Below are 117961 nucleotides of genomic sequence, written 5' to 3'. Positions count from 1 at the left end.
GCTGTGGCTGCCTCTGCTTGGACTAGCGGGAAAGGCGGAGAGCTTGATGCCGTTTTGCACGTGGCTTGCAGGTGCTTTATCTGGTACTTCAGCTTGCTCAACATTTGCTGGCCTCTCTAGCTGGACATGCTCTGGGCAATCTAGGGAGGCTGATTGGCAGGACAGAGATAAGTAAGTGCAGGGTGTAATAAAGGGATGGAACCTGCTACCCCAAGACGTGATACTGGCCACTACCGTAGACGGCTTTTAAAAGGGGGTTGAACAAACCGATGGAAGGTTATATTTATTTATTACTATACCGTCTAATAGCTGAAGTGCTCTAAAGGTGCAATCCTATGCATGTCTAGACAGGAAAAAGTCCTACAGCTCCCGACATTCCTCAGCCAGCCATGCTGGATGGGTGGTGCTGGGAACTGTAGGGCTTTTTTCTATCTAAACATGCATAGGATTGTCTTGGAGGGGGCAATCCTATGTCCCCTAGTCAGTGTCTGGGGGGAGATAGGATTTTTTGATTTCCCAGGTCCGAGCTCGTAGACAGCACTATGAGCTCGTAGCCATGGAACCGTGCTCCCACCCCCTGCCCCTCGGAGAGAACCGCAGTGGCTGCCCCCTGTGCCTGTCCGTGCTCGTAACATGGAGCGTGGACAAGGCACAAAGGGGGCGTTCCTGTGGACAGGGAGGGGATGGCAGAAGCTGTTTTAGACAGTGTCCTATGCGGTCTCCAGCCCTGTTCCCACCCCCTCCCTGCAGCCGCACTTAGACGCCTGAAATCAGGCATCGAAGGCAAACCGCAGGGCAGCCGGAGCATGGAAGGAATCCTCTCTCCTGAGCTTCAGCCGCCCTGCACTGGACAGGTGGTCGCCTCCGACTTCAGAGGAAGTCAGAGGCGACCATCTATCTCAATAGGATTGCGCCCTTACTCACGATGGGTGCAATATCCAGGTTGAGAGGCTGTATGAATACCTGTTCCAGGGGAGCAGCTACTGGAGAGGGCTCTTGCCCTCATGCTTTTGGGCTTCCCAGAGCCATCTGATTGGCCACTGTGGAAAACACGATGCTGCTGGACTGGTTGGAACTTTGGTCTGATCCAGCCCAGCTCTTTTTAAGTTCGCATGCCCTCACACAGGGGTGGGGAACATGAAGATGCTCTGACTTGGATTCCTGCACTGAGCAGGGGGTTGGACTTGATGTTCTTATAGGCCCCTTCCAACCCTACTGTTCTACGATTCTATGATTCTAAGACTTCTTTATGCTGTTGGACTGCAACTCTGATCAGCCCCAGGCAGGATCATCCATGGTGAGGGGTGATGGGAGTTGCAGTCCAACAACATCTGGAGGGCCACACATTGCCCGCTCCTGCCCTAGCATGATGTCTGGTCCCATGTGCCAGCACCTCTATTAATTCCTGAGTAATTTACATGAACATTTTATATTGGGGATTAAATGCGAAAGCTGTTAGAATATTTTTGAAGTAGCGATGACAAACTGAGTTTAACACCCGTTAAACATAGTTAGGGTGCAACCCTATGCATGTCTAGACAGAAAAAAGTCCTACAAGTCCCAGCATTCCCCAGCCAGCAGCCAGCCATTGTAAGACTTTTTAAATTAAGGATTGCAGCATTAGTCACTGGGCTTTTCATTGATATATTGTGTTATATTCATATGTTACACATGCTCACCCAACTTCTCAGTGGTGAGAAGTTTCAAGGATTCCAGCATTTACTCAGGGTTCAGGTTTTTTTAGAAGGCATTCACTGGAGACTAATGGCTTTTCTGTGGTGCACGGTTTATTTACACATATGTACAGGCTGAGCATAAGATGAGGATTCACAGCCTTAGCAGTCCAACAGATTCCTGTTCCCCATCAGATTTCTAGGGAACCCATGGTGTCATAGGATTTCTTGCGGAGAGCAAGTCAGCTCTTTTCCACGTCCAGGGCCAGTACAAACTGACTACTACAGACACTGCTTGCTTCTATTGTTCTCACAGACCTCTGAATTAACACATTCCTTAGGGAGCAGGGAGAGAAAGGCAAGCCCCCTTCCAGAATAGTCTGTCACTAGCCATCTCTGAGGACAGCCACCCCTCGGCTAATCTCCATAAAGGTAGGGAATCTGTCTGCTATACTTGCCCAACCAGTTCGACTCATTCTAACAACCTGTTTTCACATTCAGACTCACAGGTCAGGTTTACATGATCCCAGCACAGTGCTGTGTGCATGCTGACTGGAGGGTTTTTGAAGGTTGCTGACCACCCCAAACAAGCCATGCCACCTGGGCTCAGATGACACGGCAAGCCATGCCGGTATGGATAATTAGGGAAATCTAGCCGGCAAACGCAGAAGCTGCAACAAGTCACAGTGGTTTGTGTCAGCGGCTGTGATAATTTGAACTGGGTCACAGAGCTGTGGCCATGGGAAATTCTTGAGAGATCATTCAGACTAACCCCAAACCCATAACAATATTATCAAAGCCTTTTGTCATCTCCAGGGTACTGAAAGAAGGGTATGGTGTCTTTTAAGTATCAGTCATTAGATGGAAAGCTGTTGTTTGAGAATTTGAAATATAGAATATTCTCCTGTACAGTAATGTGCCAGAACAAGTTCAAATCCCATCAATATTGAAAGTTCCAGAAGGAAAAGTTGTTGTGACACTTACTTAACTGAACACTGCCAGTGCGATCCTAGGCATGTCTATTCAGGCCTATTGAATTCAATTGGACTTACTCCCATGTAAGCCTGTATATTATTGCTGCCTGAGAATTTCGGTTGATGCTTGTTTCTGTTACTGGAAGGAAAGCCATAGTGGTTTCAAGCTGAGTATAAGCTAGCTTTTGGGACAGATGGGAAAGGAAGATCCATCTTCAGGTTCCTTTCGCATCAACTTTGGGGAGAGAGCCAGCACCTCTCTGTGTCTTGCACAGGAGAGCGCATCAGTGAAACAGATACCATGTTTCAATCTTTGGGTGAGAAATCCACCAATTAGATTAAAGTTTGCAGCTCTACATTTTGGCATGGGTACCACCAGCCTTCTGAATGTTCCCATCCACCCAGAGGAGTCGGTGGTGCCATTAGGGCAGGAATTTGGGAAAGAGGTCCAGTGTCCCTCTCAGCAGAATACAGGGAGAGCCCCCAAATGCATCAGGGCTGATTTACCCCACTTTGAAATAAATGAATGAATACACATAGCTATCTAAAAGACCCAGTGTGGTGCAGTGTTTAGCATGCTGGACTGGGACTTGGGGGGATCCAGGTTCTAGTCCCAACTCGGCCATGAAGTTCACTGGGTGACTTTGGGCCAGTCACTGACTCTCTAACCCACCTCACAGGGTTGTTGTGAGGATAGAATGGAGAGGAGGAAGACTATGTAAGCTTCCTTGGGCTCCTTGCAAGAGGAAAAAGGCAGAACATAAATGTAATAACAAATAAAATAATAATAAATGGGAAGTTCCCCCACAAAAAGGCTATGAAGTCCAAAGTCTAGAGTTACCTAATTGCACCAGTGCTGTGTGTGGCTTCAAAATGGCTTGGTGGCAATGTGGAATATAGAGAGGGCAGTTCTGGAAAGGTAGACCAGGAGTTGCGGAGAAATACGTGGAGTGCATATTTATGTTTGAGGTTGGTGCAGGAGTACAGTCTGATCTTATGGTTCCCTTGGAAGGAAGTGCCACCCCTGACCTTTACGAGACTTACTCCCAACAGGAGATGTGTAATACGATTTGCATCCATACATTACTTGTTCTTTCTGTACTTGTGGTGTGAAGGATGCCTTTGCATTTACGATAATGGGTTTTTGGCCATGGACAAAATGCTTAATTAAGCAGCAGCCAGTTCTAATGCACTCCCAACTACCCAAAGCAGTTCAGGGGGTCATCTGATAAAAGAGGAAAGCGGGTAGGGGGAGTCTTACTTTGAGGCAGGACTTAGCAGGCCTCAACCCCAGAATGTGTTTGCAGTATCAGGGCTCAGCTCTGGAGTATGTGAAGAAACTGGAAACAATAGTGCCCCTCAGTATATGAAGAATCCATTTCTCTTTATCACTTAGTAAACTCCAGGCAACTACTGCACAGATGGGAGATGTATTTTCTAGGTTAGCTTAAAGACTGACACATTATTATGGCAGACACTTTTGTGGATTCTCTGTTTACAAATGAACCACTTCAAACAGAGACTTTGCTTAAACAAAGCAAGCATGCTCTTTGCCTGAACACCCACTTTGACTTGCTGTTAGTGACTGGGTATTTATCTTTTTTTTGGGGGGGGGATGCTTTTATATATTATTTTCCCAAAACACATAAAAAAACACAAAGGCAACTGTGCTGGTCCATGAAAAAAAATCTGGAATTCTCATAGACCAGCACGGCTACCTTTGTTTGTTTTTCAATGTGCTTTGGAAAACACTGTATTTATCCATACAGGGTGCCATCTTTATCACCAAAGGAAGATGGTTCTGTATCACCTGAAGAGGGACTTTGCACTGAGGGCTCCATCCCCTCTAGCCATTTGGGAAAACTCACAATTTGGCCTTAACTTACGGTTGTACTTAGTGCACTGCCTACAATTAATCTCTGGCTTTGTTAATGTAAGGACTATTATAAGAACATAAGAAGAGCCCTACTGGGTCAGACCAAGGGTCCATCTAGTCCAGCATTCTGTTCACACAGTGGCCAACCAGCTGTCAACCAGGAACCCACAAGCAGGACACAAGCGCAACAGCACCCTCCCACCCATGTTCCCCAACAACTGGTGTACATAGGCTCACTGCCTCTGGTTCTGGAGGTAGCACATAGCCATCAAGACTAGTAAGCCACTGAAAGCTTTTTCCTCCAAGAATTTGTCCAATCCCCTCTTAAAGCCATCCAAATTGGTGGCCATCACTACATCCTGTGGAAGTTAATTGCATAATTTAACTATGCTCTGTGTGAAGAAGGCCTTCCTTTTTTCTGTCCTGAATCTCCCGCCAGTCAGCTTCATGGGAAGACCCCGGGTTCTAGTATTTTGAGAGAGGGAGAAAAATATCTCCCTATTCACATTCTCCACACCATGCATAATTTTGTGGACCTCTCTCATGTCTCCCCTGACCCTCCTTTTTTCCAAGCTAAATAATTCCAGCTGTTGTAACCTTCCCTCATAGGGGAGATGCTCTGGCCCCTTGATAATTTTAGTTGCCCTTTTCTGCACTGTTATGTTTCTCTGCTCTTGTGCTCTATGCCACCTCAGGAATGTGACTGTTTCATCCAAGGCAAGAGGCAGATCTGGCTGCTATGTTTTCAGAAATGGAGTTCAGGCGTTGCTTCTCTTTCCCAAAATACATTGCTAGGTGTAATCTGATCTCTGCAACACCTACCACTGACTAATTCATTCAGTCTGCAAATCTCCATTTTCAGACTGGGTCTGTCTAAACTGCAGACCCAAGACCTGGCCAAATTTTTGGACTATATTTGATTTATACCCCAACTTTCTACCAGGAAATGGCACTCAAGGCAGCTAGCAACAATAAGAACCAAAACTGAAAATAAAAACTTAGTTAAAGCAATCATAAACCAACTACATTAAAAATTCAATTAAAACAAAAAAATTCTTCCCCCACCTCCTGTTTCTTTGTACCATCTCGCCTGACGAAGAGCTCTGTAGAACTCGAGAGCTTGCAATTTTGGATGGTCCTAACAAAGTTGTACATTATGTGGCTTTTTATGATGTAAGTCGATTTTAGTTTATTGATACAAATGAAAGCAGGGTACAAGTTACTGAAATAAATGAAAGGGCGGGCTTGCAGCGGCATTACTCCTTTTTCTTTTCACGCGGAAGCAAGCCGCACTTAGCTCAACGCGGGCTTTCTCCCAGGTAAATGCCCCTAGAAGCGCAAACTCCCCCCTGCGGCCCCTTTAAGCGCCGCTGTCGTTGTCACTCACAGGCCGCGCGCCGGGCGCTCGGCGGTTTCCCCATTGGGCCGTTGCTTCCCGAGGTCGAATCACTTCACCCCACTGCAGGTTATGATTCCGCCGAAGAAAAAAGTCCAGAGGACCCGCCTGCCGGGGAACATTAGAACGGGACTGTGCCGGGGAGGAGCGAAGGTCGGCGGAGGGATCTGCGGGGGCGGCGCTGCGGCCGTCACAACCACCTTGACGCCGCGCCGGGCGGAGCGGCGGCCCAGAGAGGTGGAGACTCTCCGAAGGGACTGACGGTTGCCGGCCGGGCAGGTGAGGATGGCGAGGCAGGCAGGCAGGCAGGCACGCGGGGCGGGGCGGGGGTTGGGGTTGGCCGGCCGGCCGGCCGCCTCCGCCGATTCCCGGCCCTTCCTCGCTGCGGTCCTCCGGCCCAACCGTGGCGAGGAGCGCCGCCTCGCCGAGCCTCTCCCCTCAGCGCGCTCCCCTCGCTCAGCCCCGTTTTTTATTTTATCTACGCCACTGTGGGTAAAACCCCACATGAGTCCTTCTTGGAGTAGACCCATTGACATGAACGCGATGTAGGCTGGCCTTGAGTAGACCCATTCGTGTCAGTGGGCCTACTCTAAGTAGGAGCTAATTGGGGTTCTACGTTGCTTTTCCTAGCCGCTGCGCTCAAGGCGGCTAACAGCGTTGCTTTGTCATCCAAAGCTTTATGCAGAAGCGCTGTGACGTCTGACGGGGGAGCTTATTATTTATTGTTTTTAAAAGGGGGCGCTCTTCCCCCCCTTTTTTTTAAGGGGTTGCAAGTCGGAGAGAGGCCCCGAAAGGGGGATTCTCTTCCCCTTCCCCTCAGAGGCGGCCGGCATCCTGGGCGTGGCCCTGCGGGGCGGTTAAGTAACGGCTTGGCACGCGGCCCTTTGTGCGGGACAAACCTCCAGGCGGCGAGCGCGTTTCTGGGGAGGCCTCCGCTCGCGAGGCCCGAAAACGTGCTTCTCCCCCCCCCCTTCCCGTCTCCTTGGAAACGGAGGGGGGCTAGATAGAGGACGTGGAGGTGTGCGCATGCGCGAAGGGGGGCCCCTGAGGTGCTACGTGCGTGAGGAGCGCGTGGCTTCGGGGTTGCCCATCATGGCTGCCTCGACTCCTCCCTCCCTCCCTCTCTTTCCACGCCCCCTCCCCCTTACCCTGAAAAGCCTCCTCTGCTCCATCCTGAATGGTGCTGCTGTTCCGCAACAGGCGCCCTTCCAGCCAGTTGGGGGGCGGGAGGAGATGGAGAGGGAAGGGAGGTATCGTGTTGCGCTCTGTGCCATTTCTACCCCTGGCCCGTCTATCTCCCGGAGAAGGCCTTGGTTTAACGGTGTTATCAGGTTGCGCAGCCAAGGCAATCAGAGCCTTTTATCTCTCTCCTTCCATCTGAGCAGCCTATATCTATGTGGCAGTAAGGCCTGCCAGGTGACGGCGGTGCTTACCCGCGAGGAAGGGCACATGCAGTTTGTGGCCTTATCCGGATTTGTTCCAGAAAGGATGCCTTTCCCAAATGTATTTTTGAACACCAGCGTCCTCTCCGTATACATGCTTGAGAAGGCGCGACTGCTCCTCGAGAACACTGTTCAACCATGATGCAGCGTTTTCCTGGGGTGACCTTGGCTGCTGCAGCCGCTCTGCGCAGAGCGAAAGTTTCACACTTGTTGGAGTAGGAAAGAAATGAGATGCCATCCGTGCGGTTTGCCTGCACCTTTTGTTGCCATCAGGACAATACTGGGGTGGTTTGGGGAAGAGGCATAATTAATGAAAGTAGCATATCCTTTTTTGACCTGAAAACAAGCGTCACCTTGTTATCTGTTGAGTGAGGGTTGAATGACAGGAGCTTGTGGTGTTTCTCAAAATAAACTTAAGTACTGCAAGAAGTAAATGTGCCTCAGATATGTTCATAAGAGCTCAAGTGTGCGGAACTTGTTACTCCTTAATGGGCACGGAACTTTTCGAGAAATTGTGCCACATAGGTAAGGGTGGCTCAGTCATAACAGGGACATTAGGAAGTTCCTGTAGTCACATACTACTGCTATACAGAAGCAGTATGAGTTCATGTTCTTGTGCTGCTTTTGCCAAATTGTGTACTCCAGGATCTTTTGTGATATTGTTCTTGGGTACTTACTTGGTATACAGTTCTCTTTCCTAGGTCAGCAAAAAACTGCTAACCCGGCTCTAAAAAAATAAAAATAAAAAATAGTATGGGCTTAGCTGAGGTAGGCATGTGCTGTATAGTACCACACTTGGATACATGGGGGGAGTAGTAGATGAATGACTTGCCTTTTTATTTTATTTATTTATTATTAAATTTATTAATCGCCCATCTGGCTGGTCACCCAGCCACTCTGGGCGATGTACAACATACAATAAAAACAGTTTAAAACAATAAAATTCAACAATAAAAACATTTTCTAAAATACCCTAACCACCCCAAATGCCTGCCTTAAATAAATTGGCAGGGTTTTACAAATGTAATTACTAGCAGCGGCCATACATTTTTCTGGTGACATGTACCCCTCCTTTCCCCCACATTCTCTGGCCTATGCAGGTAACTTGAGGGAGTCGGTCTTGCTTCACAGCAAAGTTCATAAATGCTCGGAAGCAGCATGTATCTCCAGATTCTGGTGTTAAGTGAGATTGCCTCCCATCACCAAGTCCTAAAAATCCCCCCCCCCCCCCGAAAGGAGTCATCAGTGACCACAAATGCAAGCAAACTGTAGGCTTCTTTACAAATGTGATGCAATTTCCAGTTACTGAATGAAGGAAATGACTGTGCAAATGGCACATTTAAAGGAAATTTAAGAAAATAGCTCCTTAGTTATTGCAAGTTGTTTCAGCTTTGCCCGCCAGAAATCTGGATAGGTAAAATGGCTAGGGGAGAGTTATTTCTTACAAAATCAACAAGTCTTATGACATCTTAAAGACTTAACAACATTTATTATAGCATAAGCTTATTTTAGTTTGTGCTACACTCTGTTTTTTGCTGCAAGAGATAAACATGTCTACCCCCTCTGGTCTGTATTCTTCAGAGCTGAACATATTCTGTATGGTACAGTGGATAGTACAAGGCCCATGTCTAACTGCTAAAGCTTTCCTCTGACACATCTTGTGCTGTGTTGCCATCATGTGGAAACTTGTCCACAGGCTGATTGTTCTGAGGTGGGAAAGGCGTGGCAACCTGAATATGGTGTTATGGGCTCTAAATTGCCTATACATAATTTGAAACGTCTGTGAGGTAGTTCATGCAAGCTTTTTCAGCTCATCTAGCAGGAGATTACTTAAGTTGTAGGTGCTCACATATGGAATCAGCTTAACTTCTCAGGGAACAGAATTCTGTATTCTTGTCTATGAAACAGGAACAGTCATCTCTAGATCATCTCTTTCCCTTTAATGAATAGACCCTTGCTCTCCAGAAGGCTCATGATAAATAGTACAAGGTTTCTTGAAAATAACTTGTTTGGGTTTCAGAGATGCATTCTTGGGCATTGCCTGTAACGCACATAAACTCGTAGGAATTCTGTGAATGTAATGTCGCCTTGCCTGTCCTCTTTGAAATGTATCAAGTAATTCAGTGTTACCTTACTGCATGATACAGTTTGCTTTTTTATGCAGTTTGTTGCAGCTTTTTATACAGTTATATCTTGGAATATTAGTTTATATCGTATACATAACTTCTAGAGTAGTAAATTTGGGTGGGACTGTAATTTAAACACTCATTTGAAAATGTGTCACATTGAAACTCTGAGGCATTGGCTGTTTTATAGGAAATTACATATCTGGCTTCCCCCAAGTCTACACAGTTACAGAAACTTTAACAGAATATTTCAAAAGACTCATGTTTTTCTTGTCTTACTGAGCTCAACTGCACCCAAGAAAGTAGAAAAATATAGATGTCTCCTTCAGATGTCTTCAGAACTCAGCTTTTCTTTAATGTCATTGCTTGCTGCAGTATGGTGTGATGGTGGCATGTAGGGTTCAAATGGAGCTGTAGTAACAACCTATCCCCACTACTGTGTCTGTGCGCAGAAAGCTTCAGGCAAAAAATGCAGCCAATGGCATAACTGAAGTGTCTAAATTTAGCTGAGGCCTTGTTCTCCTTCTGTTTGGAGTAAAGTGGTCACTTGTTTCAGTTGCCTATTTTCCCTTCTCAAAATGAAGGGAGACTAAAGCAATACATACTAGTAAAGTGCTAGTTTTAAAAATGGCCCTATAAATTGCTAAAGATTAAGTCAAGGCTTTTGTGTTGCTTTTTAAAAAAAAGTTTATATTGCATTTTTATAATGGTGGTCACCCACCATTTAGCAAATAGGATTGTATGGGACTGAAATGTTTCTGACTATGTTTTAAAGCATTTCAACACTTGATCTGAGGTGTCTGGAATAATAGTATTTTGCCTGCTTGGCAAGAGATTACATTAAACTCTTTGCTGTTACTTTATGAAGTCATCTTATTCAATCATAGTTCTTTCAGTGTTATACGTGATAGACAGCTGGTCACACACCTTGTACAAATTGACTGTGTTTAAGGTCTGGGTTTAGGGAACAAATTAGAATTTTAAAAGGTCTAACTGATTTGTTTTTAAGTGAGACTGACTTCTAGTGACCGTGCCTAGGAGAGCAGCCTTAGCTAGTTTTTCTCAATATTGCATAATGGCTTTGCCCTCTGACAGTTGTTCAATATAATCTGTTTGCTGATTTACAGGGAGCTGCAGTCTATTACTTGCTCTGTTCTCATGTGCAATTCATGAGGCTGGATTGTATAAAACTCAAGATTATGATGTATGTTGTAGAAAATGAATTTATATTCTGCTCAGTACTGCTTTAAAATATTCATATGCCCATACATCTAAAGACATTTGACTTGCTAGGAAGATGCCAAAGAGTAGTTTGTGGATGCTTGAATTCTGTGGAATGCAGATGTGAAATGAAGATCATAAACTAGAAGCGCTAATATAACAGTGTCTGCTTTTCTCATCTCCCCTGCTTCTTTTTTCCTCCTATCAGTTATTATTTTATCTTAAAGAATGTGAAAATCAAATAGTTTACTGCCAGAAGATGATACTGACTCATCTTAGGAGCATGAAATTATAGCAGTTTATCATGGGATATTGGCTTTACTCTATAGTGTATAGTTCATAATCTATAGTTACAGTAGTGAATAATTGAAGATGGAATATGAAAGTAATATATTTATAGGCCATCCTATAACCAAAATTGTTAGAGCAGCTTACAGAATAAAAACAAGTAAGTTTTAAAAAGCAACCTTAAAAAGCATAATACGATAAATTGTGATGCGGCATTAAAACTGCCTTTACAGAGCTACACAAATATGTCCCTGGGGTTGAGAGTAGTCTCCCAAACAGGTACTGGTTTCCAGTGGTTAACATTTTGTCAGTAGAAGACAGTTATACTAAGTTGGACTGCTTTCAGAATTAAGGAGAAGTGCCATTTTAACACTGCAAAAACTTATTTTTGCAGAAGGCAAATCATATGTTGTACATATCAGTCTGGCTGCATAAGAATCTTCCAATGTTTCCTGTGCTGGGAAACAACATTGTGCATTACTGCAGCAGCTTTTTCCTGAATCGCAATTTTCAGAGACTTGTGTCTGTACATTATTCATTTGAAAGTGAGTCAGGATCTTCAGTGAGTGTGGAGAAAGTTGCCTCTGAACTAGCCTGCTGGAAGAGAATTGGGGCGGGGCAGCTGGGGGAGAGAAAGAATGCTGCTGGCATTAAATTTCTTCGTCTGAATGAGTGAGGGGAAACTGCACTGCATGTGCTGTATAGGTACTGACCAGCAAGGATAGAGCTTCCTTTCCTGATCTATGTTAAAGAACTAGTGCACAAAGATGAAAGTTAAAGTTAAAAGAACTAGTGCACAAAGATGCTTGGAATAACCATGCTGCAAAAATGGAGATGCTTCTGTTACTTGAGCGTAGTTAACATAATTCTGAAGAAGTGCTTTGCGTTGCAGCTTGTCAAACACTGTTTAGGTTGAGAAAATATTGGCTAGTGACAACTGTTTGTTCACTTATGCAATTACTAAAAAGCTACACATAGGTAATTAAGAAATATCTAATTCTGGCTTAGTTCTCCAACAAATGAAATTTGGTTCATCAGTGTGACACCAGAAAAAGGAAAGTGCTACATAGTTTCATTACTAGAGCATTATGCTGACAAAAAATTAAAGTTTAACGTAGGATGCCCCTTTAAAGTTATACATTGCACAGTAAGTTATAAAGACCTAAGGTGACACAGAATGAATGTTGCAATATAAAGTGTAATATAAAGTAGTTCTCAACTAACATAACTTCCTTAAAGCTGCATTATGAGCTGCTGACTTTCTAATCAGCATGATTTCTGTGCCTCTCAATCTTTGTGAATGCCAGTTCTGGTTAGAGTGTTTCACTCGCTCATTCAGATGCTATTTAATCCAAGCAGCATTCTTTCTATCACCCGCCCCACCAACTTCTCTTCCAGTAGGTGGTAGCAATTCTTACATAGCTTTGGTAGCAGCCAGCTATAGTTATTGGAGCGTTAATAATACAACACAGAATGGAGATAGAGTTAAAGTGGATCCCTTAAACTCTGGCAGCTGCTGATCTAACTACTTGTGCTATTTGTACCAGTTATTTCCAAGACAGAGAGGTGGTGGCCTGCCAGAATTCAGTATTAAGCCTGAGCCTATTTGGCTATTCTGGCTTACTGGGTTAGTTTTAAATTTCCATAAGATTAATCTATAATATAAGTTTGGCAGTTGAGTAAAGTATCTAAATACTGGTTAAATGTAGGCAGTAATGTGCATATCTCACGTTTAACGTACAACCTGGCTTTAAGATTAGACTACAGCCTACGCTAGACTGTATTTTCCTGGGATAAGGACCAACAAACTCTCAAGTGGTACTTCATTAGCCTCTTCTGCATGGCTAAGTTCCTATAATGTATGAATCAGGAGACATATTTTCACAGTTGGCTGCTGCAGAATCAAGCAGTTGCCCTGAACTCAGGCTGAAAGGCCTGCTGAAGCAAGCCCTGCACCTGGCATAATCCCTAATCTACCCTCCCTGCTGCTCTCAGGGATCACAGCTGCGACGTGAGCAGTGTGGTTTCACAGGACAAAGGGTGCTGAATGCAACACTTCATTGTAATCTAGAAGTGGGGTGTGTGTCCCTGTGAGTGCACCACTTCAATTATGATAAATTGTAACCCGCATCCCTGTTGTTCAGTGGCCTGAGCACCAAAGGATGAAGATGCATGAGGACAGCAGAAATGACTTCCTAATGAGCTGGGGAGGCACGGGTCTGTTCTTTAAGAAGGGCACCTGGCTTTACATGTTACTTAATACCTTTATTCTGTTGTTTTAGATACCAACTCTCAGCAGCTATGTCTAAACACGATGCTTTCATCCAGACCCAGCAGTTGCATGCTGCCATGGCAGACACATTCCTGGAACACCTGTGCCGTCTGGACATTGACTCTCCCCCAATCACTGCAAGAAACACTGGCATTATCTGCACAATTGGTAAGTGGAGCTTAATAACAAGGTTAATGTAAAGGGAGAACAAACAGCAGTAGCTAGCAAACCAGGAGATCAGATGGAAGTCAGTCAAGTACTTGATCCTGTGTTTGAGCAGCATCCCCTTTGCCCTGCATAAAATTAAGGAAGCAAAAACCTTGATGCTCTGGCCAAAGTGTCAAATAATCTAGATACAAGCTCCTGGCTGTTGTGGGTATTTTCACTTATCGTTAACTGAGATGCTTTTCTGATAACTTTCTGTTCTTTTGGCTATTGTGACTTCATTTTCACCTTTTCATAATTAAAAGCTTACTGCCTTAAGGTGTGATCATATGATCTTGAGATTAGCCAGACTGAAAAGGGATACTAACCAGAAGACTAAATGCTTCCTGTATTTCTCCCTGTTTTGTAGGACTTTTAAGTGCATGCTTCTAACCTTTCCATCTTGTCCCCCATGCTATTTAACATATACACGAAACCTCTATGAGAGGTCCAGAGTTTTGGGATTTGGAGCCACCAGTATGCTGATGATACCCAACTCTTACTTCTCCTTTCTATCTAAATCCAAGGAAGCTGTTCTGGTTCTAAATCGGTGTCTGATGTAATGGACTGGATGAGGGCAAACAAATTGAAACTTAATCCAGACAAGACAGAGGTGCTCCTGGTTAATTGTAAGGTAGATCAGAGAATAGGGCTTCAACCTGGGCTGGGTAGGGTTACACTCACCCTGAAAACTCAGGTTTACAGGTTGAGTGTACTCCTGGATTTTGACACTGAACCTGGATGTCCAGGTTGCAGTGCTGGCTAGGAGTGTGTTTGCACAGCTGAAGCTAGTGCTCCAACTGCTCTTATTCCTTGAAATATCTGATCTGGCCATGGGCCCACATGCCTTAGTTACATTTCAGTTGGACTATTGTAATGTGCTCTACATGGGGTTTCCTTTGGAAACTATATGGAAATTTCAGCTGGTTCAGAATGCTGCGGCCAGACTGTTGACTGGAGCCTGCTAAAGGTAGCATGTGACTCCCTTCTTAAAACAGCTTCTCTGGCTGCTGGTCTGTTTCCAAGCACAATTCAAAGTGCTGGTTCTGACCTGTAAAGCCCTATACTACTTGGTACCAGGCTACCTGAACGACCATCTTCTCCCATATCAGCCTGCCTTGGTTTTCAGATCTTAGAGGGAGGACCTTCTCTTGTACCAACGCCACCAGAGGCACCTTGGGCGGGGGGACGGTAGAGGGGGCCTTTTCAAGCTCTGGAACTCTGCTGAGGGTTGGCCCCCCCCTCGTTCTTCTAGCAGCCAGATCTGTTTTTATTCTGGATATTTTACCCATTGGCATATAAATAACAATTTGTTGTGCTCCTTATTTCTTTTATTGTGTTTTAATTGTATGTTTGTTTTAATTTTATTAGTTTTAATGTTTTAATTAAGGTTTTGTTTTTCATCCAGATTTCATTATTGGTTGTCCTGAACACAATTCTTTGGTAGAAAGGCGGGATAGAAATACAAGAAATAAATAAATGTTACAGGATGTATTGCTACCCAGATGGGGATTGTGCACATATTCAAGCTTGGTAGCACTTCAATAATATCCAAAGTTGCTCCCACCTTCAATAGTGGCAGTTGCAACATTGCATGTTGTTAAGACTTGCAGTACAGAAGAGAGCTTGGCTAACTATGGCCCAAAGCTGGAGAGAAAATCACATATGCATTTTGTAGGTCTTATTTTTTTATTAGTTTGGGTATGAAATCAGTGTGTACATATTCCAGTGGAAGAAGCCTTTTCTCCACAAAGGCCACTAAAATGTTGGAACTTACCTCTGTAGCGTCTGTCTTGCTGTCAAGCTGATCTAGCAAGGTATAGCAAACTGGCATCTGCTAATGAAGCTTGTCTTGAAATCTCTAGGCCCGGCTTCTCGGTCAGTGGAAATGTTGAAAGAAATGATTAAATCTGGCATGAATATTGCCCGTCTCAACTTCTCTCACGGAACTCATGAGGTAAGAGCAGATTGGAGGATAAACACTGCACCGACTTGAGTAAGAACTTTTTAAATTAGATCAATCACTTGGATTGTGGCATTTTTCCAGCCTGATAAATGAAGGTTTATCGGGCTTGAATAAAAAAAACTTGAATAAAAAGAAATAATTAGACATTCCAATATAGGTATAGCCTAATGCACTTTGCTAAAAGTGCTATTCATTCCCTTTTCTAAAGGGTAAAATATCCTTCTTTGAATACTATTAGAATTTTTATTAAGAAAACTGACTTGGCATAGCCTTCTGAATTTAATTGACTTAAATTGTCTTCCCATTGAGTTCCATCATGGAGCAACTGCATTACTGGAGTTTTTTCAGATGACAATGGAGATCACAATCCTTAGTATGTAAATAAATGAACAAACAGAACTCTGTGTAGCTTGAGTATAGAATGAGAAACATAGCTTCCACAAGAAGGTCTTGACCACCTTGAAATACAGAACTGTATGCATGCAGGCTTTGGATACACAGGAGTGAACATCAGAGGCTGGAGCGTAAAAAAAAAATCTGCCTGTTAGAGTACAGAGTGTCCATTTCAGTTCTTACTGAAAGTTCACCAACTAAAGGTCACTCCACTGTTACTAGATACTGTGGGTGCATGCCTGACTTATAAACAAGATCTTGAAGCATGCTCACCCTTGTAGCTACAAGCATCTCTTCCTATTAGAAGTACTCAGACCTGCTGTGCTTAAGTGAACAGGGTCTGACCAGTTATGATGTCAATTGAAAGTTACTGCTCTCTTTTACTAAGAAGATTTTAGCAACAAACTTATCTTCGGAGACATAACTAACTGCTTCCTTGCAAAATCATGTGATCTACAAGGAGCCGAGTAGTTGTTGATGAAATAAGATGTAGACGTCTGCAAGGGTTTGCCAAGAAAGGTGTGGGAATACAATTTTGTTGATGGCATAGTGCATCTAAAGTGCCAAGGTCCTTAGGTTAAGGTCACAAGAATTGCAAGAAACTTGTAGTAGAGGGCAATCTTCCTTCTATAAATAAAGCAGCCTTCTCACTATTACTCCTGGGCTGGAAGGCTCCCATTCCCAACTGCATCTTTCCTTAAAGGCCACTGAAATACCTTGGGGTTGGCTGCTGTTAACTTTTGGAAAGGTCAAACTGCAGTCTGGACAGCAATTTACTGAGCTTCATCTTGGCTTGCAAAATGTTTTGGCCTCTTCTGTCTGTCTTTTTAAAAGGTGCATCATATTAAAGTGTGCTTAAAGTATTGCAGCAGTCTTAAGCCTACTGACCTTTACAAGTTCTCAAATAGTTCTAATCTGTAAAGAAGCTGAAATAACTAAAGAATTGTCCTTTAGCATTCATTCTCCACCTATTAAAGTTTAACTGGGGTCGTATTGTTCCTATGTTACTTCAGATATTAATTGGCTCAGGAGACACTGTGTTAATGCAAATTTTTAAACTTCTGAATAGTATGGTGATCAAATGAAATAGTTTTTGTCACTTCTCATGTTTCTGGCTAGAGAAACTTCTTTTGTGGCCTTAACCTCTAAACTAAAGATTACATCTAGGGTTGGACTAGTAAGATGAAACCTATTGGTCACTAGGTAAATTCTTGTTGGATTGCTTATTGTTTTGTGGAGACAAAGCCTGTTTTCCAATTTCATCTGAGGGCCACAAAAGTCTCCCCTGCTGCAGTATCTTTCTCCTTTCTGCTTCTAACAGCTTAAAGTTTATGTAACCTTGACTTCCAGAGGGGTAGTCACGTTACATCTGTGGAGCAAAAACTACAAAGAGTCTTGTGGCATCTTAGAACTGATAATTGTGGTGCTGGTTGAAGCTGGTTACCAAACGAGGTGCTTAACTGTGATTGTAGGTATTCATAAACGCCTTAAATACACTGCTTTCATTGGGCTGTGTATGAAAGTGGGCATTAGGCTTGTTCACCAAATTGGTACTGTTTAGTTTCCAGGATAACATGTGTATTAGGCCATTCTTGCTTGTATTAGAATTTTTTTTTGTTTAAATATAATTCAGATTTAGAATCATAGAGTTAGTAGGGTTGGAAGGGTCTATAAGACCCATCGAGCCCAACCCCCTGCTCAATGCAGGAATCCATGTCAAAGCATCCCTGACAGGTGGCTGTCCAGCTTTGTCTTGAATGCCTCCAGTGTGGGAGAGCCCACCACCTCCCTAGGTAATTGATTCCATTGAGCAAGGTGCTACTAAAAACTACAGGAAATATTAGTTGCCCAGCTGCCAGGACTGTGGCCAGGTAGTTCACTGATGAACCAAGATGTGGATGCAATGGATATGTAGCCAGAGTTAATTCAGTGAGACCCTACTTGCCAAGCAAAGTGTTCCTTTTCATTCTGTAATGTTTGAATTTTCTTCTATACTAGTACCACGCAGGAACAATCAAGAATGTACGGGAAGCTACTGAGAGCTTTGCTTCTGATCCTATATCATACAGACCTGTTGCTGTTGCATTGGATACTAAGGGACCTGAAATTCGAACTGGACTCATCAAGGGTGTAAGTTGTGTTATACTATTTTGCTCTTCTTCCTAGGTCCCATTATTGCCATTTGGATCAGTGCTTCTTCTAACTCTTCATCCTCGCTGTGGGTCATTGAGGGTCATCTGCAGGAAGGCATCCAATCCACCCAAGTCCTAGTTGGTGAGGAAAGGAGGGTGGTACCTGGCTCAGGAACTTACTCTGCCCTAGAACTTCATGTCTACCCCTTTCTGGTGCTGCATACCCCCTGGTTTGAGCACCATTGGTCTAAAGCAGAGGTCTTCAACCAGTGGGTCGGGACCCAGAAATAGGGCGTGAAGCCACATTAGGTGGGCTGTGGGCCCTCCTTGCTGCCCACATCATATTCCCCCCAGCCACAATAAAAGTGAGGGGGAGATTGTTTCTACAGTGCTTGCATGGCTCCACAGGTCCTCAGTATCATCATCATCATCTATATACTGTCTTATCTGCTAAAAAGCCATCAAGGTGGTATCCAACAACTTAAAATTAAACTGCAACAATAAAAGCAGTAACATTAAAAATAGTAAAGTTTAAAAAAAACTACTCATTTTAAAAGGCTAAATTGAAAAGATGCATCTTTACACCCTTTCTAAAGACCAAGAGCGGGAGCCAACTGTAGTTCTTGAGGGCACGCATTTCATAGTTACGGGACAACACAGGAGAAAGCCCTTTCACGCATCACAAATGGGCCTCTGCAAGTAATGGTGCCCTCAAAGGGGCCCCTCCTACAGATCTTAGTGCTCGGGCAGGTTCATAGTGAGTCATATGGTTCCTTAGATAGTCAAGTCCTAAGCTTTAAAGGTTAAGACCAACACCTTCATTTGAGCCTGGAAAGCAATCAGTGCAGATCTTTCAGGACAGGTTTAATATGGTCCAGATACCATGCACTGGTTTGCAGCCTAGCTGCCACATTTTGTGCCAGTTGAAATTTCTGGGCATTCTTCAGGGGTAGGCCCATGTAGAGTGCATTGCAATACTCTAAACGTGATGTACCCAACGCATGGATAACTGTTGCCAAATCTGACTGATTCAGGAAGGGACACAACTGGTGCATCAAGTGTAACTTAAATGTTGCTTGTAGCACAGTATCTGGTGAGTGTCCAGTGCACCATCTGGTTCAGCTATATGGGACCAGTTTCTCTTTCTGAGGCCTGAGGATGTAGACAAGATGCTTGTGACAACCTGCTCTCGACCCTTGCCCATCTTGGCCTATTTGAGCTAGTGGGGAGGGGTTGGCTGAATGGATTTTATCACTTCCATGTCTTTGTGCCATGGAGCTCTGCTGGCTGCTTTGAAGAAGGCAGTGGTGCATCCTCTCCTGAAGAACACTCCCTGGATCTGGAGGTTTATACCAGTTACTGCCCAGTCACTAATACCCCTTTTCTGGGCAAGGTGCTTGAGAGGGTGGTGGCTGGGTAGTTGTAAATGTTCTTGGAGGATGCTGATTATCTCTACCCATTTCAGTCTGGGTTCAGGTCTAGTTCTGGGACAGAATCTTCTTTGGTCACTCTGATGAATGACCTCTTACAAGAGAGAGATATGAGTGCAACTCTGTTGATCCTGCTTGATCTCTCAGTGGCTTTTGATACTGTTGACCATGGTATTGTTTTGGATTGTCTCTGCAAACTGGGAATTGGGAGCACTGTGCTATGGTGGTTCTGCTCCTACTTGCAGGAATGGTTCTAGAAAGTAGCATTGGGTGATTGTGCCGTGGCTTCCTGGCAATTATGCTGCAAGGTGTCACAGGGTACCGTCTTGTCCCCAGTGTTATTTAACCTCTATATGAAGCTGCTGGGGGCAGTTATTAGGACACTTGGGGCAAGGTGTCATCAGTATGCTGATGACCTACAGCTCTTTCTCCTTGACATATGAATTGGAAGAGGCTGTGCATGTTTGGAACTGGTGCCTAGATGCAGTAATGGATTGGAGGAGGGCCATTAAACTGACACTGAATCCTAACAAGACAGAGTCTATGGGTGGGTAGTTCCCAGGTAAAGGAATTGGGGAGTTTGCCTGTTCTAGATGGGGCTGCACTTCCCTGGAAAGAACAGGTTTATAGTTTGGGGTTGCTCCTGGATTCCTCATTGTCAATAGAGGCCCAAGTGACTTCTGTGGTGAGGAACACCTATTACCAGCTCTGGTTGGTATGTCAGCTACACCCTTTCCTGGACAGAAATAGCCTGGCTGCTGTAATCCATGCAGGGTAACCTCACATTTAGATTACAGTAATGTGCTTTATGTGAGGCTATGTTTGTGCTTGGTCTGGAAGCTGCAGCTGGTGCACATGTGGCAGCCAGGATACTGAGTGGGGCACCTGGCTGAGTGCATATTACACCGGGATTGAAGCAACTGCACTGGCTACCTATTAGCTACCAAGCTGAGTACAAGGTCTTGCTACTGGCATATAAAGTCCTGAGCAACTTGGGACCAGATTACCTGGCAGATCCTCTTCCCCAGTACAGACCTATGTAATTATTAAGATCATTGGAGGAGGCCTTGCTGGTTGTACCATGACCCGCAGATTGCCATCTTGCAGCAAACCAGAAGGAGTTTGTGTGTGCCCACCTTATGGAATGCTGTTCTGGCTGATATTCAGGAGGCACCAACTGGGGCATGCTTTAGGCACCAGTTAAAGACTCACCTCTTTACTCACGTCTTCCTTGAGTGAGTGTGCTGCCCAGGTTGTTTGTTAGTATGGTGTTGTGAGTGTTGGTTTTAATGTTTTTATAAATGTTTTATATAAATGTAGCTGAACATATATCATGATGTATTTTAAGGTAATTTAATCTCCCTGTAAACCACTTAGAGATTTATTTTTTTAAAAAATATGGTAAGCAGTATATAAATCTATTAAATAAATTGTGCAAATGCACTCCTTGCAACCTGAAGATCCAGGGATAGTGTGGGATCAAGGAACACTCCCAAGTTATGGATCTGAACCTTCAGTGGGAGTGCAGCCCCCTCCAGAACAAGTTGAATTCCAGTCCCAGAGTCGGGCTTTCTACTGACCAACACCTCTGTCTTGTCTGGGTTTAACTTCAGCCTGTTCACCCTCATCTAGCCTGTTATCGAACCAAGGCAGTGTTTAAGGGTTTCAAATACTTCATTGGTGTTAGCTGACAAAGAGCAATAAAGTTGGATGTCATCAACATATTGGTGGCACCTTGCTCCGAATGATGTCTCCCAGTGCTTTAATGTAGATACTAAACATGTGGGGCAGACAGAGCCCTGTGAGACACCACGGGCCAATGGCTGTGGAGTCTTAACAGTAATCGCCCAGCACCACCTTCTCGACACTGCCTGACAGGACTGGAACCACTGCAAAACAGCAACCCCAAGGTCTACCCCCCAAGTCAGTCCAGAAGGATATTATGGTTGATGGCATCAAAAGCTGCTGAGAGATCCAAAAGAAGTAATAGGGTTGTGCTCCCCCCATCCGGTTCCCTGGCATAGGTCATTCACCAAGACAATCAAAGCAGTCTCAGTCCCATACCCTGACCAAAAGCCTGATTGAAATGGGTCCAGATAATCTTATCAGCTCCTCCGATCACTCTGTTCCATTTTCCAGGCATGCGCAGAGGAACAGCAAAGTAGTAGCCATTTCCTCTTCCTCTTTGAGAGCACGTTTTGTCCATCCAGGAGCAGCAGCAGGGCTCCCACGACGACAAGCAAATTAAAATTTATTTTTGTTGATCAAGTTGACCAAGTTGACCAACAGTGTGAAGAGAGTGTGAGTGAGTGTTTAAAAAAAAATGTGTGTGTGAGTGTGGATGGAGCCTCCAGCTGAGTTTTCTGAGGCAGGCAGTGTACATTTACTTTATTGTGTGTGTGTGTGTGTGTGTGTGTGTGTGTGAGATTGAGAGAGAGAGATTAGTGCCATCGACCAGTAAAGCTAAAGCAGCAGCCAGAAGGTAGGAATGTTGTATTCCTATTTTTTGTATACATTTAAATTCATCTCCTTTGCTGGGAGGGGGGATGACACTATTTAGGCTGCAATCCTATCTCAACGTACCTCAGAGTAAGCCCCATTAAACCCAATGGGACTTCTAAGTAGACATGTATAGGATTGGACTGTTTAATCTTTTTTTGCTTGGGCAATTACTCCTGAGTAATCCAGTCCTTACTTGTGGGTAAAGATGCATAAGCTGCATATTTGTATTGTGCTGCATCTTGCTGCTAGTTATGAGGACCTTTGGAGAGCCTGGCTGTGGGGATGCTCAAACAAAAAGATGGATTTTGGATGATCAGAACTTGCTGGCCATGCTTACTCTTCAGTAATCCTGTCCTCCTTACTTGTGAGCAGAGATACATAAGCAGGATTTTAGTATTGTGCTGCTTTTTTGCAGTTACTTTTGCGGAGTTATGAGGGGTACCTACCTGTAGGGATGCTCAGTGAAAGATGGATTTTGGATGCTTTTCTGTGTGGCTGTGAAGATACTGTTATCGTTTTCATTATTATCATCCTTGAGTCATCTTTTGGAATGGATTGCTGCTGGGTTCCAAACACTGCGTTCCTGTGTTGTTGCTCTGAAGATACTGTTTTTATTACTGTTGCAACAACATGCAAAGGGTGGATTTTGGATGCTCTTAGAGCTTGCTGCTGGGTTCCAAAGACTGATTTTGTGTGTGGCTCTGAGGATATCATTATCATCATCTCCTTCTTGTGTGGCTGTGTGAATTCTCCCCCCTCCCCCATTTTGCACTCATGATCTTAGTCACTGAATTTTCTGTGCAATGGGACTTGCTGGTGGAACTGGTGAATGGGTCCAAATAAGTGTTTCCGTGTGGCTATGTGGATCATCCCCAACAAAAAGTGAAAGTGAGTAACATGTTGCAAGCTGGGAACCAGAGGTGGATCTTGGGTCTGGACAGGTTGAAGACCACTGGTTTAAAAGCATTACTGCTAATCTTCAACTGGCAACAGATTCATACCAAATGGGAAGTTGAGCAGTTCTGTACTAGAGTTTCCAGTCTTCCCTAAAGCATGAAGCCATTGAAGATTGAGTATTAGGATTAGGGGGACAGAGACTTTCTCTATTACCTTGGAACCTTGCTGCATTTATAAGGCAGTGCCAGCAGTCAGGATGGCATTCTAGCCCTGTGAGAGGTGGATATCCTTAGGTAATGCCATTAATGTTTTTTTTTTAATGCTTTTAGAGTGGTACTGCAGAAGTGGAGCTTAAGAAGGGTGCAACTCTGAAAGTGACCCTGGACAATGCCTATATGGAACAATGTGATGAGAATGTATTGTGGGTGGACTACAAGAATCTCACCAAAGTTGTTGAAGTTGGCAGCAAAATCTATGTGGATGATGGTCTTATTTCTCTTCTGGTCAAGGAGAAAGGTGTGTTGAGAAGGCATTCCAGATAATGTGACCAGACCTTAAGTAGGAAGACACTTAATTTTATTTACTTATTAAGATTGTTACCCTCATACGTGTATTTACAAGATCCTAAAATACATTAATTATAATTTTAAAATTTAAACCAATTATGTGACAATGTACTAGCATTAACCATTCTTTAATGCAATGGCATTTTAAAAATCTGGCTATCCTTACTAAAATATGTAAAGCGGAGTGTAGACCTTGAACATCCTTGGCAAGTAACGAAAAACGCCTAGCTCATTGACAAGGCTGACATGAAGTTACAGGAGTTTGCTGCAGGAACATAGTAGCTCTGAACACATTAACAATTGTAATAACCAGTCACCTGCTCCTTAGTGGACAGACTCTGGAAGGAAGTGAGGAAGTACAGATAAAGGAGGGTTACTTATTGAAATACAAGTTTATTAGGAACAAAAACTTAAATTACCTTGCTAATCTTTGGAATCCTATGCAGGTGCTGACCACGTCATCACTGAAGTTGAAAATGGTGGAATGTTAGGCAGCAAGAAAGGTGTAAACCTGCCAGGAGCTGCAGTAGACCTTCCAGCTGTTTCTGAAAAGGACATCCAAGATCTAAAATTTGGTGTAGAGCAGGATGTAGACATGGTGTTTGCGTCCTTCATCCGTAAAGCAGCTGATGTTCATGCTGTCAGGAAGGTGCTGGGTGAAAAGGGAAAGAACATCAAGATTATTAGCAAGATTGAAAACCACGAGGGAGTACGCAGGTAAGCTGGTCATTGGTGACAGTCATAGCTGAGAATAATTTTATTCATAGTGAACCCTGCCCTTCTGGTTCTTGTCATTGTTCTTTGAGTGAATACCTCTCCTAAAAACTGAGCTGTGTGTCAGGTGAACCTCCTACAATAGTTGAATAGTTTTATTGTCCTTACTTTCAAATGCCATAATATGCAGTGAGTTTTCTCTTGTTGGAAAGATGTAAATGGTGAAATGTAATGCTTAGGAGCCTATTTGTTTGGTCAGATACTAGCTGAAGGATTCTCCTCTTGGAGCAGTCTTGTCAGTGTGGACAACTGGTTGATCTGCCCTTCTGATTCTTGAATGAAAAGCCTACATGAAAAGAAGTCAAGTGATGACCTTGTCCCATCCATCCAATCTTGCATTAAGCTTTGGCCTGCCACACTATTCTGGGCATGATCCCTATAAGTATAGATAACCAAAGGAATTTATAATCAGCTGTGACCCCCATGTACCACCACCCTTCCAATATTGCTTTCACATGGAATATTTTTTCTTGTTTGCCCTTTAGGTTTGATGAGATTATGGAAGCTAGTGATGGCATCATGGTAGCTCGTGGTGACCTTGGTATTGAGATTCCTGCTGAAAAAGTTTTCCTCGCCCAGAAAATGATGATTGGTCGATGCAACAAGGCTGGCAAGCCAATCACCTGTGCTACTCAGGTACAAGTTGATTCTCTAAGCCAGGTCATTTCTGCATATAAGGTCTATGTGATTCCAGAATTCTGTTACTCTTAAATGCTTAGATCACATCTTATACCATGATCAGTAGGCATGGAAACATAGATTTCCAAAAAATAAAAAAGACCAGGCTTTAGTAGGAAGTCTGAAATGTGGAGGAGAGTTACTGAAAAAAGCTTGACTGGAATCCTTGTGGGTATTCTAGTAGCCTAGATATTTGTTGTTCAGTCATTAAGTCGTGTTCGACTCTTCGTGACCCCATGGACCGTAGCACACCAGGCCTTCCTGTCCTGCGCTCTCTCCCGGAGTGTGCTCAAGTTCATATTCATTGCATCGGTGATGCTATCTAGCCATCTCATCCTCTGCCGTCCCCTTCTCCTTTTGCCTTCAGTCTTTCCCAGCATCAGGGTCTTTTCCAGTGACTTTTCTCTTCGCATTAGGTGGCCAAAATATTTGAGCCTCAGCATCTGTCCTTCCAATGAGCATTCAGGGTTGATTTCCTTTAGGATGGACTGATTTGACCTCCTTGCAATCCAGGGGGCTCGTAAGAGTCTTCTCCAGCACCACAGTTTGAAAGCATCAATTCTTGGGCGCTCAGCCTTCCTTATAGTCTAGCTCCCATAGCCATACATTACTACTGGGAAAACCATAGCTTTGATTAGACGGACCTTGGTTGGCAAGGTGATGTCTCTGCTTCTTACTGTGCTGTCTAGTTTTGCCATAATTTTCCTCCCAAGGAGCAAGTGTCTTTTAAGGTGGTTTGGTACTCCCATCTCTTTAAGAATTTGCCACAGTTTGTTGTGATCCATACAATCAAAAGCTTTAGCGTAGTCAATGAAGCAGAAATAGACGTTTTTCTGGAAATCTCTTGCTTTCTGCATGATCCAGCGAATGTTGGCGATTTGATCTCTAGTTCTTTTGCCTCTTCGAAACCCACCTTGTAGTTCTGGTAGTTCTCGGTTCACATACTGCTGAAGCCTAGCTTGTAGGATTTTGAGCATAACCTTGCTGGCATGTGAAATGAGTGCAATTGTACGGTAGTTTGAACACTCTTTGGCATTGCCCTTCTTTGGAATTGGAATGTAAACTGACCTTTTCCAGTCTTGTGGCCACTGTTGAGTGTTCCAAATTTGCTGGCATATTGAGTGCAGCACTTTAACAGCATCATCTTTTAGGGTTTTAAATAGCTCAGCTGGAATACTGTCATCTCCACTAGCTTTGTTGTTAGTAATGCTTCCTAAGGCCCACTTGACTTCACTCTCTAGGATGTCCGGCTCAAGTTCAGTGACCATGGCTATCATGGTCATGATCGTGATCATAGATATCATGGCTATCAGGGACATTCAGATCTTTCCTGTATAGTTCTTCTGTGTATTCTTGCCACCTCTTAATCTCATCTGCTTCTGTTAGGTCCCTGCCTTCCTTGTCCTTTATCATGTCCGTCTTTGCACAAAACGTTCCCTTGATATCCGATTTTCTTGAAAAGATCTCTAGTCTTTCCCATTCTGTTGTTTTCCTCGATTTCTTTGCATTGTTCATTTAAGAAGACTTTCTTGTCTTTGCACTCAGTTGGATATATCTTCCCCTTTCTCCCTTGCTTTGCGCTTCCCTTCTTTCCTCAGCTACTTGTAAAGCCTCATCAGACAGCCACTTTGCTTTCTTGCATTTCTTTTTCTTTGGGATGGATTTCATTGCTGCCTCCTGAACAATGTTACGGACCTCCGTCCAGAGTTCCTCAGGCACTCTGTCTATCAGGTCTAATCCCTTAAATCTATTCGTCACCTCCACTGTATGTTCGTAAGGGATATAATTTAGGTCATACCTGAATGGTTTAGTGGTTTTCCCTACGTTCTTCAATTTAAGCCGAAATTTTGCAAGAAGCAGCTCATGATCTGAGCCACAGTCAGCTCCAGGTCTTGTTTTGACTGACTGTATAGAGCTTCTCCATCTTTGGCTGCGAAGGACATAATCACTCTGATTTCGATATTGACCATCTGGTGATGTCCATGTGTAGAGTCGCCTCTTGTGCTGTTGGAAAAGAGTGTTTGCTATGATCAGCATGTTCTCTTGGCAAAACTCTAATATGAGCCTTTGTCCTGCTTCATTTTGTACATCAAGGCCATGCTTGCCTGTTATCCCGGTGATTTCTTGACTTCCTACTTTAGCATTCCAATCCCCTATGATGAAAAGGACTTTTTTTTGGTGTTGGTTCTAGAAGGTGTAGGTCTTCATAGAACCGATCAACCTCAGCTTCTTCGGCCTCAGTGGTTGGGGCATGGACTTGAATTACTGTGATGTTGAATGGTTTGCCTTGGATTCGTACTGAGATCATTCTGTCGTTTTTGAGATTGTACCCCAGTACTGCTTTTCCCACCCTTTTGTTGACTATGAGCGCTACTCCATTTCTTCTAAGGGATTCTTCCCCACAGTAGTAGATATGATGGTCACCTGAATTAAATTTGCCCATGCTTGTCCATTTTAGTTCGCTGATTCCCAAGATGACGATGTTTGACCACCTCCAGCTTACCTTGATTCATTGACCTTACATTCCAGGTTCCTAAACAATATTGTTCTTTACAGCATTGGATTTTCTTTTCACCACCAGACACATCCACAGCTGAGCGTCCTTTCAGCTTTGGCCCAGCCGGTTCACTCTTTCTGGCGCTACTTGGAAATTCCCTCTGCTCTTCCCCAGTAGTATATTGGACACCTTCCAACCTGAGGGGCTCATCCAATCTTTTAGGATTGTGATACGTTCCATGGGGTTTTCTTGGCAAGAGTACTGGAGTGGGTTGCCATTTCCTTCTCCAGTGGACCACATTTTGTCAGAACTCTCCGCCATGACGTCTTGGGTGGCCCTGCATGGCATAGCTTATGGCTTCACTGAGTTACGCAAGCCCCTTCGCCACAACAAGGCAGTGATCCATGAAGGGGAGCCTAGATAAGCTTTGTTTACAATAAGGTCTTTCTTGAGCAAGAAGAATGAAAATGGGGTGGTTCTGGATTGTTAATAGCAAAGAATTGTGCCCTTCGTTAGTAAGGGAATAATAGTAAGCTATAGTAACATGGCCCTAATTGTCATGTGTGCTCCTAAAGTGCACGATGATATAAGCTGTTCTATTTATTTATTTATTTATTAGATTTCTTAATCGCCCATCTGGCCGGTCACCCAGCCGCTCTGGGCGATGTACATCAATACAGTTTTAAAACAATAAAATTTTACATTAAAACATATTTCTAAAAATACCCCCAACCCACCCCTGTATGCGAATTATAGAACTTACACATATTCAAGAAGAGTTTGGAGGCTGAAATGACTGAAAGCAAGAAAAGAATCCATGCTTCTTCAATACAATCCCACTGTGTTCAGTCAGGCTTACTCCCTGGTAAATGAGTTTAGGATTGCGGCCCTAATTACTGCCTCTTAACATGCCTTCACTTCACCATTTGGGTTGTATAAATGTTAGCATGGTTGCCTTTTCAAGCAGAGATGTAGATTAGGATTCAGCCTTGATGGTCAGGAATGGCACATGGCTGAAGCATTGCAAATGCATTAGGTACATCAGCTGGTTTCTCTAGCAGTGAAGCTATTGTTAAACTTTTATCAGATGTTAGAGAGCATGATCAAGAAACCACGTCCAACACGCGCAGAGGGGAGTGATGTAGCTAATGCTGTCCTGGATGGAGCTGACTGTATCATGCTCTCTGGAGAGACTGCCAAAGGAGACTACCCTCTGGAAGCTGTCCAAATGCAGCATCTTGTGAGTGATAGCCATTTGGTCTTAAAATATCAGTATGTGTATACGTAGAAATATTAGCATACATCATGCCCGGTCACCCAGTTGTCCCTTCCAAGTCTAGTGGCTAGCTAATAGTTTATACATGGCAAGTGGCTGGCTCTTCACTATGGCTTGCATATATGCCATAAGGCTGCCATAGACTATCATTGCTAGTGAAGCACCAAGCACTTTCTTGCATTAGCTGCACATGTAAAATATTGCTTTTGCTAGTTTTCCAGCATAGCCTTTATCTTGAAGCCTCTTCAGATGTCAACCCTGGGATTCCAGCTGGAGTAAGATCAGGAGTGGGCTGGGGGTCCTATATGTTCCTAATTTTGTTTCACTCTCCATGGGTAAAAGGTAACCAATTGGGTGGCCCTATAATTTTTAAGTTCTGTGTGCAGCAAGGGGCGGGTGTCTGAGAGCTTGAGGCCCACTTCCAATCTCATCCTGTGGGTAAAGTAAAGTAATTCCCCTGTGGTAGGGCTAGGCTTTGGTAATTCACCCACTTGTGACATAATGGTTTTATGTTCACCAGCTGTGCCCTTGGACAGTGTTTAATTTTTAAAAGTGCATGACTGACCTTTTTACATGTTTAAACTGCCAGAAAACTCTGCTCTGCTTTGGAATTCTTCAGTTTCTCATTGACAACGTGGTACTGAGTACCAGAATTAAAGTACTGATTGTGTTGGTTGTCTGCTGTGAATTACAACAGCCTTGATAACATACTAGTTTGAGAGCTGCAGTTCAGGTTAGTTAGCTTACTCAAAACAACTCTTGCATAATAGAAGTGTGCTAACGCTACCTCTTTGCTTGGACTCTGTTCCTTTTGTAACTTGGTGCACACTATCGAACAGATTGTCTGCGAGCCAGCGGCAGACAAGCATGTATGTGCAGTAATGAGGTCTGATTACTAACCATCTAAAGCTCCCTTTCATTGAAGGATCAAATGGGTTGACTTCGCTGGCCTTCAGTAACTTTCTACAGCACTTACTGTCTGCTTCAAGTGAGTAGACTGGCTGATGTTTGGCGGTACTAGTTAGTGTTCTTCTAACTACTACAAAAAGACATTTTGTATGAAAGCATCTTCAAGACCCAAAGATGAACTTGGTTTTCCTGTATAATTAGATGCTCTTTCCTTCCATTTTTATGACGGAGCTCACCACTCTGGCACATGCATGGATTCCAGGTTGGCTTAGTTATTAAGATGTGTTTTTCCAAAGAAGAAATTAGGAAAAATGGAACATGTGAAGGATTGAATTCAAAACATTGAAAAGGCAAATTGTTGAAGACTGCCTCCACAACTACAAAACGTAATGCATAATTGAAGGGCCAAAAAAAGTAGACTAATCTAATTTGTAATTATACACATGCATATAATATATTGCTTAAACAAAATCTCTCCCAATCATCAGCTAGGTTTGTAACCTGATTTGGAGAATGTGCAGCAAAGTTGTAAAAGTGTTCAAGCAAACTCAGCTAGTACATGTTGAAATAGATGTGCCGTTGGGTAGCTCCTGTATCCACTTGACTTAACAAAAGCAGCTTGCCCTGTTTATGTTTTATATGACGTAATGTTTCTTTTAAATATTCTGTGGAATTTTCAATCATTGTTTGCATTCAACAAACCCCTTCCCTGATCCCTACCATATTGGACATGTAAATAAGTTGGCATAGCCTAACAGATGCCCTTCCTGAAAAATATAGATATTATGTTTAAATAGGGAATTGGGGAAAGGAGGAAGGAAGATCCCCAGCCATCCAGTGTGCAAAACATCTAAGCATTGCTTTATGTCCTACTGTTAATCCAAAGTCTTGTCTTAAAACCTGATGCCACTTATTTTTTGTATTTGGAGCATGTCTGAAGCCTAGTTCTTACAGATGGGGTTATAAACCTGCCCCTGGACTGGACCTAGAACCCATTTCACTGACATGCCAGTTTTGTATGTGGATGATTTTTTTATAGAGAGAAGTCATGTCAATCCCCATCTGCAGTGTGAAGTAGTACAACCCAGGCACAAGCTTACCACCTCATCTCTGAGAGCTAGGGCTTATTGATGTGCTACTGTAGCATAGATTATTGGAAGAGTTTCAGTCACCTTGAAGTTAAAAAAAAACTTAAGTAACAACTCCGCAGCTGTGCAGCACTGAGCATTCTGTTGACTCTGATCATCTAGATAATGGTGGGTTTTCTGGCTCTGTACTTTCCTGTTCTCTTGCTGCTCTTACAAAAATGGACCTAACCTTGGCTCTTGGGGTGGAAAAGCAGGAATATATTGCACTTCTTACACAGATGGAGCTATAAAATTGTCTCTAATATGCTGTAAATAACTCCATCAGATCTTATCTTGACTTCTAGCTGCAATAATTCTTGAATGGATAGACCTCTCTAGATGCTTTTAAAAATGCTTTGTAAGTCTCTACTTTGGCTGGTAACGTCTCATGTGACCTGGGCTACTGAAATTTAACATTCCAACCTTATGTGTGTTTTCTTTTAAACAAATCTCCTTGAGTTCATTGGCACTTAGTCAGATAAGTGTGCATGAGGTTTCAATCCTAAGCATTCTTACTTGGACACAGTTCCATCTGAACCCAGTGGGTCATACAGTCTAATCCAGTGGCACAGTATGCCATTATTGTACTCAAGTACAACCTTAAGGCATTGAAAACATTCCTACATATTGGCTATCAGCTGTTCTCTATTACTAGATTATGTAAACATGAGACTTGTACAGCCAAATGTGGGGGAGACTTGGTTTCTTATTAAAGGGTAGAGTGGTGCAATGAAAGAATGCTTGAACGTTTGATCTTTCTTTAAAGATCAAACCAATGAAGTGTCTGAATAGAGACCTTAGCCACTGAAAACTAAGGAGTAGAAATTTTGACTCATTCAGTAGTGCTGTGATACCACTTCTGCAGTTTGATAAGAGCTCAAAACTGCACAGGCAGAACCTGGGAACCATGGTCTTTCCAATCTGATACTTTGCTCCCCCGTGCTATGCTTGGTAGAAAAAATTAAAACATGTTCTAAACTCTTGTTTCAGAGTGTTTATGGATCATTTTCATAAGGGCCACTAATCAAGTGGCATCCTAAATTGGGCCTGAATCCTGTCCAAATTATTACACTACCAATTACTTTAACTTGGAAACCCAGGTAGTTGCATCACTCCACCTTTAATCTTGCATGCAAGACTGACAAAAAAGCAATTAACTCTCCTTGCAAATTAACTTTATCATATTACTCTGGTGTATCTCTTTCCTTCTTTCTATGTTGCTCCTCTTTTCCTCCCTCCCTCTTACTCTGGCCTACAGATTGCTCGTGAGGCCGAGGCTGCAATATATCACCGTCAGCTGTTTGAAGAACTTTTCCGCGTCACTGCTAACAACAGGGACCCTTCTGATGCCATGGCTGTAGGCGCTGTGGAGGCCTCTTTTAAGTGCTTAGCTGCAGCTGTGATAGTTTTGACAGAGTCTGGCAGGTAGGGCTCAGAGTTAGGCAGACAACTAGGACTTGTAAAATAATTTATAATTCATTCCAAAGTTGGCTAGACATGATCTGAAAAGCAGTTGCTATAAGCCAGTGGTTCCTATAGGTGGTAAACCTGTTCCTCACACAGCACTCCTCTATAAACAACACCATAAGTCTGCCTTCATCTTTCTAGCAAAGCAGGATTTGAGGTAGGTAGAAGCAGAGCAAGAGTGACTGGCAGTTGTGCATGGATGAGTGCAGAGATAATGGGCAGAATGGAGTAGGGTGACTTGGCAGATGTTCCCTTCCAGAAGGGAGACGCTTGTCTGCTCAGTGAGTAGATGCCATCCAAATAGCACATGCTAATTTTGCTCTTGTTGAGATGCACAAACCATATTCTTGGCTGAAATTGCCCCATCAATCTCACTGCTAGATGCTCATTTGGGTTTGCTTCTGCTTGGCTTAATTAGCTCAAGTTCTGCATAGGCACTCTGCCAAGTCCAGCACCCCACCTTCACTCATGCCGGTAGTGGTGACTGATGCGAATGTTGTCTTCCGAATGCATGTTGCCCTTATAGATTGCTCGCGAAGCAGAGGCAGCCATCTTTCACAGGCAATTGTTTGAAGAGCTCCGACGGCTGGCCCCCCTGAACCGGGATCCTACCGAAGCTGCCGCTGTTGGTGCTGTAGAAGCTTCCTTCAAGTGCTGCAGTGGGGCCATTATCGTACTCACCAAATCTGGAAGGTAGGAGGTGGAAGATTCTGGCAGAAATCACATGGACTTCAGTAATTCAGGTGGCCAGATAACTGACACATATCAAGCTTCTGAATGTCTCAGTCACGTATAGTCTGAGTAAAGGACAGTTTCTAACAGGGTTGTTGTCTCTGGGCCAGAAAATTAATTATTTGTGTATGGTACTTTTATACTGTTTTTCCAAAGCAAGTCCCACAATTACTTACAGTAATTAGAACAATTGATATAAAATCAATCCATATGGCAAAATATAAAAGCAACATCCATACTCCTTCCAGTGTGGGAGCAGTTAAAAGCTTATACAGCCAAGGTTATACAAGTTAGAATAAAAAATCAAGGCTATAAAACTTAAAATATGGGCGAAGACCAGTACAAGCTAAAAACGAAAGCTGAAATGCCTGGCAAAAATTAACTTTGAATGGAAAAACTAAGGTGAAAATGTTGCCAGAGTCCTTTGGGAGACTACTAGACGTCTCTCAAGCAATTCCACAGAGAGAACTGCTTTGAGCAGCCAAAACTCCACTTACGAATCTGGAATCTGAGCAGAACCTTGGAAGAAATTGAAGCCAAGGGAGGTTCTCATGGGTGGAGGTAAACTGAAAACATGCTTCACCCAAGCAATTTAGAGTGTCAAGTTAGACATCACTGATGAAGTGGGCCATGGAGAAATGCATCAGTCCCTTATGACCTTTACTATACTAGAATTTAAGTGTGGCCCAAAGTCTTACTGGAAAGGGGCGGGGGGGTTGTGTGCCCATGTAGGCATAACTGAGCTGCAGCATGGAACTCCTCTTTAATGGGACATGGTCTAAATGATGTGGACTTGGCACTATTAATATATTTGACGAATCCCAAATAAACTACTCTTGTCAGCTTGCATTGTAGGTCAAAGGTTTGAGACAATAAATTAACTTCTGTCCTGTCCATAAAGAAGAGGCTTTTCAATACCTGTCTACATGACACAAAGTTCTGTACACTTAAGGTACCCCTGAATCAGACAGCATGTTACAGAATTTAAGCATACATGTTAGTACTGCATACGCAGTTCTCTTGAAAGGAGTTGCATGTGAGGCTTAACTTCAGTTTGAGTACTCACTCTACAGAAATGAGTGGCAGAGGCTCTGTCCACACCGAGTGCAGTTTGTTTTATATCCATGTTGGAGCTGTACTGTAAATATGTATTTGCCATTTATCAGCCCAGTAATATTTGCACAACTTGGATCTAGAAGCAGTAGAGAGTTCTTATGTGAAGTTATTTCTCTTGGACAGTCTTCCCCAACCTGCCACACCAGATATTTGGACTGAACCTTCCATTATCCCCAGCCAGTATGGTCCAACACATCTGGAGAGGGAACCGGGTTGGGGGAAGCCTGCCGTTAAATATATCAACTGTCCAGAAACAAGGGATTATTTAAGGAATACATGATTGGCTGTGTAATTAAAACTTTTTTCAGATTAGAGAAGGCAGGTAATTATAGGGTGCGAAAGGGGAAACTGAAGCTGTGTGCCACCAGTGGGCCATCATAGATGGCATTGCAGTGATCTCTGAAAGTGGGTAGAATGCTCCATGAAATTAAGAGTGGGTAGAGTGTAGACATACTCTGAGCTGTAATCCTTCTGTTAATGTTTGCTTGTGAAGGATTCCCACCAGCTTTATGTTTGACCTTTCTGAAGAACTCTGAACTCTGAGAGTTTAATTTAGCTCTGGATTCTATTTCATATAATAAATAGTACTGCTATGGTCTCCTTACACCACTTAATGGTTTCTGATACCATACTGAATGTTTGAATTGGCAATACTGAATGGTTGGCTTTGGATAAAGCAACAAATCATGAATAACCTGTAAGACGGTTCTGTTTAGTCTTGATACTTCTGCTGAATGTTGCAGTCAGTGTCACACCATCTCTTCTTGGGCAGAAATATCTATATGTGGAGACTGACCTGCTGAAACCATAATAAGCACATAATGATCTCGGGACACAGCTTCTAAGAAGAAAAAGCAGTTGTACCTTTTTCTATTCAGTTGCTGGGTAGTGGGGTGGCTTAGTCGGCATTTCCTTTCTGGCCAATTCATGGATTTGCTGCTTGGTCCCTGTTCTGTTCAGAGTGATATTTTCTCACCAAATAAATAGCTAATTGAGATATGAATACAAGTTGGTGAACAAATTTGCATACTATTTAAATAATTGCTGGAGGCTTTATGGTTGCTTTCTAGGCCAAATACTATTTTCATTGAAATGCTTTCAATTTTTTTCCATACCAGGCTTGGAGTGATAGCCTTCGGGTAATGAACTTTGAAACATTCAAATGTAGAATTTGATCTCCTTGACATTTTGCGGCAAAAGTCGTGGTGATGGCTGAGTAGTTATTTCTGTCACTAGTCTTCAGATGTTGGCTAACTCAAATATACTCTCTTTTGTAAGCAAACTTAGTTTAATTTATTTGCCAGAATTTCCTCTTCATCTTCTGTTCTCTCCCATCACCATGGCCCAAGCACCAGCATTGCCATCTAGGAGGGAGTGAATCAAGCCCAAAACCCACTTGCCAGAATGGCTCGCAAGTTTAGTTTGTCTCTTGCTTGCTAGCAAACGTCACAAGACAGTTCACAATGCATTTGTGATCATCTTGGTTTCTCATAGTAGAAGGGTACAATACAGCGGATGACACTTACCCTAACAGTGTTTGAGTGTTCCTGTAAATCCAGTCTTCTGCAGTGGAAAGAATATCTACAGAAGAGGGTAGTAGATGCTTCTCGTGGATGAGATCGGCTTATGCTGCCCATAAAACTAAACCATTACAGGATTTCATGATGACTGAGCCTATCATATGATGACTGAGCCTATCATATGTTCCCCTTTCTAGATCTGCTCACCTGGTGTCAAGGTACCGCCCACGTGCTCCCATCATTGCTGTGACCCGTAATGCTCAGACGGCACGCCAGGCCCATCTCTACCGTGGTATTTTCCCCGTGCTGTGCAAGACACCAACACATGATGCCTGGGCTGAAGATGTTGACCTCCGAGTCAATTTGGGCATGGATGTTGGTAAGCTGTGGCTCTGCTTTCCCATGCTATAACTAGCATGGAGCAATATTGAATGTCCACAGGTGCAGTAGCTACCAAAAACTATACAAGAACTAGTACCATCAGATGTTTTCCCACTGGTATTTGGCATCTCAACCTTTAGGGCTACAATAGCTGTTATTGTAGTCCTAAATGGGTTTCAGAATAACTAGGTCAAATATGGGCCATGCATTAGGTTTGGTGTCATCAGCAGTGAAAATTTCTTAAAACATGTTTTCTCACTGATTTTTCCCCCCTCTTTCCAGGTAAAGCTCGTGGATTTTTCAAGACTGGTGATCTGGTCATAGTACTTACAGGATGGCGTCCTGGGTCCGGTTACACCAATACCATGCGTGTGGTGCCAGTTCCTTAAAAACTAACCCAGCAACCTCATCCCTCTCCTCTTGTCTCACCACCTTCCCTTGCATTAGACCAGCAATTGCTTGCAACTTTGTCCTTGTCTGTAGATTGGATAGAGGCTGCCAATAACCACCAAATGCAGTACCTGGGGGAAGAGAGACTAAGTCTAGAAATACTTGAAATAGTTATCTGATAAGCAGAACCTCTCCCATTTCTTTCCCTGCCCGGGCTATCCTGCCTTATTTGTTGGGAGCCAGCATAAAATTGTCTAGCATGGCAACTTGGACTGCCCGGTGTTTCTGTTGCAGCTCTCTCTAGTGCAGAGAAGCAGGGAGGTCCTTGTCTGTCTGACTGGTAGGGCATTTTATGCAATGGCTTGATGTCATCCCTGCCATATTCCTTTCCTACCCAAAGCCTTTTCTGTAGGTCTGTACTGTCAGGTCTTCACCCTCACACTCCAATTAGGAGCTACGGTAGACCATAGCTCTCTGGGTCTCGCAGCAATTCATGAGTCTTGCTGTGTTCCTGGTGAACAGGGGTTCTTAGTACACTGTAACCTAAACATCATGACACAAATCACCTGGATATCTAAAAATACACTCCAGTCGCTGGTGATAGAAGGCAACACGTGCTTATCCTTCAAAGTTCCAGAAAACCATTTTTAAAACTTGTTGCAGTACCTCATTGCCAGTACAGTTAGAAGAGAGTAATGGGTGCTTTTGCAGCCAGGTACAGATTGCTTCAGGTTTGCTATCATGGGAAGAATGAAACAAGGCAGCAGGCCTTGTGTATGGAACTTACAGGGCTGAGCAGTGCAGTCAAAATCATTCCAACTGACGCACTCCCCACATCTCAAGCTGCTAAGTTGCTAATGCGCCTGTTGCAGTGTTGTATTTTGTGTTTTTGAGTCATGTTTCCTGAGAGCACTATCCTCTGTAGGTCTGGATAAGTGACCTACTGTAACAGGTGTATCAGGTTGCAGAGTAGAACTTTGTACACCAATAAAGCAGAGCTCACACACCTATTCTGTTGTGTTTTTTTCTGGCTTAAAAGATGCTTCTTGCCTTATCCATAAACTTGGTCGCCTGATGCCCTAGCATGTGTGGGGGGAACAGCCTTCCTCCTTGCTTATGTGTACACTTGAGAATGACAGCTGTTTTATAAAGCCCTGTGACTTGGTTGTACTTCTGAGTCTGTTGCCAACTGCTTAATTCTGGTAAGACTCAAAATGACATGGCGGAGGGGGTGCGCGTGCGTGCAAAGTAGCTGCTATGCATGTGGTTATAAATATGGGATGATAAAGGGTTACCAATCAATCTTTGTGTGGCCAGAGTTAAGCAGGCTCCATCTTTCTGAAACTGCTTCTGCTCAAGTCTTTGGTCACCTTGAAATGTCTGGGCAGTGGTGATAGAAATTGAGCCTGGCATTTTTATGCTTCCTTTTAAATGCACAGTTGTTAATAAAATCCTGCAATGCAGTACTTTCTACAGCAGCTGGTGGACATGTCCATGTTGATTCTAGCAAACTGCTGTAGTTTTCACTTCATTTGGAAGAATTTCTACGGTCACTAATCCAAGAGAACAATAGGACACAGACAACAAATCAGAGCTGCAAAGCAAATATGCCAAGACTGCTCATGAAAACTCACAGCATACTTCTGGCTGTACTTTAGCTACTCTGTGGATTTCCCATGGACACACAGTGTTTAGGCTCCCTCTAGGAGCACATCCTCTGTGAATCAGGCCACTCATTTCTGCTTTTTATTTCTAATGACCTGCCCCTTGAATGGTGGTTTTGAAACAGCTAGGGGTGAGGAGGAGCCAGAGGAAAAGGGGCATTGTTAGATTCTCAGATAACTGTCTTTTTGACACCATAATCCCAAGTATTTCCACACTATGCAGCAGAGTCTTTGCACATAGTCCATTAAGATCAGCATGCTTGTTGAATAGGATTTCAGTGTTGTGCCTCACTGTGCTAGAGCTTATTTTCACTGCCAGGAAGAAGAGTAGAGGAATATCCCTATCCAAATAGTGTGCAAGATTGTACAAACTTTTGCATGGAAAAGTTATATGGAGCATACTGGGACTTTAGATAAAATATCAAAGATTAAACCCGAAAGAGTGAAGATGGCATGTTGATTGAACTGGGCTATAAACACTGGCATTAATTTCAAGTTGTTGAGTTTGTGTTGTACTGAGTGCCCTTCTCAGTTCCTCCACTAGAGGGGGAACTTTATTCAAAATGTATAGTCGTAAAAGGAAAAAAAAACTGCTTGAGCTAAGTTCCAAGATACAACAAGCAAATCTCTGAAAACATCAGAAGTTCATAAATTAGTCCAGAAACGTTCTACCCATTTATACCTGCCAGTTGGCTATGGCAGGCCTGAAAGGGTAATAGCAGACTTCTGATTTCCAAAAGAACCTGGGCAGTGATTCTTTCTACATCTGAGAGTGATTTATGTCCACAAGGAGGCAGTGAACTCGCTAGTGAAAAAGGTGCTGCTTTGTAAGCAAGCTGGTAACATTTACTCTTGCACAGATGAGTCCAGTTGCATTGAGGTGTACCCCTCTTTGGCTTACACTTTCAAAGAACCATATAGCTGCTCAGTGAGGGATCACCCCTCCACTGCCATGCTGCAATCTTTGTCATATATGGCTCCAGTTTGAAACCCTAATGCAAAGTAACAACAATCAGATTGATTCCTCAATTGTACTGAAATGAGATCGGGATAGGATTGTGTGGATAGGAGAAAGGTAGATCTGGCTCTGCTGTCTAGAAGGAAATGGCCGGTATTCAATAAACAGGAAACTGTTATGTTAAAAGCCATCAGAACAGAGTATGAACAGGATACCTAGCTTGGAACATTCCTGTTGCAGGGTGAGATTAAGCAGGTGCTCATAACTTGACATAAATGAGTGTGAATAAATCACCTGTTACTGACACAATTTAGAATCGTGTATCATGACCAAATGCGTATCACTGGGTTTTCTTCAGTGTTAGCCCTACTTGGAGCAGACCCATTCAAATAAATGGAACTTAAATTAGACTAACATTGGATGCAACCCCATGTATTATTCCCAGACAGCCTTCGCATCCACATGTGCCATCCGCCACCCCCCAATTTCTCTGAAATGGCTTCTTTGTTATCCTGGGAGATTAACAAATTTACAAAGCATAGATTCTGCCAATCAATTTTGTCTTGCTTCAGATGATAGCAAAGGAGGAATGGTTTAAGAAGAAAGATGGAAGCTCTGGTAGGGATTTGGGCTGGCTCTGTATTCTGTGGATTTTAGAACATCAATAACTGCAAGAGGCTGGATCAGCCCTGGGGATAACACCTGTTCTTGCAGGAACTTCCCTGGGAATGACTCTCTTAATGAGAGAGGTGCCTGCTTTACAGTTTCCAGCAATGCTGCAGGATGATACTCTACAGGCAGCAATGATTTCACCTGGGCCTGAAGAAGTGGGCACAGCAAACCCATTGCCAGGGAATGACTGCCTGGGTGCAAAGTGTATGTATCTAGAGTATTTACCACTCACAGTATGCTCGACACTGAGTAAGTTATAGTAGGTGTAGCCTGGTCTGTATTAGATACAGCAGGAAGAGAGCTGGCTGTATTAGTTTGAGATATAAACCCTTCTAAAGGCAAAAGTCTATGCCAGGATGCCATGAATTCTATTGGAGTGAGTGGAGCAATTTGTAAGATCCAGGTAGCACTTGCTTCTGCCCCCCTTGTTTCCTCCTTTCTCTGTCCACAATAGAGCCTCTGGACTGGCTGCATACTGAAAATATTGGCCAAGGCAGCTATTTGGCAGAAACCCCAAATTCTCTGCACTATTGTCACAAGATAAGCCAGGCTGCTATTGTCCAGGCTCAGATTTGGCTTTGGATGAATAAAGAACAACTTAAGAATGTCAAGTACCCGGACTTGGTATTGTCTTTGCCACAGGCTAATTCCTTCTATACAGAGACTTGCATTGTGCCTGCAATTACCTTAGCAGTACAGGTCTCCTGAGAAGCACAGCCAACACACACTTAAAAATACCATAGTTCATAAGTCACTTAATTGATCCTATTTGCATATGAATAAAATGATGTTGAAGGAAAAATTATTTTTAAAGATGTTTTAGATGTTCATCTACACGAAGCAGCAAGCACTATATCCTATAAGAGGCATTCTTGTTACTACAAGAAAGGGGAGTGCCTCTTCTGAAACTCTGCTTCCCAGCCACTGTTTTTGTCAGTTTCACAAATTATTTATCTTTTTGAAAGAATCTACTTGATTAATGGGAGGTATGTTTCTAGTCCATCACACAGTTGCTTTGTTGATCAAGCTAACCCATTAATCAATTAAACATTGCAGCCTTCCTAGGCATCCTCTCTTCCCGAGTGCTCTCTGCTCTTTCTCCATCTTTTAAACTCTGGAATGCAGTAAAAAGATAAAATATATCATGTGGAGGGAGGAACTGTCACTCTAGTGGAACACACTTCACAGGAAGATGATCCCAGGTTCAGTCCTTGGCATCCCTCCTTGAAAGGTTCAAGTGGCAGGTGTTCAGCTTTTGGGCAGAGGTCTTTCTGAAGACCACCCTTCCCCAACCTGATGCCCTCCCGAGGTGTGGGACTGCAACTCTCAGCTAGTGTGGCCTTTTTTGCTGCAGCTAAGACAGCTTCCCCTCTGGGAACAGAAAGGTGTAGTTTCCTCTGTGGCACAAATTCTATTTGACCGGTACTGCCTGTTTGAATGGTGACTGCAGTATGCCTATATATACCAGTTGCTGGGGAACATGAGCGGAAGGGTGCTGTTGCACTTACGCCCTACCTGTAGGTTTCCCGTGGGCAGCTGGTTGGCCACTGTGCAAACAGAATGCTGAACTAGATGGACCTTGGTCTGATCCAGCAGGGCTCTTATGTTTTTAGGACTGCATTCCATTTAATACTGGAAGTGGCAATTAGATTACATTGGAACTGGAGCCTCTTGACTACTGAAACATTGGTAGCTATCATCACGCTTAGATAATTGCATGCCTGATGTAACCATCAGTGTTCTTCCCATTTATATTACCCATCACATTTTGATATACTTGCTACGACAAGATGTAGCAGTGGCTACCAACTTGGCTTTACAAGGGGATTAGATACATTCATAAGCCTATCGGTGGCCTCTAGTCATGATATGCATCCTATAGGCTTAGAAGCAGCATGCCTCTCAATACCAGTTGCTGAGGAACAACAGTGGGAGAGGACTGTTTACTCTTGCATCATTTCACCAGCAGAGGCTGGTGGCTCTGATGTCAGTGGGGTGGTGAATCTGCTGAAACCCGGAGTGGAATCACCACCCCACTGCCATTGAAGCTACCAGCCTCCACTGCATTTCACACAGTTGCCAGCTGGATGCCTCTGGGAAACCCACAAGCCAGGAGGCTTCAGACCTCCCCAGCTGTTACCGCCCCAGTGACTGGTACTCGGAGGTATACTGCCTCCAAACATGGAGGCTCTATTTACCCAATGTGGCTAATAGCTGTTGACCAATGTATCTTTGAATTTGAATAATCCCCTTTTAAAGTCCTCTAAGACAGTGGCAGCCAGCACAACTTGCGTCAGCGAATTCCAGAAACGTATTGCATATGTTGAAGTACTTCCTTTCATTCTGTCCTGAATTTGAGGATACTCTCGATGAGAACTCACTCGAGCTCAAACGAGGCCTCGTTAAGATAAGACTTTTGGTCTGATCCAGCAGGGCTTTGTGTACATTCTCACAGTCTGGAGCATGTGAAGCAACAAGTTCCAGGAATTTCCATTCTTGTCATAGGTGCCTTTGATGAAACCCGTGCTATTTCTTTGCCTGGGTGTTTATGCCTGGTTTGTGCCAGAATGGGTTCCTCACTGTGCTTTTTTGTGAAAGTTCATTTCCATGGCAGATCCCCAAAAGACTGGGTGCTTGTTTATGTTTAAGGAATGGGAATAAATAACTTAATTACAGGTTGGAGCATCAAGAAAGTCCCTCCCCCCAGTGGGAGTGTGGAGCCAAGCTGGTATCAGCTCATATCCTGCAGGTGGGAATGATGCTAGGCAAGGGAGGAGTGTGTGTGAGGGCAGGGGTGAGAGTGAGACTTATTTAAGGGAAGTTGGGGAGTGAACAATACCTGCTCTTCCCTTGAATGGGATCTGCAGTGAATTAATAGTGGGGATCATTGCAATGAGGGTGCAGGCTTCTAGGTGAAAATAATGAAATAACTAAATAAAGTACCTCAGGGCATCCTTTTAAATTAGAGATGTTGAACTTCTTTCAGCTCAAGGACAGAATTCAATTTCAGGCAAAAGGGGCAAGGGCCAAAAATGCAAAAAAAGTACCAATATATTTAAGCCTAAAATGTTTACTGCCAGTAACTAAGCCTTAGGAGAAACATTTCAGCCTTATAGACTAGGGACAAAACTGCACAAGAGTGGGGAAACCACCAAATAATCGGTGGTGGTCGGAGGGAAGGGGGCGTGGCCTTCTGGGGGAACCAAGAAGGTCTGTATTTGGTCCCTGGGGCCTGAGGTACTATACCTGTTTTAAATCCTGATCCTAACATACTTGTTTTTAAGAACATGTTTTAATTGTTTTAATGTCTGCTTTTGCATTTGAGCAGATTATTTAGGGGTAATTATTTGGTTGTTACTTTGTTTTAATTCTAGATTTCATAGAATCATAGGGTTGGAAGGGTCCCACAAGACCATCCAGTCCAACCCCCTGCTCAGTGCAGGAAGCCTGATTCCCAGGCAGTCCCCCATCCAAGTACTAACCAGATGGGGGTAAAACTAATAAACTCAATGGAACTGAAAACATTTGCTCAGAAGCAAGTCCTGCTGAGATCTACAGGCAGTGGGGGCTGGTGGCTCCGATGCCAGTGGGGAGGTACAGCTGCTCCAGGTTTCAGCCAGAACTCTAACGGAGCTATCCAAAGTGCTTTGCCTAACCTACTTCACAGGGTTGATGTGAGAATAAAATGCAGAGGAGGAGGATCATATATGCCACCTTAGGCTCCTTGGAGGAAAAGGTGGGATATAAAGGTAATCAATAAATGAATGAAGAGGCGCAGCTAAGCCACAGGAGAAAACGAGCAGAGAGTAGCAGCCAAAAGGAACTTAGCACATACAGCTGGGAAACATTACACAACTATCTGTGCAGAGACACACGTGCATTCGCTGTTACTTCCACTAGTTGAACAGGTGGGCAATACCTGGCGAGCCAGTGTGGTGTAGTGGACGCAGTGCTGGACAAGGACTGGGGAGGGGCGAGTTCCAGCCCCCGCTTTTGGGCCAGTTGAGGATAAGGTTGCAGGGTGGGCAGAGGAGAGCGTGGGAGCCGCCTTGCGCTGCTGAGAGGAAGCAGGATTAACATGTACTAATACACACCTGTTTGGGAGTAAACCCTATTGAACTGGGGGTGGGGAGGGTGACTGACTTCCGAGTAAACCCGCATCAAGGGAGCTTGGGATCCTCTGCACGCTCGTTTGCTGGGAAGTAGCAGGAGCCTTTTGACTTAAGTGCATCTTCCATGTAAACGTGAATAGGATCGGGCCTCAAACCTATGCACGCTTCATTGACTGGCCAATCAATCCCGTTGGACTCAGTGGGATTTACTTCAGCGTAATCCCGCGCATAACAAACTTGGGCACACTTCATTTACCGAGTCTCGTTGAATTCAGCTGGAGTTACTTCCGAGTAAACGTCGAAAGGATCAGGCTGAAGGGCTACGAGCTTTTGCACACCCTTACTGGCTTGTGAGCTGCATATAGCTCGGGCGAGAAGGGTAAAATCCAACGCAAGTCCTACTTAGAGTAGACCCATTGAAATGAATGATGTAAGTTCGTCGCGAATAACTCGAGCCCCGTTCGCTCCTCTCCGGGATGCCGACGCGCGCTCCGCCCCGTCCACTGGAAGGCGCGGCCCCTTTAAGAGGCGAGCCCGCCCCTCTCCTCAGCCGCCCCTCTCCCTAGCCCCGGGGGCGGGACTTCAGGAGGACGGCGCTCGAGGAGGCCAATGAGAGCGCGCGGTCGGGGCAGCGCGCGCGGGGCGGGGGCCGCTAGTGCCGCTGATAGGCCGGCGAGTGGGCGGGGCCCGCGCCGGGCGATCGCGAGCTGCCGGGAATGACGGCGCGGCGGAGGGGGCGTCGCGCGGGGCCGCCGGGCAGGTACGCGCGTTACATCATCTCCCGTGTCGGCGTGCACGTGGGAACGGGCCGGAATGCGCGGCTGGGACTCGGGAGCGGGGAAAGACGCCGCGGGGCTCGGCCGCGCCTCGGGATGGCGGGTCGGAGGGCCCTTGTCCTGCTGCCGCCCCGAGGCTGAGGAACTGGGGGGGCAGCCTCTGCCCCGCACCCGGTATGTACCTCGGCTGGGGCTGGGGAGGGAGCGGGAGCCGGCCCCTCCCGCCTCGGCTCTGGGTCTAACCGGGGCAAATGATCCCCCCCCGGACTCCTCTCTCCTAGATCTGAGCGGCGGGACGGAGGCGGCAGCGGGGGGCGTCGCGGGTGCCTTGGCGTATGCCGTCGTCCGGAACCTTTTGGGCCGGGGCAGCCGCTCGAGCGAAGGGTAAGGAAGGGGCAGGCCGGGGGGCGGGGGCGGCGGGGCAGCCGAGCCACGGATGCCGAAGTTGTCTTCGCGGGGGAGGGCGGCTGGGCTCTGGCCGCGGCAGAGCCGCCTCCTTGCGGGGTAGACGGGCTCCGCGTGGCCCCGATGCCACATAGGCGCTGCCCGGGCCGCTCATCAGCGGCCCGGGGACAGGTCTCTGGCCGGCCCCCGGAGCTGCCCGTGCCGCCGGGGCCTTGCGCTTACGGCGCGGGGGGTCTGAACCGGGAACTGGCCTTGGCCTGCTGTGGCCGGGGTTTTCTTCTGGGGCCCCAGCTGCTGCCAGAGCGGGTCTTCCTCTAAAGCCAGTGTGGTGTAGCGGCCAGAGTGCTGGACTGGGCGTCGGGAGATCCGGGTTCTAGTCCCGTTCGGACATGGAAGTTCACGGGGTGACTTGAGGCCGGTCACAGACTCTCAGCTCAGCCCACCTCACAGGGCTGTTGTTGTGAGGATAAAATGGAGAGGGTGATTACGTACGCTGCCTTGGGTTCCTTAAGGGAGGAAAAAAGGCAGGCTATGAATGAAATAAATAAATGAAGCAGGGGTTGAGAACCTCCGGCCCGGTGGTGGCCAAATCCGGCCCTCCTGAGGCCCCAGTCCTGTCTCCAGGGTTGCCCAGATGACCACACCCCTTCCCCTGGCTCTACCCCAACCACCAATCGTTTGGTGGTTTTCTGGCTTTCCTGCAGCTCTCTCCCTACATGCTAAAAGGCTGAAATGCCTCTCCTAAGGCTTACTTACCCACAGTAAGTAAGTACCCACTTACTTACTTACCCAGAGCTTGAACCTAAAACATGTGGGTGTTTTTTGCCCCACCCCCTCTTGCCTTGGCCTCCCGCCCATCTCTGGAATGCAACCCCTGAGAGCTCCCCCAAAATGGAACTGGCCCCTGGGCAAGAAGAGGCCCAACACCCCTGCTCTAAAAAGACCCGATATGGAGCAGTGGCTACAATACAGGGCTAGGGCTTGGAGAGGCACATGTTCAAATTCCCTGCTCAGCCATGAAGGCAAGTCACCATCTCTTTGCCTAACCTACCTCATAGGGATGTTGTGATGTTAAATTAGGAACGCAGAGGAGGGAGGGGAAAGAACTGTGTAAGCTGCTGTGAGCTCCCTGGAGGAAGGGTGGGATAAAGATGATGATCGTGCAGTCCTGCTTGCCCATTGGCAGGGGCGGGGGGTTCTTTCAAAGTGATTCATCTGTGGCAGGATTTTTCAGAAATTATCCCTTCAGGTTTGGGAACGTTGCTTGCAGCACCTCTTGGGTGGTGCCACCAGATGGTCCACTGCACAGCAGGGCTGATGGCAGAATCACTATAATTTTGTTCATCTTGTTGTCTCTTCCTACCCTGCAAAGTAGGATACTTTAAGACATAGTGGCCGAGGAATGCTGGGAATTGTAGGACTTTTTTCCGTCTAAACAAGCCTAGGATTGCGCCCTAAATGAATCCTGTTTTACTCACGGGAGAACAAATGCTGAGAGATTCAGACCTGAGTTTTAAAGGTCTAAATCCTAAGCCATTTTGGTGTACCATAGTTGGAAAGTACATGGATAAACAAGGCAATAAAGGAAGCTTGTCAATTTTGCAAAAAAATGCCCTGTTTCCTGGATTGCTATGCTTCTGCATTTAGCACTCTTGAAGAAATTGCCAAGGTTTCTTTTAATGACAGTATTATAGTCTTAAGGTTCTCTGTCCCGTCCCCCCACCCCAGAAGTCCAGAGGCTTAGGAGCAATGCCATGCTGCCCAAATGCATGCTTCCCAATTCCTAAAAATTGCATCATGCAGCCATGTTGGGCAGGAAGAGGTTGAGTGGCAGATTTGGAACCTGTGTTTTTTTGTCTCTTGTTTTTTTGCCATTTCTCCATACACAATCCTGGCTTTGTCTGCTGCTGCTGCTCACTTGTCGAACTAAAAGGGAAACTTCCATGGCTTGAGCTCTGGAGTTCTAATCCCCGAGAGCAAGCCAGGGAGAGGCATGGGAGACAAGCGAGTTGTGTTTTGCTGCAGACATATGCGGACATCTGTATGTTAATGATTCCCAGGTGCCTGAGTTTGATAAACCCTGTGTCTGGTGAGTTGGGCAACTTTTTTTTCGGAGTGTGTAGTTATGCCTCGCTTCAGCTGGTGCTCGGAGATTCTATGCTGCCGCCTTCCTTTCCTTCTCATCCTCTGTCGTTTGGGTAGCGTGCAAGGGTAGATTTGCCAGACTCCCAAGGCTTTTCTCCTGCCAGCTGATGGAGCTCCTTATTGCATGATTTTGGAAACTGCGCCCTATGCATTGGGTGGGATTGTTTGGACGAGACCGTTCGGGAGGCCTGTGATTCTCGGCTCTAACAGGCCCGGCATTGTTTGCTTTGCACTATTACACATCGATCTCTGCCAGTTAGGACAGAATGTCTGATTCTTTCTTTCTTTCTTTCTTTCTTTCTTTCTTTCTTTCTTTCCCCTCCCCACTTTCTTCTTTTGCTACGCTTGGGCATGTTAATTATTTTTGGTTTGGTGTTTTTTTTCCTGTTGGCTGAGTGCTTTCTTTTGAGTGGAAAGGCTTTGCTGTGACATATGCAGGAACATGAGAAATTGGGGCATCACATGACCTTGAAGTTTGGGGAATGCTGTGCTGACTTGGCTTCAGCCTTTCAAATGGGCTGTGTGCTTCCAAACCTCTTGGGCACTCGACTGTCCCCTGAGCGTAGTTTTGTTTCTGTAGCTGTGTCAAGAAGCCGTCTTCATGGTGGCAAGGTGAACGAAGGGAGGCCTACGGATGGGACTAGGCTGCTTTTCCTAGATGGAAAAAGTACCTGTCTCCGCTTTCCAAAACGGTCTATAGACCCTCCCTTTGCCCAGGCTGACCGTAATTCATGGACACTGCCTTGGTGTCAGCGCTAACACCTTGCTAAATCGTCTTGCTAAATCTGTACAATTGGTTTGCTTTTATTTTGAAAGGACCTCTTTCGCTGGCAAATGTTAAAACCTGAGCAGTCAGCGATCAAGGCTTGGGGAACGGTTGTAGTTCAGTGGTAGATCACATGCTTCACATGCAAAAGGTCCCAGATTCAATCCCTGGCATTGCTGGATAGGACAAGCATTGACCCCTGTCTGAAACCCTGAAGATCCTACTGCTAGCCAGTGTCAAATAGACAATATGGACCTTGATCAGTGGTCAGCAACTTTAGGCCTGGGGGCCAAATCCGGCCCTCCTGTGGTCCCAATCTGGCCCTTTGGGGTTCCCCAGGTGCCCCCCTGGACCTGGCCCTCGCCCCCCAGTCATTCAGGATTTCCCCAGCTTTTGTACAGTCCTTTTCCCCCATTCTAAAAGCGTGAAATGCTTTTCCTAAGGCTTAGTGACTGGTAGGAAGAGTGTAAGCTAAAATAGGCTGGTATGTTTGGCATTGCTGGCCTGCAGCTTTTTCCTTTGGCTCTGCCCTTTTCCTTTGGCCCTGCCCACCCCGGAATGTGGCCCACAAGAGCTTTTCTGAATTGAATCCAGCCCTTGGGCTTAAAGAGGTTCCCCACCCGTGAGCTGGATGGACCAATGGCTCGACTCTGCATGAAGTAACTTGTTGTTGTTCAGTCGTGTCCGACTCTTCGTGACCCCCTGGACCACAGCACGCCAGGCCTTCCTGTCCTGCGCTCTCTCCCGGAGCGTGCTCAAGTCCATATTCATTGCATCGGTGATGCTATCTAGCCATCTCATCCTCTGCCGTCCCCTTCTCCTTTTGCCTTCAATCCTTGCCAGCATCAGGGTCTTTTCCAGAGAGTTTTCTCTTCGCATTAGGTGGCCAAAATATTTGAGCTTCAGCTTCAGTATCTGTCCTTCCAGTGAGCATAAAGTAACTTACTGTGTTCCTAATCCAGCGGCTGTAATGGCTGGGACGCCCATCTGCACCAGTATCGACACGAGTCTTGTCATAAATGGCCTGACTTCTTTCAAACACTGCATTTCCTTCAAAGTCCCTATTGGCCTCTGTCAGATGTATAACTGTGTGTGTGGTTGCTGATTGGCTTGGGGGTCTGTCCGTGGATGACTAGGGCCATGTACAGATCATCCAGGCTGGTGGCTCTGATGTCAGTGGGGCGGTGAATTGGCTCCCGGTTTCAGTCAGAACTCTAAAGGAGCTATCCAAGGTGTGAAAGCACCTCAGCTAGCTTCTTTAGAGTTCTGACTGGTTTTTACTGAAACCCAGAACAGATTCACCGCCCCACTAACATCAGAGCCACCAGCCTCCCCTGGATGGTAACTCTTTAAAGGCATACAGTGGTACTGTAGAACTGTCCTTGCACAAGGTCCACACGTTCATCATTTCCTGTTGTATGCCGCTACGGTCCCTGGTCAAGCCAGTTTGCCAAGTTTCTGTAGCGCTTCAGGGCATATCTGGGAAAGGCCAAAACCTTTCTTGCAGAAGTGACATGAGCTCTGTGGCAACAGATGTATACATTTTGCTGCGAGTGTCATAGCTGACTGCTGTGACTGTGCCTTTGATTAACATACTCTCTTACTCTATTATTATTTATTAGAATATTAGTGGTTAACCCCACTGCTTCTCATTCCTAATTTCTAGACTACCTTTGGAATGTTCTGATTGCAAAAAGTACACAAAAGGGTGGATGTACAAGTACTTCTGTAGTGCTTTAAGAAAAAACAAAATTGTGTACATGTCTACTCCCCACCTCCTGAGCAATGTCCCGCCTTTCAATAACTTGTGCTTAAAAAAAAAAAACCTTAGTGAAATTGACTAGACCAGAAGCTGCTGCCCACCTGGTCCAGTTAATTTCACCACTCTGTTTACTTAAGGGGCTATGAGCAATGGCTGTAATTAGGATAACCTAAGGAACCTTTGGTTATTGAACCCCATGCCCCCTCCATATTATTTATATAGTTATCAAGCTGTTGGCATGGTAGCAGTTAAAGGGGAACTCGCTCCTGTTGCTCCTTAGAAATAATAATCTATACATTGTCTAGGAAACAAGACAAGCATTACCAATACTTGTAAATATTGCCTGTATGGTGTAGGGAGAAGAGATGGTTTGCCAAAGGCACAGTCCTTGTTTCAGATTGCTCCATCCCTCGCCTTGGCAGTTTTAGGGGAGGGGGAGGGAACTTGTGGCCCTTCTGATGTTAAAAAAAAATCACATCAGTCTCAGCTAGCATGGCCAATGGTCAGTGTGGTGTAGTGGCTAGAGAAGGAAGGAAAAAGCAAAAGGGGAAGGCATTTATGTGGCCCAAAATGGAAGAGAAAATATTCTCCGGTGCCTGAAAAAACTTTTATCATGCCCAAGGCATTATGGAAAGGACTTTCCTTCCTCAGGGGCCATTTATCTTTCTCCAAATGTGTTGCAGAGAATTTTTCCAATGCTGCTTCTTTCTTAAAATGCTCACATTTTTAAGGCTGAAGAAGCACTGGAAAGATTCTTTGCAACACATTTGGAGAAAGATAAATAGCCCCTGAGGAATGAAATCCCTTTCTGAAATGCGTTGGGCAATAATAAAAGTTTTTTCAGGCACTGGAGAATATTTTCTCTTTGGTTTTGCATAGTAGTTAGAGAGCCACTGTGGTGCAATGGTTAGAGTTTGGACTGGGGCTTGGGAGATCCGGGGTCTAGTCCCCACTCAGTCATCAAACTCACTGGGTGACTTTGGGCCAGTCACTGACTCTCAGCCTAGCCTACCTCACAGGGTTGTTGTGAGGATAACATGGAGAGGCGGAGGACCACGTATGCTGTCTTGGGTTCCTTGTAAGAGGGGGGGAAAGGCAAGATAGTAATGTAATAATAAGTAATAAATAAGAAATAAACGGTCCAGGATGTTGTGAGTTGTAGTCCAGCAACATCTGAAGGGCTACAGGTTCCCTACCTCACCTTTAGGGAAAAGATGTGTGCCAAGGGTCCAAAGTCAAGCATTTTTGTTTTAGTTTCAGGCTGTTTGGGAGGGGACAGAAATGGGGGCTGAAGGAAAAAGGATCAAACTTATCAGTGGGGACTAAAGGAGAAGCCATGATGGCCAAGGCATATGCCTGTCATGTGTATATCATATATGCTAATAGCAAACTCATTCTCTGAATGGTGTATCTCTAAATCCTTCGAGGGGCTGGACTTGATGATCTTATTGGCCCTTCCCAACCCTACCATTCTATGGTTCTATGAAATCTGCTTATGGATTGTAATATATTAAGTGGTATAAAAGTATAATAATACTAAATGTAGCCAAAATGGCACCATCCACACACATGAGGGGCATACCAGCAGGCTTGGCAGATCCCCAAGGGTTGCAGAAGTAAAGAATAATTCAATCCCCCTACCCCCACCCCCACCCCCACCCAACAGTGCATTGAGGACTGAGCATTCTCAGCGGGCAGGGAACGCTGACTGCCGGTTGTGGGGTGGTGATGGAGGTGGATTGAAATGACATATCTTGTAAAAAGGGCATGGCTTGCTGGCTGGCATCCTGACCAGGAGACTCCACGCTACAACAGTTGGTTGCAGCAGGTCCCACTTGCTATATATTTGTTTTTTTAGCTTGTCTGTCTCTGATCTTTAAGTTAAGAAACTTTGTTCACAGTTGGCTTAGATGTTTTGTCCTTGCTCACACAGTCTCCTGAGCTGCCTATTAATAAATGTGCTTGGGAAGACGACATGTGACTTCTATTCATCTGCATTGTTTCTGTGCCTAAAGAAGAGTCCAGTGTGGTGAAGAAATTTTTACTGTTCCTCGCTTTGAGTCCTTTTTCACCAGATAAGCATTACCTTGCTCTCTCTGTGTGTGTCTCCCGCCCCGTCCTCTCCAGCTGTAAAAAAGTGTAGCTTTTCCAAGCCACCCCCTCTGAACCTGCATGAACAATTTTGGATGGAATGCAGGCCAGGCAAAGCAGCCGTGCCCAGCGAGTGTGAGGGAATGAGGTCACTGTTGAATAAGGCTTGTGTCTCGGCGGATGTTGGAGCTGGCGGCACGAAACCCTCGGGACTCGGCGTGGGCATTCTCAAGCAAGCCTCACACAGGAGCTTGACTCTGCATGCAGGGGCGAGACGGGTCGGATGGAGCGCTCTATTGAAGCATTGCTGGGAGTTGTAAGACTTTTTCTGCAAAGGGTTGTGCCCTAAAATGATCAAGGGGCTGGAGCAACTCCCTGTGAGGGAAGGTTGCAGCAGCTGGGATCGTCTAACTTGGAAAAAAGGAGGATAAAGGGAGACATGATACAGGCCTGCAAAACTTTGCAAGTTGTGGAGACTGTGGATAGGGAGACATTTCTCTCCCTCTCTCATAATACTAGAGCCCAATGGGGCCATCCCATGAAGCTGCTTGGTGTGAGGTTCAGGACAGATAAAAGGAAGTCCTTCACCCAGTGCGTGGTTAAACTATGGAATTCAGTGCCACAAGACATAGTGATGGCCAGCAATTTGGGTGGCTTTAAGAGGGGGTTAGACAAATCCCTGGAGGAGAAGGCTATCAGCGGCTACTAGGCCTGTTGGCTATGTGCTGTCTCCAGTACCAGAGGCAGCATGCCTATGTACACCAGGTGCTGGGGAACATGGGCCAGAGGGTGATGTTTTACTCATGTCCTGCTTGTGGGTTTCCTGTAGGCAGCTGGTTGGCTACTGTGTGAATAGAAAGCTGGACTAGATGGACCCTTGGCCTGATCCAGCCTTAGGGCCCTTCCTATGTTTGATGGTCCTTGGGCGAAGAACAGCTTTAGGCATGCATTTTCTTCTCTGTGAAGATCATCTCTGTAGACCAGCCTTTGCCATCTTGGTGCCCTCCAGATGCGTGGGGCTACAACTCCCAGCATGTCCCAGCCAGGTTGTGTTGCACTACAACTTTGAGCATGTTGGCTGGTGGATGCTGGGTGTTGTAGTCCAATGCATCTGGAGGGCACCAGGTTGGGGAAGCCTGCTGTAGGACCCCCCACACACTTGGTGCATGGTCCTGTGTGAATAAAACAATTGTCCCTGACCTCCAACTCCCAAATCAAAATTGGTTTAAAAACCAAATGCCAGCTGTGTAACTCCAACAAACCAAGGGTAGGCAATGTCCAGGGGCCAGTTCCTGCCCCAAACCCATCAAAGTCCATACCCCTCCCTCCCTCCCTCCCTCCTTGCTGCTGCTGCTCTGCCAAATTTGCCACTGGAACGCAGCAATACAGTGGTGGCAAAAAAGTGGCAATTTCTATTTAAAACAAGGTGTGTGTCCCCCCCACTAAGGAAATGCACTTAAAAATGCACTAAAATGCATTAAATGCCACTAAAATGCCCAACAAATGCCACTAAAGGCATAGGTGGCAGGAATGTTTGTTTTTTATTTGGGGTCTAAATGCAAGTGAAGTGGGCGCTTAGGGGGCTGAGTATGGAGAAGAACTTCTACAAATGGGTCCCCGCCACACACACAAAGCCATCTCCCTCATAGCCTCTTGCATTATCCCTGAAAGTAAGTGTGTGTGTGTGTGTGTTGGCCAAACTAAACGTTTCACCTAATCACTTACAGTGGAGCTATGCGTGATTGTTTTCCTTACTCCCCTGCAAGTACGCCCGGTCCCCATTTGGATTGGGACCATGATGCTTCAGGAGAGGAGGGTATAAGCTTCCCTCCCCAACCTGTTTTCATCCCAAAATTCCACCCCACCTGCACAGGATGGTTAAAAACAAGAAAAAAGTCTCACTTGATTCCAGGGAAGACTTTTGGAATTTTGGGATGAAAACAGTGGTGGTGGTGGGGAAGCTTAAATCACTCTCCTCTCCCAAAGCGCCACACTCCTGATATGAATCAGGGCCACATGCGCTTGCAGAAGAGTAGGGAAAGCCATCACACTTAGCTGTACTACGTGTGATTAGGAGAACGTTTAGTTTGGCCGTGTGTGATCTAGATCACAACCTTCAATGCTGATCTTAATGTTCAGGTGCATTCATGTGGGAGGAAGTGGCCATTCCGATTTGGGAAGATGTGGTTTGGGGAGTTCAGTTGTATGATGAATTGCCCTGTGATGAAACCATCATATGCAAATCAGCCCTGTGTTCCATGCTGGGCAAGACGTAGTAATGAAGATGGGTGTTTCTGGGGCTCTGCAAACCATTCAAGGCGTGTGCCAGCAGCCTTCTAGGTATGAGGCAGAATGAGGCCAACAGCTGTTGGCCTCGTAATCAGGATGAACTTGTGTTCTAAAAAAAAAAAAGGAGGGGTTGGGAAATCTGCCATAGTTTAAGCTTCGGTTTCCCTCTGCTGTGTTGTACAGCCACATCATGCTGGGTTTAGGGTTGGATTGAAGAACAGACGGCATCAAGTCATGATTGTTGTACTAGTGTTTTTTTAGCTTTTGTGTGTGTCTTTGTAAAATGCTCTTGTCTGTAAAAAAACCAAACCAACAACAATCTTGTCCTGCTTAACAGAGCAGGACGGTTGGGCATAAAGATAAATGGGATGCTATTGAAGCAGATGGAATCGGTCAGTACCTGGTAACTTGCATAAAGATGCCAAGACGGGCTGCATTCAGACAGTCTACCAGACCATAGCAGGGGGGATCAGAAACAAAGAGTGGCAAGCCTCAGTCCCTGTGCTGTTCCACCTTCCCTTCCGCGACTTGCGAAGGGAAGAGAAAAGATGTTTCTACTTCTGGTTAGCAGCAAACTATAGATTGCTGTTCCATCTGAATGGGGCAGACTGTGGTTTGCGTAAACCTGCCTTCTCAAAAGTGGTGACCTCACGATGTGTTGGACTACAATTCCTACCATCCCCAGCCAGCATGACCATTGCTATGCTGGCTGGGGATGATGGGGTTGTAGTCCACATCAGGAGGGCACCAGCTTGGGAAAGGTTGGCGTAAACAGTGCTTTGCCCTCAAGCCGGGATCCCAAACCATGGCTTGATCTTGGTCTGAAGACAAATGAGTTTGTAGCAACCTAGAACTTCTGATCTTCTCCCTCATGTGTGAAAGATGGGGGAAAAGGAGGAGGGAGGGCATGAGCCCAAAAGTTGCCATTGCTCTTTCTCAAAATTACAAGCCATGGTTTGCCCTTATGTAAACATTTGTGTGCATGTCATGAGACAACAAAAGCATCCTTTTGAGGATGCGTGAGAAAAGGTGGTCCTGGGTAATAAAAGCGTGAAGTTACGGAACAAAGTTCATCTGCAAGCATTAGGCAGAAAGCTACAAATATGCCGCGTGGGAGAAGGAATTGACATGAGGCTTGTTCAGAGAATCTAGTTCATATCGTGCTGCGCAGAGAACGATGACAGAAAGGTTCTGGAAAGTGGAACATGTCCAGGCTGCAAAAACCAAGGGGCAGCGTGCCAAGTTTTGAGCCCCTTTGCTAAAGAGTGTGAATGCAGGCTGCTGTTCCCGTGATCATGTCTATATCCTTCTCTTCCTCCCATCGTGGAGCTCAAGGTGACATATGGCAAAGCTTCCCAGGCAGTCTCCCATCTAAGCACTGACCAGGCCCACACCTGCTTGGCTGTTTCTATTTGGGCTGAGTGACCTGATCATACAGTACAGGCTTGGAAAGTAGGAGGGTACATCGGAACATAGGATGCCGCCCTTTTTCCAGGCCAGACAATATTATTATTACTACATTTATATCCTGCCTTTTTTCCTCTTGCAAGGAAGCCAGGGTGGCTTACCTCCTCTCCATTTCATCCTCACAGCAACAACCCTGTGAGGTAGGTTAGGCTAGAGTCAGCGATGGGCCCAGAGTCACCCGGGGAGCTTCATGGCCAAGTGGGGACTAGAACCCAGGTCTCCTGAGTCCCAGCCCAACACTCCAGCCCAGGGGGCCCGAATTCCATTCCAGAGAAGCTTTCAGGGGCCACATTTCAGTGGTGGGTGTGGCAAAGGGGGCAGGGCCAAAATGCAACGCATCCCAGCACGTATTCCAGCTTGAGCCTCTGGCTGCCAGTAACGAAGGAGAGCACTTCAGCCTTCTAGAATGCTGGAAAAAAACGGCATAAATTCCGGGGCATCTCTCAGCCTCTCCCAGGCGTCCCCAAGCTGGTGCCCTCCAGATCCTTTGGACTACAAGTCCCAGCATTCGTGGCCATTGGCTGTGCTGGCTGGGGGTGATGGGAGTTGAAGTCCTAAGCACCTGGAGTATTTGGGGAAGCCTGGCCTATCAGGAGGCTGGACCATTATGGGGTGTAAATATGCTGCAAGACGTTTTGCCCTCCCTATAAACAAACAAAAACAAACAAAAGGTATTTTGGTTAAGTGAAAAGGAAACACTTGGGAGTTCCTGGAGGACTTGGCCAGGGTGCCTGCAATCGTTATTTTGCTGCGCTGATTGGATCTGGGGAGAAATCTGGCATCAAATCCCTGCTCCTCACTGGCTCTCTGCCTGGAAAGGGAGAAACGGATCTTCTGTCTCTTGCAGGCTTACCTAAAAACGATCAGAAGTGAATGTTGTTGTGTATTGTTTAACCTTTTCTAAAAATACAAGGAACCAGGATGGCGTCCAGTGCAATGAATAGGCGCTAGGAAAGAAAGCATTCATGAGCCCACCTCCCACACCCAGTGTGATTTAGACCCATGGGACACAAAGCATTGGGACGGCCAGAAGTGTGGCAGTTGCAGGGACTGTGCTGATTCTGGCAGCTTGGGCCCTTATCTGTGGTGGTTGCCTAAAATAGCTGAGGAGAGGCTGACTATTTGGGAGTGGGTCACAGCCTGACTGGTGGCAGAATTGGGCAGTCAGTCTATTCTTATTTGACATGTTTATCCCCTCCTGTCCTCCGAGGGGCTCAGGTTGATGTATGCGGTTCTTGTCCTGCCATTTTTATCCTCACAACAGCCCTGCAAGGTAGGCTAGGCTGAGAGATCACAACTGGCCCAAGGTCATAGGAAGCTGCCTTATCCTGAGTTAGACCGTGTGTCCATCTAGCCCAGTATTGTCAACACGGACTGTCGGCGGCTCTCCAGGGCTCCAGGCAGGAATTTTTCCAGCCCTACCTGGAGTCACCTGGGATTGAACCTGGGACCTTCTGCATGCAAAACAGAGGCTCTGCCCCTGAGCTATAGTTCCTCCTTGCTGACTGTGAATGCTAGGGATTGCAGCCCAGTACATCTGGAGGACACTCGGTTGGTGGGGAAGGGGGAAGGTTGCTCTAACCACTACACAACACAGCCTTTTGTTTATTATATCCCCCCTATAAGTGGGGGGAATGACACACACCGTCTGGGTTTTCTCTCTTAGCCACCAATGTGTCTTGGGCTGGTGCAGATTTGCTGTTGGGGTGCACAGAGGCCTGGAAAATTGGAAGCTGGGAGTAAAGGACAGAAAATTGTTCATGCTCCTCTGATTCTTGTAAGCCTTTTTCACAGTATGTAAAACTGCCCCTTATTAGGCATACAGGGAATTGTTTCTGTAGGAGCCACTTTTTTTCGCTGGACTTTCTCTTGGCTTTGGCTGTAGTTTTATAGGTGTTATTGGTTTGTTTTATAGCATTTTTGTTCAATATTTATTCATTCATTTTTCTATCCTATTTGTTTTGCATAGTTTTGTATTTTTATTCTGTATGCTGCCTTGAGAGGATTCTACCCTTAAAGGTGGCCCTCCCAATTTAAAATAATTTTTAAGAATTGATGGAGTCCCTTTCCCAGCATGAACCAACCTGTACGCTATGAACATCTGAGGTCCTCTGAGGTTCTCCTCTGAGGGAGGCTTAGAGGATGGTAACAAGGGAGAGGGCCTTCTCGGTGGTGGCTCCCCAATTTTGGAACACTCTCCCCCCAGTGAAGTCCATTTGATGCCAATATTGTTACCTTTTTGGTGCCAGATTAAGACTTTCCACTACTCCCAGGCATTTGACAGCATATGATGGGCATTTTTGTTTTTTATTATGTCCTCATAGTTTTATTGTCTATTGTTTTTAACTTGTTTTTAAACTATTTAAAATTTTTGAGTGTTAAAGGTTTTATATGATGTTTTATCGTGCTGTGAACCACCCAGAGCACTTTGGCTATTGGGCGGTATGGAAATGCAATGAATAACCGAAATGGAGATGAATTTGTGTAATGGCACGGTTGAGAGTGGGCTGGGAAGTGCTGGATTTAATCCTTAGCAGGCCCATGAGTGTGCTGGGTGGTGCTAGAAGAATCACTATTCTCTCAGTCTTTCTCCCCCACCCTCTGTGTTATGGGGCTAATAATATGGCCTACCTTTCAAGGCCGTTGTGAGGATTACTAAGAAAATGAATGTTAAGTGCTTTGAGCCCTTAGGGAAAGTGCTTACGCAAATGCGAAGTACTTATCATTCTTATGATGCAGTATCTGCACACTCCGCTGACCTTTTTCACCAGGAAGGTCTCAGCAGATGTTTTGTTCTGATGCACTGATCAAATTTGTCCTCTTTGGGCAGAGGAGCAACCGGTCTTTCCCAGTCTCTCTCTTCCCCCTCATCATGTTGGCTGGTGATCTGACTGGGGCTCTTTGCTTTCCTTCTGTAGTGTGTTGTGGTCACAGCATGTTGGCAGCCATCTGGATTTAAACCTGTTGGGCTAAGCCTCTTCTAGGCCCTATATTGCCTGCCTCATTCTCTTTGTAGTGTGCTGTACTCGGACTGATAGGTGTTGGAGGGACCTGACTTGGAAGTAACTCCACAGGAGGTTCTGGGCTAGCAGGTAAAACTGCACTTTGAGAAAGGGATGCCGGCTTCTGGGCCTCTGCTCCAAAGTGGCCAGCTGTCAAGTCCCATTGTTGCGTTTGTCTCTGTCTCAGCTCTTTCACCTCTCGGCTGGCACCTAAGGGCATCACACACAGGGATCCTAAGTCATGGGTGGGCAGCTTTCGGCCCGCAGGCGTAATCTGGCCCACGCAGATCGTGCATCTGGTCCGAAGAAGCTTGGGCACTCTGCATGGACCCTGCCCATACCCCTCCCCAAGAAGCTGCAGGGCAGGCGAAGCAGTTTCCCCTGCCAATGTGCCAGGTGGATGATCCACCTGGTGTGTCAGCTTCGTTGCACACAAGCCTTCCTCAATGGGAGAAGCCCCCCCACCCCCTGCAGCGAAGCCGGTTCCCAGCTGATGCACCACGTGGACCATCCAGTGTGCTGGCCAGGAACCTAATGCTGTCAGGGGTGTGGCCCTGCTCCATCGATGCCATTTGGCCCATGCAGGGCTGGGCGGTTTTTCTACCCTCCCCCACCTGTTTTAATTGCCTACTCCTGTCCTAAATGGGCAGGGACCTGGATAATTCATGGACCTCCCCCCATACAGATATTTAGATCAAGTGGGGAACCCCTTTTTTCTTTCATGGGTCACATCACCTTGTGGGTAATCTGTCAGGTGTGATGGGCTGCATGCCAGCAGTGGGTGGGGCCAGAGCCACAAGTGGGTGGGGCCACCCCCTTCCTCCATCCCTTCTGCAACCTCTTCTCTCTCTCTCTCTTTCTGCCTCCTCTCCCAGTGGGCTGCCAGGGCACGAACAGATTGCTCTTGCCGAAGTTATGACTTGATCATCTATAGGAGGCTTTTGAAATTAGGCTGAGGACCACAAGCAATTAGACGAAGGGCTGCAGGTGTCCACCCCTGGCTTAGGTCCCGTATAGAGGCTTTGCTCCATGTTCCTCCTTCATCAGAAATGTGGAGGGGTGTGCGTGTGGGCAGGGCCTCTTCAGTGGTAGTACCAAGGTTCTGGAATTCATATCCAAGGAGGCTCATCTTGCCCATTTATCAGCTTTTAGGTGTTTTGTGAGACTATTCTGGGATCTGTTGTGCTTTCTTTTCCTTTTAATTGCTGTGTATCCTGTTAGTGTTTTTTCTTTTCTAATAATCCTTTCAATCTGTTTAATTACTTGCTGGTGCTGTGTGGACCTGTGTGGATCTAGAGGTATCCTTAATAAACACCTGAAAAATAAAATAACTTTCATGGGACAGATTTGGCCCAGTGGCTGCTAGTTGCTCATCCTGACAGTGAATCTCTATTTCTTACTGCAACCAAGGTAGTCTGAATAGATTCTATGGCGTCCAGATGAATCCACTGACTGGGCTCTGGGGCTTTATTTCCCCACTTCCTTCAGACTCTTCTCCCAACTGAGAGGACAAATTGCTGGCTTTCTGTGCCTGTGTCCTCCATCTGTAATGGGGGTCCAGCCCTTTTGTGCCATCAGATAGGGCTAAGTTCTCTAAGGAGCCAGCATTATACGATGGCCGTGTGTCCTCCTTTACAGAACACTGTCCTGTTTTGAAGGCGCCCTCTGTTCAAAGGGCTCTCCAGTCTAAGTAAAGGCAAAGAAGCATCGCGGGGAAAGCTCCGGGCCTTAAAGTTGCCCCTCAACAGGAGGGATGTGCTGTATTTTTATTTAAATCATAATTATTTCTAAATTTGCATCCATACCTATAAATGTGCACATGTTAATTTTATGCAAATTGCTGTCCTCTTTTTGGGGGAGATGCATGTCCTCTTTTTGGTTTTGGTTTTGTTGGGCACTTCAACTGTGGGCATGGTTGCCAGCAGCAGGCTGGGTCACCCATGGAAACCAGGTGTTTGCTTAGCACTCTCGGCTCCCTGCTGTCAGAAAGCCCCCCCACCCACCCTGAGCGGCTTAAGGAGATGACCGCAGGGTTGAATGCTGACCTGCCAGGAATGCTCCGGGTTTTAGGTTGCCAGCTTCCTGATCCAATGCTTGTATAACCAACTTAGCTTTCTGACTGGCTCCTGCGGCCGAGGGAGGGATGGCTGTGGAACATGTCTCGGCATGGGGCGGGTAAGGCACACTGCGTGGAGGGCCCTGAGATGGGGAGCTCTCCCACCCTGAGGCGTTTCAGTGCTGTTTGTGGTAGGTGGAAGGGGGGTTGGTCAGGGATGGAGAGCAGAAGCAAGTTTGTGTTTCAGAAGTGCCAGAGCATCTGATTGGCTGAGGCTGTCACGATTTCATGAGCAGTCTCCAGCTGGAGACAGGGCTGCTGGAGGGCTGCAAAGAAAGAATGCTTGATTTTTGTGTGTGCCACAGTTTAAAAAACAAACTGCGTGTCCAAAAACAAGTTTAAAGTAGGGTGAAGATGGGCCACCCAATTGTGTCTTTTAGGCCTTGTTACCATGTCCTGGGAAGCTACTGTGGGCTTGATCCCCCTGGAAGGAACTCAAGTGTCCACCTGCCTGTCAAATGCTTGCGTCTTTGTGTGTGTGTGTGTGTGTGTGTGTGTGTGTGTGTGTGTGTGTTACAACAACATAACATCATGCCAGGCTAGCAAGCTCTTGTGTCAGGGCTTGTTTTGTCTTGGGGTTGTTCACAGGGGCCTCTGCTCTGGACTTTGGGGAGCAAGCAAAAGGACCGTGATCCTGCACCTTGCCCTCTGCTTTCTCCCTCTTCCTGGCACTGTAGCTATGGAATCCAGCTTTTGCCCAGACAGGCAAATCTTTCCCTTTATCTGCTCTTGAGAAATCCTCGCTTAAAATGCACCCAAGCAAATCTCTTCCTTGTCTGATTGAGGCAGAAAATCCACTTAAGGCCTTATGTCTGTCCACCTCCCCTGATGAAAAACTGCTGGTGATGGTGGGGAAGGAAAGGAGAGGTGGCTTTGCTGGGGTTATCACAGAAGGAGCACTGGATAGTTACTGGACAGTCTGCAAGGCTTTTGGGGTTGGGGGGTGGCAGGCGCATTGGGCATCCTGGCCTAAAAACACCCTTCTCCAACCTGGCGTCCTCCAGACATTTTGGGCCACTACTCCCATCATCCTTGACCATCGCCCATGCTGGCTGGGGCTGATGGGAATCGTGATCTTAAACACCTGTAGGGCATCAGGTTAGAGAAGCCTGCCTATGAGGGGCTCATCTTGGGGGAGGGCGTGCTGCAGGCATGGTCAGTGTGGGGTGCATGAACTAAGACAGGGGTGGGTAACTTCTGGGGCTTGGGCGGCTGCACTGTCTGCCCCCACCCCAGAACCCTGTGGGGGCTGCACCCTCCCACACACTGCCAGAAGTGGCTGCCCCTGGAATCCCAGTGGTTCTGCTTGAAAGAGGCGCACAGGAAGTGCATGCCGTGGTTCCAAGAAGAATGGGGCTTCTGACAGCCCATCAAACAGCTGTTAGTTCCCTGCACTCCTTGTTTCCCAGCAGAACTACAGGGATTTCAGCATTGGCAACGGCAATAGTGAAGGGGACCGGGGGCCCTGCCCAAACGGCCATGCCGGGCCATGTGTTGCCCACCCCTGAACTAAAAGAAGACCCCTGGATTTCTTGAGCTGTAACACAAGAGTCGGGGTAGAACCCTAGATTTGTGCAAGGATTGGCAAGGTTGCAAACAACTCCACAACCTTTGATGTGGCCGCAGGAGAGTGAGACCTGAGGTGGGAGCACTGGCTCCTGCTGGATGGGGCCCATGATGGGTCAGGTCACTGCAGTTTCCTGACCCTTCCAACCTGGAGCCTTTCTACTACTTTTTTTCCCCTTCGCCATCACTTATAAACTGGTAGAGGTGCTGTACGGAGATTAAAAGCTGAGACAAGACCTTCCCATAGGCTCACAGTCTAATAGCATGACACAAAAGGAAAAGGGAATGGGGAGGGGAGAGGAAACAAGCACATTCAGGTACCTGTTTTTGAAGTTATATCATCATGTAATAGAGCAGTGTGGTGTAGTGGTTAGAGTGTTGGACTGGGGTTTGGGAGATCCAGGTCCTAGTCCCCACTTGGCCATGAAGCTCACTGGGTGACTTTGGGCCAGTCACAGACTCTCAGCCTAGCCTATCTCACAGGGTTGTTGTGAGGATAAAATGGAGAGGAAGAGGAGGGCCTTCTCAACCATCTTGGGTGCCTTGCAAGAGGAAAAAGGGGGGGAAATCTCAGTTTGTAGATGATCGGTATCATCTGATCTAGGTGTAGGTAACCTGGTTCCCTCCAGATGTTTGGGACTGCAACTCCCACAATCCATGCTGGCTGGGGCTGCTGAGGGTTGTTGTCCAACATATCTGGATGGTACCTGGTTGCCTTACCCCTGTTACACCTGATCCTCTACTTTTAAGTATATACACATGCAAAACCTAGCAGCTCTCAGTCCCCTGGTGAGTGGCAAGGACACGTGCTTCTTTTCAGCTCTGCAGTGTCAGAGCCTGAATGGGCCTGAGCAATAAATGTTGACTCTTGCTCCCCCCGCCCCCGTTGCTGTCTATGCACTCAGCACCTTTTTGTTCTGCCCTTAAGAGTTTGGTCCTACTTCTCCTAACAATTGCTCAAACCTGAAAGCTAGAATAAACGCAGAAAAGAAGCTCTATCGTAGGGGAGAGGGTAAGCGGGTTGCGTGTTTTTAAAATGGGGCGGGAGGGATTGCATGTGGTGGGGAGAGTAAATCTTGCTTGTCTCCCATTCTGTCGCAACTCGCAAGCATTGTCCAGTAGATGCTTGTGACACTTGAGCGACCATAATCTGTTCCCAGTGCAAAGGATGCACTTAGTCAGAGGATCAGAAGAGTCCTTTCTTAGTGACAAAAGAGCCCTGGATTGAATTCCAGGAGAAGAAAGCCCTTCGGAAGGTGTGTGGATTCCTCTTTGACCAATGAAGATCAGCTGTTCCTTTGGGCTAAAGAAAGATGTCTTGATTTCCCACTCTCCCCACCCCAGCCTGGTGAGCAGGGACCACAAAACCCCAGGAAATTATTCACTGGGTGATGTGATATCATTTCCTGATGAACACTTGAGTATAAAAACAACAACGAAACTTGCGGCACCTTCTAAAGACAGAATTATTCTGGCATAAACTTTTGTGGACTACAGCCCGCTTCATCAATCTTACACCAGAATAAATTTGTTAGTTTTGAAGGTGCCACAATGCTCTCTGTCGTTTTCGCTGCAACAGAGGAACATGGCTATGCTCTGGAAACTGTTACTAAGGGTGAAACTAGACCTGAGGTTAACTCAGGGGATGGGAACTGATAATTGACAGCTGGTGTGGATGAGGCATTTAACCCTTTTCTCCTCTGCTGTGGCCCTGGGGAAATTCCTTTTTTAAAGCTGGTGTTTAGCAGGGAAATCCCCCATTGGTGCATCTAGTTTGGCCTGAAGTTGGCTTTGTAGACCCAATGGTGCCCTTTCCCAAAACTCTGTGTGCTCAGTGGCGGAGCGTATGCTTTGCATGATGCGCAAGGTCCCACATTCAATTCCTGCTGTCTCCAGCTAAAAGAACCTTGGACCGAGGCTTTTTCTACTACTTTGGCCCAGGGATGGATAGACTTCATACTTTCAGGATCTACTTTGTCTTTTTACTAGAACCCTGAGATCCACCAGCCAGAACTTGGTGCAAAGGGCATACACTCAGAATTAAAGAGTTCTGAGCCCAGGGAATTGTTTTGAGTACCATAACTGAACGGAGCTCACAGTCCTTCTGCACAAAATCCCCATCCCTGGTGACCCCAAGCTTTCTTCTTTCCGGCAGTATAATTTAGGGTGGGGGAATCACTTTATTGTTCAACAACTGGGAGTCAGAAACCCTTGCTGATCTACTATAAATCATCCAGAGATCTACTAATTGATCCAGAACTACCTCCTGCCCAGCCCTCCCTGCTTTAGACCTTGGAGAGCCACTGCCCGTTGGTGTAATAGATAATACTGGGCTGGATAAGCCTTCTATACCTGACCAGGTGTGTCAAGAAGCTCCATACGTTCTATCCCACTTGGGACTTGTGGGCCTTTGCATGCCTAAAGGTGTATGTTTTGTGAATGAGACAGCTTGTATTATTTTGTACTGCTAATTTGTAGATCTACTTTCATTTCTGACAGAGGGGTGGGCGACGTCTGGGGATCAGGGGCCCTCATTGTCCCTGCCGCTCAGGACCCACTGAGGGCTGCTCCTCACCACCAAATTTGCTGCTGAATTTGCTGTCGCAGCAGCCAGAATTCCAGCAGTTTTCCACTGAAACAAGGAGCGAGTGCCTTGTTTACAAGCACAGTTGTGTTTCTGGGGCTTCTGGAAGCACAGTTGTGCGTGTAAACGAGGCACTTGCACCCTGCGCGCCTTGTTTTCATGGAAAACCAGCTGCAGTTTTCGCCGCCACCTCTGCAATTTTGGCGGCAAATTCAGCGGCTGTGGAAGAGGCGGGAGCTGCAGAAACAGCCGGTGGGGGGATGGGACAAGTTGACCTCTTCTGTCTTAACATCTTCAGTATATAAGTGTTTCCACGATGGCTCACAGTTAAAAAAACAGTGATGATACAACCAAACATAAAAGTATATAAAACAATGTAAAGCAGAATGAAGCACTAGCAGAATGTGTAGAAAAATGCAAAGCAAACCAGATAAGGTAATGTGGAACTCTGTCTTAAAAAGCTTGGGCAGTGCTCAGGAAGGGGGACGCCCCATTTATGGAATGCTTTCCCCAAGAAGGCTTACCTGACACCCTACACCTTTTGTTTCCCCCAGGTGTTTTAGATTTTACAGCTGTTTTTATGTATTCTACATTGTTTTTCCTACAGTGTGTGTGTATTTTTTTGTATTCTATTTTATTCTTTCAGCTGTATGTAGTCTGCCCAGAAAGCTTTTGTTATTGGGCAGATTAAGAATATAAGAAATAAAAGCAACCCCATCTGTCACAGGCAAACATATCTCTTCCGGGCTAGAGACCTCCCCCCTGACATCTTCATCATGCCTGGATTTGACTTCAGTCTGTTGACCCTCCTTTGTCTCCACTTGACTACAGCTTCCAAGTTTGGCACAGTCTGCCAAACAACAGCCTTATTGTGAACACTTATTTCTTGTTGTTTGTATAGCAGCACTGATGCCATGTTGCTTTCTAGAGTGATGCAATGAAAAGACAGGTCTCTGCCCTGAGGAGATTGCACCTAAAGCTTGAGACAGACTCTTAATTAGGTGTGTTAGTCCCTTGGAATGAAAGATGCACAACAAAGAGAATATTTTGTTGCCCCAGTTCAAATGCCTGAAGCAAATTTGTGACGTTAAACAGCCAAGCGTAAGGGGGCGGAGGGGAAAGGAGGGAGAAAACGAAAATGTAAAAAGAGGTTATGTGTCCGGGTTGATGTTAACCCAGTAAACCAAAGTCCTTTTGCTCGTTAAACACACAGAGCTGGAAGAAACTACGCTTCCTGGATTACAATCTGAGGGGTGGTAAGGCCCTGTTGCATGATGCTGGCTGTCAACAGGTCTCCTCCCCTGGAAATGCATTCCTTTGCTGACGCTTGAGCGCCAAACAGAAGTTCCAAAAATAAATACAAAGGCTGAGCTCCAAACCAGGAAACTGGTGTGAAAAGGTTGACTTTTCCCCTCTGAAACTGATTCACCCTACAAAGTCACATTTGTTCTCTTTTTTCTTTTTTTAAAAATGTCCTTCCTAAGGGCTGCTGTCCTGCTTTAATTCGGTCCTCACAACGACCCTGTAAGGCAGGTTAGGTGGAGGGCAATTGAGTGGCCTGAGAGCCTTGTGGCTCAAGAAAGGAACTTAGGAATGTGCTACTTGTCTGTCTAGACTGGTATGGTCTACTGCAGCCTTCCCCAATACGGCACCCTCCAGCTGGGATGGACTAAAACCCCATCATCCCCAACTTGCATGATTGGGGATGATGGAAGTTGTAGTCTGATCCATCTGGAGGGTGCCAGGTTGGGGAAGGCTGGTCTCCTCTGCATGGCAAGGTATTTGAATGGGTGGTTGCAGGACAGCTCTAGGCACTCTTGAATGAAACGGATTATCTAGATCCATTTCAATCGGGCTTCAGGCCTGGTTTTGGAACGGAAACTGCCTTGGTCGCCCTGTGGGATGACCTCTGCCGGGAGAGGGACAGGGGGAGTGCAACCCTGTTGAATCTCCTGGACCTCTCAGCGGCTTTCGATACCATCGACCATAGTATCCTTCTGGATAGGTTGTCTGGGTTGGGAGTTGGAGGCACGGCACTGCAGTGGTTCCGCTCCTACTTGGATGGCCGACTCCAGAAGGTGGTGCTGGGGGATTATTGCTCTGTGCCATGGCAATTATGCCAGGGGGTTCTATTTTATCCCCCATGCTGTTTAACAACTACATGAAATGGCTGGGGGAGGTTATCTGGAGGTGTGGGTTGAGGTGCCATCAATATGCGGATGACACCCAGCTCTACCTCTCTTTCTCATCAAAACCAGGTGAGGCAGCGGCTGTTCTGCATCAGTGCCTGGGCTTGATAATGGACTGGATGAGGGCCAATAAACTGAAACTCAATCCAGACAAGACGGAGGTACTGTTACAGGTGGTTCATCTGCCCGGCTAGGTGATATTCAACCTGTTCTGGAGGGGGTTGCACTCCCCCTAAAAGACACATTCGTAGTTTAGGGGTGCTCTTGGATCCAGAACTGACACTTGAGGCACAGGTGATCTCAGTGGCACGGAGCACTTTTTATCAGCTTAGGCTGGTATACCAACTACACCCTTATCTGGACAGAGATAGCCCAGGTGCAGTTGTCCATGCTCTGATAACTTCTCATCTGGATTACTGCAATGCGTTATATGTGGGACTGCCTTTGAAAACAGTCCGGAAACTTCAGCTGGTCCAAAACAGGGCAGCAAGATTGTTAACAGGGACTGGCCAGCAAGCTCATATTACGCCGGTACTTTTTCAGCTGCGCTGGCTGCCAGTCCATTTCTGGGCCCGATTCAAAGTGCTGGTATTAATATTCAAAGCCCTTAACGGCTTGGGGCCAGGTTATCTGAAGGATCACCTCCTCCCATATGTGCCTGCCCGGACCTTAAGATCATCCTCAGCTGCCCTTCCCTTTGGCGAACCCCTGCCAAAGGAAGTGAGGCGGGTGGCTACTGGAAGGAGGGCCTTTTCTGCTGTGGCACCCCGGCTGTGGAATGAGCTCCCTAGTGAGGTTCGCCTGGCGCCTACATTGTATTCCTTCCGGCGCCAGGTGAAGACCTTTTTTATTTTCCCAGGCATTTTAGCATTGTAGCTTTCTAGACTTTTAGCTTTGCTGTTTTAAATCTGTATTTTAAATCTCTGCATTGCTGCTAGGTTTTATTCTGGTTTTATTCTGGTTGTTTTGTTATACTGTGGTTTTAATGTTCTGTATGTTTTATATTGTTTTATTGTGTGCTCTTTGGTTTTAATTTTTGTGAACCGCCCAGAGAGCTTCGGCTGTTGGGTGGTTTAGGAATGAATGAATGAATGAATGACTGAATGAATGAATGAATGAATGAATGAATGGCAGTAGCTGTCCAGGGGCTCAGGCAAGGGGGGTGCTTCCATCTCACCTGGGGTCAATACAATGCGGGCAGTGGCTGGGCCCCCTGACATCCTGGCTTCACTTGGTGACCCTTTCCCTTTCTCTTTCTCTTTCTCCTTAAGATGTTGGAACAGGGCCTGAAGCACATATGCCCTGACAGGTTTCACAGGTGGAGCTGAGGTGTAGGAGTGGTATCTTCCCGTCACCTGTTTTAAAAGTTGGACATGTGACTCCTTTCTGTAAACTGCAATAACTCAGTTGTAACCTGATAAGCAATGCAAACACCCATGGCTCCCTGCTATGGGAAATGAGCTGTGGTGTGCCTCGCGCTTGCCCGCTCCTCTCTCCTCTTTCACACACCAGAGCAAGAGATCAGAAGAAACATTTGCTTCCAGTTTTAAACTATCTGTGGTTGCTTGTGATTTCTGAACTTGGGGAACCGTGGGTTGTTGGAACTATGGTCTCAGAAGAAGCCAAGATCTGAAAACATGGTTTGATCCTGGCTTGTCCTTGCTAACCGTGGCTTAAGCAACCCGCCTAAGGCAGCCTTCCCCAACCTGGTACTCTCCAGATGTTTTTGTACTACAACTCCCATCAGCCCCACTAACATGGCCAGTGGTTAGGGGTGATGGAGCGTGTTCAAGCTCAAAATATCTGGAAGGCACCTACAGCCTTCCCCCACCTCCATTTGCACTTGAGCCTCAAAAGTGCTGCTCTTTTGATTTGGGCCGCATCCTGGGCGAAAAGGATCAAGTGAGCCCAGTCTGCCGCCTATTCCTTTCAAGTCTTTCCGTTTACAGGATGAGCTGAACCCCCACGTACCGCAATGGCCCTGAGAGTGTCTAAAAGTAGCAACAAAGCTGACCCAGAAATAGCTCCGAGATGTCTAAGAAAACAGCTCTGCGCTCGAGATCAAAAGCTGCTTGACCTTCTCTCTCTTTTTCTCCCTTTTTCCTGTAAACCCCTCTCCAAACCCTCATGGTGCTAATCATGTCCTTTGTAGGCAAGTGCCCGGTGTGTCCCTGGCTTGGCCTTGAATCAGGGCGGTGTGCTTTTTAAAAGAAAGCGACAGCCGGGCGGGGAGAGGGAGGCATCACTGTGCTAAATAAATAATCTGTGACTTGCTGGCCCAGGTGCTGAAACCTGCTGAAGTGCATTTTTGCTGCTGGTCATGGGTTGCGCGCTGCTGCCCCAGCCCTAGCTTGCCTGCCCCACACGCGTACTGAAGGGAGCGCGGCAGCCGGGATGGGCACCAGCAGCCTTTGTGAGCAGCAGAGAGAATGGCAAGAAGCGCCAGTAAGGAATGAGGCAGGCGAAGAGGAGAGGGAAGAGGGAAGCCAGCCAGAGTCGCTCAAATGAGCAGATGGTGGCCATCAAGAACAGCCTAGCATCAGGGTGGGTAACGCTGGGCACCTGCCAAGGTCCCATGCCCCAGCAGGGGCCTGCTGACAAGAGCCCCCTGGCTTTGCTTCCCCTTTGCAAGTGCTCGTTCCCCTGCCTCTCGCTCTGACCCAGCCAACGGGGGTAGTGAGAAGGAGGAGCGGGAGATGCCGCTACCGCCTTGCGCACAGGCTCTCTGTGCCTGTTGGGCAAACCAGTGGTAGCCATGATGAGAGAGAGGAAGAGGAGCAAGTGCAGCCGCTGCTGCTGAGGGTGGTGAGATGGCCGACTCACTGGGGGAGGGTCCCGTGCAGGGTGTTTTGCCCCAGGGCCCTCCAAAACCCGCAGCTGGCCCTGATCAAGTGTGTTATCGCGACAGCTTCCTCAATAAAAGTTCACCCAGCTGCGTTGGCTCGTGCCTAGACCTGCAGGGAGCCTTCCTTAGGAGGTGCTGCCCACACTAAGCGTTTTCTCCTTCTCCATAATAAGATGGCTGCTTATTCAGTGGTGCCATCTTTCTAGATCGGTGTGTGGGTGTGCGTGCGCGCGCGCAATCCCCGCAACGTCCGCCTCTTCTGCAGTGTTTATAGAACAAAGCCCTTCAGAACTGTACAGTAGGGAGAACTGGAAGTGAGTGGTGGGACCTGTAACAAAACATTGCAGTGTGCAGTGCTCCTGTTCAGGGTTCCAGCCCTCTTCTGGGATGCCACTCCATTCCGCCTCCCCTCCCAATGATCGGCCAGTGTTTTGTGCCCACTGAGCATGCTCAGTTCGCACTGGCCTGCTTTTGGGTCCATTCTGCGCCCTCCCCCCACCCCGGTTTCTTTTCCTAAAGTTATTTTCTACTTATGCAAACCTTGGCATTCCTCCAAACCTGCTGCAATCTCTCTTTTGTGTCAGTTTCCAGAGAGGCAGCCCTGTTAGTCTGTGGCAGCAAAAACAACAAAGAGTCTTGTGGCACCCTGAAGACTCATCAGTTAATTACGGCATAAGCTTTTGCCGACTACAGCCCACTTCATCCCATGCGTGTGTGTGGATGATGGCATTTTGGCTACATAAGGAGACATGCCAAGAACTGAGTTTGCTATTCGCATATATCAGGGGTCCCCAAACATTTTGGGCTGGTGGGCGCATTTGGAATTTTGAGAGAGTGGTGTGGGTGCTCTCACAAAATGGCTGCCATGGGGGCTTGCCCATTCACAAAATGGCTGCCATGGGGGTGTGGCCAGTCACAAAACACCCATTTCCCAGAAGGCAAACAGGTGAGAATAAAAGAAAAGTAACCTGCCCAAGAATCTAAGTACAAGACATAAGGCAAAGGTGGGATGTGAGCTCCAAAACACAAAACCACTCTTTTGAACCCACAGTTTTCTGTCCCAACAGTTATCTCAAAGAAAGCAAACTAATGAGGTTCAGCGACAAGTAACTTGGCCAACAAACTGAGTACAAGGCAGATGTTGGATCTGAGCCCCAATGACATATTTGTCCCTATAAAGTACAACAAAATATGCATTTCACAGAAGGCAAAATGGTGGTACTCAAAGAAACACACACAGGCAAGACACCCATCCAACCCCACCTTCTTTTTGAAGCTGGATACCTATATAGCTTTCCTCACACCACCTTTCCATCAGCCCATATTGCCTTTGCTTTTTGTATTTAAGCAAAACACAAATCACTTATCCAGACTAAGAACTCTACCTGGCTTATTGAATTCATGGACTGAAAGTGAATCTGTGATGGAGGCGGGGGCATAATTTGCCCTCTCAAAAGGAAATTGTGTTTTATTCTGGAAACCTACCTAAAAATTTTAGAAACCAGTGCTGAAATAGCAGGAAGGTAGCCCCCCCCCCCTTTTGAAGTACAACAGAAAGTGGTAAGAAAATAAGGATTGGGATGATTGTGTAGCATATAAGGACAATTTAAGGAGGTTATAAGAGGCAAACATTCGGCTGCTGCATTTTCATTGTGTTTTTTACACAATGTGTCTTGTGGCACCGTCAGGACTAACACATCTATTCTGGCATAAGCAGTCATGGACAACGTCCGCTTCATCAGATGCATGAAGTGCATCTGATAATAGGCAGATTTATATATACATGGCAGGCGGGGTGGGGGTGGGGGTGGGGTGGCAGAATGTATACCCTGTGGTTAGAAGGAATTGAAATGCAAGAAGTGCAGACAGTGATAATTACCTTAACAGCTGCCATTCACAAAATGTTGTTGGGAGATAACACAGAAATCATTGCCATGGCGAGCAGATTAACATATGTAATGTGATTAAAACACACACCCATCTTTGTCCTTGTTCAGAACCCAGGAAAGACAGTTGAAACTCTTGATGAATTGTGCTTCAGCAGTTTTGGTTGATACCTGTCTTTGAGATTCGTTTCTACAAGAATGGCCACCTTATAGTAATTGACAGAGTGTCCTAAGAGCTTAAAAGGTTCCCCTGCTGGTTTTTGAATTCCTAGTGTTAAATATGTGGCCACTTACTATTTTGACAGAATTTTTTGTTTTGTTACCAATGGATTTTTGTTGTTGTTACCTTGAGTGCCTTTTCTTTTCTTTTCTTTTCTTTTCTTTTCTTTTCTTTTCTTTTCTTGGAAGAGGCGATATCATAGTTCAGTATTAGAGCTCATGTTTCGTATGCAGAAGATCCCAGGTTCAACCCCTGGCACCTCCAGTTTAAAAAAAATCACGTAGCAGCTGTTGTGAAAGATCTGAGACTCTGGATTGCTACTGCCAACCACAGTAGACAACATTGAGCGAGATGGACAAATAATCTGACCTGGTACAAGGCAACTTCCTATGTTTCCACAAGGCATATAGGTGTACAAGATTAGCTCAATATGGCTTGTTCATTTCTTGCCTCTCATCCGAGGCGCACAGACCACCATTCCAGCCTCTTCACAACCCTGCGAGGTAGGTTGGGCTAAGACAGGGAGTCCCCAGCTTTTGGGGGTTAGTGGGCACATCTGGAATGTTTGAGGGTGTCATGGGCACTCTCACAACATGGCTTCTGTGGGGTGTATGGCCAGTAACCAAACACCCTAGAAGGCAAACTGATGAGGCTGAAAGGAAATAACCTATTCAAGAACAAGAACAAAGCACAGATAAGCCCTGAATTCCCAAACACAAGCCACTGCTTTCAAACCCACAGTTTTCTGCACAAACTGCTGAGACTCGGAGATAAATAACTTGGCCAAGAACACTACATGAGGCCCAGAGGCATTCTCTGAAATACAGACAGCACTGGAAGCTGGCGCTTCAATTTGGAGCATGTCCGACTCCCCGTTAAAAATAAACAATTTTTTAAAAATCTAAATAAAAAAAACCAGGAGGGGCAGGGAGCATAGTAGGCACCAAGAGAGGTCACCATGGGCATTTTGGGCACCACGGGCACCACGTTGGAGACCCCAGGGCCAAGAGATGGCAACTCACCCAATGTCATGTGTTGAGTTTCTGCTCTGAGTAGGAATCCGAAGCTGGGCTTCCCCCGTCCAAAACCAGTCTTTAGCGACCCCAGCACGCGGGGCCGCCGACAAGGGTAGGCATGGTTGAGCCCCTGCCGAGGAGCCACGGCCCAACAGGGGCCCACTGAGAACAGCCCCTTGGAGATGCTTCGCCCTTGCGCCCTGCTTCTTAACCCGCCTCTCGCTCTGGCCCAGGCAACGGAGGTGGGGAGAGGGAGGAGCAGGAGGCGCCACGGCCTGCTGGCTCCCTGGCCCTCTGCGTAGCATGCGAGCGGGAGCAGTGAGCGGAAGAGGAGGGGGAGCAAGAACAGCTGGTGACAATGGCAGTGAGGAGGTAGACTCACTGAGGGAGGGGGGCCACTGAGGGTGCCTTGCCCAAGGGCCCTCCCAAAGCTGGAGCCGGCATGGCCACCCTGCTGGCTCTTAGGGACTGCCTCCTCCCCTATATCCCATCATCGAGACCCCCGAGATCAATTGGGGGCACCCCTTAAAATGCCACCGTGCACCAGCTTTAGAGGACAGCGATGCTCAAAGGAGGCTGCCTGGTGGCTTCTTCCTGCCCACGAGCGTCTCCCCCTGCCCCCCCCCCCGACGCTAGCCACAGTCTGAGCAGCAGCTGGAAAGAAAGACACAGACGGGTGGGTCACCGTCCCTGTAGGTTTGCCATCTATTTTTGTTATGGCTTACATAGCACCTTGGATTTATGGCTTCGTCAGCCAGCTCACATGATTCGTACCTGAAGACACTGCAAATAGCTTTGGGGGCCTCCCGCGTGGTCTAGCCTGCTTTGCATTCCGCCTCCTGGTTTCTTAGCGTGCAAGCCAGTAACTTGGCTGCGGCCCTGAAGAGGGGCACCCGCTTGTGGGAGCCTTTGCCTGGTCCAGAGACACGTGGTCTCTGGTGCCCCGATCCAAGCCACTGCTCCTCTCCCTTCACTGATGAAGCCTCCCAACTCCTGCACTTGCCCACTTCCAGCAATTCCTACCTTGCTTGTTATTTCGGGGTGGAGGACTGACCTTGTGGGGCCCCAGTCAGTTTATATGCCAGGGTAGTGTTAATGGTTGGAGTGTTGGGCTTGGAGCTGGGTTCGAATCTCACTCGGCCACAAAGGCTGATCGAGGGTCACTCACCATCTTTTCACCTAACCTACCTCACAGGGTGGTTGTGAGGATAAAAGGAATGGGGACCATGGACGCCATCCAGAGCGCTGTGGAGGAGTGATGGGATAAACATGCAAATAAGACAAGCAGCAGCAGCAAAGTTCAAAGATACTGGGAAGCTCGGCTCCTCCTTCCATAAATCTGCAGTGTGAATGCTGAAACTCTGAGTGCTTTTGTTCCTTAGGCCTGGGTGCACAAACGTTTTGGCCCTGAGGGCTGTATGTGACCCCCCCACCCCTGGGTTGGGGGCCAGGGGAGTTGCTAGGAGTCAGGGCTCAGGCTCATAGGACACAAATCTGCATAAAATATTGCATACGCTAATATACACACATGCAAATTTAGAAATTATTTCTAGGATTTATTTAAATTTAACAGGGCAAACCCAGCCAATTCATTCCTCATCTGAAATAAAATAAATTCTCCATTGAATTTGCTCCCTGCCCCAAATCATCCCAAACCAATGGAAAAAATCTTTTCCTAAGCTTAATTCCCATGCAGGGGAAGAGTTGTGGGGTGGGGTGGGGGACGTTGCAGCATATGGGGAAGGGAGTGTTAATCCTTCCTTCTCCAGCTGCAATCCCCCTTGAAAATTGTCTCCTGCATGGCAATTAAGCAGAGGAAAAAGCTTTTTCCATTGGCACCAACGGGCATGTAGGGCTCTGTGGAATAGATCTTGGGGGCCTTGGGAACGAGATTCAGGGCTGGAGCCCTATGGGCCCACCCTTAGCAATGTCACTGTTGTGGGCTATGCGCACATCCCAGTGACTCGCAGCAGGGAAGGAGAGCGCTGTCTGACGTTGTCTGGGGGAGGGAGCCGAGAGCTTTCTCTCCCCCACTCCCCAGTGAACCTGACCCAGATTGCTCTTGCATCGCTGATGTCATCTGTGAAGAAAGAGTGATCTGTCTCAGGAGTGCTGGGGAGGGAATTTGGTCAGGGCGCCCACGGGGGCTGCAATTAAGGCTGCGTGTTGTGCACTCGGCCCCTGGGCTGCTAGTTGTGCACCCTTGCCTTAGGTGAATTCCATGTCCTCCAGAATTTCTCAGTGGAAAAAAACTGGGGCACATGTATGTGTGTACTTGTAACACTTCTGTTCTTATATCAAGGATCAATGCTACATGCTGCCTTCACTTACACTGAAATAGCCTGTCCTGCACTGGCTTCCTCCGAAGCACCATGTGCTAGCAAATGGACTACAGCAACGCGTGCGCTCTTGCTCTCGTTAGAATGTTTAATAGAACTGCTAAGCTGGTCACACACATACAGCAACGTTTATTATCTCCATACGCTGTTTGGGACGGACGGGGTGTGTGTAAGGGAAGTATTGTGTGTTTAGACAATTCAAGGGCAAACTAGATGTTGCACAGAACTTTGCATATCAATGCCTCGGTGGTTTTTTTAGCAGATGAACTTCCTTGTGTGTGTGTGTGCATACACACACACACACACACACACACACACATATAGGGAGGGGAAGTATGTAACCCTTCCTCCTCCATCTGTTTCTCTAGTCCAACCTGCACTCCCACCGTCCAGGGCCAGCATGGTGGGAGTTGTAGCTTAAGCCCACGTAGCTGAAACAACCTCCTGTTGCGTCCTTGTTTTCCCATGTCAGATTTTAAACTGCGGGCTCCACGGGGCAGGGACTTCTGTAAAGCACCATGCACACTGATGGTATGTATAACTATGTGTTTAAAAATGGATGGTTTTATGGTGTGTTTTATTTTTTAATGGGGGGCTATTATGCCCTTAAAGGAGAGTTAGGGATTGTAAAAGGCGGGGTGGGCAGAAAGTAGATCTCCAGATGTTTTGGACTTCAACTCCTAGAACCCCCTACCCACATGGCCAATGGGCAGGAATGCTGGGAGTTGAAGTCCTAAACATCTGGAGATCTACTTTCTGCCCACCTCTGTTTTAAGGAATGAATGAATAAACATTACAAAAAGAAATGATTAATGCTGCCCTGGAACTAGAACGTAAGTAACTTCCATGTTCACACCATCGGTTCTTCACTTCTGTTGAATGACTTCCTGTTTGCGTCAGTGGGGAAACCCCAAGGCTATTGAGAGTGCTGGTATGGGGGGGGGGGCGTCCTGAATTTGTGTAAAATACCTACTCTTGTTTTTTTTTAAAAAAAGTTCAAAGCTTATTGTAGCATGCTTTATGTGGATCTGCCTCTGAAAACCATCCAGATAATCCAAAATGCAGCAACTGTAAGGTTTTGATTGGGCCAATTTTTATGGAGCATGTAACCCCTTATTCCAGCCTTTCCCAATGTGGCACCCTCCAGATGTGTTGGACTACAACTCCCAGCAACCTGGCTGGGGGATGCTGGGAGCTGTAGTTCAACACATCTGAAGGGTGCCACATATTGGTTTTTTATTTAATATTACATTTATATCCTGCCTTTTTTCCTCTTGCAAGGAAACAAAGGCGGCTTGCTGGCATGGTCCTCCTCTCCGTTTTATCTTCACAACAACCCTGTGAGGTAGGTTAGGCTGACAGGTATATTTCTGGACCCAAATCAAAAGTGGTGATTGTTGCCTTTTCAAGCCCTCAGCAGCTTGGGACTAGGATATTTTTCATGCAATACTGCCTGACTAGTGAGGACACCCGGGGAGGCCTTCTTGTGGGTCCTGCCCCTATCCGAGGTGAGGGAGAGCCTTCTCAGTTGTGCTGCACACTGTCCAGTGTTTGGAACTCCCTGCCATTGGAGATTCATTTCTTTCCCTCCCTTGATTGGCAAGTGAAAAGCGTTTTTTTTGTTTTGTTTCAGCAGTTTCCACCTGGCCTGTTTGACTTTATCAGACTTGCCCTTGTTCTAGCTTTTCTTATATGATTTTAATCTGCTGCTTTGTTTTGTTTAATTGTTTTATGATTATTCTTTTAAGGTGCTGTGTTAGATGCCTTGGTGATTTTTTAAAAAATCTAAATCGGTTAAGCATTCTAAATAAAATAAGATAAACAATAGAGATTCAGGTTTCCATTTGTAAGTGTGGCAAGGGGACACCAAGTGCTGGTCTTTCAGGAAGCAGTATTAGCGTGAAATTACTGAAGTACAATTCATCAGGAGATTCAACTCTATTTCCTTTGGCTTGAATGAGGACAAATGTGTTTTGTTTTTTTTATCACACTACATATGTTAAATCAGCTCACCATTACAAAGATGTGTTCTCACCCAACTACGTTTTGTGACCAGCAACAGTTAAGGTAGTTATCGCTGTCTGTACTTTTTGCATTTCAGTTCCTTCCAACCAAACTTTACATCCACCACCACCCCCGTTGCATATATAGATCTGCCAATTTGAGGTTAAGACTTCATGCATCTGATGAAGTGGAGGATGTCCATGAAACCGAATACATTTCTTAGTCTTTCTTTAATTTCAGATCCTGGGGATCTCAGAGCTCACTGATTATATATTTTTTTCTGAGCAGAATGGGAGTGTTGATTCAGTTCTGCAGTCTTGGAAAGATGAAAGCACTAGAGAAGGCTGCAGCGTTTGCAACCTTTTATCTTATCTTGAATCCATTTACAAGATACTCTTGTGTTTACCCTGCACCAGCTCCTCGTGAAATAGATGCAGGTTAGAGGAGGAGTTTTTTTGTTTTTTGTTTTTAAATAGATCTTGAGCTTCTGCTGGTCAAAACAGTGTTTTTGTATGCTAAGATGTGGGTTAAGAACTGAATAGTTTCTGTGGGTAGTCCATGTCCTGTTCAAAGGTGCTGTACAACATAAAAAGAGATGGAGTTGCAGGTTCAGAGACTGTAGGTCAACCTTCTCGAACCTGGCAATGTGTTGGACTACAAATCCCAACATCCCCAGCTGGATGGGGATGATGGGAGTCATAGTCCAACACACCTGGAGAGCACCAGCTCAGGGAAGGCTGCTGGAGGTCATGTTTGATGTGACATAGTGGCATAGAAACAGACAACGAGCTCTCTTGTTGAGCCAGCAAGAATTGGGTGTAAAATGTGAAGTTACTTTTCTGAGTTGATGCGGGATACTTAACGAGGTTGGTGTAGTTTTGACCCTACATCTTTTAAAACTCCAGATTGCATCTTCTTTCCCACATTTTAAATAAAAGCATTGTTTTGAAATTCTAGGTCAAAGTTGTGAGTGGGGTGTCGGATGACCATGAGTCCTCTTTTACAGAGGGCCATGCTGTGGTCCATGGGGTCACGAAGAGCCGGACACGACTCAATGACTGAACAACGACAACATCCTCTGTTTGAAGCAGTGGAGGCTGGTGGCTCCAATGTCAGTGGGGTGGTGAATTCGCTCCGGGTTTCAGTCTGAACCAGTCAGAACTCTGAAGGAGCTATCCGGAGCGGATCCACTGCCCCACTGACATCGGAGCCTCCAGCCTCCATTGGATTGAAGTGCTCTCTTCTCCAATTCCAGTTTAAAGATAAAGAACCCTTTATAAGGGGCCGCAGTGGCTTAGTGGTTAAGATACTGAACTGCAGACTGGAAGGTCAGCAGGACAGCAGTTCAAGACCCGTGTGCTGCGTGACGGAGTGAGCTCCCATCTTCAGTCCCAGCTCCTGCCAACCTAGCAGTTCAAAAGCAAGTAGATAAATAGGTACCGCTTTGGCAGGAAAGGTAACAGCGTTCCGTGCACCTCGGTGTTCAGTCATGCCGGCCACGTGACCACGGAAGCGTCTTCGGACAGCGCTGGCTCTTCGGCTTAGAAATGGAGATAAGCACCACCCCCTAGAGTCGGACACGACTGGCTGGGGACACCTTTACCTTCTCCAATTCCAGTTTAAAGATAAAGAACCCTAAGAACTGTTGTCCCTGAACAGTTATTTAGCAGCTGAACCAGAACACACATAGGTCAAAGCCTTTCACACTATGGGGAAATGTACTGTATTTCTATACACATTTTCAAGATTCTTTCCAAGTTTGCATATAAACACGTACATTGACATGTGCAAATTTTATGCAAACCTGTCCTCTTTTGGGGGGAGGCGTTTCCTCATTTTTGGCAATTCAGAAGCAGCCACCTTATTGGGGTGGGGCGTATTTCCCGTGTTGGCCTATAGACTCAAAGACCTAACCCTTCTTGCTGCCAGGGAGGGTAACTTCTTAAAGGGAAGGGTTGCTGAATGGCGTAGTCCCGTGCAGTCATTGCGCTGGAGTGGAGAGCACTGATCTCTTTGCTCCCCAAAAGAAATTATTCCCTCTGCTTGTGACGTCACCCAGGCTGGAGGTTTGGGACATCCAGCTTGGATGCTTTTTCTGGACCTGGAGCCAGGGCTACAGGACCTATTCCAGCCTGGGGGCCACATTCCATTCTGGAGAAGCTCTTGGGGGCCGCATTCCAAAGGGGGGTGTGGCCAAAGGCAAAAGGGGTGAGGCCAAAAATACCAGCCTGTTTTAGCTTAGAGCTGTTAGTGCCAGTAACTGTGCCTTAGGAGGGGTGTTTCAACCATTTAGAAAGGGGAAAAAACTGCACAAAAGCTGGGAAACCACAAAAGGACCGGTGGTTGAGGGAAGGGGGTGTGGCCATCTGGGGAAATCTGGTGGGCCAGGCTTGGCCCCCCGGAGGGCCAGGCTTGGCCCCCCGGAGGGCCAGGCTTGGCCCCCCGGAGGGCCAGGCTTGGCCCCTGGGCCTGAGGTCCTGCACCCCTACCCTAAGCGCCCTTTCAGCACAACAGAAGCTGCTTGGCCCCTGTGATGTCCGCCGCCCAGACGCGCACTCCCTGGTGTCCTGCCTGCTTCCTTCCTGCGCCAGCTGGGCCTCACTGTTTGCTTTCCTGGGCCCCTTGAGTTCCTTCACCTCTCTTATCTTGAAGGGCCTGTCTGTTTGGGGTGATTTCCTGCCCTCTTGAAGGGTTCTCTCATTGCAGCTGCGCTCTCCTGTCTGATGCGATAACCTTTTGGGTCAAGCACTGTTTGCTTTGGCTTTTCCCAAAGCCTCCCGTTGAACTGGTTAACTGATAATCTGAGCTATTGAGGAGATAAGGGGCAGCAGGCGGGGAAGCTGAGACTGAAATAGGTTATTCTCTGAATGGAGCTCTTGTATGGAGCCCGATGGCACGACAGGTACACAAGCAGCTCAGGACACCGTCGCCAAGGCCTGGGTTCAGAGCCTCCCACCTCCTCCTCCACTCTTGATGTCTGATCAGTGCCACTAGATTTCAAAATCTTAAGGGCCTTGCCAGATGGCAAAGCCTGGCTTGCAACAGACGGTATACCTGGCAGGGGCTGCAGTCAGCTCTGATTCTCTGAGTATGCCTGTGATACACCTTCCCAAATGCATGCTATATGGTGGTTGTTTTTAGGCATAGCTTAAAAAAAATAATACCTATACCTGGAATAAATGGGCACAAATCCTGATGTCAGAAATGGCAGTGTTCAAAACCTGGTGGGGGAACACTTCAGTCTCCCAGGACACCCTGTCATTGACCTTAAAGTGGCCACTGTGGAGCAAAGGAACTTCAAAGGGAGATTAGAGTGAGAGAGACTACTGGGTTAGAATTCATAAACAGCTTTAATTCTATCACCAGAGGCTTGAATCGGGATAAGTTTTTTTTTTTAAAAAATCACACTACGTGTGTTAATTGGCTTACCTAATGCCTGGGTTTTTGAATGACCACCATTAATAATGTGATAGTCATTTTTGGTATTGGATTTCTTTCCGACTGATCCTCTAAAAAAGGATCTATAAAAAAGTTTCCGTTGGTATAACATAAAACTCTCCCTTCGCGTGCCTTGAAGTGCCAAAGCATGCGTCACAATTCAGAGCAGCGGATAATGTGTCTCTGGGTGCTCTTAAAAGTTCTAGCATTCTGGATCCAGTTTTCCATCTTAGTGTACTTCTGCATTCTCCCCACTTCCCCAAATGGTGAGAAGTTCTAGGGACAGCAGAATTACCTCGGGTTTGGGGTTCCTTTGCTTCTGCAGGAGAGGAAGCAATGGAGGCTTAATGGTGTTTCTATGTCTTATTTGCTTTATTTACAAATATACAGGGAAGAGCAGCCTTCCCCAACCTGGAGCTCTCCAGATGATTTGGACTTCAACTTCTATCAGCCCCAGCCAGCATTAACGTTGGTCAGGAATCCTGGGAGTTGTACTCCAAAACATCGGGAGAGTACCAGGTTGGGGAAGGCTGAGGTAGAGTACAGGTGGAGAGCAGATGGAAGCAAGGAGCATGCATCAGATCCTCAGAGAAGGATACCTGCACCCCCAAAAGTGCCTTCAGCTCTCCCTGCCGGTCCAAAACTGTTTCTTTTGTTACTTATACTGCACAAACCTCATATCAGCGCCTCCCTTTAATTTAGGATAGATGGGGCATATCCATACGCAGCCCCAGAGGGGACAAGCTTCACCAAGGCAAGCAGTTTCCCCTTGTCCATTGCTGGACCCCTGTGAGTACCTAAAGGCCTGGCATCTCTCCCATACAAATGATAACTGGGAGAATTCAGGCTGCAACCCTAAGGATGCATAATGGAAAGGTAATGCCATCCAAATCAACAGGAGTTGCTTCAGAGAAGATATGTTTAGGACACAAAACAAAAAAACAAAGGCAGCCAATGTTGGCCATAAGAAAAAAAAATCCCAAGTCCATTTAGTGTAATACCTTTATTAGGCCAACTCAAAGATCACAAAAAATGTGCAAGCCTTCGAGATCTGGAAATCTCTTCATTGTTTTTGTAATGAGATCTGGAGATACCGAAAGCTTCCACATTATTTGTGATTTTTGAGTTGGCCTAATAAAGTTATGGCATTATTAAGGGGGCACATAAGTGAATGTGAGTGCCCATAAGTGAATGTGAATTGCAAAAAAAAGTTCCACCATTATAAGCCTCAAAATCCTACTTGTTTTATCATGACAATTTTATGTCATGATAAAAATGACATCCGTAGAGCTAATAATGTGAAACATGGCATAATCTACCTGATGAGGTCTACAATTGTGCAAAATTTCAAACCAATGCAATGCAAATTGCCACAGATACAGCAAGGTTAAAAGTGCTGAAAATCAACATATTTGTACTTTTTACTGAAGTTGTGGCTCGGCATATCATATATTTCTTTCATTGGTTTGGTGAAATTCTGAGCAGCGGTTTAAAAGTTATCAAGGTTTTTCTGCCCCATGAAAGCCTGTGGCAGCAACTGCTAGCAAAGTTATCTTGGGCATGCTCAGTTTCACTCTGAAGCTAGAAAGCTGCAGGTCGTTCAGTGAATTCCACTGTTCCTTTCTGCGTTCTGATGGTGATGGAGGGTTAGCAGGGAGCTGTCAACTGAGATAAGAGTGAGGTGATTCGGAAGGTTGAGGGACTCACTCTTACTGACTGACAAATCACTGATGAGGAGAGGGAAGAAAAGGGAAAAGCTATGCTGGAATCTTGTGCAGGCTTTCTCAGAAGTAAGGTATTCTGAACATAAAGGGATATATCTATTTGTTTGTACACATCTTGCTTGTGTTTTAGTTTGTGTGTTTTTCAGAACATCGTAATAATAAATTTCCCTTTTAAAAACCATGGACATTCAAAGGTAAAAATCCTGCCAGTTTAAGGCTAAAGTTAAGGCTACCACATTTGGCTCAGGTTCAACAAAGTCAGGAAATTGGAAGGAACAGGCGTGCCCATCTGTGATCAGAAACGGTGTTGTGCAATGTCAGAATTTGTGCTTGCTCACAAGCCATAAACAGTCATGGGTCAAGTCACAGGACGATTCCTGTGACAATACAGGAAGACTCAGATCCTTCATGAGGCAATACAGGACCAGGACAACATGAGGCATCTTTGCTGGTCCCAGGCATTCCATCCTGCCCATCTGGATAACTGGATTTGGACCTGAAAGACCAAGGAAAAGTGTGGGTGCATGGAGTGTAAGTTGTGAGCAAACACATTTTGGGACATTGCACAGCATCATCACTGACCACGGGTGGCACATCAGTTAAGGCATCAGCTTTCACTTCCAATTTCCTGGCTTTGTGGCGCTTGAGCCAACATGAGCCTTAACTCTGGTCTTTAACTGGCAGGATTTTTGATAATTGAATATGGATTATGTTTAGGATGGGATCATTAATGTGAAATATGCTGCTGTTCCTTTTTCAGAAATCTAACATGTAGGACAAACCTTGCCCCTCCCCAATGCATTTGGCCCTTTATTTGCTTCACCCCGATATCCCCGCCCCCCGTTGCTGCTATTCCCGAGGGATATCACTTTCAGGGTCTGATTGCTCTCCCATTCCAAACGGAAGCTTTCCAGCCTTAGTTGGCATCTCCAAATATTTTCTAACCGGTAGCTCCCATTGAAGAAGCACCCACCAGCCATCCTAAGCCCTTGCCCAGTAACGTTGCTAACAAACAGAACTGGGCCAGCCATAACAATACAATGTAAGGTATTATCTGTTCCTTTCTCTGGTTACTTTTTCTGGTTGCGGTGGGGCTTTTGTTGCAAATATGTCAGAGATCCGATGCGCTGTCCATTGTGTTGGTGACACAAATGTAACTGATGTTCAAGGTTTGATCGCATTTCTGACGGGGGCGGTGTGTTGGAAGTGATGTAGGCAGAACTGCTACCTCTTGTATTTGTGGCTGCCGCGGGCTGGAGAACAAATTGTTGGCTGCGTTATTTTTATGATGTGTTTATTTCCTTCTCGAGCCCTTCATGTTTAAAGCCTGCTCCATCTGTGCTCTGGTCCAGACCTCTGCTTCTCTTACAGAGGAGTGCAAACCTGTAAGGTCGACAAGAGCTTGTCTGGACAATTGGTTCTGAGAGAGGGAGGGAGGGAAGGAGGGACAGAAAGCTTGCATAATTCCTTCCATGGTTGAGGAATCTAATTTGTTATTGTTTTTATTTCCCGAATGTCAATTTGGTGGGAAGGTGCAATTCTTGTTACAGATAATGGTTTTGTTGTTGTATAACAGTTCTCTTGTATAAAGCACCTACCATTTTCTGAGTGCTGTACAAATACAGGATCACAATTTAATGGACACAACATAAAAGGAAAAAGGAAAGGGGAGGGAAGAGGAAAGTAAGCACTGGAGCAGCAGCTCCTTCTCTGGCTGATGGATGGGGACAGGTTGGTCTCTTTGCTAAGATGTTCTTCCTGGTAGACAGGGTGTTCAGCCTCCCAGTGTATGAGGCCAGAGGGTGCTGCCTTTCAACTCTGCAGTCCCAGTGCAATATCAATATGTTCTATGGTTGGTGATGGTTGCAGGCACTAATTGGTTAGTGCCTGTGCTGCCAACAATGTCCAAGGACCTGTTTTTTTACAGCACCAAGCCAAACCAAAGTTTTAGTATTGCCTTTTAAGATGTCTCCCCCCCCCCAAATTAAGAGCAAACGCTTCCTGCTGTTATCATCTGAACACTTAAGAGCCGTGTGTGTGTGTGTGTGTGTGTGTGTGTGTGTAGAAGGTGATGAATGCAAACAAGGTTACTTCCTCGCCCTGTATATATATGTTGCTATTTCTACTTGTCTTATTTTTATATTTTCTTCAAAGCCAATGCGCTCCCTGTCTCCCACACTAGAATGAGCAGCTCCTATTTGTTTTGTATTCCTTTGCTTTTTCCTGGCAGAAAATCTATTCTCCCCCTACACGCGTGCGCGCACGCACACACACACACACACACACACACACGCAATGTACGTTTCTGTGGATTTATCAGTACGGGTGCAGGTTAGAAAATAGGTTAGCACTAAGAGGAAAGTTGCTCCTATTTATCGGGGGGGGGGGTGGCGGTGGAGAAAAGTGCCTGCGTAATGCATGAGCCTGTCTCTTTCCCCCTCTGCTTCAGCAGACAGGAGGCGAGAGATTTCACAGGCATTTTTACGGATGTTTTAGCATGGTTTGGCCCTTTAGGGGAGACAGCATTCTCCAGCGTCCGTTCTGTAGCACAGGAGCTTCTCATGGAAGCACAGAATCATAGAAGAGGAGGGTTGGGAGGGGCCTACAAGACCATAGAGACCAACCCCCTGCTCAACGCAGGAATGCAAGTCAAAAGTCTTTGCAGGTTTTACGTAGCTGAACAGAATCTGGGCTTCCAACAGGAGTGGTTTGGACCTTTGCTCTCTGTATTTGGATCCAGGGGCCTAGCTCAGTGGTGGAGCACATGCTGTGCCTGCAGAAGGCTCCAATCCCTGGCATCTGTCAGGTAGGGCTGGAAAAGCTCCTGTCTGAGATCCTGGAGCAGATGGGCAGGACCTCAGGCCAGCCAAATCCAGCTGGTCTGGCGTCGCAGTCCGGCCCTCTGGAGATCCCTAGAAAGCCATGCCTCCTCTCTACTCTCCCCTTCCCCAGCCACCAGTCGTTGGGTGGTGTCCCGGATTTAATGCTGTTTCTGCCCATTCTAGGAGGTTGAAATGCCTCTCAGAAGGCTTAGCGACTGGCAGGAAGAGTGTTAAGCTCTGGTAGGCTAGTAATTTTGGCCCTACCACTTTTGCCTTTGGCTCCGCCTGCCACTGGAAGGTGGCACCTGAGAGCTTTTCTGAAGTAGAATTTGGACCTCAATCTTAAAGGGATTCAGCACACCTGATATAGACCATACCGTGCTAGGTGGACCAAGGCTCTGACTTGGTATATGGTGGCTTCCTGTATTGCTGCGATCTATGGAACTGTCCCTCCTTAATGGTTTCTTTCTCCCTAGAGAACTAGCATATACTTTTGTGTGTTTCCTCCACCCCCTTGTCTATCTGCAGAGTGAAACCAATGCATGAAAAAGTGGGGCCCATGCACAGCCTGGACAAGCTGGAGGCATTGCCCAAGGAAAAGAGCTTGGATTCTCCGAATGGCAGGCGAGTGCGATTTCCTTTTGCGTTGCAAATGATGGAGTCCCTGGACCACAGTTCTACACTTATCCCAGCAGAAAAACCATGTGTGTGTGTGTGTGTGTGTGTGTGTGTGAGAGAGAGAGAGAGAGAGAGAGAGAGAGAGATCTAGGTGCTTTCTGAGTGTTCACAAACTGGATTAGATTGGCTGCAATCCAGTGTATTCTTATCTGGGTGTCCCCATTGAAATTGGTAGGGCCGATCTCCGAATTCACATGGCTAGGATGGTGCTCATAGGGTAGCCGTGTGTCATATTTTAAAGAGGACAGTCCTCTATTTGAAGGGCTGACAGGCGATTGTGATTTAGAGGCGTTCTCTGTTTGAAGGGCCGTCCTGTCCAATTCCAGTCGAAGAACCCTAAGAGTTGCAGCTCATCAACAGTTAAGACTTGAACAGCAGACTGAACAGGCAGGCGCATGGGTCACCTGGTCACAGTCTTCAATTTCTGTTTCGATTATCGTTATAATTTCTAAATTTGGCTATAAACATGTTGTCCTCCTTTTGTGGTGGTTCCTGAGTCACCACCGTGACGCCACATAACTTAGTTTTAGCAGCCCAGGCCTGGCGGAAGTAAGTAGGCACGCTCAGAGCCAAACGAGATGCAGCACAAATCGTGTGACCGCAGTTAGTATGTTAAGTTTTTCCCAAGTAGCAGCCATGGCGGGTTGGAAGCCAAGCAGGGTCTGGGCTGTCACACTCGGGCTGGAGAAGCTTCATCTTTCTCTCCTGTACCATGTGCTCCGTGAAAATCAGCTTCGGCTGGTTTGCCAGCTACGGCCTCTCCTGGGCAGGGATAGCTTGGCCACAGTGGTACAGATGCTAGTAACCTCAAGACTGGATTACTGCAGTGCGCTTTATGTGGGGCTGCCCTTAAGGCTTCTCCGGAAGCTGGAGTTAGCGCAGAATGCAGTAGCGTGGTTGTTATCAGGAGCTGCTCCTTTTCAGCATGCAACTCCTATGCTGAGGGAACCGCACTGGCTGCCTATTCACTACCAGGCCAGGTTTAAGGTTTGGTACTAGTGTATAAGGGCCGTGGTGGCTTAGTGGTTAAGACGCCGGAAGGTCGGCAGGACAGCAGTTCGAGACCCGAGTGCCGCGTGACGGAGTGAGCTCCCGTCTTCAGTCCCAGCTCCTGCCAACCTAGCAGTTCGAAAGCAAGAAATTGCAAGTAGATAAATAGGTACCGCTTCGGCGGGAAAGGTAACAGCGTTCCGTGCACCTCGGTGTTCAGTCACGCCGGCCACATGACCACGGAAGCGACTTCGGACAGCGCTGGCTCTTTGGCTTAGAAATGGAGATGAGCACCACCCCCTAGAGTCGGACACGACTGGTTGGGGACAACTCTACCTTTACTAGTGTATAAAGCCCTAAATGATTTGGGACCAGGATACCTGAGAGAGCACCTTCTCCCCTATCAACCGGCCCGGGCACTGAGGTAATCAGAAGGCAGGTTCCTGGTTGTTCAGCATGAATCTATGGCTCGATTGAGACTACCCAGAGAAGAGCCTTTAGTGTGGTGGCCCCCTTTCTTTGGAACTCCCTGCCTCTGGAGGTCAGGCAGGCACCAACTCTGTGTGGTTTCCAGCTCCTCCTGAAAACAGCTTTATTCCAGGAAGCCTTCCTTGACTGACCAGCCACGGTTTTATTGTTACTCTGTTTTTTAAAAAACATTATTTTAAAATAATAAAAGTTATTTCTTTTATCTTTTTTCATTTTATCTTTTATTGTTCACCAGTCCAGAATCTGTTTAGATGTGGTGAATAAATGCTGGTATATAAATGTGGCAAATAAACAAATAACTAAAATCACGCCCTGCCCCCCAAAGCTGCTGTTAGCCCCTATTTCGATTATCATAATAATTTCTAAATTTGGCTATAATTTGGCAGAAGGGCATTTCCATTATGAATTGCATGGGGCCCTCCAGTCCAGATCGAAACACAGGATGAAATTGCTCCATGTCGCTCTTAAGTGCCCACCTTTCTGTGTGTTGTATAGTGAATTTATATCCTGCCTTTCAGCATGAAATTCTCGAGGTGGGGAAAACCGAACAGGACGAAGTGCGACTTAACACCACAATAAAGCCATCAAGAGGAACGGCAGGCGGAAATACAAAGCAGCTGCCCATAAAGTCACTTAGGCACATTCAGCTTTAGAAGCTTGTCTAAGCAAGCAGGTCTTTTTAAAGCCTGTTTTTAAAAAGGGCTAAGATCCCAAATTTGGAGAACTTTAGCAGGCAGCTGTTTCCTGAACCTTGGGATCAACCACCAGGAATGCCTGCTCTGCAGCTGCCAACAGCCTAATAGATGACCATATCAAGAAGTTCTCTCAACTGGAAGTTAAAGTGCGAGACGTGATATATATGTCTTGTATGTCTGTGTGTGTGTGTGTGTGTGTGTGTGTGTGAGAGAGAGAGAGAGAGAGAGAGAGAGAGAGAGAGAGAGAAGATGCCCATCAGTGGAATCTCTCTTTGTCTTGCAGTCTGCACCTGAGTGATGCCGTAAAGGATGACGAGCTAAAGAAAGGTCCCAGAGAAGTCACGGTGAGTCCGGGAAGGGTTTGCCACTATTTCCCTGGACTCTGCTGCCCTTGTCCTTGGTGGGTCTGATGGACAGAGCTGCGGGGGTGCTCTTTGCATGGATGCCGCTTGCTTTCTCCCTGGGAAGCCGCCTGCTCTGCTGGACCGAGAACGGCTTCTTTTGCCCTGGTCCTGCGGCTCCACCTTCTGCTCTTGGCCTGATGTTCGCAGGACCCCTGGGCTCATGACATCTGCTGCGTTTCTAAAAGCCTTTTCTGGGCTCTCAGTGCATCTATTTTCACGTATGGTTCCTGCTTTTGTAGCTTTGTATCTTCAGCTACTTTACCGGGGGCACTAGATAATGCTTATGCCTTGCAAAGGGAGGCAAGGGTGAAGCCTTGCTCCAGGAGAGTCATCTTTCCATATGAGGGGCAGGGCAGATTCTTGGGAAATGGTTGTTTATTTGATTTACACCTTAACCGATTGCTACCTTGTTGGACATTAATTTTGTCTTACAGTCTTGTCTTGCCAGAGGCTGTAAATTCTGTAATCAGTCTATGACAAAGAAATGTAAGTGTGAGGATATGTAAGAAGAGCCGTGCTGGATCAGACCAAAGCCTGTCTAGTCCAGCATTCTGTTCCCAGAATGGCCAACCTGGTGCCCCAAGGGGAAGCCCACAAGCCGGACACAAGTGCAATAGCATCCCTCAGCTCATGTTCCCCAGCATCTCTGTCATCCCCCACACCCCCTTACTCACCATTTTAATGCTATAAAGCCCCAAATGTTGTAAACTTTCCTTGTAGGTCTTCCAGTCTCCTGCTCATTTTAGCTGCCTTTTTCTGCACCTTTTTCCAGTTCTGCAATATCTTGTTTGAGGCACAGTGACGGGAACTGTACACGGTATGCCTGAGCATAACCAATCTGAGAAATGCTCTCCTAGATAAGGATGACTGTTGTTTGCAGATCTGGGCCTTTTCGGGCTCGACCGATTCCTGCTGTTTGCCTGGCTTGGCTTGTATTTTCAAGCCAAGCCATCAGTTTTTCCTGAAATCCGAGAACTTTTTTTTTTTTTTGGTAAATAGAAATTTGTGCAAATTTGCAGCTGCAGTGTGCGTAATTTGCACAAATTTTGGCCATAATTTGCTTAATTTGCACAACTTGCACCTGCAACTTGCACAAATTTCTGTTTATGACCCCCCCCCCAAATCGGTGAGCTGGTATGACTCAGTACAGATCGAGTTGGGCCAGCTCATGGGGAAATGACCCAAAGTCTGGGGGGCTGAGCTGATGAAAACTCAGCAAGCTCCATGCCCCAGAGGGATTCCTCCGATGTCCCAACTAGGTTCCGCAGCTTCCTCGTGTTGCAGTAAAGGAGTGTATCTGTCACTTTCTGCCTTCTTGTCTGCATCTAAACACTTTGAGCCATAGTCTCAAGCAGGGGTAGGCTATCTGGTGCCCTCCAGATGTTTTGGACTACAACTGCCATCATCCCTGCCTATTGACTATGCTGCCTGGCTCCTATGGGAGTTGTAGTCCAAAACATCTGGAGGGCACCAGGTTGCCTATTGCTGTTCTAAAGCAGCCTTCCCTCAACCTGGTGCCTTTCAGATGTTTTGGACTTCAGCTCCCATCAGCCCCAGCCAGCATGGCCAATTGTCAGGGATTCTGGGAGTTGTAGTCCAAAACACCTGGATGTGGGCTGGTGTAAAGGGCTGTTTTTCCTTTCTGTGTGATGGCTCCCCCACTCTTCCCTCTCCAGACATCGTGTGGTCTGTCTCTTTCCTGAACTCTTTGCAATGGGCCCTGTGAGCCTTCTTCTTCTTCCTCTTCTTTTTTTTTTTCACAAAAGAAAAAGAGTGCAAAGGCAGTAAACCCTTGGCCAGGCTGTTCTCTTGATGCCTAACTGTTGCCACAGTCCTTTGGGGACCCTCTCTGATAGCCTGCCTGCTTGTGTCTGTTTTTATTTCTAGCCACCAAATAAATACAACTCTCAATACCACAAGTTATTCAAGGACATTCCCACGGAGGAGAGTGTGCTGAAAGGTGAGTGGCAAATGCTGTATTGGCGGGGTGGGGGGAGGCCTTGCAGGCCATCAGAAATCCAGAGTTAAGAGCATTCCCAGTGGATAGTGGCCCAGCCTCCGCTTGAACACCCCCAGCGAGGGGGAGCCAGTCTCTCCCCTGGCTCAGGGGTGGGCAGACGTCAGGCGTCCAGGGTCTACTTTGTTGTTTTTAACTAGGACCCCAAGATCCGCCCACCAGAGCTTGGTGCAAAAAGATGTACGCTTAACGAGTTCTGAGTCCAGGAATTTGTTTTGGGTACCAGAACTGGACAGAGCTCTCAGTCCTCACGCACGAAGATCTACTCCTGGTTACCCCACAGTTTCTTCATTTCAGCAGTATAGTTTAGGCTGGGTGGGGAGTTCGTTCCATTGCTGCTATTGTTCAACAGCAGCAATGGGAGTCAGAAACCCGCCAATTCATTGCAAATCACCCAAAGATCTAGCAATAGATCCGATGTGCCTTCTGCACACCGTTGGCCCTAGGTGTTTGCTTCTGTTGTGAAACTGCTCTTATCATTAGGAAGTTGGGAACACAGGAAGCTGCTGTATATCGACTCAGCGCACTGACCCATCTAGCCCAGTATTGCTGACACTGACTGATAGCAGTTCTCCTGAGTTTCTGGCAGGATTCTTTCCTCGCCCTACCCGGAGATGCCGGGGATCGGGGTCCTTCTGCATGCAAAGCAGGTGCTCTGCCACTGAGCTACAGCTATGCCCCCTCCTCTGGGGGAACATTAATGTCCAGCCAAAATCTACCTTCCTTTAGCTTGAAGCCCATTAGATCTAGTCCTGCAGCAGAAATCGAGTCTTTGTCCTCTTCTGTGTGAGAACCTGTCAGGTTTTTGAGAAGTGCTGCTACCATGTTCTGCATTAGTTCTCTCTTTTCCAAGGTAAACATACCCAGTTCTTTCAACCTTTCCTCACAGGACCTGTTTTCCATGCTCCTGACCACCTTTGCTGCCCTCCTCTGGATCTCCTTCCAATTTGCCTGCATGCTTCTTAAAGAGTGGCGCCCATAATTAGGGATGTTGGAGAAATCTGCAGTGGAACCAAATGAGTTCAGATTTCCATGAATCTGACCCATGGATTCCGCAGCAGACCACTTTTTCCCCTGTCAGGCACATTCCACAGACTTGCAGACTGATTTTCTAACTTTCTCGAATTTTGCATAAATGTCGTCATAGAAAATACACAAAATGGTTAAAAAAAAACGACCAAAAATGTGCATTTCCCCCATAGGCTAAAGCGTGAAAGTGCACATTTCGGGGAATTTGTGCATTTTGTCATGTTTGAATTTGTGCAATTGCTCATTTGCGCAAATGCGAATTTGTACAGATTCAGGAACAAAAAAAATTGATCCCATCAGTGGGCGGATGATGGAGCGAAAGGCACCTGACAATCCATGAAACACACAGATGGAATGGATTGTACACAATCCATACTCCCTACCCAGAACTGGACACCATGTAGTTCAAATGAGGTATGATTAGTCCAGTGTGAAGTGGAGCGATGGCTTCATCTGGCTTGGAAACTGCAGTTTGGTTAATGCAGCTTAAAGGTCTCATTAGCCTTGTTCTGCGGTTGTGTCACATGGCTGACTTGGGTTCAGTTTTGGGTCCAACACAGTCCCAGGACTCTTTTCTTCGAGGTGGAGAGGGAAGGAAGATGCTGTGCAAAACAACACCAGGCACCAGGTTGAAGGGGTTATGGTGGTGTCAGGGTTGCCTCTGAGCGCAGGGAATGGCAGAGTAGTTCAGATTCTGAAGAAGAACCACAAGACGTGGGGGAGGAAGTTTCCCAGGCTTGTCCAGACATGGATAGGCAGACTCCTCAGGTTTCAAAGGCCCAGCTGGATGGAGAGGGCCCCTCTTCACCCCCCTACCCCCATGAGAGATGGCGAACAGAGAGAGGTGGGGTTTGGAGAGCCTGAATTGTGAGACGCCAGGCGCAGGCCCAGAGCCAAGAGAGAGATGGCAGGGGCGGAGCTTCGTCTAACCCCGGCGTGAACAGTTGCGCTTAGAGGCCTCACGAGAGAGAGGGAGATCTCCCCCCCACCCCTTAAGTTAGGATAGTGAGCCCACCTTTTCTTCAAATGGTTGGCAACTTTCGTAGCTTTCCTTTGAACTCCCTGAAAGCATTTCCTTTGTAGACTGTGAGTCACTGACAATTTGCATCTGTATGACCCATTGAAGTAATAGATTCAAAGCTGTGGATTGAAGCCTCTTGTCTGTGTTTTGATTTGGCTTTTGAGGTTCAGCAGGGGCAAAAGGAATCCTCACAGGCGGGGCCATCCTTTCTTGGGGCTTGCACTCTCACATCAGGCCTTTCATCAAGCTCCAAGACAGTCACAGATGAGGGCCTAGAGTCAGCAACCAAGGATCAAAAGCAGGGGTGCAAAACCTCAGGCCTGGGGGGCCATATCCGGCCCTCCTAGGGTCCCAGTCTCTCCCCCTGCAGTTCCCCTTTCCCCAACCACCAGTCATTGGATGATTTTCTGGCTTCTATGCAGTTTTTTTCCCCACTCTAAAGCCAGTGTGGTGTAGTGGCTAGAGTGTTGGACTAGGAGTCGGGAAATCCGGGTTCTAGTCCGCACTCAGCCATGGAAGCTCACTGGGTGACTTTGGGCCAGTCACAGACTCTCAGCCCAACCTACCTCACAGGGTTGTTGTTGTGAGGATAAAATGGAGAAGAGGAGGATTATGTACGCCTCCTTGGGTTCCTTAAGGAGGAAAAAAGGGGGGATATAACTGCAATAAATAAATAAGGTTGAAAGGCCTCTTTTAAGGCTTAGTTGCTGGTACTAAAAGCTTTAGACTAACATATGCTGGTATCTTGGCCCCGCCCACCTCTGCAATGTGGCCCCCGAGAGCTTCTTCGGATGGAATTTGGCCCTCAGGCTGAAAGAGGTTCCACACCCCTGATCAAGAGAGCCAGAGGCAGCCAATGTGGTCAGAGGCAGGCTGCTGGTCAGGTTCTGTAGGGGGCAGATTGGGATTAAAGTTCCCTTCCCTTGGTTGTCTTATCTTTAACAAAAAATATTGGTAAGGCTGAGGGAGGGCAGACTGGGTTTGCTTTCATGTATGTACAGGGGTGCTGGATTGAGTCAAGCCTGCTTTGGGTGATGGTTTTGTCTGGAAAGCAGGATAATAATACCTGTTACTACATGTCTATATTTTCATTTTTTGAAGTCTGCTCCTGTGCCCTTCAGAGAGACATTCTCATCCAAGGCCGGCTGTACATTTCCCCAAACTGGCTCTGTTTCCACGCAAACCTTTTTGGGAAAGATATCAAGGTAAGTTGGGCTCGGTGCGCCATTTGACAGGGTTGAATTTTCATGGAATTGAGTGTGTGTTTGGAATTAGGGTGGAAAGGACCCTGTGAGAGACCCGGAGGCAGGGGTTCGAAACCAGGAGTTGGGCTGGGGAATGCTTGACATTGTACGATTTTTTTTCTGTCTCAATGTGCATAGGATTGTGCCCTAAAGCAGTCTTGGTCAAAACCCCCAGGGAAATGGATCTAATGCTGGGCAGAAGGTAGATCTGCAGATGGTGTGGACTTCAACTCCAATCAGTTTCAGCCAGTATGGCCAAAGGTCAGGAATGCTGGGAGTTGAAGTCCAAAATATCTGGAGGGCACCAGGTTGGAGGAGAGAAAGAGACAGAGAGAAGTGGTGGCAGAACAGGGTGAGGTGGGGTGGAAGGGGAGCAATACAATCCTGCAGTGTTGTAATCTCCACCCACATTGGGCTCTGGCCATGCCCCCTGCTGGCTCTGGCCCCACCTACCACCAGCATGTGGCCCCTTACAGTTGACCCCTGAGGGAATGTGACTGTCAACAGAAAAATGTCCCTCATCCCTGGTCCAGAGCATTTGCTCACATGCGTTTGAAGAGAAAGTCTGAAGGTGGGAGGAGAGAGGGACAGTTCTTCCCTAGGACACTGACTGCAGCCGCTTCTTCACTTATTTATTCTTCTATTTTATTTGTTTTGTAAAAAATACTCTATCTCACCATCCTTCTTAAAAGACTTCAGACAGATGACAACAATCAGAACATATTAAAATGACAACCTTAAAACAACACCAAACATTAACAGACTAAAAGCAGAGAGAACTAAAGCAGATTAAATGTAAAGGCGGCCGTAGCAGTCAGAGCAGCTGTCGGCCAAATGAGAGAATAAAAGTGTCTTTATTTGCTTCCTCAAGATGCAACCGCACCTTCTGGAAGCGACTCTCTCTTGCTTCTCTTTTTTAAATCCTCAAAGAAAACTGCTTTGGAGGCGAGGCTCGTCTCCGTGGCGTGTGGGAAGCCATAACTGAATTTGATGCAGTCCAGAATTCCAGCCTCTCTGCTAGATTTATGGTTTTGAGGTTATCCAGTAAACACTGCCGTTGATGGGTAACTTTCTTCCATATTTAGAACAGCCTTCCTTAAAACGGCGCCAAATGGCTGAATTATTTATAACGGCAGCGCTACCTATTTAAATAAACATCACACAGGAAGAATGTTAATTCCAACTCCTAAAGTTCAGCCCATTTAGCGGGATTCTTCTGTTGTTGCATTGTCACTTATTTTTAACTGCACCCTTGAACCCTTTTTTCCCCTGTGACTGTTGGTTTTCCTTAGATGGTTGGTCATGTCCATAGTGGACAATATCTGGGAGGTTTGTGTTCCTCCCTCATGTCTTCAACACTAACTGAAGGGATGCTTTTCTGTCCAGAGTGCTTTCTTGGGCCTTTCATTCCATTTCCAAGGCTGGGCATGAGCTATTTCTTTGGACTGGGGCCAACTTCATAAGAACATAAGAAGAGCCCTGCTGGGTCAGACCAGGGTCCATCTAGTCCAGCATTCTGTTCACACAGTGGCCAACCAGCTACCCACAGGAAACCCACAAGCAGGGCATGAGTGCAACAGCACCCTCCTGCCCATGTTCCCCAGCAACTGGTGTACATAGGCATACTGCCTCTGATACTGGAGGGAGCATATAGCTGTCAGGCCTAGTAGCCATTGATAGCCTTCTCCTCCAGGAATTTGTCTAATCCCGTCTTAAAGCCATCCAAGTTGGTGGCCATCACGATGCCTCGTGAAAGTGAATTCCATAGTTTACCCATGGAGTGTGTGAAGAGGTGCTTCCTTTTATCTGTCCTGAATTTCCACCTTTCAGCTTCATGGCATGACACTCATTTGTTCTAGCATTATGAGAGAGCAAGGAAAATGTCTCCCTATCCACTTTCTCCACACCATGCACAATTTTGTACACCTCTGTCATGTCTCCCTTCACCTGGCATTTTTCTAACGTAAACAATTCCAGATGTTGTAACTTTTCCTTATAGCGGAGTTGTTCCAGCCCCTTGATTGTTTTATTTGCCCTTTTCTGCACATTTTCTAACTTTTCCGCCCTTCCCTGCTACTCTCACACTTGCTCTGATCCAGTCTTGATAGCTTGATGATAAGTGCACAAATATAGTGTGTGTGTGTGTGTGTGTGTGTGTGTGTGTAACCTCACTACACTGGAAAAGGCCTGGCCCTTTTCAAAAATCAGCAATTTTCCCCTAGTCCCCAGGGCTGGTATCATCTGGCATCCTCAGGCAACCACAGAGGTCCACTGTTGACACTGACCCTTGCTGGGGCCCACTGCCACAAGTGAGGGCTTTTCCTCTGAGACCCTGGCAGCTGTGATTGTGGTCTGTATCTTAGCAGTTTCCCCCAAGCGAAACGGCTTTGAATTACTGTTGCTGGAGAATGCTATAGGTAAAAAAAAAAAAAAATCCTGACATCACAAAAGATGGCATCTGCCATGCTTTTGTGGAGGAGGCCATTTTTTACCCACAATGCCATGGAATAACAGCGATTCCAAGGCTTTGCATTTGTGGAAAACCAAGATGAGGGCTGCAACCACGGGGGGGGGGGGGTATCAGACATCCAAGGACTCCTTCAAACCTAGGGCCAGCGCTGCTAGTCTCATGCAAGTAGGTGGAACACAGGAATGAACTAAACGGGACTGAGTGGCAGGACACTGGAAAAGGGTGAAGTGGCCTAGCAATTCGTGTGTGTGTTCCTTTTAAAAAGGCTAGAAGTGGATATGCACCAAGCTTTCGCCTCCCTGCGAAAAAAAGTAATTTTAAATTGAAAAAGCTGTTCCAGTCCTTCTTTGGCGTGGCAATGAGTGTGCCACTCGCTGTGGCCGCTATCCAGTGGGTTGCTCACCAAAGGCACAGGCATGCCAAGCATGCACGTTTATTACGGCAATGCTGGTTGTCTGGGGTTTTTCTCAGGGGGCAGCTTGAAGCTCTACGAGGACCTTCAACACTAGTTCCATCAGAGCCCCTGCCATGGGTACCCCAGGCAATATCCTTTCTCCAATACTTCCTTTAAGGGTCTGCGGATCCGGTTGTCTGCGTCCTCTACACACAGCCTGAGTGGCGGCAGCTTTACTAGTCTGAGGGCAGAACCAGGCTAGGGGAAACAACCCTTGGGATTTTTTTTTTAATCAATCAATCACTTGGCTAATCTTATTCACAAGTAGTGATTGTTTTGAGGCCGCAGTCCTAAGCACAATTACTTCCTGGTTAGTACGTCTCATGGGAATCAGTGTGGCTTCCTTCCAAAATAAATATGGTTAAGATTTGGGTGATGATCCTGCAGACAGTAACAAGGAAACTGGATAATCATCGCATGTGATCCTGTTCTTTCTCCTCTCCATTCATGTACATCCTGCAACTAACTTCTTTCTTTCTTTCTTTCTTTCTTTCTTTCTTTCTTTCTTTCTTTCTTTCTTCCTTCCTTCCTTCCTTCCTTCCTTCCTTCCTTCCTTTCTTCCTTTCTTTCTTTCTTCCTTGCTTTCTTTCTTCCTTCCTTCCTTCCTTCCTTCCTTTCTTTCTTCCTTTCTTTCTTTCTTCCTTGCTTTCTTTCTTCCTTTCTTCCTTCCTTCCTTCCTTCCTTCCTTCCTTCCTTCCTTCCTTCCTTCCTTTCTTTCTTCCTTTCTTTCTTCCTTCCTTCCTTTCTTCCTTCCTTCCTTCCTTCCTTCCTTCCTTCCTTCCTTTCTTTCTTTCTTTCTTTCTTTCTTTCTTTCTTTCTTTCTTTCTCTCTCCTCTGTTTCAGGTTGTTATTCCTGTTGTCTCTGTCCAACTGATAAAAAAGCACAAAACGGCCCGGCTGTTGCCGAATGGGCTAGCTATTACCACCAATGCCAGCAGAAAGGTAAGTGACACTGGCCGGATCTGCCCCCTCCCCTCCCTCCACCCCGGCATTGCTGTGCATATCCCATTCTGCTGGCCTTGCCACAAAGCTGTACTGTTTGCAGTTAAAGCTCTGAATGTTTTCACTCGCACATACTTTGCGTAGTCAGGCTTAAAGGCCTACTCAACCAACAAAATTTAAAATAGAGAAATAAATGACATAAAAGGAAAGCACACCCAGCAGCTTAGCGGCAAACGCAGAATGCACTGGGCCCCTTAGGCCTTCGTACGGGCACTGCAGGGTGGGTACGGTGGCAGGTCAGGGTCATCCATCGCCTCTGCGCAGGTGATCCACCACACAGCTTTGCATGGCAGAATCCAGATGAGAGGTATGACCGAGCTCCTGGGACCCTACTGCTGAGGACCAGGTGCAGACAGGGGGAGCTTCCTGTTTGCCTTCAGAGGAATAAGTTGTGACCTCTCCTGTCGGCTCCCTGTTATGTCAGAGCAGCCGCGGGTGCTGGGTACGGTCTCCATCCTTTGTGCTTTCCCCAAGCTTCCCTTAGCCTAGGGTGGCCTTCCTCGACCTGGCGCCCTGCAGATGTGTTGGACTACAACTCCCATTATCCCTGGCCATGGGTAAGATGGGAGGTGTAGTCCAGCAAATCCAGAAGGTGGCAGGTAGAGGAAGGTTGTTTTACAGCAACCTTTAAAGCACGTTCCCCTGACCACCAGTCGTTTTGTGGTGTCCTGGCTTTTGTGCAGTGTTCTAGACCCTCTGTTCTAGAAGGCTGAAATGCTTCTCCTAAGTCACAGTTACTGGCAGTCAGGGCTTTAGAGCGCAGTCCCGTGCTGATACTCGTGAGCCTCTGAACTCGGTGGCTTATGGGCAGCTGATGCAGAGCGGGAGGAGCGGCAGAGGCAATCTTCGCCTCCACACTCCTCCGCTCTGCATTTTGGCTAGGTGGGCTTTTTCGCCTGTCTAGCTGGGTCGCGTCAGAGTGGAAGGGAAGGGGGCTGGGGAGGCCTTGGGAGATGTTATATCCCGGGTTCCCCAGTCCCCTCGCCACCCGCCAGCACACCCCCTTTATCCCCTCTCCGAGGTTGCTGGCATGGTTCTCTCCATGCCGGCTGTGAGGGGGTGGAGGCGGGGAGCGTCGGTTCCTGGCTCCGAGGTTAGAGCCCCCCCAGATGCTCTCTAGGGGCCATAGGATCACTCCCTGGATAGGGAGACATTTTTCTCTCTCTCTCAAAATACTAGAACCCAGTGGGGCCATCCCATGAAGCTGATTGGTGGGAGATCCAGGACAGAAAGAAAGAAGGACGTCTTCACACAGCACAGAATTAAGCTATGGAACTTGCTACCGCAGGATGTAGTGATGGCCATCAATTTGGATGGCTTTAAAAAGGGGTTGGACAGATCCCTGGAGGAGAAGGCTGTCAATGGCTACTAGTCTTGATGACTATATGCCACCTCCAGTATCAGAGGCAGTGTGCCTATGTACATCAGTTGCTGCGAAACATGCTGCATTCATGTCCTGCTTGTGGGTTTCCCATGGGCAGCTGGTTGGCCAGTGTGTGAACAGAATGCTGGATGAGATAGACCCTTGGTCTGATCCAGCCTTAGGGCTCTTCTTATGGTGTTATGTTCCCTTACGCTGAAGTATGCTGGTATTTTTAGCCCCACCCCTTTTGACCTCAGCTCCACCCACCACTGGAATGTGGCCCCCGAGAGCTTCTCCAAAAGGAATGTGGCCCCCCGGCTGAAAGAGACCTCCTTTAAGGTGTCATGAGACCCTTTTGTTATTATTTAAACCCATAGCATTCGCTGCATATCCTGAGGCAGTGGATGTTTGTGGTTATCATACTGAAAATGTTTTGAGCCTGGAGATAAAACCTGCTGTGTTGTTTCGTATGGTCTGGTGCCTTTTGGTCCTTGTGTTACACGAACAGCTTGCCGGCTGTTTTGTTCTGCTGGCGCATGCTTCCCTTGACGAATGATAATCGTCTTTCTATCTCCTTGAGACGAACGGCTCTGTGTGTTTCCGTTTCTCCATGTCTTGCTCCACTTTGAGTTCTACTTGCCTCTCCCTTGAGATGGGTCAGCCAGACCAAAGCACTGGGGGCAGAGGGGAGCTAGGAATATTGGAACTGTGGCATCCCTCTCTGGTGAGAGGTTGCAGGCACCATCACGATACTGATGTGCTTAAGCGTTTCTACCCTGCGTTTCAGATTTTTAAAAGTTCCATGGCGGCTTACAGTTCAGGGTAAATAACAAAGCAATTTTACCATCAAGCTGCACAGCAACTTGAAGTCAGGAAATCAAGGCAACGCCCCCAGTGGAAACTCTAGAAGTGGAGGCGTGGGTGGAATGTGGCTTTTTGTTCTGAGCATTTACGCCATGGCTAAGTGAATTTTGGCTGTTTGGCTCCTGTCCAATGAATTTCCCTTTCATGGGCTTCCCGAAAACGAAACCTGCAAAAACTTTCCAGACACATGCATGGCTTCCATTCCAAGCCACCCCCGAAATGGCTTGTGGGGGAAACCCTGCCCTGTTGGCTCAAAACCTGCCTTGTGTTGAGCTGGCAGGATGGAGGCTTGACCTCGCACAAGCTCAGTGTTGACCGTATTCTGCCTTTCCATTTCATGCTTTCTTGAGCTTTGGCTGGGTGTTTACTAAAGTCTGTGCCTTCAGGTTGACACTGTGAGGCAGTCTTCCCCAACCTGGTGCCCTCCAGCTACCAAAATACAGCTCCCATAATCCCCAGTTGGAGATTATGGGAGTTGTAGTCCTATGCATCTGGAGGACACCAAGTTAGGGAAGGCTACCGTAAAGAAGCGGGTGTGTCAAGACTCTTTCAGCCTCAGGATCAAATTAAATTTCAGAGAAGCTCTCAGAGAGACATATTCCAGTGGTGGACAGGGCCAGAGGTTTTAACCTATAAAGCCTTACATGGCTCTGAACTGCAATACATGGCGGACCACCTCTCCCGACCCGAATCTGCCCAGACACTACGATCAACATCTGGGGCCTTCCTCCAAATGCCTCCTCTGAGGGAGGCTTGGAGGGTGGCTACAAGCGAGAGGGCCATCTCCGTGGTGCCCCCCCCCCCCGACTATGGAACAAGCTCTCCATTGAGGCCCGCCTGGTATCAACACTATCATCTTTTTGGTGCCAGGTTAAGACCGTCCTCTACTCCCAGGCATTTAATGACATATGATGGGGCATTTATTCCAATCGTCTAAACAGGTCTAGTATTGTACTGAAACTGTTTTTAGCTGTCTAAATTGCTTTACATTTGGTATATTTAAAATTTTATGCTGTATTTGCTGTTGTGCTTTTCTGCTGTATTTTATTGTCTTATGAATTGTTGTAAACCGCCCAGAGACCTTCAGCTATTGGGCGGTATAGAAATTAAAAGTATGTGTGTGTGTGTATAAAAGCAAAAGGGGTCAGGGCCAAAGGCAAAAGGGGCAGGGCGAAATACCAAAAATACCAGTGTATTGGAGCTTAAAGTTCCATCTGCCAGTAACTCAGCCTGAGGAGAGGCATTTCACCCTTTCAGATTGGGGAAGAACCTGCACAAAAGCCAGGAAACCACGCAATGATTGGTTGTTGGGGAAAATGGGGGTGGGGCCAGGGGAAGGGGGCGTGGCCTCCTGCGGGGCCCTCAGAGGGCTGGCTTTGGCCCTCAGTTCTGCACCCCTGGTATACAGGGAGCAGCCTGGCCAGACCCTTCCCCAAATACCTTGCCTTAATCTTTGCTGGCTTTGGTTACTCAGTGCTGCTTTGTTTTTGTTCTATTTCCAGTACATCTTTGTGTCCCTGATCTCCAGAGACAGTGTGTATGATGTGCTGCGGAGAGTCTGCACCCACCTGCAGGTATTTTTTTTTAAATCTTATTTTATTTACTTATTTATTCATAACCTGTCTTTCTGCCCAAAAAAATAGCATTCAAGGTGGATAACAATAAAATACAGGTGAAAAACGAGAGCTTAATTCATTGAAACGTAACATGGTAACAAATAAACTAAAAACGCAACAGTGGACTTTCTGAAAGGTGGTGTAATAATCTTGGTTTGGATCCAGAGTTGTGGGTGTGTAATGGAAGCAGCGGAAGGGGGCTTCCTTGCTGCGTCACCTCATGGCAGCCTCTGCTCCCGCTGCTACACAGAGGGTTGGGGGACCCTGTTGAACAGGGAGCAATGCGGCATAGCGGGCTGAGGGGGAAAGTACGTCCTGATTTTTGAGAGCCTTCTCTTTCCCCTTCAGTCCTCTGCACTCCAGTTCACCTCGTTCAGCAGGGACCCCCAATCCTCTGTCGCATTTTCAGGGCAGCTGAGGGGCTTCCAGGAGGAAGAGTGGGGTGGGGAAGTCCACTTCCACCAGCCCCATTAAGCTCGCGTAGCCCTGGATCCAACCAGCAGAGGCCAGTGGCTCCAACTTCGGTGGGGCTGTGAATCCATTCTGGGTTTCACTCAGAACCAGCCAGAACTCTAAAGGAGTTGGCGCTGAACCTATTTTGAGGATGGGGTCAGAATCTTGGATAGCTCCTTTGGAGTTCTGGCTGAAACCCAGAATGGATTCACAGCCCCCCCACCCCCAAAATCGGAGCCACCAGCGTCCACTGGATCCAACCCCTTAAATTAAAGCAAGTTAATAAGTAAAAGTTATAGCAGCCATTTGCCAAGGAATTGGTTGTAATCTGCATTCCTGTGCCTTCCATTCCCCAGTGTCTCTAAGGGGGTCCTCCAAATGATGTAAATGTTTGCCTGTTTATTTGGCTTGTTTGATAATCCTCAGGTGTTAAATGCTTGGCCAAGGAGGTGATTTTGGTCTCCGAGTCAGAAAACCTAAATGGCAACTCCCATGGTGGGAAAATTATAATAAATTATAACCGTTTTCAAATGCAATAAAGTCTTTTTGATTATAAATGTTTCAGGATTCAAAAATAACAACGAAGTTGATGTATATAAGACGTTCCCAGTCATGTAGCGCTTTCCCAGTTATAGACCGGGTTTGCACGATCACCACAGTCCGTGGTCTGTTGCAGGGTTATTTGAGGGTTGTTTAAACCTCAAACAACCCCTGCTGTCCAGGTTTGGATGACATGACAAACCATGGCCACCCCTCACCCGGGGCTGAATATTGAAAATGGCCGCTGGCAAGTGCGACAATGTACTGTGGTTTAAATAAGCCACAGTGGGCGGCAGTGATCGTGCAAACTGGCCCGTAATGTCTGTGGGCATTTCATCCTTAAGTGCCTTTGTAGTACAGTGTCTTTGGAGGTTGCCCATTAATAGTACATTGTAATTTGCCACTTGAGGTGAGCTTCCTCAGTCTGCCTAATGGTAGGGCTGGCCTAGAAAGCATGCTGGCTAATCAATTAAAAGCTGTTTTGTCCATTTCCCAGCCCAAATAATTTTGTGTTCGTAAGCCTTTTGTGTTCAGCGCAGGTGCTTGCTGTTCCCTCTCTCTTTCCATCCTTGGTGAGAAGCACTTTCTGTGCCACGGTGAGGAAAGAAACACTTCTCACAGGCAAAAGCAATTATTTTCAAGCTCCGAGTTATTTTGAGAAGGTGGGATTCTGCTTAAACTAGGGCGGTTATTTCCGCTCTTCTTTCCCTGCTGCAAAATCCACATAAGGACATGCAAAGAGTCCCATTCTCTTGATAGAGATCAGGTGTTGGTGATAAGGTGGTATCTTAAGAGCTGGTATTTGCATTGCACTGGGCTTAGTGCCAACTTTAGTTAACTAGGCAATGAACATTCTAAAAGGCCTCTGATTCATCTGGAGTACATTTGTTCCTTGCTTGATAGACTAAGAGGGGAGGGCACAGGCCTAACGTTTCTTCCTTCTCTTCTTGATTGTTGGTTTCTCTCTCAAATGGGAACAGAGTCATTGCCTCACCGCATGAGCAGTAATCACAGGACTTGTCTTGGATAACTGATCACAAGCTTCTGATGGGTCTATTTACAGCAGCTGTGGTGGCGGCAACGGCCACCCCCGTGGGATTGTAGGGTTGTGTTTATCGGGCTCCTCACTGCCACGGCCAGGGTGTGGTGTTTGGGGGGAAAACTTCCCTTTTTGGTTGTCTGGGTGAAGCTTCTGCTTTGAGCGTTTCTTGAGACACAACCAGGCCTTTCGTGACCCACGAACACACAAGCCATGTTGTGGAACAGAAGCGAGATGCTTGTAGTGATGTGGGTTTTCAGGGAAAAAATTAGTCAAAACATTTTCCTATGCTTTGCATCAGAAAATGTTCAGTTTGCATTGGAATGTTTTCTGATGCCCTAGCGTAATATAATTTAGCATGTATATCTTACTTGTATTTAACAGTAAAGCTAAAAAAAAGTGCTGCCGTGTTAATTTTTTGACCCAGTACACCACAAGTATTTGACCTGAAATATTTGGGCGGGGGGGAGAATTAAAGCACGCTTAGGCTGCAATTGTGTGCACATTCACCTAGGAGCACACCTCTTTCAACACGGTGGCACGTAGTTCTGAGTAGACACGCATAGGATTGTTTAAGCTGTGGTGCTCATGCGAACTGGATCACAGTCTCTGGTCAAGCAGGAGTTCGGAGCATGTGTTGCAGCAGCGAGTCTTCTGCCTTCCCGTCCTCTGCAGGTTTCGAGCAAAAAGAGCCTGAGCTTGAAAGAACTGACTGAAGAGCCGGACACGGTCTCATTGGTAAGACTGAGTTTTTTGGAGGGAAATTAAACGCCCCCTGATCTTCAGAGTTGTCTGCAACAATCCTTTTGTCACTAGAGGGTTTCTGTAGCAGATTTGAAATATTTTAGAGCCGGGGAGACCTCATAGAATCATAGAGTAGTAGGGTTGGAAGGGGCCTATGAGACCATCGAGTCCAACCTCCTGCTCAATGCAGGAATCCATGTCAAAGCATCCCTGACAGATGGCTGTCCAGCCTCGTCTTGAATGCCTCCAGTGTGGGAGAGCCCACCACCTCCCTAGGTAATGGGTTCCTGAAAGGGTCTATATGTGTACCCCTCTGCTGAACCTGTCTGCCTCCCTGTAGTGTGTGGATCTCTCTCTCTCTCTCTCTCTCTCTCCCTCTCTCTCCCTCCCCCCCCCCATCTGGCTGGTCACCCAGCCACTCTGGGCGATGTACAAAGCATATAATAAAACAGTATTGCCTCTTGCCTCACCCTCAACGGCAAAGAGGTTCTCCAGCTTTATGACAGCTTTTAAATTATTTGGAGAAAGATGAGTCTTTCCATCTCCAGTCCCTAGCTAAACGTGCCTAGTTCAGCCTCTCTTGTACATACTGTTTGGTTAATGTACGTCCCGCCTTTCCTCCAAGGAGCTCAAGGCAGTGTAGATGGTTCTTCCATTCCTTTTAGCCTCATGACAACCCTGTGAGGTAAGTTAGGTTGAGAGAGAATGATAGGTCCATTTAATTGCTGAGTGGGGGATTTGAACCTGGATCTCCCATGTCTTACTCCAACACTCTAACCCAACTTTCCCCAGCCTCATGCCCTCCAGATGTTTTGGTCTACAACTCCCAACATTCCTGATCATTGGCCATACTGGCTGGGGCTGATGGGAGTTGAAGTCCAAAATATCTGGGGAGTACCAGGTTGGGGAAGCCTGCTCTAATCCCTGTGCTCTTTCTGGTTCAGGCATAATGCTGTTTCTTAACCATGGTTTCTTAACCATGGCTAAGCGAATGAGAACGGGCCACAGCCTCCTGCATTCCCTCCTCTCCACCCTCTGGAGTGTTTCCCAGTTCCTTTCCCTTCCCTGGTTTTAATCATGATTTTGCATTACATATGCACTGACATAAACTGCAATTAATGCAAACCCTGGTTCCCTTGTAAACTAGAGACAGAAACATAGATTGAAGTGGCTTTGCAAAATCCTGGCTTTGAGGGTCATGGGTTTTGTTAACCATGGTTTGGGTCAGTGCATGCAGGAAGCCATTAGTCTTGCCTTGTGGGATGACACTGCCATAACGGCCACTGTACTTTTCTGCAGCGAGCTGACTTGTGTTTTGCGCCTTCCACAGGAGGTGATTGTCCCAGAAATAAAGTGGAGGAAGGGGTCCCCGGCATCGCTCTCATTGGCCCTCCCAGATGCTGGCTTCCAGTGCATCCACCGGGCTTCGATCAGCAGCCTCAGCACAAAGGAGAGCTCTTGCAACTCTGAGGAGCCTCTGGTATCAGGTACGGGGCGGCGGGAAGGCAGGGAGAGGCCGTGGCGCTGCCCCGTGCTCGTGTGGAGGGCTTTGGCTTGACTGCTGTGGACGGGGCTCCTGGGGGCAAGATCCTCTGCTTGGGCTGACTGACGGCTGCACTGGCAGCGGTACAGATGGCTTGGCTGCTCCAGGACCACAGTCACCTCCCTGTCACCCCAGATAATCCCTCACCCCGTCAGATGCCCTGTGTGTCTGCCATGCACAGATGGTCATAATCGTTGTTCGGACTTTGGAGGCACACATTGTTGCTCTTCCGGCATTGTGTGTCAGCGCCCCCGGGAGAAGCAACCCATCCATCACAAACAGACTGTTTCCACCTTTTGTGTGTGTGTGTGTGTGTGTGTGTGCACGCGTGTATACACACACAGACATATACGCATATAAATTCACACACCCATGCATTATACACACGCACAAACACTGATGTGCAAGTATAAACATACGTGTGCGCGTGCACATGCGCACACTCACACATAATATAATATAGTGCAAGACATACATTATGGTGGGATGTGGGAGAGGGCCTTCTCTGCTGTGGCACCCTGGTTGTGGAATGCCCTTCCCTTGGAGGCCTGATTGGCGCAGACATTGGTTATCTTTCGGCGCCAAGTGAAAACATGGCTTTTCACCAAAGCCTTGGAGGGCTAATTGAATTCCCTAAAGTTGCATGCTGTTTTAACTGTTTTATTGTTTTAGATTTTCGAATAGGTATTGGCTTGTTTAATGGTTTAATATGGTTTTAGCTGTTTACATTATTTGTTGGTTCATACTGTTTAAATTGATTTTATCTGTATGCCACCCTGAGATCTTAATGATATAGGGCGGCACACAAATGTTTTAACTATATAAAAATAAAAGAAATATAAATACACACACAATATATATTACACATACATTCATGCATGTATGTGTGTGCATATGCCTGTGCGTTTGTGTGTCTGTGTGTCTTTTGTCTGTGTGTTTGTGTCTGTGTGTGCATGTGTATATATAACAAAGAAATTACCAAAAACCATTCAAACTCTGTATGAAATTTCTCCCAGTTTTTTTATGGAGCTTTGTTTCTAGGGCAGTGGGTTGCTGCATGAAAAGGTACAGCCTCCGCATAGGTCTTTCCTGCGCCTCTGTGGAGCCTCAGCGCCCTTTTGCTCGCAGCAGCAGTGCTGCATAGCCCTCTAAGCAGCCCTTTTTCCTCTCCTCCTTCTGGAGAAGCCCCCAGTGAAGGTTCCCTCACATGTACAAAGGCCTTGGCATTAGGGTTGTGGGGTCCGGGGTTTTTGCACCTTGACTTCTCGACTAGGTGCCGCTGACTTGCGCAGTCTGCACGCTGCCACCAGCCCATTGTGGCCTCTTGTGCCGCTGACCACAACCCCCTCCTTTCTGCTGCAGAGGTGTGGGATGTCGCCCCTAGTCATGCTCAATAAAAGGCTCCTTGTGCACACAGCGAAACAAATGGGTGGAGGTGGAACTGCGAGTCAGCCCAGTTTCCAAGAGTGGCGTTGAGCTTTTCTAGGCCAGGGCAGCGGGGTATGCCAGTTCCAGAGAGCCCAGTCAGGACATCCAGTTAGACAACATGCTCCCTTTTATTATAGAAATCTTTACTTTTTAAACTTGGAAAAGCAATTCCACAAAAACCCAAAAAGTTTATATTTAACTGATCATTACAAGGAGGTGCCTGCTAACCAAAGAAGTGTTGAAATGTTGAATTTTAACCAGGACATTTTATATTCCAGTTTTACTTCAACACATTCCATTCTGAAATAAAGGACTAGATCTGATGAATCCCTTCCTTCTTTTTCTTCCTATTGCCTTAGTAGCTACGTGTATCCTGACCATGTTTTACTCAGTCATTGATTCCCCCCGCCCTTCCATGCATGCGTTGAACTTGCATACTGGCTAAAACGTGTTTGGAATATGCCCTTTTTAAACGAGCTTTCCTGTGTACAAAGTGCTGCAAGGTTCTCGTGTCATTAATTCTCCAACCACTGTCGTGTGTGTGTGTGTGTGCCTTTCTCTGTGTGTGTGTGTATAATTGTTTGAGCTCCCTGTGCCTCCTTTTGTTCCAGAAAGTGCAATAAACACTGAAGAAGAGTTGGGGGTGGAGCAGAGCTACAAGGCAGAATTGAGACCTTCCGATTATCAGCTGCTGAAAATCTTCATTGTGTTGTAAGTCTGGAGGCAACGTTTCCAGTCTTTGCAGTGGTTTTCCTGACACTCTGTGGGCTCGAGTCTAAACGGTTTCTCACTCTTCTGTCTTTGCGCTCAGGATCTGCCTCCTGGTGGCGTCCTCCTCGTACCTGGCATTCCGCATCTTCCGCCTGGAGCAGCAGCTCTGCTCTTTGAATCGGGACTATCTTTCCCGTGTACCCCGGAGGTAAGGAACAGTCAGTGGCGGCAGTGTCTGCTTGGAGACTATTCCCCCACCTGGGAGATGGGACCCTGTTGCTCCTTGGTGCTGTTGATTTATTCATAGTGCCCCTTTCCTCCGAGGAGCTCAAGGCAGTGTTCTCCACCCCTCTGTCTTCCAGCTGTAGAACTGGAACTCTACAGCTAAAGAGCAACTAAAGGGATCGAGGGGCCGGAGCACCTCCCCTACGAGGGAAGGTTACAAGGGCTGGGATCGTTTAGCTTGGGAGAAAGGAGGGTCAGGGGAGACATGAGAGAGGTCTGCAAAATCATGCATGGTGTGGAGAATGTGGATAGGGAGGCATTTTTCTCCCTCTCTCAACATACTAAAACTCAGTGGGGTCATCCCATGAAGCTGACTGGTGGGAGATTCAGGACAGATCAAAGGAAGGACGTCTTCACACAGTGCAGAGTTAAACTATGGAATTCATTATCACAGGAAGTAGCGATGGCCACCAATTTGTTTGGCTTCGAAAGGGGGTTGGACAAATTCCTGGAGGAGAAGGCTATCAGTGGCTACTAGTCCTGATGGCTCTATGCTCCCTCCAATATTAGAGGCGGTATGCCTGTGTACACCAGTTGCTGGGGAACATGGGTGGGAGGGTGCTGTTGCACTCATGTCCTGCTTGTGGGTTCCTGGTCAACAGCTGGTTGGCCACTGTGTGGACAGAATGCTGGACTAGATGGACCCTTGGTCTGATCCAGCATGGTGCTTCTTATGTTCTTATTTTAACCTTCCAACTACCCTGTAGGGTAGGTTAGGCTGAAAGACAGATCATCTCGTGGGTTTCATGGCTGAGTGGGCATTTGAACCTGGGGCTCCCCAGTGCTAGTCCAACACTCTAGCCACCACATCTGAATTAGTTTTTCCTTTCATGGATTTGGTGTGCATGTGGGGTGGTTGTTGTTGTTGTTGTTCAGTCGTTAAGTCGTGTTTGACTCTTCGTGACCCCATGGACCATAGCACGCAAGGCCTTCCTGTCCTGTGCTCTCTCCCGGAGCATGCTCAAGTTCATATTCATTGCATCAGCGATGCTATCTAGCCATCTCATCCTCTGCCGTCCCCTTCTCCTTTTGCCTTCAATCTTTCCCAGCATCAGGGTCTTTTCCAGTGAGTTTTCTCTTCGCATTAGGTGGCCAAAATATTTGAGCTTCAGCTTCAGTATCTGTCCTTCCAATGAGCACTCAGGGTTGATTTCCTTTAGGATTGACTGATGTGACCTCCTTGCAGTCCAGGGGCTCGTAAAAGTCTTCTCCAGCACCACAGTTCGAAAGCATCAATTCTTCTGCGCTCAGCCTTCCTTATAGGCCAGCTCCCACAGCTATACGTTGCTACTGGGAAAACCATAACTTTGATTATACGAATCTTTGTTGGCAAGGGGATGTCTCTGCTTCTTACTATGCTGTCTAGGTTTGCCATAGCTTTCCTCCCAAGGAGCAAGCGTCTTTTAATTTCATGGCTACTGTCACTGTCTGTGGTGATCTTGGAGCCCAAGAAAGTAAAATCTGTCACTGCTTCCATTTCTTCCCCTTCTATATGCCAGGAAGTGATGGGGCCAGATGCCATGATCTTCGTTTTTTTTAATGTTGCGTTTCAAACCAGCTTTTGCACTCTCCTCTTTCACCCTCAACAAGAGGCTCTTTAGATCCTCTTCGCTTTCTGCCATTAGGGTGGTATCGTCTGCGTATCTGAGGTTGTTGATAATTCTCCCGGCAATCTTAATTCCGACCTGTGATTCATCCAAGCCGGCGTTTCTCATGATGTACTCTGCATATAAGTTAAATAAACAGGGCGACAATATGGAGCCTTGTCGTACTCCTTTCCCAATTTTGAACCAATCGGTTGTTCCATGTCCGGTTCTTACTGTTGCTTCTTGACCCTCGTACAGGTTTCTTAGGAGACAGGTAAGGTGGTCTGGTAATCCCAGCTCTTTAAGAATTTGCCACAGTTTGTTGTGATCCACACAATCAAAGGCTTTAGCATAGTCAATGGAGCAGAAATAGACTTTTTCTGGAATTCTCTTGCTTTCTCCATGATCCCGCGAATGTTGGCGATTTGATCTCTAGTTCCTCTGCCTCTTCGAAACCCAGCTTGTACTTCCGGTACTTCTCGGTTCACATGCTGCTGAAGCCTAGCTTGTAGGATTTTGAGCATAACCTTGCTGGTATGTGAAATGAGCACAATTGTACGGTAGTTTGAACACTCTTCGGCATTGCCCTTCTTTGGAATTGGAATGTAAACTGACCTTTTCCAGTCTTGTGGCCACTGTTGAGTGTTCCAAATGTGTTGGCATGTTGAGTGCAGCACTTTAACAGCATCATCTTTTAGGATTTTAAATAGCTCAGCTGGAATGCTGTGATCTCTGTTAGCTTTGTTGTTAGTAATGCTTCCTAAGGCCCACCTGATTTCACTCTCTAGGATGTCCAGCTCAAGTTCAGTGACCGCACTATCATGGCTATAAGGGATATTAAGATCTTTCCTGTATAGTTCTTCTGTGTATTCTTTCCACCTCTTCTTAATCTCATCTGCTTCTGTGAGGTCCCTGCCTTCTTTGTCCTTTATCATGCCTGTCTTTGCAAAAAACTTTCCCTTGGTATCTCTGATTTTCTTGAAAAGATCTCTAGTCTTTCCCATTCTGTTGTTTTCCTTGATTCCTTTGCATTGTTCATTTAAGAAAGCCTTCTTGTCTCCCCTTGCTATTCTCTGGAACTCTGCATTCAGTTGGATATATCTTCCCCTTTCTCCCTTGCTTTTCGCTTCCCTTGTTTCCTCAGCTACTTGTAAAGCCTCATCAGACAGCCACTTTGCTTTCTTGCATTTCTTTTTCTTTGGGATGGATTGAGTTGCTGCCTCCTGAACAATGTTACGGACCTCCGTCCATAGTTCCTCAGGCACTCTGTCTATCAGGTCTAATCCCTGAAATCTATTCCTCACCTCCACTGTATATTCATCAGGGATATGATTGAGGTCATACCTGAATGGTTTAGTGGTTTTCCCTATGTTCTTCAATTTAAGCTGAAATTTTGCAAGAAGCAGCTCATGATCTGAGCCACAGTCAGCTCCACATCTTGTGTTTACTGACTGTATGGAGCTTCTCCATCTTTGGCTGCAAAGGACATAATCAATCTGATTTCGATATTGACTATCTGGTGATGTCCATGTGTAGAGTCGCCTCTTGTGCTGTTGGAAAAGAGTGTTTGCTATGATCAGCATGTTCTCTTGGCAAAACTCTATGAGCCTTTGTCCTGCTTCATTTTGTACACCAAGGCCATGTTTGGCTGTTATCCCGGTTATTTCTGGACTTCCTACTTTAGCATTTCAATCCCCTATGATGAAGAGGACATCTTTTTTTGGTGTTAGTTCTAGAAGGTGTTGTAGGTCTTCATAGAACCGATCAACCTCAGCTTCTTCGGCCTCAGTGGTTGGGGCATAGACTTGAATTACTGTTATGTTGAATGGTTTGCCTTGGATTCGTACTGAGATCATTCTATCGTTTTTGAGATTGTACCCCAGTACTGCTTTCCCCACCCTTTTGTTGACTATGAGTGCTACTCCGTTTCTTCTAAGGGATTCTTGCCCACAGTAGTAGATATGATGGTCACCTGAATTAAATTCGCCCATGCTTGTCCATTTTAGTTCGCTGATTCCCAAGATGACGATGTTCAATCTTGCCATCTCATGTTTGATCTCACCTCCAGCTTACCTTGATTCATTGACCTTACATTCCAGGTTCCTAAACAATATTGTTCTTTACAGCATTGGACTTTCTTTTCACCACCAGACACATCCACAGCTGAGTGTCCTTTCGGCTTTGGCCCAGCCGCTTCACTCTTTCTGGCGCTACTTGGAAATTCCCTCTGCTCTTCCCCAGTAGTATATTGGGCGCCTTCCGACCTGAGGGGCTCATCTTCCAGCATCATATTTTTTAGCCTTGTGATAGGTTCCATGGGGTTTTCTTGGCAAGAATACTGGAGTGGGTTGCCATTTCCTTCTCTAGTGGACCACATTTTGTCAGAACTCTCCTCCATGACCTGTCTGTCTTGGGTGGCCCTGCATGGCATAGCTTATGGCTTCACTGAGTTGCGCAAGCCGCTTCGCCACAACGAGGCAGTGATCCGTGAAGGGGATGTGGGGTGGTACTCCTAGAATATTGAGAACGAAGAAGTGGAAACGCCAATGCAGCACATGGACAAAAGATCTAGCTGTATTAAGTTGAAATGATTAGAGGAATTTCCCTGCCCCCTGGTGATCTTTAGTTTTTCTAAACTTCTAACAGTAATTCCCTTAAATATAATCTTTCTTTCTTTCTTTCTTTCTTAAACACCAAACATAAAACTTTTATCCCTCTCTATTTCCAATACAAACTCAAGGCAGATAACCAATCAGAACACATCACACACAGTATATAAAAAACAACTGTAAAACCACAGTAGTACCATAATAGACCAATAATAATTTCTAGAGACAGCAGTCAAAACTAGGGAAACATAAAAAAACAACAACAGGAAAATATTCTGCCTGAGGCCTCTTTAGATAACCACTTTTTTGCCAGTTGCCTAAAACAGTGGAGTGGTGGAGGCACGAGCCTCAGTGAATGGGGCATTCTGCTATAGGGCAGTGCCACTACAGAGAAAGTCCTACTCTGGATCGCTTCCCACTGTGCTTCACAGGGTCAAGGGAACTGAAGCAGAGCATTGGATGACGAGTGGAGCACATGGGGAGGTACAAAGATGACTCTTTGGCGTGAGTCATCGACCCTGAGACCTTCTTGTCCATTGTTGTTCTTTTTGAAAGGCCCATGTGCACACAGGAGATTCTGTGCTAGAGGCTACTGATGTTTAAATTATATAATAGGGGTGTTTAAATTAAGTCATCTTTTCCCAGTCATGCATTTGTGGGGAACTCAGGTTTCCTATAGATCTGGCTCAGACCCTGCTAACCATGACTGCTTTCTCCCTTTTGGCAGGTGACCGTGGCCCCAAGCAGAACAGTGATGGAGAAGACAGCACCTTAAACACAGAACCTGGACATGCCCAAGTAGTTAATATGGCTGCCAGGAAGCCAGGGCGGATGGTTTCCTTGTTCTTTTTTGTTGTCACTCCTGGACCAAATCTCTACATTTCCAGTGGTGAAATCTAGAGGGGCTTCCTTGCAGCCAGCAACCCCGTTGTGACACTTGGCCCGCTACGCGTCATGTAGACTCCACAGAAGCTTCTTTTAGACAGCGGTCATGCTCGCAATTGTGGCTAAGAGGAGGCCCTGGGCCAGGTTTGTTCATGGATGGTGGCTCTAGTCACATCCTGCAAGGCCTCTTCAGCCACTGAGGATGTTTGGGTCGCTTGCTCTCAAGAGCTCCAAGGAAATTTGGAGTTGGGTTTATATGGCTTCTTCCGAGACACTCTCCTTTTTTTGCATAACCGCAGCATTTTCCTGGGACTCTGCTCCAGAAGGGCTGATTGTTACTGCCAGCAAACTATCAAGGCTGATCTGTTGTCATATCCAAGTGGATATTAGCAGGTTCCAGAGAAGTAGTTGGTTTCTCTTCTAGTGGCACCCTCTGTTCGCATGGCTGCCAGTCCTTGCTGCCTGCTTTCCCTTAGTAGGGGAATAAACACCAGAAAGTACTGGATTTTTGCAGCCATGAAAAGCACCAATAAATTGAGGTGCTAACGAATATTCTGCGATGAATGAGGTCCCAACTGGAACCGGTCCCCCCCTGCTCTGCCCAACGCTGCACACCCAGTGTCATGAAATAACCTCCCTTAGGACCAAGCTTCTTGCACTAGCAGGATTCCTGTTGCCCCTCGGACCGACTCTGCATTACTGAAGGACTACAGGAGTTGCTGTAGCGACGTTCAGTTGTAGGGTGGTGGTGGGGACCCCATGAGCTGCCAGGCAGGTCCTGAGCTCTCATGACCTGGGACTGGCTTGAAGACAAATTCCCCGAGGCAGGGATAGCGTGTGTCTCGCGGGAGCAGAGAAGGTGAGAGGTGGGACTTGACATGAGTGTGTGTAGCCCTTCAAAGCACTTTACATGGGTCTGCCCCAATTAATCTGAGGGCCTGGCAGCTTGGCACTTGGGCGAGAAGACGAGAAGCAGGGGTGAGGCGAACCTGTTGTTCCAGGGAAGGTACCCAATGCCCCGAGGATGCGTCGGTGCTTCCAGTTTGACGCAGGCCGAGACAACTGAGCGGAGACTTCAGAGGCTCAGGCTTCTGTGCTCCCATCCATCACTCCAGGGCATGGCAGGAGGAGACTGTCCGAATGAGCCCTGCAGAGAGACAGCTGGATGTGCAGGCTGGAGCCGCTCGTCTGCATTGCCGACCTTGGAAGCCTTATGTTGCTTGTACTGATGGTTAGGGCTGTTTTGGAGAAGGGTGGCTTTGTGTCAGGGCTCTCATCAGTGCTGCTGCTGCCATTGCCACCCTGGACAAACTGGAGAGTAGGCCTAGGGCTGGACTGTTGAGGTAGAACTTCCCCAGGGAGATGCTGCTGCTGGAGGACAGGGTGAGGGGGCAGCAGCACACACGAGCCACGCTGAAGGAATGGCCGAGTTTGCCAGTAAATATCTCCAAGGTGAACCAGTCATTCATTCACTTCATTCACTCATGTGCGTGAGTGAATGAAGGGCCCTCTAGCCTACAGCAGACACCACTGCTGTCTTGCCGGCTCTCTCGCGTGCCGGTCTTGGGAATGGTCCCTTTCAGGAAGAAGGGAGCCCTGGCTGTGTGGTGTGAAGGGACCTGGTGCTCCTCTCGGGTTGAGAGCAGGTTTTTAAAGAACTTCCTGATTTCAGGGAACTGGTCTGCCCCACACATCTACCACGGAACCCCCTTGTGTGTCGCATTACGTTTCCAGAGCACATTCCAGGGTGTGCACTGTCAGTTCACATGCCATGCCGGTTTCAGGGCCGGCCCTACCATGAAGCAAGGTGAAGCAGGACGCTTCAGGTGGCAGCATTCAGGGGAATAGTTGAAGACAGGAATTGATGTCTGAATGGTGCAGTGAGACTGTTGAAATGTTTGAACTTAAGTTGTTGTGGGAGGGGGGCACCACTGAGGCAGCAAGATGTGCGTCTGGCCAGCATTGGGTCTGTTGGACCTGGCTGTTCCTCCCATGGGAACCAAGAAGACATCCTGGGCCTTGCCCAGGCACTCCCCTGTGCCTGCACATTGCAGGGGAAGGCCATTCCTAATCTTCTCATTGAGGGAGCCTCAGACATCCCAGGGTTCCCCCAACACACAGTTTGAAAATTACCGGATTAGAAGAAACTGGTCTTATATGCAAGGCCAGGTTGGGGGTGGGGGCCTTGGCAAAGTGCACTCTGCCAGATCACCTGGTACATCAGGGCTCACTGGCATGAGAGGAGGGGCAGTCATGGCGGCCTCATCTGGTGGCAGCAGCACTTTGATCAGCAACAGCTGCTGGCTAGCTGTGGAAGCTGTGGTCTCCATTTCCCACAATGCCCAGACTGATGCTATGTTGGGGGCATTGTGGGAAAGTAAAATGGCAGCTCCTGGACACAGCTGCCTAGTGCTAACGGGAGCACCAGAAAAGAGGGGCCTTGACTGGCTGTGGCAGGGCAGTTGGGCCCCAGCAGTTGCCCCAGAGCGCCATCTGTCCGACCCCCGGCCTGCTTGAACGAACAGGCATTAGAGGCCAAGCATTGGTGGCGCAAGTATGAGTGTCGTTCTGAAGAAGCACACCACCCACGTTCTTTTCTGTCCCCAACCCCGTGCCAGAGGTTCACCGGGCTGCCGGACAGCTGGTTGGCTTCTTTCTTAGCAATAACGTCTCAGGTGTTACACGTCTTGTTTAATCAGACCCCCCTATGTCGTCGGGGAGGGAAACGTAATATCTGAGCTGATTTTTATTACTTGTTTTTTGGAAAGCGCTGCTAAGACAAAGTCCTTTTGTTTACTGGTGAGTTGTCTTGGTTGCAGGGTCTCCGTGCCCTTGGCAGCAGGTGCCGTGAGGGAGCGGTACAAAGCAAGCCAAGCTGGTGTGGTGGAGAAAGGCAAGCAGGTCCTGGAAGTGCCAAGAGAACCTGATTTATGCTAAGGTGGTTCCTTGCTGCATTTTTTTTCTGCCACTCCTGCAAGTTTGTGCTCGAGCACAGTGATTCAGCGCATGAGCTATGAGCCAGAAGTCCCCAGGTCAAATCGCAGCTCTGAGCCGTGAGCTCACTGGTTGGCCTTCTTCGGCGAGCTGCTGTCTTTCCATCTTGGGACCTCCCCCACCTCGCGGCTCTCTAATATGAGGATAACAATACCAGCCTACCTTACAGGGTTGTTGTAAGGGTTATTGAGATAATGTATGTGAAGCGCTTTGAACACTTTGGAAAAGCGTTTTATAAATACTAAGTATTATCGTTAGTGTCGTTCAGTGTAAGCAATCCGATTTCTTTTCTTAAAAAAGGTACAGACCCTTCAGAATTACTGCACAAATTTCCTACATGCTCATTATTTTCTGGATTTGTTCTGTAAGGTACCTTGTCTTTATTATGATGGTGGGAGAGATACTTATGGGAGAGATCCAGAGGAACAGCAATCCTTCAAGTCCCTTCAACCTTCTTTGACTTCTCTTTAGCCCTAGAGTTCTGTAAAATGAGTTGCTTTTTTGCCAGACAGGCTACCGGTTTCTGACCAAAGCTAGCAGTATAAAGTAAAAGGTTACTTTTTTAGCTTCAGGCATCCCCAACAAAGATGATGCCAAGGGCCGTAGGCAGCTTACAGATTCCCACCTCTTTCCAAGGCTATATTGTCAGGAACGTTAGACAGATTAGTCAGTTCTTCCTATTCTAGATAGGTGGATTTCCCCCCACTTAAAAAAATCGAAATGCGTTAATTCTCTTTTCATCATTGCTAACACACATTAGGGGTGTTAAGGGTGTGGGGCGAGATGGTGGACAAGCCAGGGCTGAGCATCTGCATTCAGTATATCTGATCCTTTCTTGCCAGGACTGGCATCAACAGTAAGCATGCTTGGGCACCTGCCAAAGGCCCACACCCCAGCAGGGGCCCACTGACAAGAGCCTCTGGAGTTGCTCCTCTTCACCATTGCAACCTGCCTGTTCACCCTCCTCTCGCTCTGGCCAAGACAATGGAGGTGGTGAGAAGGAGAAGCAGCAGATGCCGCAGCCTACTTGCTCACTGCCTGTCTGCTGTCAAGAAGCAGGGGGTAGCAATGGTGAGAAAGAAGGGGGGCAGAAGCAGCTGGTGACAATGGCGATGAGAAGGATGCTGCATTGAGGGAGGGGGCCCAATGAGGGCGACTTGCCGAAGGGTAGGGATGCTGGAGAAATTCGAGCCCGACTAAAATGAGCTCAGATTCCTAAGAATCCAACCTGAAGAATTGGCTGTGCAGCGACCCTCGCAGGCCACACGGAGTCTGCGGGCTTTCGGATTTTTTTTTTTTTTTACTTTCCCGAAATTTGTGCATTTTTATTCGTAGGAAAATACGCAAGTTTCTGCTGAGGAAAAGTTGAACGGAATGGGGGACAATATGTTAAATGTTACGGACTAAGGTAAGTTAGGTAAATTGTTGCAGAAAAGCTTGCGTAATTATTTGCGTATTTTTCCACATGGCGGGGGGAACAATCGCATCCGTCTGTGAGCAGACGACGGAATAAAAGGCGCCTGACAATCCACGCAACTCGGACAGAGCGGATGTTGCACGGTTCGTACATCCCTACCCAAGGGCCCTCAGAAAGCTGGTGCTGGCACAGCTCCTTGCTCTGGAAAGTTTTTCCAAGGGGCTGCTGCCTCACTCGTGACTGTAGAGCAGAGGTAGGGCACCCTTTTTCTGGCAAGGCCTACATTCCCCAGTTGGGGGGGCACTCTG

General features: G+C 46.8%; 2 protein-coding genes across 6 annotated transcripts; both read left to right on the top strand.

The window, feature by feature from the left end:
- Nucleotides 1-6150: 6150 nt before the first annotated feature.
- PKM (pyruvate kinase M1/2) lies at nucleotides 6151-37250 on the top strand. 2 transcript variants are annotated; one of them, XM_084817067.1, is made up of 11 exons: nucleotides 6151-6198; nucleotides 13279-13436; nucleotides 15338-15429; nucleotides 17830-17961; nucleotides 23122-23308; nucleotides 23805-24075; nucleotides 24618-24768; nucleotides 28395-28547; nucleotides 32613-32779; nucleotides 35652-35833; nucleotides 36118-37250. In XM_084817067.1, the coding sequence occupies exons 2-11, from the start codon at nucleotides 13298-13300 to the stop codon at nucleotides 36222-36224; spliced, it is 1581 nt and encodes a 526-aa protein (XP_084673193.1). In that variant the 5' UTR covers nucleotides 6151-6198; nucleotides 13279-13297; the 3' UTR covers nucleotides 36225-37250. The 2 variants fall into 2 exon arrangements, with proteins under 2 accessions (XP_084673193.1, XP_084673194.1); XM_084817068.1 differs by lacking the exon at nucleotides 32613-32779 and adding an exon at nucleotides 31878-32044.
- A 7081-nt stretch (nucleotides 37251-44331) lies between these two features.
- On the top strand, nucleotides 44332-116591 carry GRAMD2A (GRAM domain containing 2A). 4 transcript variants are annotated; one of them, XM_084817060.1, is made up of 13 exons: nucleotides 44332-44581; nucleotides 44689-44791; nucleotides 85612-85707; nucleotides 88219-88279; nucleotides 90227-90299; nucleotides 93508-93611; nucleotides 97418-97516; nucleotides 101306-101377; nucleotides 104127-104189; nucleotides 105526-105682; nucleotides 107778-107877; nucleotides 107978-108085; nucleotides 113085-116591. In XM_084817060.1, exons 3-13 carry the CDS (start codon nucleotides 85622-85624, stop codon nucleotides 113086-113088), a joined length of 927 nt encoding a protein of 308 aa, XP_084673186.1. In that variant the 5' UTR covers nucleotides 44332-44581; nucleotides 44689-44791; nucleotides 85612-85621; the 3' UTR covers nucleotides 113089-116591. The 4 variants fall into 4 exon arrangements, with proteins under 4 accessions (XP_084673186.1, XP_084673183.1, XP_084673185.1 ...); XM_084817057.1 differs by having other exon boundaries at nucleotides 44407-44791; XM_084817059.1 differs by lacking the exon at nucleotides 85612-85707 and having other exon boundaries at nucleotides 44407-44791; nucleotides 113085-116560.
- Nucleotides 116592-117961: the final 1370 nt, after the last annotated feature.

Source organism: Heloderma suspectum, chromosome 11, assembly GCF_057233095.1.
Source record: "Heloderma suspectum isolate Gila_16-S chromosome 11, 16-S_ref, whole genome shotgun sequence".
In the NCBI taxonomy this organism is placed as follows: Eukaryota; Metazoa; Chordata; class Lepidosauria; order Squamata; family Helodermatidae; genus Heloderma; species Heloderma suspectum.
Note: the sequence above shows the minus strand (reverse complement) of the source record. Positions and strands in the feature narration are given on the sequence as shown.

What these genes read in the sequence shown, in the direction of transcription:
- PKM (XM_084817067.1), top strand. Translation starts at nt 13,298, where the DNA reads ATGTCTAAACACGATGCTTTCATCCAGACCCAGCAGTTGCATGCTGCC. An exon ending in TGGCATTATCTGCACAATTG is followed by an intron (nt 13,437 to 15,337) that starts GTAAGTGGAGCT and finishes TGAAATCTCTAG; the next exon opens with GCCCGGCTTCTCGGTCAGTG. An exon ending in TCTCTCACGGAACTCATGAG is followed by an intron (nt 15,430 to 17,829) that starts GTAAGAGCAGAT and finishes CTTCTATACTAG; the next exon opens with TACCACGCAGGAACAATCAA.
- GRAMD2A (XM_084817057.1), top strand. Translation starts at nt 44,445, where the DNA reads ATGCGCGGCTGGGACTCGGGAGCGGGGAAAGACGCCGCGGGGCTCGGC. An exon ending in CCACCAATGCCAGCAGAAAG is followed by an intron (nt 97,517 to 101,305) that starts GTAAGTGACACT and finishes TTCTATTTCCAG; the next exon opens with TACATCTTTGTGTCCCTGAT. An exon ending in GAGTCTGCACCCACCTGCAG is followed by an intron (nt 101,378 to 104,126) that starts GTATTTTTTTTT and finishes CGTCCTCTGCAG; the next exon opens with GTTTCGAGCAAAAAGAGCCT.